We start from the raw sequence: 144,179 nt of genomic DNA on the forward strand, positions 1-144,179 counted from the left end.
CTCTCCACAGCACGGTCCCCAAGATCAAATCCTTCTGAATCCTAGAGAAAGATGAGAAGAGAACAAAGAGAAATGGATATAAAAAATCACACAGCAAGTAAAAACAGACAGCAGAAACACCAGGGAGGGGTGGGGAAAAGTCTTAAAAAAAAAAAAAGTACATCCAAATGAAGCTCTGATACCTACCATAAAATGGGTGAACACCAAAGACATGTTGAGTAAAACAAGCCAGACACTAGAGGACATACTGTACAGTCACTCCCAAAATAACTAGACTACACATTCACATGGAACAATGACAGGCTACCAGAGGCAGGAGTGGGGAATGGGTTGCTAATCCCTAGCACACAGCTGCTGGTTAGGGGGAGGGAAGTTTTGGCAATGGATGGTGGTGGCAGCAGCACACTGTGTAGTTACTACCTGCGAGTTATACACGTAGACGTGGTTCAGATGGGAAGTGTTATATGAAATGGCACAAAGTTTTAAAGTGTCCAGCTCCTCCCAGACACCACCTGATTACAGGTGCTGAGAAAGTGGCACAAGTCTGTGTCCTTAGGAGTTTTTCAAGTGTCAGTCAAGAAACAAGACTTCTTTCTTCTTTATGTTAGTTTCCACATGAATAACCTGTCAGAAATTCTTCCTGAAGGTCTCATACCCTTCCACCCACACACCCAAATCCAAACTCACCTTGAAATTCAATGAGAACCATTAACTATTTGGCCCCACAGTCTATCCCTGTGAGACCATGAAGATTCACAGCTCCTACAGCAGAAAGTGTGAGATGCCTGGCCTTCAACAAGGGACAGCAAAGCACAGGAGACTCAATGTCAGACCCCAAAACTCACATTTGGCTAGCCACCAAGGGCCAGGTCAGGATTTTAGTGTTACATTTGACTGATTTGCAAGATTTTAAACCTCCAAGTCTTTGTGACAAGTGCTTCTAGCCAGCAGTCACTTCTGGAGAGCAGGTGGAAGTATGGGAAACTCAAGCAGCATGAATGCTAGGTGGTTTCTAAGGTGGCTCAGTCGCCCCCACCTCCTGGCCTTCACATCCTTACAGAATCCCTCCGGAGATGCCAGCCGGACCTGTGACTTGCTTCTAACCCATAGAACATAGCAGAGGGAATGGAATGTCACTTCTGTGTAGGTTACATAAAATTCATCATCCTGTCACACTCTAGAGCCCGTTGGCTTGTATGCTTTGGTTAGTCCAGTGGTCATATTGGAAAGGCCGATGTGGCAAGGAACAGAGGGTGATTTCCAGCCATCAGACAGCTGGAATCAGAGGCCCTCAGCCAAAGAGTCCCAGAGGAATTGAGTTTCCCAGTAACAACTCCAGTCAAGCCTTTAGATAAGACCCCAGCTATGACTGACACCTTGAATTTTGCCTTGTTAAAGACCTCAGAACAGAGGATGTAGATAGACTGCTCAAATGGACTCCTAACCCACAGCAGTTGAGATAAAGCACATTGTTTTAAGTTGCTAAGATCGAGATTGGTTTCACAGTAGTAGCTAATCTTGCCTAGATCTGAGGGTGACAAGGCACTACTCTGGCTGGCCTTCCCCTAGGCAGGCCAGAAGTGCTGGAGGAAGCCACATGCCCTGGGATCTGGCCAAGTTCAATGATGGTCAGGCTTAGTATACACCTGGCTTCCTCATCCCTGAGTGCTGAGGGGACAATGCTGGGGCACGTTCCACAGTGCCTCCCAGAGTTGCCCACAGCAGTAGCCTGCTCAGGTATACATCTTTGACGGGCTTTTCCTCCCTCTGCCCTGTTGGAGCTTCACGTAATAACTACTACTTAAAGCTCTGTCTGAGAGTCTGCATTTGAGGGAACTCAATTGAAGGTTAAGAAGGATAGAAGTGTTAATGGGGGGTAGTATATGGGAACTCTTCAGCAGGATGTAAGCCTACAATTTCTCTAATAAGAGGCAAGACAGTGCTTTCAAACCAGTCAGGGGCTAATTCTAAGTCTAGATGTCCTAGAGACACCACCCTCCAGATAAATGAACATTCAACCAACTCTGTGGTGAGGCCTGTGGAAAGAACAGAAAGTCCAGAGCCTGGAGCCCCAGACTCAGTCCCAGTGACTTTATGGCATAAGGAGAAAGGGGTAACAGTGCCTGCCCTCCTCCTATCCTACTCCCCAGCATTGTCATGCCAATAAACTGGTACACCAAGTTCTTATGGTTTAATTACTAATTAAAGTGAGACATCTATAACTCCAGCAACTATAACTCCAGCCATATCGGAGAAAAACCAACAGGCTCAGGGACAGGGGAGCGGGAGTAAGGACCCCCAGATTCCAATTGTCACCCTCATGGAAGCTCTAAATGTCAAGGGCTATAGTTAGAACTGTATTCAGCCTTCATGATACAAAAGTCTCTCATGGCATTGGGAGTGGGATCTAGGCTAAGTCATTATTAGTTCCTCCTTCCCAGTCCTTTGGAAGCTACAGGAAGGTTTCAGAAAGGAGACTTTTCAAGTGATGACTTGCCCAGCAGGACTTACTATATACCAGAGTTGTTACTCTTGGAGTCAGTGTTGAGCCTTAGGGCTAATGCCTCTGAACAAAAGACCAGAGCATTTTGTTCCCAGGACTCTGGTTGTCTTAGTTCCCCAGTGCCCCTCAGGAGCCTAGAACCAGCAGACTGGTCTCATTCCACAGATCCTACTTAGGGTGTATGACGTCAGTAGGGGCCTCCTTGTCCTTGCCCTGAGACCCAGTGACACACAGTCCCATGATCAAAAGAACTCCCACTTTCAACACCTTGGGAAGTTTTGCAAGTCTTTATCCAACTTAGTCTTATACCATCAGGAACCCTTAGCCTTCCTCCTCCCTTCCTTTCTTCCGTGGACAGCACCATTTCTTCCCTAATGAAGAAAATTGGCCTCTCACCAATCCTTCTTCCATTCTTTTCTGTTTCTATTCACTGACCCCAATGAAGACAAAGTCCCCAAATCCAATAGATAGAAAACCAAAAATCCCGCTTTAGAGGTAAAGCTGGAGTGAATGTTAAATTTAAGGCAACTGTAGGTATTGCCACAGATGAGGCATTTGGAATTTTAAACAGGGGGTAGCTGTTATCAAAGGAATTGCCACTTTATATGTGACCTTGTGCAAGTCTTTCAGCCTTTCTGTTCCAGTTTCTTGATGTGTAAGACAGGGATAGTGGTACCTCCTTCATAGGATTGTTGTGAGAACAAATTAGCATGTACAAAGCATGGTGAACAAAACCCAGTGTACATTAAGTCCTGCATCTTTGTTAGTTATTGTAAAAAGTGAAGACTGTCTTCATGGTCAAGGCCCTTGGGTGTCTAACTTGCACAATTGTGCCATATAGCCCTGGCTGTGTATTTATTTAGAGAGCCCTAAATTCTCACTCCCATTTGTCAAAGTGTACAACTCCACACACTATAGCTTATGTTTTTATTCTTGTTAAAGGCTAGTTTCCCCAGGCAGGTAACAGTCCCTTATTCCTAAATGATGAAAATAGAGTAAGATATTAGGTGTAAGTCCTAGAGAAGATAGAGAACCCCAAAGAGTGGGAGGGGAGCGGGAGGACACTGCAAGTGCTATAGGCCCTGAAGCTTATTTCTTCAAGTTATAAAGTTAAGATAAAAATAGAGTTCAGTAAGTTTGTCACAGGCAAGGTCATTTAAAGGGTAGATGTTAAATGAGTTACCACGAAAAATTTCAGAATCTCCAAAACTTTCAAGACTGCACTTATTTTTCTCTAGAAAGTAGCTCTGGGCCTTTTCAATTTTCATACTTGTGGAAGGCTGAAACAGAAGAAAACCTATTGTAAACAGCTGAAGGATAACAGCAGACAGAAGAAATGTAACTAACCAAAATGTAGAACATTTAGTTTCACTGATAGATTCTTCAATTTAATCTTAAAATTTTGTACCCATTAAAGTCCCATCACTTTAATATATCCCGCTGCTGGCTAAGATGTGAGGAGGTCAGGAGCCTTTTGGTATTAGAAGGTAGTATCGTACATCAAGTCATAGGGCGTACCTACACCCCACGACTCAGGAGTTCCACTTCTCAGGATCTATCCTAAAACACAAAAGTACACACGGAGAAAGGGCTAAACATGTCAAGTTATTTGCCATGTTTGAGAATAAATCAAGCCAGTTTGAATGGCAGAGAACTGTCTATTTGGTGGACTTCTAAAATTTGTTAATGAGATTACATAAGTAGCCTCTGAACATGCCAATGATAAAGGAAAACAAGACACAATGTTATGTACCCTAAGAAAACTTAATTCTGTTGTATAGGGAAAAAAACCAACATTTAGTATATTTCCATCAGTGGTTCTACCAGGGTGGTAAGATCACTGAGTCTTCTCAATTTTCTGAAATTTCAACTTGAAAAGTGAATCCATGACTAAAAGGACAGTCACTCAAATCATAATCAGGCAGTTCAGATATTGAAACCATGAAGAAACTCACTGATAAAAGTCAAATGCTTTAACTCAAATTTTCTAGTCCACTAGTTTACACTGAGGGTAGTTTGGCAGAATAAAGTGGCTCAAGGGTGTAACATTATCACCACATCCTCTACCCAACACATCACTGACTCTCATTTCAGCCTCCATGTACAAATACTCATCTGGAGTGAGGAAAGACAGAGGATGCTTAAGAGGCAAAGAACCCCCACAAGGATTCAGACATTGACTTTAAATCCTGAACATGGTTCTTTATTTACTCAAAGATGATGGGCCTTAAAGGGGCAAGATAGAGGTTCCTATCATCTGAATTATGAGGGTTTATTAGGGAACTCATTGACAAGCTGAGGATGGTAAGAAAGTAAAGTCACATTTCTTCCCATCTAAGTCATGTTCATAACTGACAATCCTGCTTTGGGTGCATGAAAGTCCAGCAGGAACCAGAGACCAGAACCAGGCATTGTGGCCACAGCCAGGCCTTCGCACATCCAGAGGGAAAGTCCCACAAATGATCCTTCCCCAAACCCCTCATAACAAGTAGGGGTTTGGCCACCAAGCCTGATAGCGCCTCAGTCTCTTCCTGAGGTCCCGGTCCAGATCTCACAATGCTGGGGGACTCTGACACTTGGTTCCTCTTCCCCTAAGTCTCCCCAACAAAGCAGGTGCCCCAGGCCTGTCTTCCACACCTGATTTGCCTGAAGGACACATTCCAAAAGGGAAAAATCGAAGAATATTTGGCTCAAAGGATAGAGTGTCCACCTACCACATAGGCAGTGCAAGGTTCAAACGCCAGGCCTCCTGACCTTGTGGTGAACTGGCCCATGTGCAGTGCTGATGCCCACAAGGAGTGCACCCCATAAAGAGAGCTGCCCTATGCAAAGAAAGCACAGCCCGCCCAGGTGTGGCCCTGCACATATGGAGAGCTGACACAGCAAGATGACACAACAAAGAGACAGAGGTTCCTGATGCTGCAGACAAGAACACAAGTGGACACAGAAGAACACATAGCAAATGGATACAGAGAGCAGACAACAGGATAGGGGGAGAGAAATAAAATAAAATAAATAAACCTTTTATTTAAAAAAAAAGGAAAATCTTTCCAAAGAGAAAGGAAGTGATACAAAGAAGACCAGAAGAGTCCCTAAAATAACCTACTTTTTATAAACCCCTTCTCCTCCCATTAAAAGATCTGCCATTAACATGGTCCTTGGAGCCATTTTGTCCCTGATCTGTTCTGGACACCACAGCTATACCAAATGAGACATGCCTTTTATAAAGCCTCTCCTAGCGTCTCCTAGAAACATTTCTTCTAGAAGTCCACTAGGATGGATGAGGACTAACTTCAGTCAACTTAAGCACCAGGCCCAGGATGTCAGAAATAGAATTTTTGGCTCTTTTGAATTATGCTCAGCTCACTGACAAGCTTGGGCAGCACACACCAGTGAGAGTTCTTGTTCAACATGCTAAACTTCATACCATAAACCTACTTCCACGATTATTTCAATTCTACCCCATAGAAAAATGAGTTCCCACAAAGGGAATCTCCCTCTCATGTTCAAGAGATAGAAGCCTGTGTTCCCTCTGACATTTTCTTATCTCAGTCAGATTCAGACTTAAGAGTCTTCCTTGGGTGTCTGGTTTCATCGCTTGTTCAGTGGCCCCAGCCTGGAGATCCACCACTGGAAGGGGCATCACTCCAAGGTTACTTCCATCCCATCTACCTGCTCGGGATCCCTCACCTTTTCAAACTGCCAGACAACTTCCAGAGCACATACCACCCCAGCACCAGCCCTTAAACCACCCCCAAGGATTGAGAAACAGTCAAGTCTCAGAGCCCAGTGAACCACTGGAATAGCCTTCCCTCTGAGCCCTAACGTCCTTAGTCCAGGGCTACCAAGTTAGACATCTGAACAAGTCGAATGGGCTAGTGAGATACAATAAGGGGTGGGTGGGGACTCTGACAAGCCAGAGAACATCTCCTTCAAAGCAAAGTTCAGTTTGGAATACTCTTCTAGCCAAACTCCTCAGAATATGCCGTGTGAGCCTCCCATGGTCAGAGATTCTTACCTTTTCCTATTCCATGGACCCCTTTGCTAGTCAGGTGAAAACCAGAGACCACTTACTAAGTCCACACTATACTGTGTACTATTTAATAAATATATCACACCCACACTGACATATCCCCACAGGAATGTCTGAGTTTCAAGTAGTCAGGCCCCTTGTTAGGAAGCCCTGCCCTGAGGGAACGCTGGAGCAGATGAGCCCCTCCCCAAGCAGAAGCCTAGGGCAGCTTCAGGGGGAAATTTTCCTGTCACAAGTAGCTCCTACCTGGGGAAAAGGAGAGACAAGAAGGCTTCGGGGTGTTTCCAGGGTGCTAATAAGTTTATCCCAACTATCTAGGCCATCTCATTTCAGAGCTTAAAATGTTAAAGGAAGTTTCCCCAGTGATCAGTTTTATGCACCGATGATCACAACCTGAGGAGGGGGTTAGTGGGACTCCAGCACCCACAGAGCAGCCTTCTCTCAGCAGCTTTCCAAGGAAGCTCCTGTGACATGCCAACACTTGAATCTTTGACTATGCCATATCCAGGCCCCACACATAGTCTTCATCCATATGTGTCCCCCAGCTCTCATGGCATCTCACTCCAAAACTGATAGGTTTTATTTATTTATTTATTTTTTGAGATTTATTTCTCCCCACCCCCACACTGTTTGCATTTGCTGTGTGCTGTGCCTTTAGGAGGCACAGAGGAACTGGACCTGGGACCTCTGGTATGGGAAGGCAGTGCCTACTCACTTGAGCCACCTCCATTCCCTGCTTTGTCTCTCTTAATGTTTTTTCTTCTTGTGTATCTTGTTGCATCATCTCGTTGCATCAGCTTGCTGTGCCCGCCAGTCACATCATCTTGTTATCTTGCTCATTTTCTTTAGGAGGCAAAGGGAACCTCTGCTCCAAGATTTTGTTGTGTCTTTTGTTGTTTTTTCTTCTTATATCTCTTGTTGCATCATCTTGTTATGTCAGCTTGCCCCGCCTATCCATCACACCAATTCCTGATATTCCGCAGTGAACTACAGACCTCTCATGTGGTAGGCGGGAGCTCAGTCACCTGGGCCACATCCACTTCCCATGTGTCCCTTTTCCAGAGTCACAGCCTCAAAAATATCACAGACAATTCTGAACAAAAGATTCACACTCTTGAATGATGAGAAATACCCATGTCATAGCCGTGCACGACAAAGAAAAACAAAGTGAGGCAGCAAACACCTTTACCACCCAGCAATACCCAACCCCTACACAGTAAAAGCCTCCATCCTGAAACTCCACCAGTTCTACATGAGCCTCTCCTGGACTTTTTTTAATCCCCATCTCTACCAAAACCACATGCTGTGGCTACACACAGCTCTAGTCCCTCTGTCAGCAGACATCCTTGCCAATTCAATCGCCAAGTGAACCTCTTCTGGCCACACAAGTCAATCTCCATCCCTGCCATCAGTAAATTCTTATATACTTTAAGGACTTTGCATTCCAGGGATGTTGATTTTGTACTACCTGTTTTTACCCCCAGCCTCCCAAAATAAATGCCCATCCTTGCCAGCACCAGGATTCTACTTCCCAGGTCCTCTCCAAGGGCAGGAAGAGGAAACTACTCTGCAAACTGCCTCCCAAATCTTAGGCCCTTCTGCACACCAGCATTCAGTCCAATGTGTCATATCAGCTGGCACTGGGTCTCCAGTTAGGGTATCTGACCAGGATCCTGAAAACCTTACATAGCCATCCCCTTTGGATAAGCTGGACAGGACTCTAACCAGAGCCAGGAACCTTTAGTCATATAAAGGGCAGCCAGAGAATTGTGGGAAGATGGCAAAGCAGGAAGCTCCGGGAACTATTAGACAGTAACTGTCTCAATCAACTATTTCAAAACTCTGGAGTCCAGTAGAATACCATACAGCATCTAGGGAACAATGGGGAGAAAATTCTGTTACATGGAAATAAATGCCAGAGAATCACACTTACAGCACAGCTGTTACAACTACCCAACCCCCAATCTCATGGCAGGCAACAGCGGGGTCCAGCCCTTGGCATAATTTGTTGGTGCCAGAAGAGAACAAAAACTAGTTCCAAGATCCAGGGGATGGGAGGAAGAGAATGGACCAAATGCTCCTCTGGAGGGCGGGGACTTGGCCCAGTGTTTAGGGCGTCCATCTACCACATGGGAGGTCCGCGGTTCAAACCCAGGCCTCCTTGACCCGTGTGGAGCTGGCCCATGCACAGTGCTGATGCGCCTAAGGAGTGCCCTGCCACACCGAGTCTCCCCTGCATAGGGGAGCCTCATGTGCAAGGAGTGCGCCCTGTAAGGAGAGCCGCCCAGTGCGAAAGAAAGTGCAGCCTGCCCAGGAATGCTGCCACACACACGGAGAACACACAAGATGATGCAAGAAAAAGAAACACAGATTTCCTTGCTGCTGACAACAGAAGCAGACAAAGAAGATGCAGCAAACAGATAAGGAGAACAGACAACTGGGGTCGGGGAAGGGGAAGGGGAGAGAAATAAATAAATAAATCTTTAAAAACAAAAAAAGAAATGCTCCTTTGGATTAGCTACTTCAAACTGCTGGGCATCCAGCGCTGAGAGCTGCCAATGTTCTAACCCACATTGGACAGAAGCAGTAGAAGAGACTTAAAAGACAACATACTTCTTCAGAGCTGCGGGAGGACAGTGGAGGGGACGCATTTGGTAGGCAAATGCCAAGTCAAGAAAGCACAGCTTTGGGGAGCCATAGAAGCAGCTCTAGGCACCCAACCTGGCTGTCCCCTCAGGGCAGATTGGAGCCAGCCAGTGCTCCCTTTGAGGGGCCCTGGCCTTGCTCCAGCTGGGAAAGACCAAATTAGGAAATTCCTCTCTGGTGTTCCCCAACCTCTTCCCAGAATGTGCCCCCCAGGGAAAAGCAACTGGAGACTACAAAGGCAGTGAGAGAAACCATGGAGGCCAGTGGCCTAGGCAAAGGCTGCCAAGGCTGGCCTGCTTTACCCCCTGCAGGGGATCACCAGGGAGAGGGAGAAGGTCTGTGGCCTGAGAAGTAGAGGACAAGGGGCTTTCACACTCCATAAACAGGGAACCCCTAACACCACTAGCAAGCACAAGTCCAGCACAAGACACAGGCCAGAAGAGACAGGGAGGCCCCTGCACTTTGCATTCACCACGGGCTGACCTCCCTGATAAGAAGGCTCACCCCTGCAGAGAGTCCAGACAATGCATATCCAGTTTGCAAACTGCTGAAGGGGTTTCTGCTAAGGTTTATTTGGTTTTCTTAGCTCCTGACACACAAGAAAACCTGTAATATCACGAGCTGGATACAAACTCAAGAAACAGGTCAAGGAATAAGTCTGAGCTAACATTGATATATGATTATGTATAGTATGCTATGAGAAATCAAAGAAACTGGAAACAATGGTCCATTCAAAGTAAAGAGATACAAATCCAGAGGACAGTGAAGATGACGTGACTGTGGATGTACTAGACAGACTTAAAGTGATCTTCAAATTACTCAAGGAGATGAAGTTGGGGGGGGGAGGAATGAAACACTTTTGGGGATTAAAAAAAAAACGAATGTGGGAGTCTCAAAGAGCTAGAAGTTTTATAAAGGAACCAAACAGAACTGCTGAAGACCACAATAATGAATATGAAAAATTCCCAGGAGGCTTTCAATAGCACATCAGAGCTGGTTGAAGAATGAATCACTGAACCTAAACACAAGACAAATGAGTCAGGTGGAGAAGAATTCAAAAAAGCAAAAATAGTCCAAGAGACCTCTGGGATACCACCAGGCATACTAATATTTGCATTCTGGGGCTCCCAGAAGAAGAGGGGACAAGGAATGTTCAAAGCAACAACAATTTCCTAAACTCAGCATGAGATGTTAATATGAACATCCAAGAAGCCCAGAGAACACCAAACAGGATAAAGTTGAAGAAATACACCCTGTCACATCCTGATCAAACTGGGGAAAGCAAAGGACAAGGAGAATGTTCTGAAGCTGCCTGAGGAAAGCAATGTTTTTTGCAATGGAGTCCCAATTAGATTAAGTGCGCAGCTCACCAGAAATGGTGGAGGCAAGGAGGCAGTATGTTGAAATACTTTGCGTGCTGCAAAACGACAAATGCCAACCAAGAATTTTATATCCAGTGAGACTTCCTTTTAACAATGAGGGAGAAAATAAGACATTTCCAGATAAACAAAAGCTGAGGGAATTCACCCCCACTAGACCTGCCCTACCGGCAATGCTAAAGGGAGCTATTTAGAGTAAAAGGGAAGGACAGTAGACAGTGGTTCAAACACACAGAGAAACAGAGACTCCTGGTAGAGGTAACCATAGGGGCAGTTACTCCAGTACTGTCGTATTTTATGGTACGCAATTCTAATTCTTACCGCGGCAGCTAAAATGCAAATTAATAAGGACAGAGTGGGAATTAGATTTGATCCTGTAGTTAGGGCATCCGCCTACCACATGCGAGGACCACGGTTCAAACCCCGGGCCTACTTGACCCATGTGGAGCTACCTCATGAGCAGTGCTAACGTGCACAGGGAATGCTGTGCCACGCAGTGTTGTCACCCACATAGGGGAGCCTGACATGCAAGTCGTGTGCCCCATAAGAAGAGATGCCCATTAGGAAAGAAAATGCAGCCTGCCTCAGAATGGCGCTGCCCACATGGAGAGCTGATACAACAAGATGAGTCAACAAAAACACAGATTCCCATGCCACTGACAACAGAAGTGGACAAAGAAGATGATGCAGCAAATAGACACAGAGAACAGACAGCCAGGGTGGGGGGGTGAGGGGGAAGGGGACAGAAATAAATAAATAAATACATCGTTAAAAAGAAAAAAAAGGACAGAGATCTAGAAGATAGATACAGGAATGGTATATGTGGATGCTATTTAAGTAGGTACCAAATTAAATGATTGTTAGGGTTAAGATGTTAGTTTCAGCTCCACAGGTAATCACCAAGTAAACACATGAAAAATATCTTCAAAGAAATGTTTTTCAAAATGGCGTAGTACCAAAAGCCAAATATGAGAGTAGGAATTAAAAGAATTGAGGGTCAAATATATATAGAGAAAACTTGCAAACTCAAAATAGGAAAATGGCAAAAGAAAGTACTGCATTATCAGCAGTTACTTTAAATGTAATAGATTAAACTCCCCAGTCAAAAGGCAGAGATTGGCAAAAGTGGATAAAGTATTACCTAATTATATGCTGTCTACAAAAGACTCATCTTAAATTCAAAAGTCATAAGTAGGTTGAAAGTAAAGTGACAGAGGAAAAAAATATGCCATGCAAGTAGTAATATAAAAAAAGGGGGAGGAAGGGAAATGTATGTGGTTCAAGTGGTTGACCGCCTGCTTCCCACATGGGAGGCCCCAGGTTCAGTCCCCAGTACCTCTTAAAACAAACAACAACACAAGCAAAACAGAAAGTCAACTCAGGACAGCCAATGAAGCTCAGTGGTTGAACATCGGCTTCCCACATACAAGGTCCTAGGTTCAAGCTCTGATACCTAAAAAAAAAAACAACAACAACAAAAAAACAGAGCAGGTATAGCTATACTAATAACAAAAAGTAGACCTAAGTCAAAAGCAGCTACGAGGGACAAATATGGTCATTGATACTGGTAAAGGGATCAATGCAACTAGACAGTTATAAATATACACATACACTTAGCAGCAGAGTCCTAAAATATATTCAGCAAATATTGACAGATTTGAAGGGAGAAATAAACAAAATAAACAGTTCTACATTAGGAAATTTCAATATACCACTTTCAATAATGTCTAGAACATCTAGACGGAAGACCAATAAGGAAAGAGAAGAATTGAACTATACTCTCAACCAACTAGACCGAACACACATATACAGAACACTTCATCCAACATCAGAATATACATTCTTCTCAAATACAAATGGATTATTCTCCAGGGCAGGCCATATCTTAGGTCATAAAAGAAGTCTCATTCAAAAATATTGAAGTCATACAAGGTATATTCTCTAAACAAAATGGAATGAAACTAGAAATATCTGAGGGAGAAATGGAAAATTCACAAATGTGGAAATTAAACAACCAATGGGTTAAAGAAGAAGTCACAAGGCAAGTTAGGAAGTATTTTGATGTGAATGGAAGAGAACACACAACATACAAAAACTTAAGGGATGCAAAGGTAGGGCTGAGGGAAATCTTTAGCTCTAAATGCTTAAATATGAAGAAAGGTCTTAAAAAAGAGACCTTACCTCAAAACTCGAGATCTAGAATAACAACCAATCGCAAAACAAGAAGGAAGGAAATAGACATTAGAGTGGAGTATATGAGAATTAAATAGAAATCAACCAGAAGTTGGTTATCTGAAAAAAAAAACAACAACAACAAAACCATTTATCTATAAGGGGGAGGGTAAGGGGGCAGAAAGGGGTGGAAAGAGGGAAAGAGGGGAAGAAAATCTGAAATGAAAAAATACCACTAGCCCACAGAAATGAATAGGAAAACCTAGATGAAATGAACAAAGTCCTAGAAACACAAACTACCAACACTGACTCAGGAAGAAATAGATAGCAGTGAACCAATAACTAGTAAAGAAATCAGATCAGTAAGCATCTCACAAAGAAGAGCCTAGGAGGAGGTGGCTTCAGGGGAATTTTACCAGTGTTCCAGAACAATGAACAGCAATCCTGCTCAAACTCATCCCCACTCCCCCAAAAAACCTGAAGAGGAAGGAACACTCCCTAACACATTGGAAGCCAGTATCATCCTCATACCAAAGCCAGATAAAGATACTGTAAGAGAAAACTATAGACCAATATCCCTTATTATCCTCAAAAAACTAGCAAGCTGAATCCAACAGCATGTTAAAACAATCATACACAATGACCAAGTGGGATTCCTATCAGGGATACAAGGGTGGGTCAATGTAAGAAAATTAATTGAATATACCACATTAACAGAATGAAGGGGGAAAAGCTAAGTCATCATCTTAATTGATGCAGAAAAGGCATTTGGTATAATCCAGCACTCCTCCTTCATAAGCACACTCAAAATTAGGAACAGAAGGAAACTTCGACATGAAAGGAGGCATCTATGAAAAACACACAGCTAATATAATTAATGGTGAAAGACTGAAAGCTTTCTCCCCTCTAAGATCAGGAACAAGACAAGGATGTCCACTTTCCCCCCCCTGTTAATTCAACATTGTACTGGAAATTTTAGATCGAGCAATTAGGCCTTAGAAAGAAAAAGCCATCTAAGTTGAGAAGGAAACATTAACTTTCCTGATTTGTAGATTGCATTATCTATATAAAAAAAAAAAAATGGGGGAACAGGGGAGGGAAGAACCATAGAGCTACTGGAACTAATAAATGAATTCAGCAAAGTAGTAGGGTGCAAGATCAATATGCAAAAGGCAGTAATGAACAATCATTCAATAGCAGCCACAAAAATCAAATGTCTATGGGAAAGGAAAAAAACATCTAACCAAGGATGTAAAGGACTTCTACAGAAAACTATAAGACATTGCTAAAAAATCCAAGATGGCCAATGAAAGGGCATTCTGTGTTCATGCATTAGAAGACTAAATGTCATTAATATGTCAATTTTACACAAAGAAATTTACAGATTCAAGGCAACCCCAGGCAATTTCAACAGACTTCTTTGTAGATATGGAAAAGCCAATTGCCAAATTTATATACAAGGGTAAAGGCCCCTGAATAGCCAAAACATCTTGAAGAAGAACCACCAAGTTGGAGGACTCACAGTTCCCAATTTTAAAACTTATTACAAAGCTACACTCATCAAAGCAGCATGGTATTTACCAGAACAAAGACTATGGAATGTAACCCAGTTCAGAAATTAACCCTCACATCTATGATCAACTAATTTGACAAGGTTGCCAAGTCCTGTCAATGAGGAAAGAAGAGCCTCTTCAACAAATGATTCTGGGAAACCTGGATGTCCATGTGCAAGAGAATGAAAGTTCACCCCTATACCTCATATCATATACAAAAAAACTCAAAATGGACCACAGACCTAATATAAGAGCCAGAACTACAGAACCCCTAGAAGGAAACATAAGGAAGCATCTTCAGGACTTTGTGTTAGACGAAAGTTTGTTAGACTTTACACCCAAAGCACAAGTAATAAAAGATAAATGGGACTTCATCAAAATCAGTTTTTGTACAAAGGACTTTATCATAAAAGTAAAAATATAAACTAATCAAGTGGATAAAATATTTAGAATCCACATATTCAACAAGTATTTAATATCTAGAATATATAAAGAAATCCTACAAATCAGAAAAGACAGTTTTTAAAATTGGCAAATACTTGAATGGACATTTCTCCAAGAAAATATACAAGTGATCGAAAAGCACATGAGGGGCGGTGGAATTGGCCCAGTGCTTAGGACATCCGCCTACCACATGGGAGGTCTGCGGTTCAAACCCTGGGCCTCCTTGACCCGTGTGCAGCTGGCCCATGCACAGTGCTGATGCTCACAAGGAGTGCCTTGCCATGCAGAGGTGTCCCCCGAGTAGGGGAGACCCACGTGCAAGGAGCACACCCCATAAGGAGAGCCGCCCAGTGCGAAAGAAAGTGCAGCCTGCCCAGGAATGGTGCCGCACACACGGAGAGCTGACACAACAAGATGACACAACAAAAAGAAACAGATGTCCCCGTGTCGCTGACAACAACAAAAGCAGACAAAGAAGACACAGCAAACAGACACAGAGAACAGACACAGAGAACAGACAACCAGGGTAGGGGTGAGGAGAGGGAGAGAAATAAATAAATCTTAAAAAAAAACAAAGAAAAACTTAAAAAAAAAGCACATGATATTTAACATCAGCCATTAGGAAAATGCAAATCAAAAGCATAACGATACACCTTTTCATACCTATTAGAATAGCTACTATTAGAAAAAAGGAAAACTAAAAGTATTGATGAGTGGAAACAGGAACAAATTAATTCATTGCTGGTGGGAATGTAAAATGGTGCAGCCACTGTGGAAGGCACTGGCAGTTCCTCAAATTACAGAGCTACCATATGACCCAGCAAGCTCACTTCTAGTTCCATAACCAAAAGAAATGAAAGCAGGGACTCATACCTGTGTTCATAGTGGCATTATTTACACTTGCCCAAAGATAGAAGCAACCCATGTATCCATCCACAATTGAAGAAAAGAGTGGTATATAAACAATGGATTATTCAGTCATAAAAAGGAAATTCTGAATCATGCCACACACGGATGGCCCCTGAAGACATCATTTTGAGTGACTAAGCCAGACACAAAAGAATATTGTATGATCTCATGGATATGAAATAATTAGAATAAAACTCAGTCAATCTAGAATATCATTTACCAGGGGATTGGGTGGGGGTAGGTAATACTAGGAGTTAATGCTCAAGATGTACTCATTTTCTTGTTGGGATCATGAAAAGTTTTGGTAATGAATGGTGGTGACTGTAGTGATTAGAGAACAACGTTGTGGACCTAACTACCTACTTGAATGTAATTAAAAGGAAATTTAAAAATTAAAAAATAAAAATTTTTTAAAAGGAGACATTTTAGGTTGTATGCATGTTACTAGAATAAGAATTGTTTTATATCCAAGGAACACAGTGAACCCCAAGTTAAATCATGGACTACAGCAAGTAGAACAATTATGTAAGTGTGATTCATCTATTTTAAATGGATCACATCAATATGAAGTGTGAATAGCATGGTAAGTTTTCACAAAATTGTTGTAATGTTTTAGCATGGAAATAGCCATACTTCAAGTTATAGACGTTGACACCTAGATGACTTTAAGAAGGAACACTTTACCAGTCTCCTGATGGGGGAGATAACTCCAGGTGTAGACAGCATGCTCTGGTAACAAATGTATGCTGAGTCGCCACTGCCACCCTCTGCCCAGAGCCTGTCCTCGTTTTTCAAGCCCACCGTACAGCTGGCAGGCAGGGTGATACTTCTGGATGATTCTCTAACCACGGATATATGGGGTGCAGAAGTATTTTTGCTACAGTTCAGATCATCTGGGTCTTGTTTCTAGAAACCATATTTGGTATCAAACAGTATAATATGGCAGAGTTCGGCAATTTTTTTTTTATTGACTTTGTAATAATATTACATTAAAAAAAAGTATATATATATGAGGTCCCATTCAACCCCACCACCCCCATCCCACCTCTCGCCCCCGCCCCAGCAACACTCATTCCCATCATCATGGCATTTGGTAAGTACATCTTTGGGCACCTCTGCACCTCATGGTCAATGGTCCACATCATGGCCCATACTCTCCCCCATTCCATTTAGTGGGCCCTGTGAGGATTTACAATGTCCAGTGATTGCCCTGAAGCACCATCCAGGGCAGCTCCATGTCCCAAAGACGCCTCCACCTCTCATCTCTTCCTGCCTTTCCCCATACCCATCAGCCACCATGTCCACTTTTCCCAATCCAATGCCACCTTTTCTATGTGGACATTGAATTGGTTGTGTCCATTGCACCTCTATGTCAAGAGGAGGCTCAGATTCCACATGGATGCTGGATGCGATCCTCCCACATTCAGTTGTAATCACTCTAGGCTCCATGGTGTGGTGGTTGTCCTTCTTCAACTCCATCTTAGCTGAGTGTGGTGAGTCCAACGAATCAGATTGTAGGTGCTGGAGTCTGTTGAGGCTCAGGACCTGACTATCACATTGTCAGTCCAGAGATTCAAATCCCCTAAATATATCTTAAACCCCAACACTAACTGCACCTCCAGCACATTAGCATGAAAGTCTTATGAAGAGAGATCCCATCTGAGTCCAGATTCATCACACATAAACACCATTTCCAATGAGGGGCCATCTGACCTGGTAGTTAACCCCATCAGCCATGACCATAACTCCCATGGGTCTCTTTAGCCCTCAAAGGAACCAATACCTGGGGGTTGTATCTGCTTTATCTGTCTCTCGGACTCTGCTCAGTTGTGCATAAGGGCAATCCCTCTGACAGCCACCAGGCTCTTTTTTAGAGACTCATAGCCATATAAACTCATTTCTCCTTTCCATTTCCCCCTTACATTAGGTCAAACAGCATTTTAAAGTCATGTTATTTTATGTAGACAGGGATATTCTGCTGATCTGCATTGAACCTTCCGTATAAGGACATTTTCCAGTTGCATCATCAGTTGGTAGTTGATAGTGGTCCCTCGGTGCCAGGGAGGCTCATCCCCGGGTGTCATGTCCCACGCTGGGGGGAAGGCATTGCATTTACATGCTGAGTTTGGCTTTGAGACTGGCCACATTTGAGTAACATGAAGGCTGACAGGAGGAAATTCCCAGGCACAATGCTGCTCTAGGCCTTGTTCTTATTTTAGGCTTATCAGCTCACAAGCATAGTCATTAGCGTCAGGGGCTCACTGTTGAACCCTCACTCCATCCCGGTCCCCGCCGCTGCACCTGGGAGACTGTCGCTGCTCCCCTAGGGACCACAACAGAGCACCACTGGCCAGGAACCCAGTACCCCCCCTGCTGTGGTTTTTAATTGTTGCCACTATGAGTATATCCAAACATTACCATGCACCCTGGACATATGTTCTGTATAACTCCCTGTCAGCCATATATCACCTGTCAATGGTATCCCATACCAGTATCCCTCCATTGCCATTGTTGAACCACTCTGTGATCCAGAACTCCCTGAAATTTGAAGCCCAATATAATGTCAGGGTCCCTTACTAGGAAATGTCATATAGCGATGGGTTTAAAGGTTAGATAAAGAATACGTGTTGAGTTGGAAAAAATTCTACATCCTATCTTTTTCTTTTCTTTTTTTTTTTTTTCCCCCCTAATTATTGAGCTTCTCTTCACAGGAGTCCTAGACCACAGCAATGCATATATATAATATACAGCACTCCCATACATCCACCACAAAACCTTTTCCCTTCCACATTGATACTCTTACACCCTATTCACATCATATTTACTTAACGTGATGTACAGAGTCTGAGACAATAGCTTTCTAACAAGGTGACATCTGTGCTTACATTGTGGTGCATACTTTAAGATACACAGTTTTTTACATTCTTAGTTATCCTATGTTTTACATTATGGTTTACATTATCATTCTGTCATCTCCTATATGTTATGGTGTAATATTACATGTTTTATATCCATCCTTGTGTACTCTCACGAAACTCCTCTCTTACCCCCCATTTACCTTGGTTCCACACATTTAACGTCCATTTTCCCTTCCACCTTGGTGCCCACAGTGACAGCCAACCTCCGTTTCCCGAGGAGCCACTTCCAGAGATAGATGGAATAGTGTTCAGGGCCTAACTTGCTCAACTGCCCCAATGCCCTGGGAGCCACCCTTTCTCTTGAGGGATACAGTTCCCTCTATTTGATGGCATTAGTCCTCCCCAGGATGTGGGTCCACCCCCACTCTCACTACTTGGGTTTCTACCCCATGGTGTCACCCACTCTGGCAGAATGAGCATTTAGACATTCCCCAGGAGCCCGTCCTGCAACAGACCCTCCCCTCCGAGCATTCTAAACAGGTAACCCTCTTTATTATATTTTGATATGATTTTCTCAGCATTTTACTCTCCACCAACACCTGACCCTCTCCTGTGTTCATATGCTACCCCTCCCTCCCCCCACTTTTGGGCAATGTTACCCATCCACCCCTCCCCAGCCACCCTCAAACCCACAAAGCCCCAACCAAAGGCAACCCCTTGTCCCCCTTTTATCTCTTCTTTGTGTTCATACTTACCACCATCTCATCTTAAATTCCACCCCTGCAGACATCAGCTCACATCCTTCCTCCACCCTCCAATTTCCTGTAAGCCTATCGATCAGTCTCTTGCTGTCTAGGGCAGCTTGGTTATTTCATATCATTGAGGTCATGTAGTATTTGTCCTTTAATATCTGGGTTGCTTCACTCAACATAAGGTTCTCAAGATTCATCTATGTTATCACATGTGTTTGTAGTGTGTTTGTTCTTACAGCCGAGTAGTATTCCATTGTGTGTATATACCACATTTTATTGATCCACTCATCGGTTGATGGGCATTTGGGTTGATTCCAACTTTTGGCAATAGTGAACAATGCTGCTATGAACATAGGTGTACATATATTGGTTTGTGTCCTTGTTTTCAGTTCTGCTGGGTATATACCCAGCAGTGGTATTGCTGGGTCATATGGCAAATCTATGGCTAGTTTTTTGAGAAACCGCCATACTGTCCTCCAGAATGGTTGGATGCTTCTGCATTCCCACCAGCAGTGGATGAGTGTTCCCCTTTCTTCACATCCTCTCCAGCACTTGTATTCTTCTGTTTTTTTCATAGCTGCCAATCTTATGGGTGTAAGATGGTATCTCATTGTGGTTTTGATTTGCATTTCCCTGATAGCTAGAGATTTGGAACATTTTTTCATGTGCTTTTTTGCCATTTGTATTTCTTCTTTGGAGAAGTGTCTGTTTAAGTCTTTTTCCCATTTTTTAAATGGGTTGTTTATCTTTTTATTTTCAAGATATAGGAGTTCTTTATATATGCAAGTTATAAGTTTCTTATCAGATATATGGTTGCCAAATATTTTCTCCCACTGTGTGGGCTCCCTTTTTACTTTCTTGACAAACTCCTTTGAGGTGCAGAAGGCTTTAATTTTGAGGAAGTCCCATTTATCTATTAGTTCTTTTGCTGCTCGTGCTTTTGGTGAGATATTCATAAATCCATTTCCTATTACAAGGTCCTGTAGATGTTTCCCTACACTGCTTTCTAAGGTTTTTATGGTCTTGGCTCTTATATTTAGGTCTTTGATCCATCTTGAGTTGATCTTTGTATAAGGTGTGAGATGGTAATCCTCTTTCATTCTTCTACATATGGCTATCCAGTTCTCCAGACACCATTTGTTGAATAGGCCACTCTCTCCCAGTTGAGAGGGTTTGGTGGCTTTATCGAATATTATGTGGCTGTATATGTGAGGTTCTATATCAGAGCTTTCAATTCGATTCCATTGGTCTATGTGTCTCTCCTTATGCCAATACCATGCTGTTTTCACCACCATAGCTTTGTAGTATGTTTTGAAGTCAGATAGTGTGATTCCTCCAATTTCGTTTTTCTTTTTCAGTATGTCTTTGGCTATTCGGGGTCTCTTTCTTTTCCAAATATATTTCATAGTTTTTCTAGTTCCTTAAAGAAGGCTGTGTTGATTTTTATTGGGATTGCATTGAATGTGTAGATCAGTTTTGGTAGGATAGACATCTTAATAATGTTCAGTCTTCCTATCCATGAACAAGGAATAGTCTTCCATTTATTTAGGTCTTCTTTGATTTCCTTGAACAATCTTGTATAGTTCTCAGTGTATAAGTTCTTTACCTCTTTAGTTAAATTTATTCCTAAGTATTTGATTTTTTTATTTACTATTTTGAATGGTATTTGTTTCTTGATTTCCTCCTGATCTTGCTCATTATTGGTGTACAGAAATGCTACTGATTTTTGCGCATTGATCTTATAACCTGTGACTTTACTAAACTCATTTATGAGTTCTAGAATCTTTGTTGTAGATCTCTCAGGGTTTTCTATGTATAGGATCATGTCATCTGTAAATAATGGAATTTTTACTTCTTCCTTTCCAATTTGAATGCCTTTTATTTCTGGTTCTTGCCTCAGTGCTCGAGCAAGTACTTCCAAGACAATGTTAAATAGGAGTGGAGACAGTGGGCATCCTTGTCTTGTTCCTGAGTTTAGAGGGAAGGTGTCTAGGATTTCTCCATTGTAAACAATATTGGCTTTAGGTTTTTCATATATACTTTTTATCATGTTCAAAAAATTTCCTTGTATTCCAATCTTTTGGAGTGTTTTTATCAAGAAAGGGTGCTGTATTTTGTCAAATGCTTTTTCTGCATCAATAGATATAATCATGTGATTTTTTTCCTTCAATCTGTTTATATGGTGTATTACGTTGATTGATTTTCTTATGTTGAAACATCCTTGCATACCTGGGATAAATCCCACTTGGTCGTGGTGTATAATTCGTTTAATGTGTTGTTGAATACGATTAGCAAGTATTTTGTTAAGTATTTTTGCGTCTAGGTTCATTAGAGAAATTGGTCTGTAATTTTCTTTTCTTGTGATGTCTTTGTTTGGCTTTGGTACTAGGGTAATGTTGGCATCATAGAAGGAGTTGGGTAATGTTCTTTCTGTTTAGATTTTTTGGAATAGTTTCAGCAGGATTGGTGTCAGTTCTTTCCGGAATGTTTTTTAGAATTCACCTGTGAAGCCATCTGGCCCTGGGCTCTTCTTAGTTGGGAGATTTTTAATAATTGATTCTATCTCTCTGCTTGTGATTGGTTTGTTAAGATCATCAATTTTTTCTTTTGTCAATATGGGCTACTTATGTGTTTCTAGGAATTTGTCCATTTCCTCTAGATTGTCATTTTTGTTGGAATATAGTTTTTCAAAGTATCCTCTTATGATAGTCTTTATTTCTGTGGGGTCAGTGGTGATATTGCCTTTCTCATTTCTTATTTTGTGTATTTGCATCTTCTCTCTTTTTTTCTTTGTTAGTCTCGCTAAAGGTTTGTCAATTTTGTTGATCTTCTCAAAAAACCAGCTCTTGGTCTTGTTTATCTTTTCAAGTGCTTTGTTATTTTCTATTTCATTTAGTTCTGCTCTTATCTTTGTTATTTCCTTCCTTCTTCTTCCTGTTAGGTTACTTTGTTGTTGTTTTTCTAATTCCTTCAAATGTGCAGTTAGTTCTTCAATTTTTGCTCTTTCTTCTTTTTTGATATATGAATTTATGGCTATAAATTTTCCTCTCAGTACTGCTTTTGCTGCATCCCATAAATTTTGGTATGTTGTGTTATCATTATCATTTGATTCAAGGTAGTCATTGATTTCTTTTGAGATTTCCTCTTTGACCCACTGTTTTTCTAAGAGTGTGCTGTTTAATTTCCAAATCGTGGTGTGAAATCTGGGCTTCTGTCCCTTGCAAATTTCCAGCTTGACACCACTGTGGTCAGAGATATTGTTTTGTATGATTTCAATCTTTCTGAATTCATTCAGCCTTTCTTTGTGGCCTAGCATATGATCTATCTTGGAGAATGATCCATGTGCGCTTGAGAAAAATGTATATCCTGCTGTGTTTGGGTGTAGCGATCTATATATGTCTATTATATCCAGCTCCTCTAATATACTGTTCAGATGTTTTGTTTCTTTGGTGATTCTCTTTTGAGATGTTCTTTCCAGAGTCGATAGTGGTGTATTAAAATCCCCCACTATAATTGTAGATGTATCTATTGTTTCACTTAGCTTTTCCAGCATTTGCCTCACATATTTAGAGGCACCCTTGTTAGGGGCATAAATATTTATGATTGTTCGATCTTCTTGACAGATTTTCCCTTTCACTAAAATGTAGTATCCTTCTTTGTCTCTCACAATTGTTTCACATTTAAAGTCTATTTTGTCTGATATTAATATAGCTACTCCTGCCTTTTTTAGGTTATTGTTAGCTTGTATGATTGTTTTCCAGCCATTCACCTTCAATCTCCATGCGTCTCTGGGTCTAAGATGTGTCTCTTGTAGATAGCATACGGATGGGTCATATTTCCTTATCCAATGTCCTACTCTGAATCTTTTGATAGGTGAGTTTAATCCGTTGACATTCAGTGTTATTACTTTCAAGGAATTATTTGTGTTAGCCATATTTTGATTGGATTTGTGTTTGTCATATTTTGTTTGTATTTTTTTTGTCTTTTTTTTTGTTGTTGTTGTTCTTATACTCTCCTCCAACTCTGCCTTTCCTGTTTTTTCCTTTCTTCCTGCAGGACTCCCTTTAGCGTTTCTTGAAGGGAAGGTTTCTTGCTGGTATACTCTTTCAGTTTCTGTTTGTCTGCGAATATTTTGAACTCTCCATCATGCTTGAATGCTAGTTTAGCTGGATAGAGTATTCTTGGTTGGAATTTTTTTTCCTTTAGTACCTTGACTATATCATACCACTGCCTTCTTGCCTCCATGGTTTCAGATGAGAAATCAGCACTTAATCTAATTGAGCTTCCCTTGTATGTGATGGTTTTCTTTTCTCTTGCTGCTTTTAGGATTTTCTCTTTGTCTTGAGCATTGGATAATTCGACAAGTATATGTCTTGCGGTGGGCCTGTTGGGGTTTATGACTAGTGGAGTGCGCTGTGCTTCTTGGATATGCACATCTGTCTCTTTCAGTAGATTTGGGAAGTTTTCAGCCATTATTTCCTGCAACACTCCTTCTGACCCCTTTCCCTTCTCTTCACCTTCTGGAATGCCTATAATACATATGTTTGAGCATTTTGCATTGTCATTCAGGTCCCTAAGTCCTACCTGGATTTTTTCTATCTTCTTATTGACCCCTTCTACTATCTGTTTGATTTCTGATGTACTGTCTTCCACATCACTAATTCTCTGCTCTGTCTCTTCTAGTCTGCTGATATTTGCTGCAAGTGTATTTTTGATTTCTTGAACTGTGGTGTTCATTCCCATCATATCTGTTATGTTTTTGCGTATGTCTGCAATTTCCCCTCCAAGTGATGTCTTCATGTTGTTAACCTCTTTCATTACTTTGTCAAATTTGTCGGTGATAAATGTTCTGAGATCTTTCATTGCTTGTGCAAAGTTTTGCTCCCCTTCATGATTTTTGGTTTGTTGAATGGATTCAGCCATGTTTTCCTGATTACTGGTTTGGTTTGTAGATTTTTGTTGCTTTCTGGTCATCTCTTTATCTTGATGGATTTAATCAGTTCCTTAGCTTCTTTGTCTACTCTTGGAGGTTAATTAGCTGTTATTTTTGCATAGGTGTTATATCTTCTCTTTGTCACTTTTTTCTTCTTATTCTAATTTCTTGTTGTTGGTTAAGTTCACTTTAAAGGTAAGTATTAGTGTTGGGGAAAGGCAATTGTGTAAGCAAGGGAAAAGTGTAAAGTAGTATTGGTGATATATGTTAACAAAGCAAGAATATGAGTTCTGGGAGGATGGAGGTTAGATTCATGTAAATTGTGTAGAGTTATAGCAGTAGGTAGAGTACTTATTATGAGGTAGATGATTGAATATGGGAGGGATATGGTATGAGCTAAAAAGCTATTGTTTTCATGAGAGAGGGAAAGAACAAAGAAAGGTAATAGTTTCAAGAGTGGATAACAGACAGAAAACAAAACAAAGGTATTAGGAATTAAGACTTAGACCCTTCGTGGATCGAAGAAAGGGAGGTGGGAGGTGGAATATAGGAGAGACAGTAGATGGTGGCAGATATCAAGATGTAGGGGAAAGAGGATAGTGTAGGTAGCCTAAATCAGTTCACACAGAAATGAGGCAGTGGAGGATGAGAAAACCCAGTGAATGAGAGGTGTTTCCTGCCGCACCTATTGTATAACTGAGTTAAAATAAACTAAGTAGAATATGAGGGACAAGAGGGAGAGAGACAACAGAAAAAAAGAAAAAAGAAAAAAAGGGGGGGAAGGGACGAGAGGAAGAAAGGAAAAGAGGGTGGGCACAGGGTGGGGAACAGGTAGGGGAAAGAAAAAAAAAAAACAGATATACACGAACCAGAATTAAAACACCCACTACACAGCACCTACCACACACACACAAAAAAACCTTAAATAACTGAGTAAAAAAAGACTTTGGGGGATACGCTGTGAGAGAAGACTAGGGGATAATTCGGTGTTAGCAATCAGGGAATTGAAAAAAGTAAAGAATAAGTCAAAATGAAAATAAAAACAAAACAAAATGAAACAATAAAGAAAAAAACGCCAACATTGAAGGCTAGGGCATTTAAGGACCTCAGATGGACCTCAGTGCGTGATGGATTCAGGGATGGAAAGTCTGAGATACTGAGGACTCAAGAGGTGTGAGTCTCTGTGGTGTGGGTCACCAGAGTTTAGGGAATTCAGGCCTGGCAACCTCCAATCTGGTCAACAGGAAGCCTGGAAGCCCCACAGTGTAACACAGCCCTCAGGGATCCCCACAGCTGGGTGCCAGCCCTATGGGGGAAGTCAGATCCGCAAACTCTATATTATGACTGAACCCTGCAATTCACTTACTTATCTGGGCTCATTAGTATTGGTATATCTCACTTCAGCTTTTGGACAGCTCCCGTCCTGTGATTCCAAACCACTGCCACTAGAGGGCGCCTCTACACCGCAGCCACTTTACTAGTACAGATCCTAAGCCTGGCCTGTGACACCGAAAACAGATTCCAAAACCGGAATTCCCAAGCTTCGCAGAATATTCCCTAATCGGCTTCCAGACGTGTCCCCCTCCCTTACCGCAGCCTAAAACAATTTTCCATTTACGTCTCTTTATTGCCTACAGCCTATTTGGGTTGGAGATCGGCTGCCGGGCTTTTGGGGGCGGGGCTTCAGGCGAAAGCGCTATTGTTTGTGTTTGCAATCAAAAGTTTCTCCCGCTTCACAACAAAACACCGTCTATCTTCCCAAATCGATCCACAAAGGTGACCCGTCGCATCAACCCGCCAACAGCTCGCCCAGAACTCGCGAACTCCTTAGGACCTCAGACCCATCTAAAAGCTGAGCCGCCGGGCAGGACCGCGGTTCCCCTCACCCCCAATAGGGAGGAGCCTGTGCGCGGGTCTCACCTGCAGGCAATAGAACCCAAATTATATCTACTAGACCAATCCTCTCGGTTACCTTTCCACCCAATCGATGTCCAGGCACTTCTGCCCTGCAAAAATCCTGAAAAAGCCCCGCCTTGGAGAACCTGCAGCCGCGCCCAGCCGTCTCTTCCCGGGACAGACTGCTAAGGCAAGTTCACTCAGCGACCATCTTGCCTCCTCCTCTGAGTTTGGCATTTTAAATCAATATATTCCAGAGGTTTAACTGACCAAGTTTCATTTAAGCAGTAAGGGCAATATTGAAGGTATGGAGAGAAAAGTTTTACCCAGTCGACTAATTCTATTATTCTATAACCTTAAGATCTTCTGTACTGGGCAACTAAATATTACAGCATAGGAAAATCTTAACTGCTCTGCCTTTAAGCAGAAAAAAAAATCATTTTTGTTGCACAAAACACAAGGAAAACCTAAGGCAGCCACCTGCACAAGTCTAAACACTGTGACCACACCACAACCCAACCATTCGCTTTGGCCAATAGACAATCCATCCCCATCGCAGGATGTGTCCTCCCAGCACCACCTGACCAGTACTGGGGGACAAGCAGAAGGAAAGAACCAATTCAGCAACACATTGTACACCTGGCTGTTTCTGACCAAACTTGGCAAAATATTTCTCTTCTCTTTTCTCTCTCCTCATCTGTCTTTAAATACAAACCTATGACCTTCACTTGATCTGACGGCTTTTCTCTTGCTTCCATTCTTTTCATCCCTCTTCTATCAGACTTGCAGGTTGACTGGAACTTGAACTTTGTGACTTTTCTCTGCTTGGACACCAAATCTTTACCAATAATATTCCCTCAACCCTCTCTGTACAAGTTGACTTCCAGCCCACTCCTCTACTAACAAATGCTGAATCTGGTTGCTACCTCAGCACCCCTGTAGCTTCTCACAGCTTCCCATGGTGGCCAAAACTCTCTCCTCCTCGATCTTTTGACCCCACCTTGGCTCCCCTACCTTCTTTCTCATGGCTCCTCCTTCCTCTAGCCAACAGGTGTTCCCTGGGGCTCACTTCTAAGGTCTCTCTTCTTCCCTTTATTGATTCATTTTCACACCTTCTGTAGAACAAGCCCATAAAACCAGCCCAGCCTTCCAATGCCTTTTGGACACTTCTGAGCTATGCCACCCTGATAACGGCGGTGATACCTGGGGTTTCATTTTGCAAAACAGGCTCTCTACATGCCAAGGTTCAGTTAAGTACTTAGCATTTCTCACCCAGGTGCCCTGGACAGTGGCAAGAGCTAAGTGTATAGATGGTTAGGAATGTGACCAAAGCTCATGTAAACCTGGATTCAAATCTCAGCCTTGACATTTCTTAGCTCTGTGGTCTTAATTTTAGTTGCTCCTTCTATAAAACAGGGATTGGAACTAGCTGACAGGATTGTCAGACACGAACTGGAAGTATACATCAAGTACCAGGCACACAGAAAAGGCTCATTAGATGATAGCTAGTGACATTCTGAATTCTTAAGCCTTTACCTCAGCATCTTTGGCTCCTTCCAACACATCACTGAGAATTTGTATGTATTCAGTTGCCCCTTTAATGACATCAACTTTGCTAGGCTTCCTGCTTTGCGGAAGGAATGTCACAAGTGCCTTCAGTTTGGCAAAACCACAATTGAGGTTTTTATCTAGAAAACAAAAAGGTACATTGACACAGAGAAGCTAATTTGTACATATACCTCCCCAACCCATGGAAAGGGCTTGTGAAGCTCATGTCTACAGCCCTTTTATCTGGCTGGCGAATCTAAGCAGGCATATTCTGAAGAGCAGTAGTTCCACTGGCAGAGACTTTCAGGGCAAAAGGAGCAGCAAAACTCAGCACTGTGGCTGAGCCAGGGGGTACGTCTACATCATCCCTTGACCGTCCCACACCCACTGGAGAGGGCACCCAATGCACTGTAGTAGAGAAGCACTAGGAAGTCTTTGTTAAAAACTCCAAGTCAACTACACCAGGATGGAAAACCCCCTCCCCCATTCACTACCTTTATAAAGCCTGTAGGGTATTTAAATCACTCAGCCTCGGGTTGTTTAGCTGCAAAGTGGAGAACACCAACCTTTCAGCTTTTTGTGGTGAATAATGTACTGACAGGTAAAAATACCTCACCAAGCATCGCAGGCTTAGAAAGTCATCAGTAAATGGTACTGATGACTAAAATGGACACACACTTGTCTACTCAGGCACTGTGCCACAAACCCTTCAAACTTTTCTAGCTGAGCTAATGTTTTACTGGCCAAAGAATCTGTAGTTGACGACACTTGAAACGTAGCTTGAAGTGACTCTTTTTTTTTGTCAAAGAGGCCAGAGGCCCTGGGCTACCAGCACCTCATTTTAATGGAGTGTGACACCTCACCACCCTCTTTCCCAGCTCTAAAGTCCTGGAACTCTGATGACCTTGCCCCTGGAGGACACAGGCCCTAGAGCAACTGGCTCCCTGTGGACACCACCAAGGATTTACTTTGAGACCGAATTGTGGAGGAAAATGTGGAAGGGGGCATCCTTTGCGACCTGAGCACTGGACCAGCTCACACGATCGGGAAACTGAGGCTCAACGTACCAGTACTAATGAGCTCTTTAAAAGCACCTGTCGGTGGAGACATTTTTGCAGCTGTCAGGAGCCTCCTCTGTGCCCCTCCGGGACCCGGTTCCCGCCCAAGGCCAGGCGGTGGAGGCCACACGAGAGGCGCACAAAAAGCAGCCGGCTATGGTAGGGGCACCAAAGCCACCTTCTCTCCCCCGCCAACCAGGCGCACGAGGGGGACCTCAGGAGGTCTGAAGCCGCGGGGAGTGAGGCCGCCCGGGTAGGCTGAGAGGGCAGGGCCAGCCCGCCCGCGGGAAGGGGTCGGAGGCGGCGGAGCAGCGACGGCCCTGGACGCCCGCGCTCCTTGGCCTTGGCCCCGCGCCGCTGCTCCAGCGCCAACTGCAAGTCCTGGATCGCCGAGTAGTCGCCGAGGGCAGACGCCTGAGCCGGCAGGTGGCAGCCAGCTGGGCAGCGGCCCGAACTGCTCCCGCAGCACGTCCTGCAGCACCTCGGCCTCCGGGGCGTCCAGGAAGGCGGCGGCGCCGGGCTGGGCCCTGACGGCTCAGGCGCAGCGTCCATGGCTGAGCGCGAGGCCGGGCCCGCCCCCCACAGCCCCTGCCCTGCTGGGCAGAGGAGAGGCCGCACTCAGGGAAAATTGGGCCGCCAGGGTTAAAGGCAGGAGCCGCTTTTTAACTAGCTCCACCGGTGATTACCATGAGCCTTGACTAACAGCACTGATTCCCGAACTTGACTGCACCTGCCATCCCCCGGCGGGGGGCGGGGACCGGAGGGAAGCAAGTCCATAATAGACGATTCCAGCTCTATTCCTACATGTGTATTCAAAAAGACAGCTGTACATATGCATAAATTCACATACGTGTACACGTATTCATAGACACAAATTGAATGCAATGCAAGGTTTTAGAAATCCATTTTCACATAAATGTTGTAGAAAAAGGTGAAAGAATAATAACAAAGAGCTCCTGCCTCCACTTCTACTATTTAATCACATTTGCTCCATCACCCTTTCCTATGAATTGTCCCATTTTCATTATTCTTTTTCTGAACTATTTAAGCTGCAGAAATGATGTTCCAACAGGGAGGGAAGAAGGAAGAGGAAGAAGAAATTTTCATTGTGTCTGGGCTATGCTGATTCCAGAAATTCATGGGCCCATACTCATACGAATTGGAGAAGGGAAAGTGCTCTCTCACTATAGAATGCCACCAATTTGGCTACCATCAGGGAGTCAACAGTGGACACCAAGGAGTTGCTCCTCACGAAATAGTTCTCAATGACAAAAGAAAAACTAGTCAGTTTAGGGTGAAATCACCTGGCAGGCACCCCTTTGACCAGGTGATCAAGGTTAGCATCAGCAGTGGGGGCACAGGTAACATCATGCAACTCCTGATGAGATGCACGGAGAACAGCTCAGCACCGTTTCTATGGGATCCCTGCCAAGAAGGCCTGACCTAAGTCTCAACATGAGGAAACATTGGGCAGATTCAGCCTACGGAATGCTTGTGTGCTTACACATATACACCTAAATCTACATCTATGTGTGTGTGTATCTTATGCATGTGTTTATTTTTAAAGCCATGAGTGCACATTAATATTTCCAATTCCAACCCAACACCTCAGATTTCTCTCTAGTCTTTCCCCTTTCCTTATTTTTAATTTCCTTCTCCAAGAGTGAGAATCCTGACCCCCATTATCCTCAATATAGTGATTTATTTGCCCAGTTGCTGTGCATAGCCAATTTCCTAAGCACACCAGCCACTCACTTGGCTCCCTGCCATCTGCTTGGCCCCACCTCCTCCCCAGCTCCCAGCCATGCCCCTCTCTAAGGGAAGGGCAAAGGAAAAAGAAGAGGACACACCAAATTGTAAACCATGGTTCCTAAGCAGCGAGTCTGGGACTGAGATATGATCTGTTCATCACCTCTTTTACATTGCTCGCATTTTTCACAGTGAACATCGGCCACTTTTGTAAAAAAAAAAAAAAAAAAGGATTTTTTTTTTTTTAAGAAAAACAAGTTTGTTTGGCCTAGGTACATTTGATATTATCTTCTGGTATGCAGACAGAAGGCAGCCAGAACCATTTGTGTAGGAATGAAGCTTAGAATGGAGATAGTTCACCTAGCCATTTAGTTTTCCTTGAGAACAGCAAAAATATCATTATTCTATTTTATTGCCAAACCTTTGAGTAGGCAAGCTGGTGTACATCAGGAGTCCAGTTTGAGAACCCCAGACTTTACTCCTTATTTTCTTTTTTTAAGATTTATGTATTTATTTCTCCCCTCCCCCATTGTGTTTGCATTCACTATCTGCTTTCTGTGTCCATTGGGTCTGTGTTCTTCTGTGTCTGCTTGTCTTCTCTTTAGTTGGCACTGGGAACCAATCCTGGGACCATCCAGAATGGGAGAGGGTTGCTCAATCTCTTGTACCACCTCAGTTCCCTGTTCTGCTGCATCTTTTACTGTCTCTCCTCTGTGTCTCTTTTTCTTGCATCAGTTCTCCATGTGGGCCTGCTCTCCTACTTGGGCCAGCACTCTGCTCACGCCAGCTCACCTCACGAACCAGCTTGCCTTCAGCAAGAGACCCCAGGAATGGATCCCTGGACCTCCTATATGGTAGATGGGCACCCAGTCACATGAGCCACATCCTTCCCTTTATTCCTTCTTCCTCCTGAAGCAACCTCAGCTCTAACTGTCTGGACTCTTGTGTGTTAGCCATCTGTTCTGAAGGAAAGCAATCATAAACTCATGTGAGCTAACATGTTAAACATGAGAGTGACTGGTGTTGATACCTTGACACCACATAGCATTTAGTTGACACAAATATTCATCTGTGTAAATCTCATTGGTTCCTCATAACCCTGTGTTAAAGGCAGAAGAAGTATAGTTACTCCTAATGTATTCATTCATTCAAATATATTCATTGATGACTCCTATGAAAGACATTGTCTTAGGACCTGGGACAGAAAGGACTATTAACTTACTCCTGAAGAGTTTGACATCTGAGAGAGCCCACTCTCTGACTGATAATAACCCTCTGATATGATGCAAGCTTCTAGTGACATGAACAAGGAAAGAAGGGCCTGATATCCTTTCTGAATAAAAAAAGGCATCATTCAAAATCTGTGGTGGGTAAGAACTCAGACACAGGAGTCTGACACTAGCCATGTGACCTTGGGCAAGTCACATACTCTCACTGAGCCTCAACTTCCTCTTCTGAAAAATAAAACCTACTCCACAGGCATTTGTTGGACAATGAATGAGAAAGCAAATGCACATATGATGCTTGCAGTGAAACATGTGGAAACAAGAACCTGCTTGTTCAGGCAAAGTCTTTCACTTTTTTGCCACAACTATCCTGCCCACATAATACGTATTTGATGAGTGAATGAATGAATGAATGAATGATTAGGTAGATGAGTGAATTAGACATTCCTATGGAGTACTGGGGGATAAGTATCGTCTTCCAGGCTGATGATATCATTGGTTGAGGTACACAGCTCCTATGACAGTTGCACTCATCTCGCACTGATCTAATGGCCTAGCAAGGATTTTCTGCTTTCCAGACTGCCTGACGTATCTGATCACCTCTGCACCTCAGAATACATTGCTTTCACTGGGTTTGCTCCTGCCTCCAGCCCTTTCTTTTGGGTCCAAACTAATGCCATCCTCAAGTACTGCCATTTTGGTCCCTGAGTCCTAAATTCCTTGCTGTCCTTTTAAATGCCAGCTTGCTGGAGTCAGTCCTTGGGATAAGGATGGGAGCACACAGTGTACAGTGCCGCTGCAGAAAAGGAAGGCCTGCCTAGTTGCCTGATGGTGCAGATGCTGGGTCTCTGAGCAAAGGGGAGAGGGGTGGGAAGCTGAGGCCAAAATTTTGCCTGTTTCTGATTGGACAGAGTTGCTCTGTTTTAAAAAGCAGGGTGTCCACTTTTTCCACATCATGCTTCTCAGGCCTGCTCCTGGGGTATGGTAGGTAGGGGTACAACTTCTCCAGCAATGGAGTCACTCCTGTGTGAGTTTCCACTGCTGCTGCCAGCTTTGTCTTTTCCTCTGTCTTCCTAGCTACTTGAGAGGGAAATGAGAAGACCTCAAAACAGGTGCCATTTTAAACAGAGTGCCCCTAGTAGGCGCTTTCCATAATACATTTTTTTTTTTCATTTAAAGCTAAGAAAGGGAGAGTTAGACAGGCAGCGAGAAGTAACACCCTGCCTCTCCGGTGGTGAGATGTGGTGGCCATTGTCCATCCCTGGAATCCAGAGTCACGGAGGGGACAGCTGTGCAGGTTTCACACAGAGCAGGCAGGGCGGAGCAGGCATTCCACAGGACAAACTGACAACTTCCCTCCAGTCAGCTGAGTAGTCACTTTCCCCTCAGATAGCTCCAGTCAGGCTACAGAGAACTTAATTATGCCTTTCTGACATTCTTTTGGGGGATTTTCAGCATCCTTCAGAAGGAGAGAAGGGGCCAGTCCAGGCCTGAGAAGTGGCCCTGGGTTTTAGCAGTTTGGGGGTGGGGTTGGCATCCCCTCTCACTGGCCTGCCTCTGTCCACCACCTCTCCCTGTATCTTTGGAGAGCCCCAGGCTAAGGCGGGCTGGATTAATGATGCACAGCTGCCTGCTCCTCCAGACTGTCACCCCCCCAGATTTCCAGCTCCACAGGACTCCTTCCTGTGGCTCGGAGGAGGGACTTGAGCTGCTCACTACCTCGCCTCCTTATGAAACACGGGCTTCATTGGGGTGGGGCTTTTTATCTGTTTGCTTCGCTGATGAATCCCTGAAACCTAGAAGAGTGTTTGCTACATAGTAGGGGTACAATAAATATTCCTTGAATGAATGCATATTGCTTAAAAAGTAAAATTCCTGAGTGCAGATTTAGCTTAGTGGTTGAGGTCATGGTTCTCAGATACGAGGTCCTGGGTTCAATCCCTGGTACCTCCTAAAAAATATAATGAAATCTTTAGATTTAGTGGTTATCAATCTTCACATATTAAATAATAACACTGAAATATATACAGCAAAAGCTATTAGAAATAGAAGGAGAAAGTGGCAAAATGATCATCATATTAGAAGAGTTAAAAAAATCATCAGAGATTGGCAGGTTGAGTAGACAAAACATATGTTTTATTGTAGTCTCTTTGAATACTAAAAGTTACAATCCTAATCTAATAAATGTTTAGCCTATGGATCAATTTTAGAAAATGAACATGTACTAACCAATAAGAAAATCTCAGTAAATTCCAAAACGTAGGACATATTATTGAATACTGGCTTCTAATGACACAAAGCAAGAAAACCCTCAAACAAAGAAAAGAAATACAGGCCAAGAAATCAATAAACGCATCTCACTTACAGTTATAAATGACACAAAATAAGAAAACAATGAATAAACTATCAGGAAGTCAAATTCCAGCAACATACTAAGAAAATCATACACTATAACCAAATAGGTTGCTATTCAAGACATGCAAAGGTCATTCATCATGAGGAAATTTTTCATGTGATTCACTATGTTAACAGAGTAAAGGATAAAGATTATTATTATTATTTTGATAGACATTGAAAAACCATTCGGTAAAATTCAACATTCAATTGTAATTTTAAAAATACTTCTTTTTGATTTGGAACTGAAGGGAATTTCCTTTACTTTATAAAGAGTAATTATCCCAAATCAACAAGCAATAAGCAATAGTGCAAAACTAGAAATAGTCACATTAATGTAAGGAACAAGACAAGGATGTCTGCTATCACTGCTTCCAGGCAACATTGTTCTGGAAGCTTTACCAATACAACAACAACAAAAATGTAAGAGGAGTAAATTCCAGAAAAGAACAATCATGGTGTTAGACATTTGCCATGATTACCAGGTCATAAGGCTGTGGCTCCATTCCGACTGACTAAGCAAGCTGCCTACGTGTGGAAGACAGCGTCTCTCCCCCCAAGCATGAGCCATATCACTGTGAGAATGGAGCAGAGAAGGACCTTCATCCCTTCCAGGCCATCAAACTCTCCTGCATTCCAAGAAAACCCTACTGCCTAGCCCACCACCCCAAGCCATACACAAGAACTCACTCTTACAGCCCTTTATTGACCCAAGGCTGTACTCGGACCCTAACCCCCTTCCTCTGAACTAACATTTCCCTGCCTACTGATGTGCTGTATAAATTCACATCTGCACCTTCCACGAGGGGGCTGAGGTCTCTCTTCAGACCCCACCATGCTGGTGGGGGGACTGAAGTCTGTTCTTCAGACCCCCTCTGTTGGGAGAGCGTCTCAATAAATTCTTTGCTTATGCTCAGTCAGTCTCCGTGTCCCAGTGAACACCATTTTTCTCCAGCATATGGTGCCAAAAGCCCAGGACTGGGGTCCTGTTGAAACTGATTGACTGGTGAGGGGTCTCCCCTCCTCCAGGGCTGAATGCCCATCCAACAATGGACATCGGATCTCGGCTGGTTCAGTTACGGATTTCTCCACCAGATGATCCTGCTGTCTCTCTCTCTCCTTTCTTGTTGTCCAGGACAACCCACTGGGAAAACCTAGCGTGAGGTCAGGATCCCCATCATTCCCCAAGGGCCACGCCAGGCGGTATGCCTGCGTCCTTGTGGGAAGAAACCACTTGGCTCCAGGGATGTCTGGCTGCAAGAGCCGTTTCCCATTTCCTTGTAGATATTTGACTGATTCTTGGGGACACCTGTCTCTCTCAGAATCTTGCCCATTCTAGAGTTCCCTAGTCTCGCCCAGGCCACCTAAAATGGGGAATTCAAGTTCGCCTCCCCCCAAACCACACCTCTTGGCTGTTTCCTTCATAAACTTAAAATTCTGTACCTGAAAGGAGACATCAGACCTAAAAAACTCATTTTCTGTTCGACCTCTGTGTGGCCGCAACACTGATGTAGGCTCTGGGTGGGGGCTGTTCATATTTTCGTAGATCACCTGAGTGGTATGTTTTCTGAACGGTGCCTTTGGAACAGTAAGAACTGCAGCCCTGCCCTTGGTAACTATGACAACAACTCCAGTCCCAGAGAAACTGTTTAGCAATGCTAACTCTATAAACTTTAAATATTCAGGGGAAATGCAACCTAAATGTGCTAAAAGCTTGTCTAGAATGTAAAACATCCATGCTAAAAGCTTACCTAGGATGTGAAAGATATATGCTAATTCAAGCCTATTGAGCACTGAGACAAAGAACCATTGGCCCTTCCTCTGTATGAAAGGAACTCAAAAATCTTGTTCCTGTTGGGATTTTGGAATGAGAAGCTCAGAGCCTGGGTGGTTGTAAATAAGTCATTTTTCCTTCCCAAAAATTATTCCTGAGTCCTGATCTTTCTGTATGCAAATACTTGACCCTCTTGACTTCTACAGCAATACCAATTGGACAATAAAAATCAATGCATTTTAATTCCCAAGTTCTCCAAAACTTAAAGAACTTTATCCAGACCAGTGGCAGACATGCAAGATTCCTTACGCTCAGGCCTTCTCTCATCTTGTATCCTGTTCTTCTTTTACACCAAAAAACTCTTCAAAAGCTTTCTTCTTCCTCCTTTCTGCCCCCCAAATCCCCTCAAAACCTTGATTTTGATCCAGCTGATCAGACTCCCCTGCACTGCCTCCATGTATTCCTGGGACAGCACCCCACCTCCACCCTCCTCATTCTCTGACTTCCCTTCTTCCCCTGTTGTAGAAGTCAAGAGAGGTTCAATTATTTGGGTACAGAAAGGCCAGGACTCAGGAATGATTTTGAGAAGGAAAAATGGTTTATTGAAGGCCGGCCAGACTCAGGAAATTTCTGTTTCAAACCAGAGCCCTGAACAAGATTTTCAAGTTCCATTTATACAGTGTGGGAGTCAAATGGTGCTTTTATGAAAGAAAATGACCTTCTTTGTTAGTTAAGTGTTTGCCTGAGTACCAGGTAGGTTTGAATTAACATACCTCCCACATTTCAGGTGAGCTTAAATTAGCATCTCTCATACATTCCCTCTAGATGCAACTTTGAAAATGCATTTAGCCTTACATCCTTTCTGAACATTCACAGCCTATAGGGTCTATATCACTTAACTGGATTTCTAGAGACTAGGCACACTTGGATACAGAATTAGATAATTTTGAATTTATGCAGAGGCTATGTTATATTTCCCACTTGAGGCCAAATCCAAGTCCCCTTAAGCTTCGGCATCACCACCATCAGAGTCTCCCTGGACTGACTGGTTTGCATATAGAGTTTGCATTGGTAAATTACCTCCCCAACAGGAGTCGTTGCCATGGTTACCAAGGGCAAGGCTGCAGCTTCTCACTGTCCCACACCCACAAGTCAGGACACACACAGCTTACGTGATCTACGAAGAGATGAACAGCCTCCCACCCATAGCCCACATCAAGCAGGGAAAGCAAAACTGTGACCAGGAAGCCCTACAACCCCCTGTGTTTCTTCCTGGAGGGTCTTTCCGGATCAGGTCCTGTGAGAAGGGGTTTCCAAATGGGGCATGACAGTCTCGCTGAGCTGAGGCAAGGGCCAAGTGGGATGGAAGCTTCAGGAGACTGAGAGCAATGGAAGTTGGGGCCAGAGAATACAGAGGAAGAACTTTGCAGAGGCAGAGCTCCAGAAATCTGCATAGGGTTCCCTGTGCATGCACAGAATGGTAGACCTCAGACCCAGCAAAGAATATTCTAGAAATCCTCATTGTATTGTGGTAGCAAAGAGCAGTCGGGTGTAGGCGGTATCCATGGCCAGGACATGAGAATTCTGAGAAGGAAGATGATTTGTTTTGACTGGCCAGACTCGGTGGACTCTTGTCCTGATAAATACAGAGCCCTGAATAGAATTTTTAGGTCCCTTTTATTCAGAGGCTATGAGTGGGGAGTCAAACAGTGCTTGTATGCAACAGGACTCTTTCTTAGTTTAAGTGTCTTATCTGAGTATTAGATTATTTCCTCCAGGTGAGCTTGAGTTAAATATCCCCCAACTTCCAGGTGGGCTTGACACATTTGGCTGGCATCCTCCCTGAGTACCCAAAGCCTACAGAGTTTATACTTCTCAACTGGCTTTCTAGACACATTTGGGTATAAAATAAGTTTGAAGTTATGCACAGGCTATGTAGTATGTCTTGCCCAGCTGGCAGACAGCAGAGTCCCTAGAAGGGGGAATGGGGATCTCAGGAAGAGGCTGAAGCCAAATATAAATCTCTGATAGAGATGAGGCAAGTCCAAAGAATAGAAAAAAAAGGTTTTTGGAGTTGGCAAATTGCTAGTAAAATCCAGCCCCAGTCCCCTATGCACACAAAGGAAATCCAGGGAACCAGAGTGATGCCTAGGACTTCCTGGTATATTGGAACCCTTACAAAGTCCCTATTGAAAAACCTCTACTGTTTTTCAATGCACTAACTAGCTGCAAACCCTGAAATAAAAAAATAAAAGTGTGCTTATTGCAGGACAGACACACCCTGACGGCAGGTGAGTGTGGGGGCGGGGGGCTGTAAGAGAAAAACACCCAAAGGGCTTTCATTCATTCATCAAGTGTTGACTGAGGACCTGCTGTGTGACAGCCTGTGCTGGTTGTGGAGGTGGACACTGAGGAGCACACCAGGGCACACCATTGGTCCCCCTGCTTACATGGGGCCAACATCTTGAAGTGTGATCAGAGCCAATACCGAGGTTCTCAGCTTCTTCTTGAGAAAGAATTCAAGGACAAGCCACAAGTTAATCAGGCAAACAATTTATTGGGGTGAAGCAAGAGAAGGGAAGTGTACCTGCAGGGATGCACACAAGGGAGGAAATGCAAAGTTCTCCCCTGAGGTCCCCTGATATGTGGAGGTTCAGGACTCCAGGGGTGCCCTGATTGGCATACTTGAGACACAGCAGGGGAACTCTACTGGGAGATCCGATTCCCTTAGCAGGTTAGGGGCTGGGTTAGGGGAAGCTGGTGGGGGTGGTTGGCTTCTGGCTGCTGTCCACGAGCTCTGCAGGCTGTGCTGACCACCGGTGATCAGCCTCTGGTCACTGTCAATGAGGCGTGAGGTAACCTGAAAGTGGGTGGGGGTAGGGGTGCTGCCCCCTTGCTCTGTCCCTCTTTTCCGCCATGTAACGACGTTGCCTCCTGATCACAGAGCCGCTGGGTGTGTGCTGTGTGCTGTACGCTGCAGGGTGTGTGCTTGTTAGCTGCCCCTTCCTAATTTGCCCGTGTGCTCAGCACATTCATGCTAGCCAGCAGGCCAATGCCTCAGTTTCTCTTGCCAGGCTTGTTAGGTTTTTCTGCCCCTTCCTCCTTAGGTGCCTATCTATCCTGCCTCCAAAGTGTTAAACAACAGTTCAAGGCAGGACACCCAGGAGGCCAAGTGGAAGCCCCAGAGAGCAAGCAGAGGCCAGAGGCTCACAGGCAGCACGGAGGAGGCCCAGAGCTGGCCGCCGGGAGGGTCCCCTTGGCTCTGCTCTGCACTCAGGCCACATCGTGGCCCACGGATTTCTTGCAGACCCACTGGTAGGTGGCATCACAGTATATGTCATTGCACATCTGCTGAGTATGGACACAGTCCTCTGTGTGCCCATTCCCATTGTCCATTTGTCCAGCTGGTCCCTGCTCAAAAACCTGGAAACAGAGGGACGTTATTCAGCTAGACACAGGCAGTGGCCCTTGTCCCTGCTGGGGCACATGGAACTAAAGTGACACAGCTCCCCAGTCCCCTTGCAGCCCCAGAACAGGGACAGAGCTGCATTGCCCTGTGGACCTGGGTCGGCTGAGGACATCCTGAGTCACTGATGATCCAAGGATGGGGAGGGTGTCTGTGAAGCAGCAAGTTGGGGAAAGGAGAGGGTAGGGACCTTTCAGCTTCCACCCCAGAACTCGCACTCAGATCCCTTTCAGATAGGGCCCCTTGCAACAAGGCCTGAGCAGGTGTAAGAAGGGGAGTGGTCAAAGAAGAGAACAGGAGGACCCTCTGCAGCCCCAGGCCCTGTCCTGTCCTGATGTCCTCTGTGGAGGGGTCCAGGCGAGGCTCCATGCCTCTGTGACACACACACACTAACACTTACTGGGCAAGGACACACATGCAACTCCAGCCAGGCCTGGATGTGTGTGTCCAATGGATGGACTCACCTTTGGCTCGAGGCAGCATTGAAAGGTGTCCCATCCACCCAGCGCCAGGAGCCCACCTGCCGCTGTGAGTGAGGCCAATCCCATGGTGAGGGGCACTCGTGAACTTGGTCAGAAACACCTGTAGAGAGGAGGCAGTGGGTTGTCTGACTCTGGGTGTGAGGAGCAGCTTCTCCAAGACATATGGAGAGGAGTCCGGGCCATCCCCTCCCGGTCGCAGGCCCATGAAACCCACGATCCTGCAGAGCTGGACCCCTCCCTGTCCTTCCCTGGTGTGTCCAGCATCTAAGCAGCAGCCAGGGCCCCTCAGGGAGACCCAGCCCTGGATACGAGGTGTGCTGTCCTGGGACAACATGTGGCCAGAGTTTCTCAGGACACTTCACGTGCAGCACAGCCTTTTTCACACCCACAGAACAGTGTCAGGAGTGCCCTGTGGGCTGGGCGGTCACGTCAACTGAAATGACCAGAGCTAGTGAGGTCTTTTGTTAATAACCTTGACACATCCTGACACTGACCCCACCAGATGGCCACCCTGGGCCTCGATGGCCTTGGTGCTCCTCAAATCGAATGTGAGTGCTTGGCCTTCCCAGGAAGCCTGGGTCTCCTGCTCACGTGCCCTCCACGGCCATGGGATTGACTGACATTAAAATAGAGATTGATCTGCACCCTGTGGGCCAGGGGCATGGGGGGGGCACCGGTGCCAATTGGATGCTGCGCACCGGCCGGCTCTGCTCTCAGTGTAGAAATTCACAGGCAAGCCTGAACAGATAACAGCAGAAAACGGTGCTGGAACGCGGGACTCAGCAGTTTTGCACAGGAAGCTTTGGGACATGTTGTTTCCTCTAGTCTTCTCAAAGTTGGGACAAAACTGAACAAAGGAGATGAGCAGGGTGCTTCGGAAAGCCCAAAAGCTACTAGCAAACTCTATTGTTCTCTATCAGGAGAAGCAACAGAACTTTATGAAGCTGTTGCAGAAAATCCTTGACTTATCAACAAATCTTGTTACGCAGGTGGTTGATGATCAAGAAGACACTGAGCAAACCTTCAGAACTTGTTCAACAATGGAGTGAAGCAGCATTTGAGAAATATGTAAAATCTATTTAGGAATGAAAATAAACCAACCTGAAGCAACTTATATCCAGAATAGTTATTTTCAATTGTGGTAGATAGAGATTTAAAATGGCAACTTTTTGCAATATCAATGGAAAAGCTACATGTTGCAGCTGTACTATTGAAATATACTTCGAAATAATTACACATAAACATAAAACAGGTTATTTTTTTCACAGCACCCTGTGACTTAGGCTACAATCTAGTTGTTATATTCAGAATTCACAAAATGACTGGAAAATAAAAACTACTTCTAAAAATTATGTAATTCAAGGGTAACATTGTTATCATAAACCTTACATAACATTGTAACTATTGCTTATTATCCTACTAATAAAACATTCAACTTCTTCATTTAAAAAAGTCAAGATTGGGGAAGCGGCTGTGGCTCAATCATTTGAGCTTCCATCGACCATATGGGAGGCCCTGGGTTCGTGTCCTGGGGCCTCCTTGTGAAGGCTGGCTCTCCTGCACCTCACAGAGAGCTGCTGGCCTGCAAGCACTATGGAGAGCCGACTCAGCAAGGTGACACAGCAAAAAGGGAGACAAGTAGAAACAGAGAAAAGCACGCAGCAAATAGACACAGAGAGCAGACCACAAGCAAGCCTCAAGGGGGGCGTGGGATAATTTTTAAGTGAATGAATACAGAGACACAGAAGAATGCACAGCAAATGGACACAGCAGACGGCAAGCAAGCCTCAAGTAGGGGGGTATTAAAAAATTTTAAAAATCAAGACTGATGACTGGAGAGGAAGCCCAAAGGAATTGAGGGGCTGAGGGAAAAGCATGCTCCCTCACGCTCTCAGGGTGCCCACCCCACCACCCACCTCTGCCCTGCTGTGCTGCTGGCATCTGTCCACCTCTGGGAATCTCCCCACTCATTGAGGACAGTGGGGTTTGTTGTCCAGGTTTCCACCTCCAGTGCAAGATGCTCAGAGGAATTCAACATTTGTTCCCTGCTTGACAGGAGACATGAAGGTTATGGGCTGTGCCCTCCCCTAGAGGAGGAAGATCAAAGCACCAAAGTCCCTTGTCACATACCAACCCTGTCAGAACCACCCCAAGCCCCCAGCTCTGACCTGCTCTTCCTCGGAGGTCACCGATGCCAGGTGAGCTCCTTGGGACACACAGAACTGCTCAGCCTCCTCCAAGACTTCTTGACATCAGAAAAGTAATACAAGTTCCCCCTGAAGAACTTCCAGCCTTGCAGGAGCAGCCAGAGAAGCTGAGCTGCAGCAGAGGTGGGAGGAGAGGGAACTGGGGGATGATGGTGCATGTCCCAGAGCTGGCCTTCCTGAACCCGCCAGCAGCTGGCCACTGAGGCCCACGTCCTTGAGGCTCGGTTCCCCAAGGGCAAGTGCTGCTGAGACCATGCCCCTATCCCACTACCCAATTCCCCAGAGAGCTGCAGCTCAAGAATCCTGGCTCAGTACTCCTGGGACACTCGGCTCTGCTACCCAGAAAAACTCTCTGCTGAGACATTTTTTTTGTGACCATGTCACTTTTTTTCCCATCTCACTGCTGCCACTGTACAGTACTCTCCACCTCAATTCCCACCATCTGTCTAGGAAGTTGTCCATCCATCCAGAGTCTCCCTTACTTCCCTTGACTTGATCTCCATGCACTTTGGCTACCCACACCCATTACTATCCCAGGACTTCCTCATCACCTGCTCTGCCTGTCCTCACAGGTGTCACACACTAAGAGCTCATCCTGTCACCAGGAGCCCCAAGTCTCAGCTCTTTCCTCCCTCCTTGTCACCACACCCTGCTCTGTAACATCATCTCTACTGCAGCTATTTAAAATGGTGCCACAACACTCATTTCTTCATCCGTATGTTCAACATTCATACATTCATTGTTTGACATTCCTTAGCTTCTATGAGCTGGGGACTGCTATAAAAAGACCAATAAGACAAGATTCATGTCCTTGAGGAATTTACAGTCTTGTGAAATGAGACAGATGTAATAAGGTAATAAGGGGATGGAAGATGCACCAATTAAATGCCATGCATGGGTTAGACTAGAGGCATGAAAGTGGGTGTCGTCTATGTCACCTGGGCTGGGGGGGGGGCAGTTAGCAAGGGAATCTGGAATGAGATGTTCCTTGAGATGAGTCATAAAAAAAAAAAAACTGAAGGTGTAGGGAATGGGAAATTTATATTTAATTGGTAGAGAGTTTCCGTTTGGAGCCAAGGAAAGCTTCCAGCCAGAAACAATGACGATGGTTGCACAATGTTGGTGAATGTCTATACAGAAAGAGTAAAAATGGGAGATTTTATGTTATAGATATGTTACCACAATAAAAAAAATTTTAAGAAAATGAAGAGCTGTACAATACAAAGAGTGAACCCTACTCTAAACTATGGACTATAGTTAATCATATGATTATAATAATATTGGTTCATCGATTGTAACAAATGTACCCACTAAGGGAATACGTTAATCATGGGCAAAGCTCTGTACTTTCTGCAGGATTTTCCTGTAAACCTACAACTGCTCTAAAATTTAAAATTTTTAATCAGAAAATCACTTTTAAAAAGTAAAAAAAAAACTGAGGAAGATTTGTCAAGTGATCGGGTCCAAGAAAAGCCTTCCAGACAGGGGAAATGGCAGGTACAAATGCAGGCAGGCAGGAAACAGCAAGGCTCGAGCTGATCTCTGCAAAACCTGGGCTGTGGCCCCCATGCAAGGGGTGGGAGAGGAGCCTGGAGAGGCTTCCAGCACTACATCTTATGCCCATGACAAGGAATTTGGATTTTTCCCTGTGAGCAATGGGAGGCCCTGAAGGTTTTACCCAATGGCTCAGGTTTGCATTGTAAATATTTCAAAGTGATGTAATGTGAAGGCACAACAGGAAAAAAAGACCATCCCGTTTGGGCCAGAGACATCCATCAGAACCCAAATGCAAAGATCTCAGGAAGAGGCAGGCAGGGTGGACCAGGCGTTCTCAAAGTGCATTCCCTGGACAAGCAGCATCGCGCCTCCTGGGCATGTGGCAGAAATGCCCCTTCTCAGGCCCAGCGCAGACCTGCTTTTACTGAAATTGTTTCTGAACAGTCTGTATTTAAGAAGCCCACGTGTGATTCTTATGCTCTCTGAGGCCTCAGAACCAGTCATCCATACCCGACCCATGTTTTCAAACTTCCTGGTGCTCATGCTACATTGCAAACCAAAATCCATAAGATTTCTGTACATGAGTCCCAGGCATGTGCTTGGGTGACTCCAATGCACAGCCAGGATGGAGCACCTCTCAGTCCATACTAACGCAGGAGGGCAGCAGGGGGGCTCAAGGAGAGGCAGGAAGGAGGAAAGACTTCTAGGCACTGGTCTGCATGGCCAGTGATTCCTTAGACTCAACTGGAGACAGGGTAAAGAACAGGGGCTTGGCACTGCCTGCCAAGTCCCTCATTTGTCAGCCCCCATCTCTCCAGCAGCTTCTCCCAACCATCCCTTCTCTCCCCCCGTTCCCTACAGGCATCCTCCTCCTTAGCAAGTGACCTCCTATGCAATCCAGAAACAGATGTGGTTAATACCAGCTCTCACAGTTTCATGTTCCCACATCTGCACAGTAGGGTGGACACCAACTTCCACAGCTGCTCCCCTCCCAGCCTCAGAGATTCAAGTACCATCCCAACCTTCTTCAAGGCCAGTCATGCAAAATGCATTTGACTCTCCTCCCTCTCTCCTTCCCTATCTTCAACCTCCACCTCTTTGCTGTTCCCCTTCCTTAAACCTCAGGTGAAGCCTATCTGAATCTAGAAACTCACTCTCAAGTTCACCAAAATATTAGCAAGTGGTTCTGATGGAAAGCAGGCAAATTTTCATGGCAATACTGATGCTTGCTTTCTCATCTTGCAATTTTTTAATATTTGCCACACTGTCTTTAATTAACAGATAGATGTTGTAATGGAGGAATAGATGATTTGTTTTTCACTCCTCCCCCCTTCTTGTCGGAGTGACGGACCCAAAGGGTATCAGGAATGAAAGACAAAGAGATTGGGATCAGGGGTTCTGAGAGCATTGATTTCTCAAGGTCATCAGATAGTTTATTAATCTCGGGGGCTTCTTTATATACCCCAAGCAATTGTGAGAACCAGCAACTATTCTAACTAACTATTCCCATTACTTCATTCTAAATAACACAGTGCACAGTGGATAAGATAGTTACTAAAACTCATAATGTTCTATTATATTATTGAAACAAATATACTCATTAATCTTGTTGCCCAGGTTACTTGAGATATCAAGTCTGGGTTCTGCTGGAATGTTATGTTTCCCAGAGAGATTAGCCACCTGCATGTAACTCTCCAGGGACAGCATGACCTAGTGGTCAGAAAGTAACTTGCTTCCATGGAAACAACATGCCTTTGTTTCCCACATATCCCCCTTTTTGTTTTAGTCAGGGTGACTGTGCCTGTCTTAGGTTGCCCTCCTCTGAGAGTCTTACCCGTCACTGACTACCAGCCAAGCGCTCTGACCATGGGGAATTATATCAGGGTTTTAGCAAGTACCAAATTATTAGCTTGTCCCATCGCGTCGACATGGTGCCATCTTTGGCATATTTCTTGTCCCAGACAAGCAACCACAATAAGCAACAAGATTAATACACAAAGTCCTATTCCTAATGCTCATAAAAAATGCTGAGACTTCCACCAATCTACTGGATTAAACTTATTAATATGAGAAATTAAATCATTAAAGATATCCTTATCTTCAGCTACATAAATCTGATTATGAGACATTTCTAATATCTTTTTCTGTAATTCTTCTATTTCTAAGGACATATTACCTTTATGACCTATTAAATGATTTTTAATCTTTTCCTAATCAAATATAGAATTATTTAAGCAAGTGGAGTAATACAAAATTTACTTTCATTCTAATCACATTTCAATCCCCTTAAGTTTAAATTATACAATTGATCTCCAATATGCAAAACAGCTGATTCTAAATTATTAACTCTACTGTTTAATTCTCCATCAATATATTCTTGACTATGCCATAAGTCACTAGCATTCTTATGCCATTCATGCATGTATTGTTGAGTCTGCACCGTGTCATGCAAGGCCATGATAGCTATAGTGGCAGCTGCAATGACACCAATCATTCCTAAGATGCCAGCTATTATCAGTCCCACAAATTGCTTCGAGCGCTTCAGGATTTCTCGAGCCATATGGAACAGCAGTTGACTCTCAGGTGACGATTGCCAAATTTGGTTCAGTCGCACTGGGATCCACATTCCCCGCCACCTTTGAGTCATTGTAATGAAATCTCCATTCTGTAAAATGTTCTCAGACAAATAAGTATGCAAGGCCCTACTTTTATAAAATAGAGCATTCTTGGTTATAGTTAATTTTCCAACCACAAACACATAAGGATCTCTTACACATGCCTGAAGATGATGAATTTGATTTAAATGCAGATATTGACCATTCTTACTATTATTCCCAATCCATTCTATAGTAGGAGCTATTCCTAGAAAAACTTTCCACAGATGCTTCTGCTTGTGTATAGATATAATATTACACCATGGAGAAGGGATTAATTTCCCTTTCTGTTTCCAAACACTATTATTTTTAGTAAAAAATATTTTTTGTTGTCCTTTACTATTTAGACCATGCCAAATAAATATGTCATTATATTCAATGGAACTCCCCATAGAAGCACTTTCCCACACTATTCCATAGGAATCATTAAAAATGACAGATCCTCTTCCTATATGGCACTCTTCCCATCCTTCTTTATCCCTACTGTCTTTTAGTGGACAATCATAAGTAGGATTTTTGGTCATGAATAAATTGGAAGAGGGAAATAAAGTCACAATAAACTGAGTATTATTATTTTTGAAGATAGTTATGGCCCAATTTTTAACATATATACAGGAAGGATGGTTACCAATGCATAAGGGTCGATAATCAAATGGTAATACGAGATTATTGATTCTTTGTCCTTCTTCATAGAGTTTAATTGGCAATGAATCATCAATTGGTCCAGGGAATATATGGGTTTTATTCAGATATATATATGAAAGAATGGATCTTTCCAGGTTAACACTTTAAGTAATGGGGGGTTAGGTATATAAGCCCAATAAGTGTAATTACTGGCAGCTTCTTCATTACTTACGATCACCATCATCAGAAGTTGCAGGAGACCCCATCTCTTCATTCTGGGGTTTAATCCTCTTTATAGGTAGCCAAATTTGTTCTCCATTTTCTGAAATGATAAGAGCATAGCCTTGCCCCCTTACTTTAATCCTGCCTTTTTTCCATTCATTGCTTATATTGGTTGATCTTCATTTCCTGCGTCCACTGTAGATATCTGACATTTTCCAAAGTGACATTCCGCAGGTGTCAATGAATTATAAACATAAGAAAATTTAAAGTAAATAAAGCTTTTGCCAATTGATCTTTTGGTGTTATAATACCATCATCTCCCCCTTTTTGTTTTAAAAGCATAGTTTTTAGGGTATGATGGCTGTGTTCAACTATGGCTTGACCTTTAGGATTATAAGGAATGCTGGTAACATGTTCAATACCATATTTTAAACAGAAAGATTCAAAGGATTTACTAATGTAAGAAGATTTATTATCAGTTTTAATTTTCAGAGGGCATCCCATTACAGCAAAAGCAGACCAGAGGTGTGAGTGAACATGATGAAAACATTCCCCACTTTGAGCAGTAGCCCACATAAAATGAGAATAAGTGTCAATATAAACATGAACATACTGTAGTTTACCAAAGGATGGTATGTGAGTAACATCCATCTGCCATAATTGATTAGGAGTCAGGCCTCTGGGATTAGTTCCAGCCTGAAGAGGCACCACTGTTAGTGGTCCACAAGTAGGACAAGTGCGAATAATTTCTTGTGCCTGTAGTCTTGTTAACTTTTGATATTTATTTCGCAGGCCTTTAGCATTAATGTGAGTTAAAACATGGTAATCATAAGCACTTTGTAAACACCCTACTAATAAATCAGCTCAAGCATTATTTGCTGTCATAGGACCAGGCAAAGAGGTATGAAAGCGTATATGAGTAATGTAAATAGGATGCTGTCTTAACCTGATGAGATGTTGCAAGTCAGCAAAAAGTTGAGATAACTCATTAGTAGCAAAGATATGAGCTGTTTCAATATGCTTGACAGTAAGACATACATATTCAGAGTCAGAGACAATGTTCAAGGGCTCTCAAACATTTGTAAAACCTTAATGATGGCTGAAGGCTCTGTGCATTGAGCAGATGAATAAGGAGTTTGCCAAACCTGTCCTTTTTGAGAAATAATGTATGCTGCTTTTTTATTACTATTACTATCAGTAAATACTGTACAAGATGGTTGGGCTATGCACATAGCCCTGAAAAGAACTGCAAACGTTTACTGTTGGGTTTTTTACAGATAGAGGAATGCAGCTGGCTTGATTTGTCTAAGAAGACACTGAAGAAAGTCTTAGCAAGTTTTAAAACAAAGTGATAGCAATACAGTTGGACATTAATTTTATGCAACATATTAGCAGTGTTTGGGATTGCTGCATACTACAGTGTTGTTACTTTAATCTATGATAAGAGGTTGTTTCTGTGACACACACTCTTTTATAATAATTAAAACCATAATTAACCACATTGTAATTTTCTTTTTAATATTATGCTGAAATATTGATAACTTTACACACTTTTAAGCATTTATAGAAACCTTTTACTCATACAACTTTAATTAACAGAGGGTTAAAGGAAAGAAAAAACTTGTTAATTTTATAACACTTTAAAACACCTTTTATTCAACTTATAACATATTAAATGAACTTAATTATTACTTTAATTTTTCTTTCAAGGTAAAAGAACAAATCTCTTATAATTAGTTTGGAATAAAAGGCTACTTTTCAGGATTTGATTTTGAGAAAGCAATTTTGAACATTATGTTCCTTTAAAAGAGATAAAACTTTCCTTTCTTGGAACACCGAGGAAATTATGAGCACAAGAAGCTGTTTTGATAAAACAGACTTTCTTTTTATACTGATTATTGAGGATAAAAACTTTTACCAAAACAGATTGATTTGAGAGGCCTTGAGAGAGAACAAAATTTTTAACTTTGCGTTAGTATACTACTTGATATTAAAGCTTTTAAAATTTTATAGATAGACCCATCAAATCTTATTCAACTTTAACCATAAAAATTCCTTTTCCATGAAACTTCTGCACTTTCAGTATTCACTCAGATTATATTCCATATTTTACTCTTTCTTAATAACCAATCATTTTATCTTAGGACAAAATCATCTCCTGTTTCCTTAATAATAAAAACACATTCCATATAGCCTACATACAAAGTTATCAAGCACTCTTCTTATAATACCATTAACACTAAACAAGCTTGTTAAAATAATGAACTTTTCTTTACTTTAAATACTTAATAGCATGCAATATCAGAAACAGTTTCCTAAAAGCAAGTTGTCAAGGGAGGCTGACTGCAGCCAAGCTTTTCTGTTATAAAATTACCTTTTATTATTATTATTATTATTAATTCAGGTTTGTTTAATAATGACCTTTTGGAATTAGTCACTTAAACATTTTAATTTAAACAATGCTTCATAAGACTTTTTATAATTATTTATAACCATATAGACTATAATTATATTATTTGAAGACTAATTTTACTTTTACAGAACACATTTCTTTACTTAAAGTTACCACAATACTTTCTACAACTTTCCACATGCATTTAAGTTCCAAGAGTTTATGAAAATTAGGCATCCTACTTTAGGACAAAACACACTTTTTAGAAAAAACTTATTAAATGTCAGTCAGCATTTCCACAAACTTTTAATCTTTAATATTCATTTAAGTTTTACATCCTTCATCTTATCCTGTGAAGAAAAATAAGTTATTCATTTCAATCTAGGCAAGAACAACTTTTTATAAAAAGACATAGTAATTTTGTTAATCAAGACTTACAATTTTTATCATTGTAGAGATCTTATTAACATTTAAACTTATGTATTAATATAAGCACTTATTTAATTTTTGGCCATTTGAATAGAGCTCTTTTATAAATTTTTATTAATTTATATTACCATCCAGAGGTATCAAAATATACACTGACATTGAAAGAACAGACAAACACAGAACAATCACAACACAGTAACAGAAACATACAGTTTACAATTAACTCATAATTCTTACTTTCTTGGTATACCTGCTTTTAAGTTCTTATTAAGATTTCCTCTGGAATCCATGTTGCCTGTAACATGCAAGCTTGTGCTTGGAAACATTTTTATTAGTTATCAGCAATCAGTTAAGATAACTTGAGACAGACCATTAACACACAGTTTTGGATTATTACTCTGTAAGACTATACTGAGACTTGAAGTTCAGGAGTAAACTATTGATTTAAAACTGAAAATTCCTGACTCCAGCACCTACAATCTGATTTATTGGACTTACCACACTCAGCTAAGATGGAGTTGAAGAAGGACAATCACCACACCATGGAGCCTAGAGTGATTACAACTGAAAATGGGAGGATGGCAGCCAGCATCCATGTGGAATCTGAGCCTCCTCTTGACATAGAGGTGCAATGGACACAACCAATCCAATGTCCACATAGAAGAGGTGGCATTGGATTGGGAAAAGTGGACATGGTGGACGATGAGTATGGGGAAGGGCAGGAAGAGATGAGAGGTGGGGGCGTATTTGGGACGTGGAGCTGCCCTGGATGGCACCTCGGGGGTGATCACCGGACATCGTGGATCCTCACAGGGCCCACTGGATGGAATGGAGGAGAGTATGGGCCATGATGTGGACCATTGTCTATGAGGTGCAGAGGTGCCCAAAGATGTACTTACCAAATCCAATGGATGTGTCATGATGATGGGAATGAGTGTTGTTGGGGGGGGAGAGGGGAGGTGGGGGGGTGGGGTTGAATGGGACCTCACATATATATTTTTAATGTAATATTATTACAAAGTCAATATAAAAAAAAAACTGAAAATTCCTTTTTAAACCTTGATAAAATTTTTGTACTAATTTTAATATCATGGTTAAATAAGCCCAATTAGAATTAGCATGGAAATAAAACAGAACACCAATGTTGCCACGTTTTTCTCTTTTTCCAGTGGCTTAACTCTATTAACCCCCACTAGCCCACAGCTACATTGTCATGTAGACAGCAGGGGGGTTGCAGAGTTGCTGCCAGAACAATTTCCTTATCTTAGTTAACACTTTAACAGAGAGTTTTCTTACAAGCCTGATTTCACTAACAAGGACATTATTTAGTATCTTTGCCCATTTTGAATCTTTCAATAGTTTAAAAGTTTTTGGCTCAGGATGAAACTTGACACCCCCTTGCAAATTATTTGTATCTGGTGGTATCGCATGTAATGTTACGGGGAAAGCAGATAATAATTGTTTAACATAAGGCAAAGCATCAGCAACATCTGAAAACATTTCTAATTTAGGCTTAGTAACAGAAGGCAATTCAGTAGGTGCAGAGAGTTGTACTGGCTACACAGAAGATATTTCATTAAGACACTTCACTGAGCTTTTATTGATGAAAGGGTTAATATCAGGATGAGGGGAAAAAACATGATGGTTCCCCATTCACCTCAACTTCCTGTTTTTGTTCCAATTTACTTCCTTTCATTTTAAATTTACTTATGGGCTTAGAAAATATAGTAATTTCATCTTTCTCTCCTTCTTCTGACTGTAAAGGATCTAAGGCGGCAACAATTTGCTGGCACAAAGCCCACACAGATAAAGGAATGGATTCCCCTCTTTGATATACTCTTCCTAAAGCTTTCATTACACATTTCCACTGTTTCAAATTTAAAACATTACACCCCTGAGGCTGAAACCAGTAACAATGTTTCTGAACTAAGGCAAAAAGCTCAAGTAAATCAGCCTTTTTTACTGAAACTCTGACAGTATTTAAAAGAGATTTTAGTACCTGTGAATATTCTTCCATCCATTCTGGTTGATTACCCATACCCTGATGCTAGCGGAAAACAGGATTAATTAAAATTCTTACCACTGTGTGGTCAGACTCGAGTCACCTTTTGATGGATGCCTCAACCTTTCTGGAAGGTTTTCAGTTCCACGTTCCCTATACTGGTTTGGAAGAATCTCTGCTGCAGTCACTACTTCGGGCCCCACGGTGGGCACCAAATGTCGGAGTGATGGACCCGAAGGGTATCGGGAATGAAAGACAAAGAGAGATTGGGATCAGGGGTTCTGAGAGCATTGATTTCTCAAGCTCATCAGACAAATTTATTAATCTCAAGGGGCTTCTTTATATACCCCAAGCAATTGTGAGAACCAGCAACTATTCTAGCTAACTATTCCCATTACCTCATTCTAAATAACACAGTGCACAGTGGATAAGACAGTTACTAAAACTCATAGTGTTCTATTATATTATTGAAACAAATATACTCATTAATCTTGTTGTCCAGGTTACTTGAGATATCAAGTCTGGGTTCTGCTGGAATGTTATGTTTCCCAGAGAGATTAGTCACCTGCACATACATCTCCAGGGACAGCATGACCCAGTGGTCAGAAAGTAACTTGCTTCCATGGAAACAACATGCCTTTGTTTCCCACACCTTCTCACCTTCCCTCTCAGCTATGCTCCTTGACAGACTGATACACCTGATTGATTCACGCCCAACAACCATGATCTGCTTCCACCGAAATTTCATTCCAATGAGTTATTAATTGCCCAGCCTCAGTGGATGCTTCTCAGTTCTTATTTTACATGGCCTCTCTGGCATGTGCCAGAACTGACCACTCCCATCTTGAAATTCTCTCCTCTTTTGGCTTTCCCAAATGCGCATTTCCCAATTCCCCTGTCCTCAGTTGGTTCACACACACGTCTTTCCCTTCTTGCCTCCTGAAGGTTGATTCCTGTCCCCACCCTCAGCCCTCTTCTGTGTTTTGTCTCATGCAAACCCCCACTTCGACTGCTGCAACCAGAACCAACATACCTGGGGCTACCCAAGCCTATGTCTGCAGCCCTGGCCTCTCTCCTCAACTCCAGACAGCCTGCAGGTGACGTCCACTTGGATGTCCCCCAAAGCACCGCAGCCAGCATGTCCAAATCTTGCTGCTCCTCTTCCTCCTTTATTCCTCAGTTGGGGACCCCTCTGTTCAGCCACCCAAGTGAGAACCTCAGGGTTCTCCTTAAAACTCTTCAGTGGCTCCTCACTTTCTGGATGATGAAAGCCAAGCTCACTCAGAGGCCTTCTAATCTAGCCCGTGTCTCTCCAGCCCTGCCCACTTCTCTAGCCCAGTGTTTTTCAAATTGCAACCACCAACCCATTAGTGGGTCATAAATTTGGTTTTCCAATTTTGACAAGCTTTGCTCTTTTTTTAAAGAATAAATATAAAATGTCAGAGTGAATTCATGCAGGAAAGGTTTTGCTTTTTGAAACTTGCATTGATAGATTACATAGATGATTAGATAAATAGATTTCCTTCCCCCCTTCCACAAAAGGTTCCTTCTTCCCCTTCTTTTTGCCTCCCCCCCTCAGTTCCCAGTACTTCCTTCTAACTTAACACCTCCTTCACCAATCTATATGACTTTGCTTACAGGTCTGTCTCCATCTTGCATCTTGTAACCTTCTCAAGAGCAGGCATTATTTCTTATTCATTTTTAACCCCCTGACACATGGTAGATGTTCATGAAAGTGTCAGACACATGCTTGAATCCAGCCTACTAGCTTAAGTGCATTACGTATGTTGATTCATTTGATCCTCCCTGTGAAGCAAATCCTATTGCCCCCATTTTGCAAGTGATACTCTGAAAAGGGAAACAACTTGTTCAGGTTCACACAGTTTGTGATAGCTGGAAGTCACAAACATGTTGTCTGGCCCTACAAGTACACTTTGCCATTACCACATGCCTTCATCACAAAGATCTGGTTTGCAAATGGAGATATTTTGTGGAGCGATTATAAGCCACCTGAGAGCAGGGACATAGTTTCTCATGTCTTCTGTGCTACCACCTGGGTACAGAGGAGCCATGTTATTGGATTTGTCCTCTCTCCACCACCCTTGCTCTTTCCCGGAGGGGACACATGCTTGAGGCTAAATGGGCAGTAATATCCAAGCAACTCTGCCCTCCCCAGGGTGGACCCTCCCTACCACTTACTTTGGGTCCTTTGTAGCTGCTCCTGTGAAGCAAAGGCTGCACGGAGGGTCTCCAGGCTGCTCTGCTGCTCCTGGATTTTCATGCTTAGTGAGTTGGTATTACTCACATTAACTTGTAGCCTCTGGATCTCAACCTGTGCCTCCTACACTCTGTTTTCTCACATGTGGGTCTGGGAATTTACGGCAGCACCCTTCATTCCTTGTGTTAGGGTCTCTAACTCCCCTGGCATTTTCCAATACTGTTCTTATTCCTGGGAGCTCAGCTTTTGTCTGCTCCATCCTGCCCTTTACCATTTGGGTCTGGGCAATGGCAGTTTCCAAATATCTTTTTAACAACTGAATCACTTCACCAGCCCTGTCCAACCGACCTCTTAATAACTGGATCTCAAAAGTGCTGTTGTCTACACTGCCTTTTATAAAGGGCTGGGTCTGGGAATTGAAAGCACTTGCAATTCCCAGAGCTCCCCAGAGCCTCTGGATCTCAGCACTGGGCCCTTCCAAACTGCTGCTTAACACCTGGTGCTGGGTCCTTAAAACACTGACCCTCTCCAGATGGCCATTCAAAAGTTGGGTCTGAACACTGGCCTTCTGTAAACTCATATTTGACAAGTGTAAACCGAACTTTAACACCTGAATTTCAGCATTGGCATTTTCTAGGTCTCGGCTTCACATGTGGGGTGCAACCCTGGTGTTTTCTGAACTGCTTTGTAAGAAATCATGGGTCTGGGAATTCAACGTGTTTGCCTTTTCCAGAGCTCTCTTTAGGCCCTGGATCTCAGCATCAACCCCCTCCAAGGAATTCCTTAACATCTCGGTCTGGATATGGCAGGTGCCAGCATCTTCTAGAACTCCTTTGGCCATCCGGATGTCAGCACTGGTGTTTTCCATGTGGCTGCTGAGCGTCTGGATCTGAGAACAGACATTGTCCACCTTGAACTTCAGCATCTGCATCTCCACAGCCCAGGTGCTAAAATGCTCTTTAAACAGCTGCAGAGCTTCCTTATCTCAGCCACCATGCCAAAATGGTGGGAATCTTCAGGGGGGAAATGCAGAGGTCCAGCAAAGAGTTCCATTTCATGGGGAAGCATAGAGATCAACCAGCATGTTCTAAAGATTTCCATGGGGAGATGCCTACACCACGGCCCTGAGAGCACCCCCCGTGGCCTGTCGCCTCCCTGACCCTGGACCAAGCAAAAGCCAAAGATCTAATTAGCCATCACACATGAACTAACGGATCCAAAGGATTGAAAATTTTGCTTACTGTAAACTAGTTACCCCCACACACACCAGAAGTCACGCTGGTGAGACTTGGATTCTTTTGCCATTGTAACTGAACTTGAAAATAACTCATTATGTAACTTAGAGCTGTTGAAGTTTAATTCCACAGAAATTTCACCATTAGAAGATTCATAGAGAAAAAGAAGATGTGAATAAGGCCTCCATTTTTAGTCCTGAGCTATATTTGTACAACAACCATTGACCTTCTTGACCTATTATTGTTACTCCTGAAAACCATGTAGACCAGAAACAAATTTTCTGATTACAAATTCGGGGGGGGGGAACAATAGGAGCAAAATAGGTGCCCCTGGCAGAAGGTCCCTGTTCAATCCGCAGTGCTATGATGCAGGTGTGCCACACCTTCAGGTCACCTGGGGCCTCTGAGCTGAAATCGCCTCTGAAAGGGCTGGGCACCCCTACAGAAAACAGAAGGGACAAGAGTCCCTTCAGAGCAATTTGGGGATATGAGAGCCCTGAGTGAGAGATCTTGGCCACCAGGGCCGTTCAAGGAAACTGCAGCCCTTTCCTCTGCAGGTTCCTTCCCAGCAAGCCCACCGGCCACTGCCCCTGGTCTTGCCATCAGCCTTGGCTCTCCTCATGAGCAAGGACTCAATTTCACACATCCATGGTCACTGCCTGGTTCCTTCCTCCCCTCAGGACCCCTGCCCTATTCCTCAAGCCCTGGCTAGGGGAAGTGGGAGACCACCTGGCCTTTGCAGGTGTGAGAAGAACAGAAAGGAAGTCCAGGTTGATATTCAACAAAGAAGCAAAGGCAATTCCGTAGAGAAAGGATAATCCTTTCAACAGATGGCCCTGGAACAATTGAATAGTAATATCCAAACAAATGAAAATGAACTTCAGGGAAGCAGACTTGGCCCAATAGATAGGGTGTCCACCTGCCACATGGGAGTTCCATGGTTCAAACCCGGGGCCCCCTTAACCCACGTGGAGCTGGCACATGCACAGTGCTCATGTGCACGAGGAGTGCCGTGCCATGTAGGGGAGCCCCATGCACAAGAAGTGTGTCCTGTAAGGAGAGCCACTGAGCAAGAGAGAAAGTGCAGCCTGCCCCGGAGTAGCACTGCAACTCAGAGAGTTGACACAAGAAGATGACACAAGAAAAAGAAAGACAGATTCTCGGTACCGCTGATAAGGATAGAAGTGGTCACAGAAGAACATGCAGTGAATGGACAGAGAGAGCAGATAACTGGGGGGGAGGGAGGAGGAGGTAGGACTAAGTAAATAAAATAAATAAATCTTTTTTAAAAAAGTGAACTTCACTTCACACCTCACACCTTTACGCAAACACTAACTCCAAATGAATCATTGACCTAAACTTTAAAATTTCTGGAAGAAAATGGGAGAATATCTTCATGACTTTGGGCAAGGCAAGCAGACTGAGAGAAGGTATTTGCAAATCACACATTTGAAAAAGGACTTGTATCTAGAATACATGAAGAATTCTCAATATTCAACAAGATGACAAACCCATTTTTAACTAGACAGAGCAGATTTGAAATCAAAAACTGGAAACAACCCAAATCCCGTCAACAGCAGAGTGGGTAAGTCGTGGCGTAGCCATAAAATGGAACCCAGCTCAGCAATAAAATGGAATGAACTACTGTGCAAGCCACGGCAAGGGTGAAACTCAGGATAATTATGTTGAATGGAAGAAGCCAGAGGAGAAAAAAAAAGAGTATGTCCAGTCCATCCCTTATATGCCTATAAGGAGAAAATGCAAACTAATGCACGGAGACAGAAAATAGAGCCGCAGTTGCCTGGGGAGGATGGAAAATGGAGTAGAGGGATTACAAAGGGTTAAAAACTTTGGTGGGGGGGAGGGCAGGTGGTGAATGTGTTCAGCATCTTGACTGTGGTGATGGTTTCATGGGTGTACATGTATCAAAACAGGTTGTGCACTTTATGTGCACTTTGAGATGCACATTATACTTATAGCTACATTAAAAAGAAAAAGATTATGCCCTCCTCTAAAGAGGTCAGACCCACTGAGGGGCCTGGGGATGGCAGGGGAGAGGCTTGTCCTGGGTTCTGGGCCTCCCAACACCGGCTCCCTTCCGGCCCTCCCTCCACTGTGGCTACTCACTGTCTGGTTCCACAGGTGGTGGCCAGGTGTTGTCTCCCAGGTGGAACTGAAACTCCTGGAATAAGGAATCTGTCCGAGGTTGTAGAATTGAAAGACCCCACTCCTGGGTCAACACCACCTCTCACCTGGGGCCTGGGGACAGGGTGCACACAACCCCTAGCGTTGGATTCCAGAAGGGGGGAGTTGGCTCCAAGCCCCTCTCAGGGTCTTCCCTCATGAGCTTTGGTTCTGGAGAGGACCCTCCCCCCTTGGATGGTGGCCTCTGTCTGGACCCAGGAAGCATCTGGCCCAGACCTGGGGCTGGTGGTGGAGTGACCCTCTGGGTGCATTCGGGGTCCCCTAGAGGGCTTTGTGCAGGATGAGGAGGAAGAGCCATTGGGGTTCAGATGCGTGAGGGGCTCACCCACAAGGAGAGCCACGGGGGGGGGGAGAGCACGGCCACCACCGCCAACACCAGCGTGACCTCAACTCGCCTCCTCATCTTGGGGGCCACAGAAACCACTGCCGCGGGGCCCATCCCTGTGCGAGAAGCCAGTGTCCAGGACGAGCGTGTGCTCCGTGCTCCTGCCCCCTCAGTCTCCCTGTCTGTCCTGTGGGTGAGAACAACAGCCATGCTGATCACACAGGGATTCTGGAGAAGAAAAAGGAGCCCCTGAGATGAGAGGGGCACCTGGGACATTGTAGCATCACACAGCCAGGTAGTCCAGCTGGGAGCACAGCACCCAGAAATGGAGGAGGATGGCGGGGGCGGGGGGACCCACAGAAGAGGAGTTCTGCAAGCCTGTCGGAAGGAAGGCTGGAGCAAATGAACAAACAGGAGCAAAGCTGCTTCACGGGTCCTGCCCACAGCAAGCTCACACCCTGTGGGGCTGCCACCACCCCACACCCCGGCACGGGGTCCCTGGATCCTGAGAAAGAGCCTCTGCCTCAGAGTGTCAGTCCTAGAGCCTCCCTGCTGGAGGTCACAATGCCCCCTGGGTTGTGAGATGGGCCGGGCCTGCAGCTCTAGCTTCAGAATAAAACGCGTTCAGGGAAACCTGCTAAGGGTGGAGAGTGAGCGAGTCCCAGGACCCTGAGGTGAGCAGCTGTGATTTAAAACCAGGCCCATCAAGTTTACGTTCACCCCCTTCCTCTTACCAGGGTGTCATCCCCAAGGGAAAGGCTCTGGGGACTGGGATGTGTGCTCCAGGGTCCTCGGCCTGACCCTGTTTATTCTTCAGGCCAGAAGAGCAAGAAGCTGAGCTCTGGCCTGCCAGTGAGGGGCTCAGAGAAATGGCAGAAGGCTGGGGACTCCCCAAACCATGGAACGGGCTTGTGAAGCTCATGTCTACAGCCCTTTTATCTGGCTGGCGAATCTAAGCAGGCATATTCTGAAGAGCAGTAGTTCCTTCCACTGGCAGAGACTTTCAGGGCAAAAGGAGCAGCAAATCTCAGCTCTGTGGGTGAGCCAGCGGGTACGTCTACATCGTCCCTTGACCGTCCCCCACCCACTGGAGAGGGCACCCACTGCACTGTGGTAGAGAAGCACTAGGAAGTCTTTGTTAAAAACTCGAAGTCAACTACACCCAGATGGAAAACCCCCTCCCCATTAACTACCTTATAAAGCCTGTAGGGTATTTAAATCACTCAGCCTCAGGTTGTTTGTGGGATACAAAGGCATGTTGTTTCCATGGAAGAAGTTACTTCTTTGACCACTGAGTCAAGCTGTCCCTTATGATTATCGGTGCGGAGCACAATCTTGGCTGGGCCAGCACACCTGCAGGCAGAACAATACCTAGAACAGAACCACCTGGGTAACAGGATTTGAGTATAGTTACTGATTTTCATAATAATAGTTCCAGTAAAGTTTGTTGGGTTTTCATCAATCACTAGTTAATATAGTATGAGGTAAGGGTAATAGGTAACTTGATTGTGTGCTGAATGTCACGTATGTTAGGGGTATATATACTAGCCCCTTGACTCAATAAAGTTGTCTGATGAGCTTGAGAGATCAATGCTCTCAGATCCCCTGAACTCAATCTTTCTTTGTCTTTCATTCCCGATACCTCGGGTCACTGAACAAGACTCTGACAGTTGTTTATCTGCAAAGTGGAGGACACCAACCCTGTAGTTTTTTGTGGTGAACAACGTAATGGACACGTAGAAATACCTCACCAAGCGTGGCACACTTAGAAAGTAATCAATAAATGGCACTGATGACTAAAATGGACATACATTTGTCTACTCAAGCACTGTGCCACCAACCCTTCAAACTTTTCCAGCTGAGCTAATGTTATAGTGGCCAAAGAATCTGTAGTTGATGATACTTGAAACTAGAGTGAGGTGAATCATTTTTTTGTCAGACAGGCCAGAGGCCCTGGGCTACCAGCACCTCATTTCTCTGGAGTGTGACACCTCGCCCCACTCTTTCCCAGCTCTAAAGGCCTGGAACTCTGATGACCTTGCCCCTGGAGGATACAGGCCCTAGAAGAACTGGCTCCCCCTGGGAACCATGCAGCCAAGATCCTTATTTATACTGATCCCCTTCCACCCCAGAGTGGTAAAGTGCGCAGTGGGCATAGTCAACTAACAGAACACAAGGACCGTACAAGGATATACGAAAATATTTAATTTTAATCAAAGTACTACAATCTAAAATAGAAACTAGATGCCATTTTGTGTCTACCAAGCTGGCAACATTTTTAAAATCATACCCAACATTGGGGAGAGAATGAAAAGGGAACAGTCTTCTTCCTATAAGAGGGTATATCAATTGTTATGTCTTTCTAGAAAGCAATTGGCAACTTGTATCCAAAAAAAAAAAATCAGATGAGTGTACATGTTCCATGTCCCAGTAATTTTTCACTTCTAGCATTTTATTCTAAGGCAGCAATCTAACATGTACACGTGGATGTTCCAGTAAAGAGCTGCAGGTGACACATATGCCCAACAAGGTACTGGATAAGTTACAGTCCATCTATACGACAGACTATGCAATCAAAAGCTGTTCTTTGAAGGAAAACCTTAAGAATGAAGAAATGCTCTCAATAATCTTATGTGAAAAAAAGTGAAAGATGTATGGGATATTACACTTTTACACACAACTAGAGGGAAAAAAAGACTAGAAGGATACACAGAAATGTTTGGGTAGCTCCATCTGGGTTATGTGTCTCAAGTCCCTCTTCAGTCATGTCCATATTTTCCAGGTGATTTAATTTTGTTATAAAGAATAAATGTCACTAATTTAAAAGCCATGGCTAAAACCAGGGCAGGTTTCTGAAGAAAATTTCTTCAGAGTGATAAGGCCCACTTAAAACAAAATATTAGATCTGAATCTCCTTTTAGAGGTACCAGGTCAGATAACAGGATTCTTTTCATCAAGGGTCTAGTGCCTGGTCAAAGCAGGCGGCCCCAGCCTTGCAATTTTCTCCACTTCCCCTCAAGTCTGCTCCTGTTTCCACAAGCCTTTCTCCTCACACCTTTTCCCAAAGGCAAGCTCCTGGTTCGCTCCCAGGCCACGTTTCTAACGGGCCTGGGGTCTTCAGGAACAGCTCCCAGCAGAACTTCTTCAAGCCCGGCCCCAAAGCCACGCACCCCTCCCTGGGCCACGGGATGCGCCCCTGCAGCACCAAACCCAAAGACTGCAGAGGTGGGAATGAGACCAGATTTGACCTGCCTGCAAGTGTCAAACCCAGTTGGTGCTCCAGGGCAAGACACGACATTAAAAGCTACCAGTAGAGGGGACTTCCGGCAAGATGGTGGCTGAGTGAGCTTGCCTTGCCGTCTCTCCTGGGAAGAGGCAGCTGGGCACCGCTGGAGGTTCTCCGGGACCAGGCTTTTTCAGGATTTTTTCAGGGCAGGAAGGGTCTGGACATCGATTTGGTGGGAAGGTAACGGAAAGGACTGGTCTATAAGATATAATTTGGGACTTTTCAGGAGGGGGAGGCAAGATGGCGGCTGAGTGAACTTCCCGGTTACTAGCTACTTGGGGGAATCGGCTGGGAGGCGTCGGAGACTCTTTGGGACCGGCTGTTTCAGGATTTTTCCTGTTCCGGAGGTGTCTGGACATCGATTTGGAGGGAAGGTAACAGAGAGGATCCATCTGTGAAATATACACGGAGATCCCAGCTACGTGTGGAGGACTCCCTCCTTGGGTAGGCGGAGCCGAGGCAGCTAGCACCGCGGCGGGTGGCGGGCGGGAGAGCCGAGCGGCGCTGTGCCGCGGCGGGTGGCGGGCGAAGGAGACAAGCCCAGCCGAGCCTAGCCGTGCTGCGGCGGGCGGTGGGCAGGGAAGCCGAGTCCGGTCGAGCCCGGCTGAGCCGCAGCGGGCGGGGGGGCCGAGCCCAGCCATGCTGCGCCGGGTGGCGGGCGGGAAAGCCGAGCTCAGCCGAGCCCAGCCGAGCCGCGGCGGGAGGCGGGCGGGGGACCGGAGCCCAGCTGAGCCCAGCTGAGCCCAGCCGAGCCTGGCGGCGGGGTTTCTGTTCTTTGTTTTTGTTTTTGTTTTTGTTTTTTTTTTTTAATTTTATTTTTATTTTTTATTTTTTGTTGTTGTTGTTGTTCTTGTTGTTCTTTTTTTTTTTTTTTCAATCCTCTCTTTCTTGTCCCCAATATTCTTCTTATACTATTTTACCTTAACAATACAATAGGTCCTACAGGAAATACCTCACATTTGCTGGGTTTCCTCACCCTCCACTGCCTCATTCCTCTGTGAATAGATTTAGCCTATCTACACTATCCCCTTTCCCCTACAACTTGATATCCTCCACCATCTGCTATCTCTCCTATATTCCATCTCCCTTTCTTTGATCCACAAAGTGTCTAACTCTTAATTTCTAATACCTTTGTTTAGTTTTCCATCTGGTATTCGTCCCTGAAACTATTACCTTTCTTTTCTCTTTCCCTCTCTCACGAAAACAATAGCCTCTTAGTACGTACCACATTCCTCCCATATTCAGTCATCTACCTCATTATAGGTACTTTTCTACTACTATAACTCTACACAATTTACATGATCTAACCTCCATCCTCCCAGAACTCATATTGTTGCTTTGTAAACATATATCACCAATACTACTTCACACTTCTTCCTTCCTTACACAATTGACTTTCCCCAGCACTAATCCTTTCCTTTAAAGTGAGCTTAACTAGCAATAAGAAATTGGAATAAGAAGAACAAAGTGACAAAGAGAAGATATAACACTTACGCAAAAACAACAGCTAATTAATCTCCAAGACTAGACAAAGAAGCTAAGGAACTGATTAAATCCATCAAGAAAAAATGTTGACAAGACAGCAACAAAAATCTACAAACCAAACCAGTAATCAGGAAAACATGTCTGAATCCAATCAACAAACTGAAAATCAGGAAGGGGGGCAGGACTTCGCACAAGCAATGAAAGATCTCAGAACATTTATCACCGACAAATTTGATGAAGTAATGAAAGAGGTTAACAGCGTGAAGACAACACTTGGAGGGGAAATTGCAGACATGCGCAAAAAAATAACAGATATGATGGAAATGAACACCACAATTCAAGAAATCAAAAATACACTTGCAGCAAATATCAGCAGACTAGAAGAGGCAGAGCAGAGAATTAGTGATGTGGAAGACAGTGCATTGGAAATCAAACAGATAGTAGAAGTGGTCAATAAAAAGGTAGAAAAAATCCAGATAGGACTTAGGGACCTGAATGATAACGCAAAACGCTCAAACATACGTATTATAGGCATTCCAGAAGGAGAAGAGAAGGGAAAGGGGTCAGAAGGAGTGTTGCAGGAAATAATGAATGAAAACTTCCCAAATCTACTGAAAGAGACAGATGTACATATCCAAGAAGCACAGCACACTCCACTGGTCATAAACCCCAACAGGCCCACCCCAAGACATATACTTGTCAAATTATCCAATACTCAAGAAAAAGAAAAAATTCTAAAAGCAGCAAGAGAAAAGAAAACCATCACATACAAGGGAAACTCCATAAGATTAAGTGCTGATTTCTCATCTGAAACGATGGAGGCTAGAAGGCAGTGGTATGATATAGTCAAGATACTAAAGGAAAAAAATCTCCAACCAAGAAAACTCTATCCAGCTAAACTAGCATTCAAAAATGATGGAGAGTTCAAAATATTCACAGATAAACAGAAACTGAAAGAGTATATCAACAAGAAACCTCCTCTTCAAGAAATTCTTAAGGGAATTCTGCAGGAAGAAAGGAAAAAACAGGACAGTCAGAGATGGAGGAGAGTGTAAAAGCAACAAGAAAGACAAAAATAGAAGGGGAAAATAAAATAATACAAACAAAATATAACAAACACAAATCCAACCAAAATATGGCTACCATAAATAACTCTCTAAACGTAATAACACTGAATGTCAACGGATTAAACTCACCTATCAAAAGATTCAGACTGGGACACTGGATAAGGAAATACGACCCATCTATATGTTGCCTACAAGAGACACATCTTAGACACAGAGACTCATGGAGGTTGAAAGTGAATGGCTGGAAAACAATCATACAAGCAAACAACAACCAAAAAAAGGCAGGAGTAGCTATATTAATATCAGACAAAATAGACTTTAAATGCGAAACAATTGTGAGAGACAAAGAAGGATACTATATTTTAGTGAAAGGGACAATTTGTCAAGAAGATCGAACAATCATAAATATTTATGCTCCTAACAAGGGCGCCTCTAAATATGTGAGGCAAACGCTGGAAAAACTAAGTGAAAGAATAGATGCATCTACAATTATAGTGGGGGATTTTAATACACCACTATCAACTCTGGACAGAACATCTCAAAAAAGAATCACTAAAGAAACAAAACATTTGAACAGTATATTAGAAGAGCTGGATCTAATAGACATATATAGATCATTACACCCAAACACAGCAGGATATACATTTTTCTCAAGCGCCCATGGAACATTCTCCAAGATTGACCATATGCTAGGCCACAAAGAAAGGCTTAATGAATTCAGAAAGATCGAAATCATACAAAACAATATCTCTGACCACAGTGGAGTCAAGCTGGAAATCTGCAAGGGACAGAGACCCAGACTTCACACGACAATTTGGAAATTAAACAGCACACTCTTAGAAAAACAGTGGGTCAAAGAGGAAATCTCAAAAGAAATCAATGACTACCTTGAAATAAATGATAATGATAATACAACATACCAAAATTTATGGGATGCAGCAAAAGCGGTACTGAGAGGGAAATTTATAGCCATAAATTCATATATCAAAAAAGAAGAAAGAGCAGAAATTGAAGAATTAACTGCACATTTGAAGGAATTAGAAAAACAACAACAAAGTAACCCAACAGGAAGAAGAAGGAAGGAAATAACAAAGATAAGAGCAGAACTAAATGAAATAGAAAATAAGAAAGCACTTGAAAAAATAAACAAGACCAAGAGCTGGTTTTTTGAGAAGATCAACAAAATTGACAAACCTTTAACGAGACTAACAAAGAAAAAAAGAGAAAAGATGCAAATACACAAAATAAGAAATGAGAAAGGTGATATCACCACTGACCCCACAGAAATAAAGACTATCATAAGAGGATACTTTGAAAACCTATATTCCAACAAAAATGACAATTTAGAGGAAATGGACAAATTCCTAGAAATACATAAGCAGCCCATACTGACGAAAGAAGAAATTGATGATCTTAACAAACCAATCACAAGCAAAGAGATAGAATCAGTCATTAAAAATCTCCCAACTAAGAAGAGCCCAGGGCCAGACGGCTTCACAGGTGAATTCTACAAAACATTCCGGAAAGAACTAACACCAATCCTGTTGAAACTATTCCAAAAAATCGAAACAGAAGGAACACTGCCTAATTCCTTCTATGATGCCAACATTACCCTAGTACCAAAGCCAAACAAAGACACCACAAGAAAGGAAAATTACAGACCAATTTCTCTAATGAACCTAGACGCAAAAATACTTAACAAAATACTTGCTAATCGTATTCAACAACACATTAAACGAATTATACACCATGACCAAGTGGGATTTATCCCAGGTATGCAAGGATGGTTCAACATAAGAAAATCAATCAATGTAATACACCATATAAACAGATTGAGAGAAAAAAACCACATGATTATATCTATAGATGCAGAAAAGGCATTTGACAAAATACAGCACCCCTTCCTGATAAAAACACTCCAAAAGATCGGAATACAAGGAAACTTTTTGAACATGCTAAAGAGTATATATGAAAAACCTAAAGCCAACATTGTTTACAATGGCGAAGTCCTGAAATCCTTCCCTCTAAAATCAGGAACAAGACAAGGATGCCCATTGTCTCCGCTCCTATTTAACATTGTCTTGGAAGTACTGGCTCGAGCACTGAGACAAGAACCAGATATAAAAGGCATTCAAATTGGAAGGGAAGAAGTCAAAATTTCATTATTTGCAGATGACATGATCCTATATATAGAAAACCCTGAGAGATCTTCAACAAAACTCCTAGAACTCATAAATGAGTTTAGCAAAGTCGCAGGTTATAAGATCAATGCGCAAAAATCAGTAGCATTTCTATACACCAATAATGAGCAAGATCAGGAGGAAATCAAGAAACAAATACCATTCACAATAGTAAATAAAAAAATCAAATACTTAGGAATAAATTTAACTAAAGAGGTAAAAAACTTATACATCGAGAACTATACAAGATTGTTCAAGGAAATCAAAGAAGACCTAAATAAATGGAAGAATATTCCCTGTTCATGGATAGGAAGACTGAACATTATTAAGATGTCTATCCTACCAAAACTGATCTACACATTCAATGCAATCCCAATAAAAATCAACACAGCCTTCTTTAAGGAACTAGAAAAACTAACTATGAAATTTATTTGGAATAAAAAGAGGCCCCGAATAACCAAAGACATATTGAAAAAGAAAAACGAAATAGGAGGAATCACACTTCCTGACTTCAAAACATACTACAAAGCTACAGTAGTGAAAACAGCATGGTACTGGCATAAGGAGAGACACACAGACCAATGGAATCGAATTGAAAGTTCAGATATAGAACCTCATGTATATAGCCATATAATATTCGATAAAGCCACCAAACCCTCTCAACTGGGAGAGAATGGCCTATTCAACAAATGGTGCCTGGAGAACTGGATAGCCATATGTAGAAAAATGAAAGAGGATTACTATCTCACACCTTATACAAAGATCAACTCTAGATGGATCAAAGACCTAAATATAAGAGCCAAGACCATAAAGACCTTAGAAAGCAGTGTAGGGAAACATCTACAGGACCTTGTAATAGGAAATGGCTTCATGAATATCACACCAAAAGCACGAGCAGCAAAAGAACAAATAGATAAATGGGACTACCTCAAAATTAAAGCCTTCTGCACCTCAAAGGAGTTTGTCAAGAAAGTAAAAAGGGAACCCACACAATGGGAGAAAATATTTGGCAACCATATATCTGATAAGAGACTTATAACTTGCATATATAAAGAAATCATATATCTCGAAAACAAAAAGATAAACAACCCATTTAAAAAATGGGAAAAAGACTTAAACAGACACTTCTCCAAAGAAGAAATACAAATGGCTAAAAAGCACATGAAAAAATGCTCCAAATCCTTAGCTATCAGGGAAATGCAAATCAAAACTACAATGAGATACCATCTTACTCCCATAAGATTGGCAGCCATGAAAAAAACAGTAGAATACAAATGCTGGAGAGGATGTGAAGAAAGGGGAACACTCATCCATTGCTGGTGGGAATGCAGAAGGATCCAACCACTCTGGAGGACAGTTTGGCAGTTTCTCAAAAAATTATCCATAGATTTGCCATATGACCCAGCAATACCACTGCTGGGTATATACCCATCAGATCTGAAAACAAGGACACAAACCGATATATGTACACCAATGTTCATAGCAGCATTGTTCACCATCGCCAAAAGTTGGAATCAATCCAAAAGTCCATCAATAGATGAGTGGATCAATAAAATGTGGTATATACACACAATGGAATACTACTCAGCTGTAAGAACCAATACACTACAATCGCATGTGATAACATGGATGAACCTTGAGAATCTTATGTTAAGTGAAGCAACCCAGGCATTGAAGGACAAATACTATATGACCTCAATGATATGAAGTAAGTTAACTGCCTCAGAGAGCTAGAGTCTGGAAAAGTGGCTTACTGGAAATCGGGGGGTGGAGGAAGGATGTGAGTTAATGTCTGTAGGGGTGGAATCTGTGATGAGCTGGGGGTAAGTATGAGCACAAAGAAGGGACAAAATGGGGGCAAGGGGTTACCTTCGGGTGGGGTTTTCTGGGTTTGAGGGGGGCTGGGGATGGGAAGAGGGGTAATATGGTCCAAAAATAGGTGGGAGGGAGGGGCAACATACAAACATGGGAGAGTGCCAGAAGTTCGTTGAGAACTAAATGTTGAGTAAAACGTATCAAAGTATAAATAGGAGGGTCACCTGGTTAGGACGCTCAGGGGGTATGGTCTGATGCGGGACGGACTCCGGAGGGAATAGCTGAAGGCTCATTTTGCCAAGGTGGGTTCTACCATTGGGTGAGGTGGACCCATATCCTGGGGAAGACTAATGCCGTCGAATAGAGAGAACTGTATCTCTCGTGAGAAAGGACGGCTCCCAGGGCATTAGATTGGCAGGCGTTGTGGGCCCTAAGGGGAGGGGAAAATGGACGTGCAATGGATAGAACAAAGGTAAATAAGGGGGCAAAAGAGGAGTTATGTGAGAGTACACGAGGATGAATATAAAACAGCTAATATTACACCAAAAACATATAGGGGACGACAGACTAATAATGAAAACCATAAGACAAAACATAGGATAACTAAAAAATTTAGAAAACTGTACAGCCTAAAGTATGGACCACATAGTAAGCACAAATGTTACCTTGTTTGAAAACTATAGTTTCGGAATCTGTACATCAGTTTCAGGAAATATGATATGAATAAGTTAAAAGATTATTGCTGTGGAAGGGAAAAGGTTTTATGATGGATCTGGGGAAATACTGTATATTGTATATATGAATTTTGGTGATCTAAGACTCTTCTGAAGCTGACATTATGTTGGGATTCACTTTACGGGAAGTTTTGGATCACAGAGTGGTTCAACAATGGCAGCGGAGGAATACTGATATGGGATGTTATTGACAGGATATATATGGTTGACAGGGAGTTATACAGGGCATATGCCCAGGGTATATGGTAATGTCTATATACACTCATAGTGGAAACAATTAAAAACAACAGCTGGGGGGGTACTGGGCTCCTGGCCGGGGGGTCACTGTTGTGGGCCCTGGGAGAGCAGCGGCAATCCTCCAGGTGCAACGGCAAGAACCAGGAAGGAAGGAGGGCCCAACAGTGGGCTCTTGATACTAATGGCTACACTTTTGAGCCTATGCACCTGCAATAAGAACAAGGCCTAGAGTAGCATTGTGCCTGGGGGTTTCCTCCTGACAGCCTTCATGTTACTCAAATGTGGCCACTCTCACAGCCAAACTCAGCGTGTAGATGTGATGCATTCCCCCCAGCGTGGGACACGACACCCGGGGATGAGCCTCCCTGGCACCGAGGGATCACTACCACATACCAGCTGAAGAAGCAACTAGAAAATGACCTTGAATTAAAGATTCAATGCGGAACAGCAGAATATACCTGTCTACATATAATAACATGACTTCGGGAAGCGGTTTGACCTAATGTAAGGGGGAAATGGAAAGGAGAAATGAGATTATAAGGCTGTGAGTCTCTAAAAAAGAGTCTGGAGGTTGTCAGAAGGAATACCCCTTTGTACAACTGAACAGAGTCTAAGAGACAGATAAGGTAGATACAACCCCAGGTATTGGTTCTTTTGAGGGATAAAGAGACCCACGGGTTCTATGGTCATGGCAGAAGGGGTTCACTGCCATGACAGATGGCCCTTCTTTGGAGCTGGTGTTTCTGCGTGATGGAAATGGACTCAGAGGGGATCTCTTTTCACAAGACTTGCATGCTACTTTATTGGAATTGTAGTTGGTGCTGAGTTTAAGATATATGTAGGGGATTTGAATCTCTGGACTGATAATATGACACCCAGGCCCAGAGCCTCAACAGACTTCAGCTCCTACACTTTGACTTAATGGACTTACTCCACTCAGCTAACATGGAGTTGAAGAAGGTCAACCACCACAACATGGAGCCTAGAGTGTCTACAACTAGAAGCGGGAAGAGTGCATCCATGAACCCATGTGGAATCTAAGCCCTCACTTGACATAGGTGTGCAATGGACATAACCAATCCAATGTCCACAGAGGAAATGTGAAATGGGTGTGGGAACGGTAGCCATGGGGGCTGCTGGGTGTGGGGAACGGGAGGAAGAGATGAGATGTGGAGGCGTTTTCGGGACGTGGAGTTGTCCTGGATAGTGCTTCACGGACAATTACGGGACACTGTAGATCCCCCCAGGGCCCACTGGATGGAACGTGAGAGAGTCTGGGCTAGGATGTGGACCATTGACTATGGGGTGCAGTGATGCTCAGAGATGAACTTACCAGGTGCAATGGATGTATCACCATGATGGGAGAGAGTGTTGCTGTGGGGGGAGTGGGGGGCGGGGGCGGTGGGGTTGAATGGGACCTCATATATATATATTTTTTTAATGTAATTAAAAAATAATAATAATAATAAAAAAAAAAAGCTACCAGTAGATGCCGCTCAACAGCAGCCCATGGAGCACTGCGTTCGTCAATGACCGCGAGCACCCACAGGTGGTGGAGGGGAGCCTGGTGCACGCAGGGGCGTGCGCTCCTTACTCAAAAGAACCGCCCGCGGCTCTCCTCCCACTGAGATTTGCTTTGAGACCAAGATGCGGAGAAAGGTGGAAGGGGGCGTCCTTTGCCACCTGAGCACTGGGCCAGCACACACGGCCCGGAAACTGAGGCTCCGCGCACCTGCACTAATCTCTTTAAAAGCACCTTTCGGCGGGAGATAATTTTGCAGCTGTCGCGAGCCTCAGCTGTCCTCATCCCGGAACCGGTTCCTGAGCAAGCCCAGGTGGTGAGGAGGCCACCCGCGTGGCGCGCAAAACCAGCCCGGCGACGGTAGGGGCTCCAAAGCCACCGTCACACCCCGCCAACCAGGCGCACGAGGGGGACCTCAGGAGGTCTGAAGCCGCGGGGAGCGCGGCCGCCCGGGTAGGCTGAGAGGGCAGGGCCAGCCCGCCCGCGGGAAGGGGTCGGAGGCGGCGGAGCAGCGACGGCCCTGGACGCCCGCGCTCCTTGGCCTTGGCCCCCCGCGCCGCTGCTCCAGCTCCAACTGCACGTCCTGGGTCGCCGAGTAGTCGCCGAGGGCAGACGCCTGAGCCGGCAGATGGCAGCCAGCTGGGCAGCGGCCCGAACTGACTGCTCCCGCAGCACGTCCTGCAGCACCTCGGCCTCCGGGGCGTCCAGGAAGGCGGCGGCGCCGGGCTGGGCCCGGACGGCTCAGGCGCAGCGTCCTTGGCTGAGCGCGAGGCCGGGCCCGCCCCCCACAGCCCCTGCCCTGCTGGGCAGAGGAGAGGCCGCGCTCAGGGAAAATTGGGCAGCTTGGGTTAAGGGCAGAAATCCGTGATTTTGTTTTTGTTTTTTAAGATATTTATTTATTTATTTATTTATTTATTTATTTATTTATTTATTTATTTATTTATTTATTTATTTATTTCCCCCCACCCCCTGCAGCTTGTTCCATTCTTTTCCTGTCTCCACTCTGTGGCCATTCACTGCGCCTCTTTTGTTTTTTCTGTATCTGCTTGTCTCCCTCTGCTGCTCCTCTTGCTGCCCCAGCTCTCTGCCGCCCCCAGGCAGGCAGCTCTCCGGCGCACAGGCCAGCTCACCCTCACACGGAGGCCCTGATGGACATGAACCCGAGGCCTCCCATATGGTAGGCAGGAGCCCAACTAGTTGAGCCACAGCCGCTTCCCAGCTTTGCCTCTTTCTATGTCTTCCTAGCTGCTTGAGAGGGAAATGAGAAGACCTTGAGGCAGGTATCATTTTAAACAGAGTTCCCCTAGTAGGGACTTTAAATGATACTTTTTTTTTTCATTTAAAGCTAAGAAAGGGAGAATTAAGCAGGCAGCAAGAATTAACACCCTGAGAAGCAGATTTGATTCAACTGATAGAGCATCCGCCTCCCATATGGGAGGTCCAGGGTTCAAACCCAGGGCCTCTGACCCATGTGGTCAGCTGGCTCACATGCAGTGCTGATGTGTGCAAGGAGTGCCGTACCACACAGGGATGTCCCCCGCGTAGGGGAGTCCCACGCAAAGGAGTGCACCTCTCAAGGAGAGCTGACCCACGCGAAAATAGTGCAGCCTACCCAGGAGTGGCACCATACACACAGAGAGCTGATGCAACAAGATGATGCAACAAAAAGAGACACAGTTTCCCAGTGCCAGAGGATAATGCAAGCACACGCAGAAAAACACACAGCCAGTGGACAAAGAGAGCAGACAATGAGGGTGTGGCTAAGTCACTGTGGTTGAGGGAAATAAACCCCCCTTTGGCTAAGTCACTGTGGTTGGGTTTCTGCTTCAGGTAGCTGGATGCAATCTTTAACCAACATAGAGTGTTAGACAAAAATTACCCTGTTCAATATGTTTGGCAATTAATGGGGTAAAAACAAATCTTCATTAGAGGACCTCTGCAAGCCTTTTTATCTGAGATGCTCAGTTACAGTCCAAGAGAAGGGTACAGTGTTGCCCAATTTCTTTTGACTATGGAAGCTTTTATTTCACATTACCTTTCTTGGGACCAGTGTCCTACCAAATATATTTTGGGGAACAGTGTTTGGAGTGCTTTGTCCAGCTCTCTCTCCTGGGCCCAGTGAAACAACATGTCTTTGTAGGACATAAACATAAGTTCTTACTAAGAGTTTTAATGTAAAACTTGATCGCAGACTCTTAAAATCATTTTAACTTTTTCCATCCCAGGGATGAGAACTTGGGTCAGCACCAAGGTCTGGTTGCCCAGAGAACCTGTCTCTTCCCCACCCATCTCCTCTGCCATATCTTATTCTTTCTTTCTCTTTACCTTGAAAGCAAATAACATCTTGAATTCTGACATTTAACAAGGGAGAAGTTGACATTAAAAAGAAAAGCCCTGAAGAGGCACTTTTCAGAAACCCTGCATTTGGCATTAGTTACCTGCCTGGCCTGGGGTCAGAGCCCTGGGCCTTGGTGCACAGAGAGTTCTAACTGAGAGGACTGATTCTTTAGATAGTGCCGTGTTAGAAATTACTAAGACAAAAATGAATGTAACTCTCTCTTACCCTTAAGAGAAACTTACATATAGAATCAGGTAAATTATTCACATTATAAAAGATGTCTTTAAGAACAAATTTACTAAAGATTTCCTTTGAAGTAAATAGCATCAAGCATTTCCTTAACCTGCTCTTCTCCAACCTAAACCCAAGTGTCTTTAAACTTTCTTCATACGAACTAGTTTCTACCTGCTTGACCATTTAGGATGCTTATTCCCAAACCCCTGGCATTTCTCATCACCTTTACAAGCATGATGACTTACAAAGATCACAATAGTCTCAGAATGGCTGAACACAAAAGAAAATCATGATAGAAGAGGAAAACAATATTGGAGCTTGAATGTCATTTCTCAGTATATCCCACAAGTTACAGAATATGCAGTGATGTAATGAGAAATAAAAGAATCACTGCTTTTTGCAAGTAGACAGTGTCTTAAGAGGGTGCATTACAATACTGTAATTAGACATAAATATTTTTAATGTCTTAAATGCATATAGACCTTGTCAAAAAATGGTTTGAGGAAGCCACAGTGAGTATAAATTCTAACAGGCACACACTTTGGATATTTGCCTATGGGTATTTTCAATGTAATTTGCATTTAGCAAGGACACAGATGACTTAAAATATGATACTGGTTCCCTAATCTCAAAGTATATCAATAACACTAGTGACTATTTTATTTTTAACAACGGAGAAAAAGAAACCAAAAGAATGAATTGGGGTTAAGTCATAAACCATAGATAGGTGTTATCTAGTTATAAGTTAAAATTTATTCTTTATAGAACCCACAAATATTTATTGCCTGTGTGTCCATGTTTCTCACACAAAAGAGATTAATAATAGCATCTAGTTCATGGGGTTTTTATTATTAGACTTTAAATGTATATAAATTTTAAAAATCTATCATTAGCAAACAGGTGAACATACAGGAAGTAATCAATGTCTGCTACTGCTGTGATTATGGAGCAAGTGGAAACACCAGGGGTATGTTTGGGTCATGAGACAACAAAACTTACTGATGGATTGAATGGTAGAGTGAAGGAAAGAGAGAAACCAAGGACAACACCAAGATTTTGGCTTAAGTGACTGGGATGCTGAGGTAAGGAAAATGCAGAAGACGGAGCTGTGAAGAAAGAAGCCAGGAGCTCTAACTGGGCCTTGCTCATCTGGTTCTGAGATGCCGACAAGACATCCATGTGAATATGTAAAGGAGACAGTTGGATATAAAAGTCTGCAGCCTCACAAACTCAAAGGAGGATCTAAGGATCAGCAGCAGCAACTGGGAGCTTCTTAGAAATGCAGAATTTCAAGCCCTGTCCCAAACCAGCAAATTCTCCATTCCCCCCACATTAAAATTCCCTATTAAAACTTGACAGCCCATGGACTAGAGTTCTTGGGAGATAGATCGTGGACTATTAGCATACAAAGGGAGTCTAATGCCAGATTAAATGAGCTCTCCCAGACAGAGGCTGGAGTGAAAGTAAGTGACCCTGGGCAGAGTCATTGGCCTTCCCACACCTACAGGTCTAGAGAAAGAGAAGGGAACCACAAAGATGATCAACAGCCAGTGAGGCCAAGGGAAAACCAGCAGAATGAGGTACCCCAGAAGGCAAGAGACCTGAATGTTTCAAGAAGTGGTCAATTATGTTAAATGCTGCTGATGGCGTAAGGAAAAAACAGAAAAGAGGTCATAAGACATGGCAATGTAGGGGTCATCAATGACCTTAACAAGAGCAGGGGATAGAAGCCCAAAAGCAGACAGCAGGAAGAGAAATTCAGACAGTGAACAAGGGCAACTCTTTCAAGGAGTTGTGTTGGGAAGATAGAGAAATGCGACCGTAGCTGGAATTATTTAGGTAAGCAATATTAGAATATGGCTGAATGCCAATGGGAAAATTATAAGAGAGAGAGGGATGGGATGAGGGAGGACAAGAGAGAATGGAACTGATGCAGGAAGGAGCAGGACCAAGTCCTAGAGTAGTGTTTGAGAAGGTGACAAGGAAGGGGCCAAGAGCCCAGGAGGAACAATGGCCTCTGATAGAAGGCAGGCCACCTGAGCCAAAGCTAGAGGTGGGAAAGCAGGTACAGATGCAGGGAGGCTGGTAGATTTAGCAGTAAGAAGATAAGGGAGCACCTGGCTCATTGCTGTAATATTTCTTAATCATGTCAAAGGCAAGAACATCAGCAGGGAGAGAGGAAATGGGAAGGGAAAGAGATTTGGAGAAGAGGGATTAGTCCTTTAGGAGTGTGAAAGTGAACAACCTCAGAAAAGCCAGGTAGTGTGGGGTATTCAGATTCTGGGTCATGGATATTATTTTTCAATCCATCTTATCCTCTATCATGTTTCATTCCTCAGGAAGTGTTCTGTTCCAAGGCATACATCCACAAATCACTAGAAAATACAGCATCTTCCCATCAATCCTCATTAATCCTATAATTATTTTATTACATTAAAGGTCACCGTGAGAACAGAGCTGGACAAGGGAGTCATCTTGGAGCCACAGCAAGATGATGATGAGAAAGGATAGATGCCTTCTGTCATCGCCATGAGATTTATGGCTGAGGCTGGAAGGATACACAAATTAGTGACATGAGAACAGATGCCTGAAGAAAGGGAGTTTTTCTCCTCTTCTTACAGTTCACAAGAACTGCTAGGAGGTCCTTCATGAGACTGATACTTCAGAAACAATACCAGATACTGTTAATTGCTTTTAATAGAGTTTTGAATGATCCCAAACTCAATAATGCCTCCTTGGGTACCTTCATTTCTGCTTGGAAACCAATCTCATTGAACAATCATGTAATGCTGTGCAGCACCCTCTAATCCAGCTATGTAAAGCCCATTTACATGATCCAAAATTCAAGCCTCTCAAGCCAGGCTCACCACGGCACCTTTTCCCTACAAGCACTGTCCTGTGGCAGCTGGCTCAACTCCCACATTCCACATGCCCTAGGACCGGGACAAGGGTACATAACCTCCTTGGGCCTTACAGCCACCTCCATCCTCTTCTCCTTCAAAAACCCCCATCATCTTGGAAGCACCCATCCTCAAACTTGAACTCCCATCACCCCTCCTTCTTCCACAGCAGCCTCAGCCACGCCTCCCCGTGGTCATATTTCCTAGATCTCGCCATCACCAAGAAGATCACCACTTCCAAAGTCTGGATTTTGACATCCTACTTTCCCTGACCAACCCCTTCCAGCCCATGTACTCTGGCTGCTCCACTCCAGCAATTCTCCCATGCCTGAGAGACTTCCTACTCTTTCCCTTCTCTCCCTACAACCTCTACTCTTTGCATCCCTCCTCATCTAACTTAAATCAAGCAGTCCTTGTAAAACACCTCTAATTCCTCTACTCCTCTCTCCCTCCACTCTTCCCACCACACAGAGTCCTCAGCTTGCTTAAATCCAACATCAACTTGCTCCCCGTCTGCATCTGAGCAGTTGGCACTTGCATACAAATGTGCTGACTGACTCACTTCAAAATTACCTTTATCCATTTCAGAGGATTTAGCATTGCCAGACAATCTGCCCTTCCCTGGTATAGACGCTTCAGGGGGACCATTTTCCACCTTCTCACCTCCTCCTCAAATCTCATCACCCTCCTTATCCCCACTCAGCCCATGATGTCATCTCAAATCACATCATGAAAATGGCTGCAGTTGGCCACACTACCTAATCCTCTGACCCAATCCCACCAACCCACCTGAGTCAACTCAATGCTACCTCCCCAGAGAGGCCTTCCCTGCCCACCCTGCTAAAGCACCCTCCTGTAATCACTCCTTCATGTTACCTGAATATTTCTTTTTAACAGGGGTCAGTGATTAGCATGTTGCTTTGTTTGCACAAGTAGCATCTGCCTCCCTACTCCTGGCATCCAACACTGCCCCCCTCCCCCCCACCACTGGGAATAGTAACTGCACATAGGGGGTGTTTAGGAAGCTGTCTCCTTAAACCATACACAAGTGCCCGCTATACGTGATACTTTACTCATTGTTGCTAGTATATCTCAATTTTTAAAAGTTTTCATGGATATGTTTTATGGGATCTTTCTTTACCCTTCCCAGGAGAATTAACTGTAGGGCTTCTATCTGGGCCAAGTTTATTTTTGTTTAAGAAACATTTAAAATAAAACTTTGTTTTTGACATTTTGCTTTTCAGCACATTAATAGGTGTTACCCTGCATGTACAGTAGCAAGGCAATCTCGTCCATTCCTTCCTCAGTGTCTACATCCTTTTTTTCTAAATTTGATTTCTAATAAGTTTTAGATCACAGTAAAGTCACATATACAATATAGGAACGCCCGTATACCAAACATCAAACCTTTTTCCCACTTCCCCAGCAATGATTTTATGATATTTTTCATTTTTAAATACCCCAACTTATTTTTTACTTTGTTTTTCTAAATTATTATGTATTCTATTTCTAAATTAAACCTGTCAATACTATTTCATTTTCCTGGTAATTGAATCTGGAAATATTAGGCTTCATTTTTAGGAAGTTTTTGATTACAGAGGGGTTCAACTGTGCCACAGGAGGAGCGCTGAAGTGGGTTGTCATTGATGGGGGATGCATGGGTGGGAGGGAGTTCTTCAGGACATGTATATAGGGTTTAGATATGTTCAGATGTTCACTGGGTCTTCTCATAGTGGATAGAGTTACACATGACAACAAGGGACTGCTGAGTTTCCATCCTGGGGAGCTCTGTTGTATTCCCCTGTGGAAGAGCAACAATTCCCCAAGTGCAAGGACAAAGACAATGAAGAAGAATGGTCCAGTGATGGGCCCTTGATACTGATAACTATGCATATGAGTCTGTGTGCTTGAAATTTCAACTAGGCCTAGAGCTGCAGGGTGCCTAAGAGTTACCTCCTGAGAGCCTCCATGTTGCTCAGATGTGGCCACTCTCTAAGCCAAACTCAGTATGTAAAGGCATGACCCTCCCCCAAGTTGGGACAGGACTCCTGGGGATGAGCCTCCCTGGCACCAAGGGATTACTACCATCACCAGCTGGTGATCCAACTAGAGAAAGACCTTGACTAAAAGGGGGAAATTGTAAAGAGAAATGAGTTTATATGGCTAAGAGACTTCAAAATTAGTCAGGAGGTCATCAGAGGGGTCACGCTTATGCACATCTGAGCAGGATCCCAGAGACAGTCAATGAAGATACAACCCCAGGTAGTGGTGCTCCTGAGAGCTATGAAACACACAGGTTCTATGTCATAACAAATGACTCTATAGAGTTCACTGCCTTGCCAGTGGGTCCTACTCTGCAATTTGTGCTCCTGATTGTGATGGAGTTCGACTCAGATGTGTCCTCTCTACACACGCCTCATTTGTCACTTTTACTGAACCTGTGACTGGTGCTGGGGTTTATGTATATGCAGGAGACTTGAATCTCTGAACTGTCCATGTGCCAGCTGGGCCCTGAGCCTCAGCAGAGTTGCAACAGCTACTCTCCAGTTCATTGGATGCACCTAGGTCAGCTGATGGGGAGGTGAGAATGGTCAACCACAACACCAGGAAACTGAGAGTGTCTACAACTGCAAGGAGGAGAATCACATCCATCAGCCATGTGGGATCTAAGTCTCCTCTTGATTTGGAGGTGGAATGGACATCACCATCCCAGGGTCCACAAGATGGAAGAATCAGATTAGAGTGGACTTGCAGGTATTCTACTATAGAACTGTAGTGACGCTAGCAATGGAAGAAATTGTATCATTGATGTGGAGACGGTGGCCACGGGAGTTGCTGAGGGCAGGGAGAGGCAGGAAGAAGTGTGATATGGGGCATTTTTGGGACTTGAAGTTGTTCTGAATGATATTGCAGGGAAAGATGCAGGACACTGTTTATCCTGCCATGACCCACTGGATGAACTGGGGGAGAGTGTGAACTACAATGTAAACTATGGTCCATGAGCTGTGGCAGCGCTCCAGGGTGTGTTCACCAAATGCAATGAATGTGCCTCACTGATGAAGGGGGATGTTGACGTGGGGGGAGCAGGAGTGGGGGGTGGGGAGTGGGATATATGGGAACCTCATGCTTTTTAATGTAACATTTTGTGTGATCTATTTCTCCATTTAAAAAAAGACAATAAAAATATTTTTTAAAAATATATAAATAAAACCATCCCTCAAAAGAAAAAAAATTTACAGTGGGAGCAGATGTGGCTCAGGCCCTTGAGCCCCTGCCTCTCACATGGGAGGTCCTGGGGCTCCCAGTGCCTCCGGTAAGATACAAAAACAAACAACAAGCATCACAAATGAAAAAAAAACAACTCGGGGGAGACAATGTGGCTCAGTGGATGACCACCAGCTTCCCACATGTGAGGTCTGAGGTCCAATCCCTGGCCCAAAATTTACAGAAAAAAAAAAAAAAAAACAGCACAAAATTTACTGAACTAAAGGTATAAAGTTCACAAATCAGAATAAGCAAAAAAAAAAAGGAATCAATATTATAGCTCATTTCCCTTCCTTCCTCCATCTCTCCCTCTTCCCTCTCTCCCTGAGGAAATAGCCCCCTCATTATTCAAACTACAGAATCCTCCAGAGAAGAACCCCAGAAGCAGCCTGAGCAGGACTCAGATCCCGCAGCTCCCGCCTTCATCCCCTGAACATCGCCTTTCCTTTGGCCTCTCTCCTCCACGCCCCCATGATGGCCTCCAGGGCTGCACCTGTTCCTATTCTCAGACTAAGGAAACAAACATCCTTCCCCTGTCTGCTGCCACTTAAAACACTAACAGACAACTAAAGAAGAGATATTGTGGAATGAAGCCCATGAAAAGATGCTCAGCATCATTTGGCATAGGGAAATGCAAATTAAAAATGACATACTGCTCCACACCAATGTGATTTAATTTTTAAAAGACAATAACAACTAGAATTCTCATACATTGCTGATGGTGACACAAAATGGTACATTCTGGAAAGAGTTTGGCAGTGCCTTGTGAAGTTACACATACACAAAAGACACCACACTGCAATCCCATTCCTAGGTATTTATCCAAGGGAACTGGAATCTCACACACAAGTCTTTATGCCAATTTATACTGCGGCTCTATTGATAATTGTCAACCACTGGAAACAACTCCAAATGTCCTTCAGTGATGAGTGGTTAAATAAACTGTAGTGTATCCATATGTAATCCAACATATGGATCCATTGTATATATGTAGTATATCCAATAGTTATTTTAGAACATCCATAGTAATCTGGATGAATCTCAAGCATTGTCCTCAGTGAAAGCAGACAGACACAAAAGCAAACACTGTATGATTCCATTATATGCCTTTCTGGAGAAGAGGAAACTATAGGGACTGGTGGTTGCCAGGGGCTGGGGGTGGAGGGAGAGGATCCACAACAGAGGGGCACAGGGGAACTGTTCTATGTCTTAACACTGGTGGAGGTCATATGACTGTGTTTGTCAAAATCAATAAGACTGTACATCTAAAAAAAAGTGGATTGTGCTGTATATATATCTCAATAAGCTTGCCTTACATAAGTAAGCAAATAGAAAAGCAGTTTGGATTTTTTTGCCCCAGGAACGAACAAAACGATAACATGCTTTTTCTGGGCTTACATCCACCTGTGCATAAATCTCTATGTGACGCAGAAGTGGCTCACGCAATTGGGCTCCCATCTACCATATAGGAGGTCCAGGGTTTGATACCCAGGGCCTCCTAGTGAAGGCAAGCTGGCCCTTGTGGTGAGCTGGCCCATGTGGAGAGCTGGCCTGTGCAGGAGTGCCAGCCAAGGTGGAAAGCTGACGCAGCAACATGACGCAACAAAGAGAGACACAGAGGAAAGACACTAAGAGACTTAGTAGACCAGGGAGCTGAGGTGGTGCAAGAGAATAATCGCCTCTCTCCCACTCCAGAAGGCTCCATGATCGGTTCCTGGAGCCACCTAATGAGAATACAAACAGACACAGAAGAACCACAGTGAATGGACCCAGAGAGCAGACAATGGAGGGAGCGGGGAGAAAGAAATAAATCTTTCAAATAAACAAAATATGAACCCAATTTGCAACACTAAAGAAAAAGCTCTTTTGCATAAACTGGAGCTAAAGATCTGGTTCATAACATTGTCAAGTTAATTACTACTTCCTGCATGTCGAACTTGCAGGATCCATAGATTTTTGTCCCATTATAAACTGACTAAATAGATTTGTCCTTCAGCAATATTCTCTAGGTATTTTCATTTTGTGTTTTAAGTTAATTTTTAACATCATGGTTCAGGATGAAAGTCTCCCGTTTCAATAAGACACAGACAATGCAAAACTGACTTTTTTGAGCTCCATGGATTTTCTTTAATTATGGAAAATTTTTAATTATGGAAACTTTTGAACCTATGAAAAATTAGAGAGAATACTATAATGAATCCCCAAGTACCAATCATCCAGTTTCAGATTGGTTGGAGTGTGCCAGTTTAGATGATAATTCATCTCTAATTCATCACTCCCCCAAAAAATATTTTTTTGAAACAAATCCTAGACATTTCATTTTCATCTATAAATACTTTTTAAAAGGATTTTAATTCTTTGACATCCTTCATCTTGATGTCTTCAATTCAGAACCAAGTATAAGTTCAAGCTTCAAAACAACAGTTTGACAGTCTATAACTTAAACAGAGTTTTAAATATATATATAAATATATCAGGATCCCAAAGTCCATCTCTGGTCTTAGTGATCATTGCTAAAGTTGAAAAATTTGGCAACTTAGATGGAAACAGAGACAACCGAAGTTTCTCATGCATAGAAACTCCAGACTTACTTTCTGAACACACATCCCTTCTAGTCCAGGTGAAAACAGGCAGCTTCCGCTCCCCATCATTTGTGAGTTCACTGAGACAATTCCTTAGTCTCCTGGTCTAAATCAAGTGTTGGCAACCCTGACCAATATCTTCCATAGCACTCGGGCAACAGCTACCTTCCAGGCTCCCAGGAAAAGTTCTCAGTTTCTCATTGCTCATTTTTACCCTATTCTCTCTTAGAGGACTAGCCAAACTTATTTTTACTTTGCCCCCTTCTACTTTGCTGGAGTCTCTGAAGAGAAATAATTGAACTTCTTAAGAGTTTTATGTAATCAAATGTCATTAACCTTTGAGTGGAAGGTTGAAGAAGGTATGTCAAGTGTCTAGACTATTCCAGATCAGAGAACGTGCTGGAGCTGACTTGACAGGTACTGCTGTGATTGGAAGACATTCATAACATAGAAAAGTCAACTTCTGCTAGGTCTTGAATTTAAATCATGGCCATGCCAAAGGTCTGTTTTATTGCTACGCATGGCTCGATTAAAAATTAATGCCCCAGGCTTCCAATTCAAGATGGCAGGCCTATTCCACCAATCCCTTACGTCTTCTGACCCTAGACCCCACAAAACTGGTCATAAGGAAATAGAAATATATAATCCTGCAATAACAATGAAGAATTGGATCATCACTAACGGAGATGTTTCTGGAGGGTGAAAAGCAGATGGTAGGCTGGTGACCAATGTTTGAGCAGCGTCAGTCTAGATTTCAGACAAAGGATACTGAGCCAAGGAGGCAGTTGATCTGTCTGGCAGAGCCCTGAAGATGTCTGGAACTTCAGGTCTCCTAGGAAACAGACCAGTCCCCCGTCACAACCCCTCCCACTCCAGGGGCCTACAGTTAGGCACTGGCTGAGTGGTCTTCTCTAGAGAAGCAGCACACACTGCAGGGGGAGAACCAGAGCAGCTCGGTTGACGATGGTGCCCCAGCCTACAGCCCTTCTAGTCAGTCACTCAGGGCACCCGTGTCTAAAACCCATTTGAACTTCACCCCGTAAAGCTTCCCACTTAGTGACTGAAGGAATGAGAGACTGGAGTCCCCGAGAAGGATATGAAATCCTAGCAAGCACGTTATTTATCAGGCAGTGAACAGTATCAACCCAGTCAGATAATGAACTGTTTTCAGCTTTTAGAATCACCCACAGACAAAGCACAGAAACTCAGCCGTGCTTATGAAACAGAGTGAACACCTTCTCAACTCTGATGATGGAAAAGAAATAAATGTACAGCTAGCAGGAAGGAGCAAACAGGCAAGGAGATGGATCAAAGTTAAACTCAGAAACTGCAGTATTTGCATATTATTTTGAGATATGGAGGTAACTATAGCAGAATGAAAAACATAGCAAAAATAGGATGCCTGTAAATAAGGGATTGGGGGAAACGGACTTGGCCCAGTGGTTAGGGCATCCGTCTACCATATGGGAGGTCCATGGTTCAAACCCCGGGGCCTCCTTGACCCGTGTGGGCTGGCCATGCGCAGTGCTGATGTGCGCAAGGAGTGCCGCCCCACACAGGGGTGTCCCCCGCGTGGGGGAGCCCCACGTGCAAGGAGTGCGCCCTGTAAGGAGAGCTGCCCATTGAGAAAGAAAGTGCAGCCTGCCCAGGAATGGCACCGCCCACACTTCCCGTACCGCTGACGACAACAGAAGTGGACAAAGAAACAAGTTGCAGCAAAAAGACACAGAAAACAGACAAGTGGGAGAGGGGAGGGGAATTAAATAAATAAAAATAAATCTTAAAAAAATATATAAGTGATTGGGGTGGGGCAGGGGTTGTTGTCATTAGAATTGTTCAGTCCTATTGATGAACTGTGCACATGCATCAACTTAAAAATAAAAATTGGGGGACAGGAGAAGAAAATGCCATCTTTTAAGCAATAAGAGAAAGGAAAACTCACAGTACAGTAGGGACAGCATGAAACAGGTTAAGCTGGACACTGCATAACTGTGGTAACAGATGGAGCTAATTTAGGACACAAATGAGGGTGTTGGAAGGATCTAAGAGAAAGGTGGTGGTAAGCGGGAAGGAAAATAAATTCCAAATAAAGGAATACTGGGACAATCAGTACAGATGCTCTGCCATCTAACACAAGGAAAGGAAGAAAGAACTGAACCCGCCTTCACTTTTCCTGTGTCTTTTCACCATGGATTTTGAAGAGTAAAAGTCAAGAGATTCTTATGTGAGCTCCTTGCCGTGTAGAGAAAGCAAACATGACAGAACTCATACTCGATAAAGTAACATGGGCAGAAAACCGTGCCTGCTGTTCAATGAAGTTCTATCTTCATAAAGTCGCCATGCATTTCAAAGTTTAATGGGCTATGGTGTGGACCATTGACCATGAGGTGCAGCGGTGCTCAGAGATGTACTCACCAAGTGCAATGAATGTCTCATGATGATGGAGGAGGTTGTTGTTATGGGGGAAGGAGTGGGGTGAGGGCAGTGGGGGTATATGGGGACCTCATATTTTTTTAATGTAGTATTAAAAAAATAAAGACAAAAAAATACCCATTAAATAAATTAATGTTTTTTAAAATGTTTAATAAGCTCACTTGTTCAAGAAAAATACTTCGGTGACAAATGTAATTCTATTGACTTTTCCTTAAGATGATTCGCATTTGAGCACAAGCATTTAACTACCCCTTCCAAAATTCCACAGAAAATTGCCAAAGGAATATAGAGGTAGGAATAAACTTGCCTCACTTCTTGTTATCAGGAGGGCAGCATCCACGTGAGAGAAACTGTGAGAATTGACAACTGCAACATCGGATTTTCCCACCTAGGAAAGTATTCTATTTCTTGAGTAAATATTGGCACTTTATATTTTCAGTGAACACTGGCCATTTTGTCAAGCTTTTCACACATGCTAGGATACGATAATGCATGGTGTTACAGTTTCAGGTCTCTGCTCCCCTTCACTCTGCATGACATTTCCAATATTGATTTTTTCTTTTTTGTCTTAAACACGTTTGCCAAAAGTTTCTCTATTTTATTGGTTTTCCAAAAGAAGCAATTTGGAGGACAAAAAGTGGGGAGAAAGCACGTGAGACAGCGGAAGGAACCCAAGGTAGGCGGGAGGCTGGCTGCACATGGTCGGGAAGGACAATGAGCCTCAGTCTGTGCCCAGGACAGAGCGTGAAGGAAGAGGTAACGCAGGAGAGGTGGGTGAGGAGCTGAAATTTTATCCGTAGGGGAGTGGAGGGACAGATTAGATTTTTTTTCAGGAAGACCACTCTGGAGGGAGGGAGGTCAGGCTAGAAGCAGGGAGGAGACCTGGTCTGCTCTGGAGCTGCTCTCTACCAGCCATCCCTGCCTCAAGCTTGTCTAAAACTGGCCACTGTCCTGCACAACCTCTTTCCCTCAGCTGTGCTGTTGCATCAGCCACAGTCAGACCAGGTGAGCTGAGGGAACCAGCAAAGGGCTCCGAATACTTATGATGAATTTGATAAAAGTAGTCATCATGGAGCAGTTAAAGTCATAACCCTGAGCAAGACAAACTACAATTCCAATTTCATGAAGTTTCAAAGAAACAAGTCTGATCTACAGAGCACAAAAGTATAAAAGCAAGGAAATGATGACCATAAAAGGCAGGCAGGTGGAGGCTTGAAAACAGGAACTCAGTTACATGCGCGCCCATGTTCACAGCGGCATTATTCACCACAGCCAACAGGGGGAGCCAGTGTCCAAAGATGAACAGAGACCCGAGCTCCAGCCCTACAAGCTATTATTCAGCCATAAGAAGTAGTGGAGCTGCCACATGCCACAACGTGAATGAACCTTGAAATCATTACGCTCACTGAAATAGGCCAGGCACAAAAGGACAGATATTGCATGATTCCATTTAAATGAAATATCTGGAATAAGCGAATGCATAGAGACAAAGTTAATTAAAGGTTACCAGGAGCTAAGGGGAAGGGACAATGGGAATTACTACTTAATGGGTAAAGAATTTGTTTGGGCTGATGAAAAGGTTTTGGAAATGTTGGTAGATATGGGGGTATGATACTGTAAATATAATTAATGCCACTGAATTATACACCTAAAAATGTATGATGTACTTAATGCAGTAAAAATGGCCTTAAAATGGCAAAATTTATATTACATGTTACCACAAAAAAAGACAAAAATGTAGTCTAGTGTTTCACCTTGTAATACTCTGAGCTATACATGTTTTGTGCATTTTTCTATGTATATTATGCTATACATTTTTAAATTTTTAAAAGAAAATAGGCATTAGAAGGGAAAAATCTTTTGTGGACTTTTGTATACTGATTTTACAGATATTGCCAACAAACTTCTTTTCTGTAATACAAAATGCCAGAAGAGGAAAAAAAAAATTGCAGATGCAAAGGTTTAGATGAAGAATTATATGTCTCAAGATAATGGTATTACTGTGTGAGAATAATATAAAGTTTTTACACATGCAAGAACTAAGAAAATGTCCGGCTTCTCCTGAAAAAAAAATGCAATTAATCAAGGAATTAGTAAAAAAAATAATAATAAGATTAGGCATCGGATATGGATTGAATGCTGTAGCCCATATAAAACTCAGTCTAAATAGTAGCTGATAATATGGTTATGAAACATAAATATATCAAAAATAATTCTGGAAAGCAAAAGCATGTACTGCTTAAAAAAAAACAAATACAAAAAACCTGGGTCTAGGAGTCGAGAAGGGGAAGTGGATTTGGCCCAATGGATAGGGCATCCAACTACCACACAGGAGGTCCAAGGTTCAAACCCAGGCCTCCTGACCCGTGTGGTGAGCTGGCGCACATGCAGTGCTGATGCCCACAGGAGTGCCGTGCCACACAGGGATGCCCTTCGCGTAGGGGACCCCCATGCGCAAGGAGTGCACCCCGTAAGGAGAGCCGCCCAGTGCAAAACAAAGCACAGCCTGCCCAAGAATGGCGCTGCACACATGGAGAGCTGACACAGCAGGATGACACAACAAAAAGGAACACAAACTCGCAGTGGCGATGGTAACGATAGAAGTGGTCACAGAAGAACACACAGGGAATGGACACAGAAAGCAGACAACTCGGGGGAGGTGGGGGGAAGGGGAGAGAAAGAAATAAAAAATAAAATCTTTACAAAAAAAAAAAAAGAATAGTTGAGGTTTGCTAGTTCCAGTACTACAGTAATTCTTACAGCAAATTTTTCTTAAAAGATATATTTATTTCCCCCTCCCCCCATTGTGTGTTCTCTGTGTCTATTTGCTGCGTCTTCTTTGTTCGCTTCTGTGTTTCTTTTTGTTGTGTCAGCTCTCCATGTGTGGGGCGCCATTCCTGGGCAGGCTGAACTTTCTTCCGTGCTGGGTGGCTCTCCTTCCGGGGTGCACTCCTTGCACGTGGGGCTCTCCTACGTGGGGGACACCCCTGCGTGGCAGGGCACTCTTTGCCTGCTTCAGCACGGCGCATGGGCCAGCTCCACACGGGTCAAGGAGGCCCTGGGGTTTGAACAGCGGACCTCCCATATGGTAGATGGACGCCCTAACCACTGGGCCAAGTCCGCCACCCTCTTACAGCAAATTTGCTCCAAGCCTAGAAACTACATGTGGTATGTCATTTCAGTCATTTGTGTGTATTGTGTATGTGACAAGCCCTTTCTGAGAGAGCTAGGCAACCTAGTATCTAAGAACCAACGTAGATTTATGGATTTTGGACCAGAGATGTAGACATCCTAATAGACACTTTGCTTTTACTTGTGCCCTATTTAGAGGGGGAATGGAGACTGGGGGCAGTGAGGAGGGCTGGGCAAGATCCTGGTCAGGCATTGAGAAGAGTCTGCTCACATTACAAAAACGAAGTTAAGGCATCATAAAGTAAAACTATTAATGAATAACTTACACCCCTTTAAAAAATCTCTAGTATTCATTATTTATATGCTAGTGGGAAGAGATACTTCCAAGTCTGCATTCCACAATTAGTTTCTTTATCTATATCACTTCAAATGTCGCCCAAATACTTTCCCTTAAAACAATTTCAAAATCCCATCATGAGAACACCTCACGCTGCACAAGTTAAACATTTCATATCCTCCAACCTGAGAAGAGCTGAGTGCACCCCCAGTGCATTTGCTTCTGTCGGGAGGCCAGACCAGCCCTCCTTAGGGGTTAGTCAGAAGACACAGAATGTCCAGTTATGAAACTGAAATTTGGTTTCTCTTATTTATTAGACTCATTTGAGTCAGTTAAATCTTAGACGACAAACTGCAAGAAGAGGGAGGAGTGGGTGTAAAGAAACAGATGGGTAATAGTCATGTCGTAGATAAATGAGAGTTTTTGGAAGAATTGGATAGGGTGTGGGCTGGAGCTTTTTTCATTTTTAGGGGATGGAGATTAGGGGCGAGAAGAAAAAAGGCAAGAGAGTAGGCCAGACCAGAGTGCCTGCTCAGCACCCTAAAGCTGCCTACCCTTCCCATCCCCCTCCTACCCACACCCCCAACACCAGGTACTCTGCCTTCTGGATATCAAAACCAGCAGACGTGGACCTGGACTCCCCGCTGCCTCCCTGGATGGAGGAGGGCAGGGAGGCAGGGAAATCGAGGAAAGGAGATGGGAGCTGAGATGAACAGACTGTCAAGACCTCCTCACAGACCGTGGGGTTTTTTGCTTCCCTCCAAAGTGGTTGAGTTGCACAAAAATTCAAACCCACCCGGGCCAGGTCACCTGCCAGCTCCCTTTAACAAAATGCTGGCGGCTGCAGACCTCACACCTGCTCACCAACAGCTGCAACCACGCTGCGGACGCCCACCCCGCCCCAAGGGAGCGCGCCCAGGGCGGCGGCCAAGCGGGAAGGCAGGGAACCCAGAGGAAAGCCCCACCAGGCAGACGTCGTTCTCCTGGCAAACCGGCCCACAGCCCCCCATGCGGAGACCAGCGCCTGGCAGCCCCGATTTCCGAAAAAGCCTCCAATGTTACACCAACAGAAATCGGTAGGTGTGAAATACATACCCTGCCACTAGGAAGGGCTGCAGCGCAGATGCCAACAAAATCAGACAAGGCACTCCTCTGTCTGGACCCCGCAGCTCTGGGAAGGGGAGGGATGCCGGAACGCTCGGGAATTCCATGAAAATTAACAAAACCAAGGCAAGCCTAAGGGTCTTACCTCCTGCGTGGCATCGCATCCATCTCTGGTCTTCCCTGTAGGATTCTCCTCTAAGTCAGCTGAATAAATCCACCCAGCTAACCTGCAGGACAATATTTCCTACCCCTCCTGCAGTCCCGCGCTGGTCAGAGCGGCTGAAAGGGTTTCTCTACCCACATCTGCCTGAAATCCCCCAGCCATGCGCTGCTTCTTCGGGTCAGTGGGGATCACAGACAACAGAGGCTGCTGCTCCTTGAAAAAGTTTTCCTGCCAGCGCCTCCCTTACAGCGCTGCCATCAGAACTAAATCCATCTCCCACCCCGGGCTGCGAGGAAACGCGCTCCTCCCCGTGCGCGCTGACTACAGCCCGCGCCCCGGCGCCCGCACAGCCCCCTCTAGCGGGCCGCCGCGGGCAGCTTCCCTGCTCTCACGCCCACCTTCACCCACTAGGGAGCCCTCACAGCAGCTGAGAGCTAATAGCAGTAACTTACCAGCGGGAAATCTGAATCCTCCCTGGGGTGAAAAATGAAGCCTCACTTAGAAAGTTTTTGTCCAGGAAGTAGGTACATCGTGCCCTGAGAAGTAACGCTGTTAGTGATTTTAACAGGAACTGTTGGACCGTTTAAGTTCAAAGCCAAGATTACCCCTAAACTAATTCTGATTCCATTTCCAACTAGGACAAAAATCTTTGTCTTGCTGAGCCCGCTGGGGTTATGGGACTTGTCCAGCTCCCTAAATTCTAGTTACTAACTCGCCTCACCTCTTCATCCTCGCTGACCTCCCACTCCTCAGGAAAAGGTGTGAGTGAGGAGGAAACTGAATGCGGAGCCAGGACGCCTGGTTGCAGTCTGAGTCCTGCCATTAATTCACTGTGTGACCTTGATAAAGCCAGGACCTCTCTGGATCTCATCTTCACCCGGAAAATGACAGTGTACCTAAAAAGGCAGCTTCGGGGTCTAATACTTGCTGGCAGTGTTTCTCAAGAGTGCCCTCGAGGAGCGGGACATCAGTGGGTACCTTGGATGTTAGACCCCCAGGCTATCTACCAGCTCCTCATATTCCCCTCAGTCAGCATTTCTCTAAGTGGCTGGAAGGCTGTGTCTGCAGGGCAAGCCCCCGTCACGGCCCCTAGATCGTCGCCCCCCAAGGACCTGAACCACCACAGCCCTCAGACCCCACCATGGGGCCTGCCCGAGCTCAGTCTCTGGAGGTGAGACCAGGAACTGAAGTTTGGAAACAAGCAGCCCACGTGACCCCTTTGCACACTGACCAAGAGAACCCACCACAAGGGCCCCAGAACCACCAGCAGGCGGTCCCTGGCCAGTGCCAGGGGAAAGCTCCTTCCTGCTCTAACGTCCTCACGTCCACTCCTGCACCTTCTCCCCCCACCCAGGGCTTCCCACTCATTCCCATTCCTTCTCCAGAAGCACCAAGTCCACTAGCCCTTGCCCATTCTGCTGTCAAAACCTGCTAGAAGAGTCAGGACAAACTCGGCTTCCCTCTGCGAGGAGCCCATCTGTGCAAAGCTACGAGGTGACGTGTCTGAGACACTTTGGGGGGCTGTGGCACTGTTAGTGCCAGTGAGCAACAGCAGGGGGAAGGCAGGGCCCTGGCATCACTGGTAAGTGAAAAGCAAAAAAAATAAATGAGCCCCTAAATGAGGAGTTTTCATTTAGTCCAGAAATACCAGGTCTGAGACTGCATGGCCACACATTTTCAGATGCCCTCCCTGGTGCATGCAGGTCTCAAGTCACAAGCCGCTGGTGGCTCCTGGTCTTATTCTGAGGCTTTCCTTGCATTTCTACTCATTTAACCCACACAACAGCTCTGAGGAGGGTACTATTATTCCCATTTTTCAGGTGAAGAATCTGTGGACAGAGGTTTGGTAACTCGCCCAAGGTCATACTAGTGGGTGGCCCAGCCAGGATTCCACTCAGGGGCCCTGGTTCCAGAGCATTCCATGGCATGGCCTCCCAGAGACAAGAGCAAAGCTGCTCTAGGTTATCCCAATGCTACATGCTATTGTGTTTCAGATTTAAGGTTGCTACCCTACGATTTTATTAAATGTGATTTTTTTTTAAAAGCAACTAATATAACACACTGGCCACACTGTACTTTTCTGAAAAGGAAAATAAGAAAAAAAAAAGGGGGTGGGTGGGGGAGGGAGTGACTGTCCTCTAACAGAACCGGTCTTAAAAAAAGTGCATCCGGTGAGGCCAATGTGGCTCTGCGGTCACCCCTCGGGCTGAAGTGTGGTTTGCTGGCCTGGCGGGGGAGCAGCCGCGGCAGCCCAAGCCGCTGCCCTCATAATAGGGTGGCTGGTCGGACTCACCGCCACCCCTGAAGGGAGCTCGGCATGGGCGCAGAGTGCCCTCAGGTCTCCCCTTCTCGGCAGCCATGCTTCCGCGGCCGCCCCTCCTCCCGGATGGCGCCACACGATGCCTGTAGGGCGGCACCCTTCTTCTTCTTTCTCCCTGCGCAGGCGCAGGGCAGAAAATTCCAGTCTGCCCTTTTCCCCTCCCCCGACAGCAGCAACAGCCAGGCGTGGGCGGAAAATTCCAGTCTGCCGTTTTCCCCTCCCCCGACAGCAGCAACAGCCAGGCGTGGGCGGAAAAATCCAGTCTGCCCTTTTCCCTTCCCCCGACAACAGCAACAGCCAGGCGTGGGCGGGAAACTCCAGTCTGCCCTCCACCCCAGCAACAGCAGCCACCAATCCCTAAACCCTGCCCCTTCCCCCAGCAACAGCGACAGCCAATCCCTAACCACCACCCCTCCCCCGTCCAGTACCGCCCACTGACCTTTCGCCGGCAACCAATCAGAACAGGGCGTGGCTTCGACCAATCATCCTTCCCCAGCCCCTATAAAACTGTTTTCTCTCCCTCAGTAAAGTGGACTTGCGTGTTTACCTTGTCTCCGCGGTAGTTCTTCTGCTGTGCGCCCTCCAGTCCTGAGAGCCCCCGACAAGGGCCTGGCCTCCCTTGTCCCCAGTTCGTCGCCGGCTTCGCCGGGTGACCCCTTCGTCGCCGGCTTCGCCGGGCGACCCTGTCAGCCGAACCGCGCAACCCCTTGTGAGACCGATCTCTCCTCTGCTGCCGGACCGACCCCTCGTCCCAAGTGGGACCGACCCCTCATCCCAAGCGGGACCGACCCCTCGTCCAGAGCTGGACCGACCCCTCGTCCGCAGCCAGACCCCACCTCTACCGACCTAGCAAGCCGCCGCAGCTGGCGCCCAATGTGGGGCAAGGCAACCCCACTACAGCCTCACTCCATAACCTGGCGGCCCCCCCCTCCACTCTTCTCACCGTGGGACTTCTCTCATGCAACATTGCTGCTACCTGAGCCTTGGCTACCTCATATGATCCATGGCGGTCTGGGAGAATCGCTGGATGGCTTTCTCCTTCCATGTCGGGGGCTTATACTGACCCGCTACGATTAAGAGGAGCCTTGGATTTCTCGGGAGAACGCGCTTGCACATCTGAAGTAACCCTACCACAGCCCTACGCCCTCCTCTCTCCTCACCCCTATCTTTTTGCTCTGCATTGCTGCTCCTGAACCTTGGCAACCTCATACGATCCACGGCGGTCTGGGAGAATTGCTGGAAGGCTTTCTCCTTCCATGTCGGGGGCTTATACCGACCCGCTATGATTAAGAGGCACCAATAAAACTCTCAGGAGCGCGTGCCTGAGCACCTCCTCTCCTGCCTTCACCTCTGCCTCCTCCCCTCCGCACTTGCTCCCCTTTGCCTTGCTCCACTGCTCGTCGTCCCACCCTCCCCTCGTTGGGGCCTTCTCTTGGCCCGCGACCACCGTCGGAGCCCCACCGGCTCCGACCCCTCATCTCACCGCGCACCTCGGCTCCCATCGCCGTGCTCTCAAGGTAAGGGCCCCTTTTCTTATCGGCTCCAAAAGGCCATTAGCAATGGGTAACATCCTATCTGCTAAGCATGCCCCACAAGTTCGGGCCCTCGCCGGTCTCCTAGACACTCACCGGTGTAAGATCTCTTTGAAACAGCCCCAAGTCTTCTGTAACTGCGGCCCCCCATGCCGCCATCACTCTCAAGCAGCTCCAGCCCCGCTAAACGGCCCACAACCCGCTTTCCCCGGCCCGCGGCCTGCTTTCTAGCATCTAATAACGTTTCTGCTTTTGCCTCCCCATACTTCTGCGGAGCTTCCTCCTGTCTCGACCTCACTCCTCTTCTCAGCCATCCAAAGCATCCTTTCTCATCCCGCCCCCCTCCTTTTTTGTTTGAACCCCCAATGCGTTGCAGATTGGGCCGCCCCATGTCAGCCCGTCCCGTTAACATAGGCCTCTCTCGCGCCCGTGGAGACTTTGGCCTTCTTGCTGTCCTCGCCTACGTCTCCACCACTCCCGACGCTGCCGCCACCACCGCCGCTGGTGCCCTGGCGTGACTTGTCCTCACAGCTGCGATCCTCCAGACCATCACACAGTCTGCCTCTGCTGCTCTTTGCCGCCAAGAAGAGATCAACTACCTGTAACGCGCTGTCACCCTGGACTTTTAACAGCAGATAGACCTTATAGCCGCCGAGATCAACAAGAATTGGACATTGGCCACCCTTGCTTGCAACGGCAAGATATCGCCCCCTAAATTGTACATTTATATCCCCGTCATACTCACCTCCCTCTTCAGCCCTGCTTCCCTCATTGCTTACTGCCTCTTGGGCCTCGGCTACTTGTTGCTACTGCCATCCTGGCCCTTATTTGAAAAGAAGGGGGAAATGCGGTCACCCCTCGCGCTGAAGTGTGGTTTGCTGGCCTGGTGGGGGAGCAGCTGCGGCAGGCCAAGCTGCTGCCCCCATAATAGGGTGGCTGGTCGGACTCACCGCCACCCCTGAAGGGAGCTCGGCATGGGCGCAGAGTGCCCTCAGGTCTCCCCTTCTCGGCAGCCATGCTTCCGTGGCCACCCCTCCTCCCGGATGGCACCACACGATGATGCCTGTGGGGCGGCACCCTTCTTCTTCTTTCTCCCTGCGCAAGCGCAGGGCGGAAAATTCCAGTCTGCCCTTTTCCCCTCCCCCGACAGCAGCAACAGCCAGGCGTGGGCGGAAAAATCCAGTCTGTCCTTTTCCCTCCCCCTGACAGCAGCAACAGCTAGGCGTGGGCGGGAAACTCAAGTCTGCCCTCCACCCCAGCAACAGCAGCCACCAATCACTAAACCCTGCCCCTTCCCCCAGCAACAGCGACAGCCAATCCCTAACCACCACCCCTCCCCCGTCCAGTACCGCCCACTGACCTTTCGCCGGCAACCAATCAGAACAGGGCGTGGCTTCGACCAATCAGCCTTCCCCAGCCCCTATAAAACTGTTGCCTCTCCCTCAATAAAGTAGACTTGCGTGTTTACCTTGTCTCCGCGGTAGTTCTTCTGCCGTGCGCCCTCCAGTCCTGAGAGCCCCCGACAAGGGCCTGGCCTCCCTTGTCCCCAGTTTGTCGTCTGCTTCTCCGGGCGACCCCTTCGTCGCCGGCTTCGCCGGGCGACCCCGTCAGCCGAACCGCGCAACCCCTTGTGAGACCGATCCCTCGTCTGTTGCCGGACCGACCCCTCGTCCCAGGTGGGACCCGACCCCTCGTCTCAAGTGGGACCGACCCCTCGTCCAGAGCTGGACTGACCCCTCATCCACAGCCAGACCCCACCTCTTCCGACCGAGCAAGCCGCCGCATGACTCAAGTGATAAGACCCCTGCCTGCCATACGGGAGGACCCAGGTTTACACCCTGGGACCTCCTGGTGAAAAGAGAAAGCGTGCCTGCGGTCAGCTGAGTGCCTGCCCTACTGCATCACGCAGCATGATGACACAACTAGAGAAAGACAAAAGGGAGTGTCAAAGTAAAGCGCAGCAGAGACCAGGTACTGAGGTGGCACAATTGACAGGGAACCTCTCTCCACAGCACAGGTCCCCAGGATCGAATCCTTCTGAATCCTAGAGAAAGATGAGAAGAGAACAAAGAGAAATAGATGCAGAAAATCACACAGCGAGTGGAAACAGACAGCAGAAACACCAGGAAGGGGTGGAGAAAAGTCTTAAAAAAAAAAGTGCATCCAAATGAAGCTCTGATACATACCATAAAATGTGTGAACACCAAAGACATGTTGAGTAAAACAAGCCAGACACTAGAGGACATACTGTACAGTCACTCCCGAAATAACTAGACTACACATTCACATGGAACAATGACAGGCTACCAGAGGCGGGAGTGGGGAATGGGTTGCTAATCCCTAGCACACAGCTGCTGGTTAGGGGGAGGGAAGTTTTGGCAATGGATGGTGGTGGCAGCAGCACACTGTGTAGTTACTACCTGCGAGTTATATACGCAGAAGTGGTACAGATGGGAAGTGTTATATGAAATGGCACAAAGTTCTAAAGTGTCCAGCTCCTCCCAGACACCACCTGATTACAGGTGCTGAGAAAGTGGCACAAGTCCGTGTCCTTAGGAGTTTTTCAAGTGTCAGACAAGAAACGAGACTTCTTTCTTCTTTATGTTAGTTTCCACATGAATAACCTGTCAGAAATTCTTCCTGAATATCTCATACTCTTCCACTCACCCACCCAAATCCAAACTCACCTTGAAATTCAACGAGAACCATTAACTATTTGGCCCCACAGTCTATCCCTGTGAGACCATGAAGATTCACAGCTCCTACAGCAGAAAGCGTGAGATGCCTGGCCTTCAACGAGGGACAGCAAAGCACAGGAGACTCAATGTCAGACCCCAAAACTCACATTTGGCTAGCCACCAAGGGCCAGGTCAGGATTTTAGTGTTACATTTGACTGATTTGCAAGATTTTAAACCACCAAGTCTTTTTGACAAGTGTTTCTAGCCATCAGTCACTTGTGTAGAAACTCCAACAGCATGAATGGTAGGTGGTTTCTAAGGTGCTCAGTCGCCCCCACCTCCTGGCTTCACATCCTTACAGAATCACTCCCGAGATGCCAGCAGGACCTGTGACTTGCTTCTAACCCATAGAACATAGCAGAGGGAATGGGATGTTAATTCTGTGTAGGTTACATAAAATTCATCATCCTGTCACACTCTAGAGCCTCATTGGTTTGCATGCTTTGGTTAGGCCAGTGGTCATATTGGAAAGGCCGATGTGGCAAGGAGCAGAGGGTGATTTCCAGCCAACAGACAGCTGGAAAGAGAGGCCCTCAGCCAAAGAGTCCTAGAGGAAGTGAGTTTTCTTAGTAACAACTCCAGTCAAGCCATTAGATGAGACCCCAGCTATGACTGACACCTTGACTTTTGCCTTGTGACAGACCTCAGAACAGAGGATGTAGCTAGACTGCTCAAATGGACTCCTAACTTACAGAAACTGAGATAAAACACATTGTTTTAAGTTGCTAAGATCGTGATTGGTTTCATAGTAGTAGCTAATCTTGCCTAGATCTGAGGGTGACAAGGCCCTACTCTGGCTGGCCTTCCCCCAGGGCAGGCCAGAAGTGCTGGAGGAAGCCACATGCCCTGGGATCTGGCCAAGTTCAATGATGGTCAGGCTTAGTATACACCTGGCTTCCTCATCCCTGAGTGCTGAGGGGACAATGCTGGGGCACGTTCCACAGTGCCTCCCAGAGTTGCCCACAGCAGTAGCCTGCTCAGGTATACATCTTTGACGGGCTTTTCCTCCATATGCCCTGGTGGTGCTTCACGTAATAACTACTGCTTAAAGCTCTGTCTCAGAATCTGCATTTGAGGGAACTCAATTGAAGGTTAAGAAGGACAGAAGTGTTAATGGGGGGTAGTATATGGGAACTCTTCAGCAGGATGTAAGCCTACAACTTCTCTAATAAGAGGCAAGACAGTGCTTTCAAACCAGACAGTGGCTAATTCTAAGTCTAGATGTCCTAGAGACGCCACCCTCCAGATAAATGAACATTCAACCAACTCTGTGGTGAGGCCTGTGGAAAGAACAGAAAGTCCAGAGCTTGAAGCTCCAGACTCAGTCCCAGAGACTTTATGGCATAAGGAAAAAGGGGTAACAGTGCATGCCCTCCTCCTATCCTGCTCCCCAGCATTCTCATGCAAATAAAGTGGTACACCAAGTTCTTATGGTCCAATTACTGATTAAAGTAAGGCAATGAGCAACTATAACTCCAGCCATATCGGAGAAAAACCAAGAGGCTCAGGGACAGAGGAGCGGGAGAGAGGACCCCCAGATTACAATTGTCACCCTCATGGAAGCTCTAAATGTCAAGGGCTACAGCTAGAACTGTATTCAGCCTTCATGATACAAAAGTCTCTCATGGCATGGGAGTGGGATCCAGGCTAAGTCATTATTAGTTCCTCCCTCCCAGTCCAGTGGAAGGTACAGGAAGATTTCAGAACCTTTTCCAGTGATGACTTGCCTGGCAGGACTTACTATATTCCAGAGTTGTTACTCTTGGAGTCAGTGTTGAGCCTTAGGGCTAATGCCTCCGAACAAAAGGCCAGAGCATTTTGTTCCCAGGACTCTGGTTCTCTTAGTTCCCCAGTGCCCCTCAGTAGCCTAGAACCAGCAGACTGTTCTCATTCCACAGATCCCGCTTAGGGCGTATGACGTCAGTAGGGGCCTCTTTGTCCTTGCCCTGAGACTCAGTGACACACAGTCCCATGGTCAAAAGAACTCCCACTTCCAACACATTGAGAAGTTTTGCAAGTCTTCATCCAACTTAGTCTTATACCATCAGGAACCCCTAGCCTTCCTTCTGCCTTCCTTTCTTCCGTGGGCAGCACCATTTCTTCTCTAATGAAGAAAGTTGGCTCTCCCCAATCCTTCTTCCATTCTTTTCTGTTTCTATTCACTGACCCCAATGAAGACAAAGGTCCCAAATCCAATAGATAGAAAACCAAAAATCCCGCATTACAGGTAAGGCTGGAGGGATGTTAAATTTAAGGCAACTGTAGGTATTGCCACAGATGATGCATTTGGAATTTTAAATGGGGTAGCTATTATCAAAGGAATTGCCACTTTATATGTGGCCTTGTGCAAGTCTTTCAGCATTTCTGTTCCAGTTTCTTCATGTGTAAGACAGGGATAGTGGTACCTACTTCATAGGATTGTAGTGAGAACAAATTAGCATGTACAAAGCATGGTGAACAAAACCGAGTGGACATTAAGTCCTGCATCGTTGTTAGTTATTGTATAAAGTGAAGACTGTCTTCATGGTCAAGGCCCTTGGGTGTCTAACTTGCACAATTGTGCCACATAGCCCTGCTGCGTATTTATTTAGAGAGCCCTAAATTCTCACTCCCATTGGTCAAAGTGTACAACTCCACACACTATAGCTTATGTTTTTATTCTTGTTAAAGGCTAGTTTCCCCAGACAGGTAACAGTCCCTTATTCCTAAATGATGAAAATAGAGTAAGATATTAGGTGTAAGTCCTAGAGAAGATAGAGAGCCCCAAAGAGTGGGAGGGGAGCTGGGGGACACTGCAAGGGCTATAGGCCCTGAAGCTTATTTCTCCAAGTTAGAAAGTTAAGATAAAAATAGAGTTCAGTAAGTTTGTGACCGGCAAGGTCATTTAAAGGGTAGTTGTTAAATGAGTTATCACGAAACATTTCAGAGTCTCCAAAACTTTCAAGACTGCACTTATTTTTCTCTAGACAGTAGCTCTGCGCCTTTTTACTTTCATACTTGGGGAAGGCTGAAACAGAAGAAAACCTATTGTAAATGGCTAAAGGATAAAAGCAGACAGAAGAAATGTAACTAAACAAAATGTAGAACATTTAGCTTCACTAATAGATGCTTCCATTTAAAGATACCATTCTGTACCCATTAAAGTCCCATCACTTTAATATATCCCACTGCTGGCTAGGATGTGAGGAGGTCAGGAGCGTTTTGGTATTAGAAGGTGGTATCGTACATCAAGTCATAGGGAATACCTACACCCACGACTCAGGAGCTCCACTTCTCAGGATCTGTCCTGAAAAACAAAGTACACATGGGGAAAGGGCTAACCATGTCAAGTTATTTGCCATGTTTGAGAAGAAAACAAGACAATTTAAATAGCAGTGAACTGTCTATTTGGTGGACTACTAAAATTTGTTAGCGAGATTACATAAGTAGCTTCTGGACATGCCAATGGTAAAAGAAAACAGGACACAATGTTATGTACCCTAAGAAAATTTAAATCTGTTCTATAGGGGAAAAACCAACATTTAGAGTATTTCCGTCATTGGTTCTACCAGGGTGGTAAGATCACTGAGTCTTCTCAATTTTCTGAAATTTCAACTTGAAAACTGAATCCACAATTAAAAAGATAGTCACTCAAATCATAATCAGGCAGTTCAGGTATTGAAACCATGAAGAAACTCACTGATTACAGTCAAAAGCTAATTGACTTTATTTACTCAAAGATGATGGGCCTTAAAGGGGCAAGATAGAGGTTCCTATCATCTGAATTATGAGGGTTTATTAGGGAACTCATTGACAAGCTGAGGATGCTACAGAAAGTAAAGTTACATTTCTTCCCATCTAAGTCATGTTCATAACTGACAATCCTGCTTTGGGTGCATGAAAGTCCAGCAGGTACCAGAGACCAGAACCAGGCATTGTGGCCACAGCCAGGCCTTCACACATCCAGAGGGAAATTCACACAAATGATACTTCCCCAAACCCCTCATAACAAGTAGAGGTTTGGCCACCAAGCCTGATAGAGCCTTAGTCTCTTCCTGAGGTCCCGGTCCAGATCTCACAATGCTGGGGGACTCTGCCACTTTGTTCCTCTCCCCCCAAGTCTCCCCAACAAAGCAGGTGCCCCAGGCCTGTCTTCCACACCTGATTTGCCTGAAGGACACATTCCAAAAGGGAAGAGTGGGAAGAATATTTGGCTCGAAGGATAGAGTGTCCACCTACCACATAGGCAGTCCAAGGTTCAAACCCAGGGCCTCCTGACCTTGTGGTGAGCTGCCCCATGTGCAGTGCTGATGCCCACAAGGAGTGTGCCCCATAAAGAGAGCTTCCCTATGCAAAGAAAGCACAGCTTGCCCAGGTGTGGTGCTGCACACATGGAGATCTGACGCAGCAAGATGACACAACAAAGAAGGACAGAGGTTCCCGGTGCCGCTGACAAGAACACAAGTGGACACAGAAGAACACATAGTGAATGGATACAGAGAGCAGACAACAGGGTAGGGGGAGAGAAATAAAATAAAATAAATAAACCTTTTATTAAATAAAAAAAGGGAAAAATCTTTCCAAAGAGAAAGGAAGTGATACAAAGAGGACCAAAAGAGTCCCTAAAAGAATCTACTTTTTATAAACCCCTTCTCCTCCCATTAAAAGATCTGCCATTAACATGGTCCTTGGAGCCCTTTTGTCCCTGATCTGTTCTGGACACCACAGCTATACCAAATGAGACATGCCTTTTATAAAGCCTCTCCTAGCGTCTCCTAGAAACATTTCCTCTAGAAGTCCACTAGGACGGATGAGGACTAACTTCAGTCAACTTAACCACCAGGCCCAGGACGTCAGAAATAGAATTTTTGGCTCTATCAAATTGTGCTCAGCTCACTGACAAGCTTGGGCAGCAAACACCAGTGAGAGTTCTTGTCCAGATGTTGTGCCAGAATTCATACCATAAAGAGATTCCACAATTATTTCAATTTTTCCCCATAGAAAAATGAGTTCCAACAAAGGGAATCTCCCTCTTAGGTTCAAGAGATAGAAGCCTCTGACATTTTCTTATCTCAGTCAGATTCAGCCTTAAGAGTCTCCCTTGGGTGTCTGGTTTCATCACTTGCTCAGTGGCCCCAGCCTGGAGAATCCACCACTGGAAGGGGCATCACTCCAAGGTTACTTCCATTCCATTTACCTGCTCTGGATCCCTCACCTTTTCAAACTGCCAGACAACTTCCAGAGCACATACCACCCCAGCACCTGCCCTTAAACCACCCCCAAGGATTGAGAAACAGTCAAGTCTCAGAGCCCAGTGAACCACTGGAATAGCCTTCCCTCTGAGCCCTAACGTCCTTAGTCCAGGGCTACCAAGTTAGACATCTGAACAAGTAGAATGGGCTAGTGAGATACAATAAGGGGTGGGTGGGGACTCTGACAAGCCAGAGAACATCTCCATCCAAACAAAGTTCAGTTTGGAATACTCTTCTAGCCAAACTCCTCAGAATATGCCCTGTGAGCCTCCCATGATCAGAGATTCTTAACTTTTCCTGTTCCATGGACCCCTTTGCCAGTCAGGTGAAAACCACAGACCCCAAACGAAGTCCACACTATTCTGTATACTATTTAATAAATATATCACACCCACACTATCATATCCCCACACGAATGTCTGAGTTTCAAGTTCTTGGGCCCCTTGTGTTTTTGTTTTTTTTTAATTGATTTTGTAAAAATTATTACTTTAAAAATATGAGGTCCCATTCAACCCTACCACCCCCACCCCATCACTCCCCCCGCAGCAACCTTCACTCCCATCATTATGACTCATCCATTGCACCTGGCAAGTACATCTCTGGGCATCTCTGCACCCCATGGTCAATGGTCTACATCATGGCCCATACTCTCCCACATTCCATCCAGTGGGTCGTAGGAGGATTTACAATGTCTGGTGATTGCCCCTGAAGCACCATCCAGGGCAACTCTAAGTCCCAAAGGTGCCTCTACCTCTCATCTCTTCCTGCCATTCCACATACCCATCAGCCACCATGTCCGCTTTTCCCACTCCAATGCCACCTTTTCTCTGTGGACCTTGGATTGGTTGTGTTCATTGCACCTCTATGTCAAGAGGAGGCTCAGATTCCACATGGATACTGGATGCAATCCTCTTGCTTTCAGTTGTAGGCCCTCTAGACTCCATGGTGTGGTGGTTGTCCTTCTTCAACTCCATCTTAGCTGAGTGTGGTGAGTCCAATAAATCAGATTGTAGGAGCTGAAGTCTGTTGTGGCTCAGGGCCTTCGGGCCCCATGTTAAGAAGCCCTGCCTTGAGGGAATGCTGGAGCAGATGAGCCGCTCCCCAAGCAAAAGCCTAGGGCAGCTTCAGTGGGGAAATTCTCCTGTCACAAGTAGCTCCTACCTGGGGAAAATGAGAGACAAGGAGGCTTTGGGGTGTTTCCAGGGTGCTAATAAGTTTATCCCAACTATCTAGGCCATCTCATTTCAGAGCTTAAACTGTTCAAGGAAGTTTCCCCAGTGATCAGTTTTATGCATCGATGATCACAACCTGAGGAGGGGGTTAGTGGGACTCCAGCACCCCCAGAGCAACCTTCTCTCAGCAGCTTTCCAAGGAAGCTCCTGTGACATGCCAACACTTGAATCTTTGACTCTGCCATATCCAGGCCCCACACATGGTCTTCATCCATATGTGCCCCCCAGCTCTCATGGCATCTCACTCCAAAACTGAATGGCTTTATTTATTTATTTTTTTTAAGATTTATTTCTCCCCACCCCCACACTGCTTGCACTTGCTGTGTGCTGTGTCTTTAGGAGGCACACAGGAACTGGACCTGGGACCTCCGGTATGGGAAGGCAGCGCCTACTCGCTTGAGCCACCTCCGTTCCCTGCTTTGTCTGTCTTAATGCTTTTTCTTCTTGTGTATCTTGTTGCATCATCTCATTGCATCAGCTTGCTGTGCCTGCCAGTCACGTCATCTTGTTATCTTGCTCATTTTCTTTAGGAGGCCCTGGGAACCTCTGCTCTAAGATTTTGTTTTGTCTCTTAGTATGTTTTTTTCTTCTTGTATCTCTTTTTTGCATCATCTTGTTGTGTCAGCCTGCCCCGCCTATCCATCACACCAATTCCTGGTCTTCTACAGTGAACTACAGACCTCCCATGTGGTAGGTGGGAGCTCAGTCGCTTGGGCCACATCCACGTCCCAAGTGGCCCTTTTCCATAAACACAGCCTCAACAACATCACAGACAATTCTGAACAAAATTCACACTCTTGAATGACAAGAAATACCCATGTCATAGCCATGGGTGACAAAGAATAAATAAAGTGAGTCAACAAACACCTTTAACACACAGGAATACCCAACCCCTACATGGCAAAAGCCTCCATCCTGAAACTCCACCAGTTCTACATGAGCCTCTCCTGGACTTTTTTAATCCCCGTCTCTAGCAAAACCACATGCTGTGGCTACACACAGGTCTAGTCCCTCTGTCAGCATACATCCTTGCTAATTCAGTCCCCAAGTGAACCTGCTCTGGCCACACAAGTCAATCTCCATCCCTGCCATCAGCAAATTCTTATATACTTTAAGGACTTTGCCTTCCAGGAACATTGATTTTGTACTACCTGTTTTTACCCCCAGCCTCCCACAATAAATGCCCATCCTTGCCAGCACCAGGATTCTACTTCCCAGATAATCTACTCTGCAAACTGTCTCCCAAATCTTAGGCCCTTCTGCACACCAGCATTCAGTCCAATGTGTCATATCAGCTGGCACCGGGTCTCCAGTTAGGGTAACTGACCAGGATTGTGAAAACCTTACATAGTCACCCACTTTGGATAAGCTGGACAGAACTCTCACTACAGCCAGGAACCTGTAGTCAAATAAAGGCCAGCCAGAGAAATGTGTGAAGACGGCAAAGCAGGAAGCTCCGGAAACTATTAGACAGTAACTGTCTGAATCAACTATTTCACAACTCTGGAGTCCAGTAGAATACCGTACAGCATTCAGGGAACAATGGGGAGAAAATTCTGGTACATGGCAATAAATGCCAGTGAATCACACATGCCGCATAGCTGTTACAACCACCCAACCCCCAATCTCGTGGCAGGCAGCAGTGGGGTCCAGCCCTTGGCATAATTTGCTGATGCTAGAAGGGGACAAAAGCTAGTTCCAAGATCCAGGGGGTGGGAAGAAGAGAATGGTCTGATTGCTCCTTTGGATAAGCTACTTCAATCCGCTAGGCACCTAGTGCTGAGAGCTGCCAATTGTTCTAACCCACGCTGGACAGAAGCAGTAGAAGAGACTTAAAAGATGACATACTTCTTCAGAGCTGCAGGAGGACAATGGATGGGATGCATTTGGTAGGCAAATGCCAAGTCAAGAAAGCACAGCTTTGGGGAGCCATAGAAGCAGCTCTAGGCACCCAGCCTGGCAGCCGTCTCAGGGCAGTTTGGAGTAAGCCAGTGCTCCCTTTGTGGGGCCCATGCCTTGCTCCAACTGGGAAAGACCAACTTAGGAAATTCCTCTCTGGTGTACCCCCTGCCTCTTCCCAGAATCTGCCCCCCAGGGAAAAGCAACTGGAGACTACAAAGGCAGTGAGAGAAACAATGGAGGCCAGTGGCTGGGGCAAAGGCTGCCAAGGCTGGCCTGCTTTACCCCCTGCAGGGGAACACCAGGGAGAGGGAGAATGTCTGTGGCCTGAGAAGTAGAGGACAGGGAGCTTTCAAACTCCATAAACAGGGAACTCCTAACACCACTAGCAAGCACAAGCCCAGCACAAGACACAGGCCAGAAGAGACAGGGAGGCCCCTGCACTTTGCATTCACCACAGGCTGATCTCCCTGATAAGAAGGCTCACCCCTGCAGAGAGTCCAGACAATGCATATCCAGTTTGCAAACTGCTGAAAGGGTTTCTGCTAAGGTTTATTTGGTTTTCTTAGCTCCTGACACACAAGAAAACCTGTTCTATCATGAGCTGGATACAAACTCAAGAAACAGGTCAAGGAATAAGTGTGCGCTAACAGTGATATATGATTATGTATAGTACGCTATGAGAAATCAAAGAAACTGGAAACAATGGTCCATTCAAAGAAAAGAGATACAAATCCAGAGGACAGTGAAGATGACCTGACTGTGGATGTACTAGACAGACTTGAAGTGATCTTCAAATTGCTCAAGGAGATGAAGTTGGGGGGCAGGGGGAGGAATAAAAGGCTTTTGGGGATTTAAAAAAAAAAATGAATGTGGGAATCTCAAAGAGCCAGACGTTTTCAAAAGGAACCAAACAGAACTGCTGAAGACCACAATAATGAATATGAAAGATTCCCAGGAGGCTTTCAACAGCAGATCAGACCTGGCTGAAGAATGAATCACTGAACCTAAACACAAGACAAGAGAGTCAGGTGGAGAAGAATGCAAAAAAGCAAAAATAGTCCAAGAGACCTTTGGGATACCATCAGGCATACCAATATTTGCATTCTGGGGGTCCCAGAAGAAGAGGGGACAAGGAATGTTCAAGGAAACAACAACTTCCTAGACTCAGCAAGAGACGTTACTATGAACATCCAACAAGCTCAGAGAACACCAAGCAGGATAAAGTTGAAGAAATACACCCTGTCACATGCTGATCAAACTGGGGAAAGCAAAGGACAAGGAAAATATTCTGAAGCTGCCTGAGGAAAGCAATGTTATGTGCAATGGAGTCCCAATTAGATTAAGTGCACAGCTCACAAGAAACTGTGGAGGCAAGGAGGCAGTATGTTGAAATACTTAGCTTGCAGCAAGATGACAAATGCCAACCAAGAATTTTAAATCCAGTGTGACTTCCTTTCAAAAATGAGGGAGAAAATAAGACATTTCCAGATAAACAAAAGCTGAGGGATTTCACCCCCACTAGACCTGCCCTACAGGCGATGCTAAAGGGAGCTATTTAGAGTAAAAGGGAAGGACAGTATTCAGTGGTTCAAACACATAGAGAAACAGAGACTCCTGGTAGAGGTAACCATAGGGGTAGTTACTCCAGTGCTGTCGTGTTTTATGGTATGCAACCCTAACTCTTACCGCAGCAGCTAAAATGCAAATTAATAAAGACAAAGTGAGAAACAGATTTGGCACAGTAGTTAGGGCACCCGCCTACCACATGCGAGGACCACGGTTCAAACCCCGGGCCTACTTGACCCATGTGGAGCTAGCCCATGAGCAGTGCTAATGCACGCAGGGAGTGCTCTGCCACGCAGGGGTGTCCCCTGCATAGGGGAGCCGGAGGTGCAAGGCATGCGCCCAATAAGAAGAGATGCCCATTAGGACAGAAAATGCAGCCTGCCTCAGAATGGCAAAACCCACACGGAGAGCTGATACAACAAGATGAGTCAACAAAAACACAGATTCCTGTGCCACTGACAACAGAAGGGGACAAAGAAGATGACGCTGCAAATAGACACAGAGAACAGACAGCTAGGTTGGGGGGGTGAGGGGGAAGGGGACAGAAATAAATAAATAAATACATTTTTAAAGAAAAAAAAGGACAGAGATCTAGAAGATAGATACAGAAACGGTATATGTGGATGATATTGAAGTAGGTACCAAATTAAATGACTGTTAGGGTTAAGATGTTAAATTTCAGCTCCACAGGTAATCACCAAGTAAACACATAAAAATATCTTCAAAGAAATGTTTTTCAAAATGGCGTAGTACCAAAAGCCAAATATGAGAGTAGGCATTAAAAGAATTGAGGGTCAAATATATATATATACACATATAACTTGCAAATTCAAAATAGGAAAATGGCAAAAGAAAGTACTGCATTATCAGCAGTTACTTTAAATGTAAGTAGATTAAACTCCCCAGTCAAAAGGCAGAGATTGGCAGAAGTGGATAAAGTATTACCTAATTATATGCTGTCTACAAAAGACTCACCTTAAATTCAAAAGGCATAAGTAGGTTGAAAGTAAAGTGACAGAGGAAAAAAATATGCCATGCAAGCAATAATATAAAAAAGGGGGGAGGGAGGGAAATGTACGTGGTTCAAGTGGTTGACCACTTGCTTCTCACATGGGAGGCCCCAGGTTCAATACCCACTACCTCTTAAAACAAAAACACAATCAAAACTTAAAGTCGGGAAACGGACTTGGCCCAGTGGTTAGGGCGTCCGTCTACCACATGGGAGGTCCGCGGTTCAAACCGTGGGCCTCCTTGACCCGTGTGGAGCTGGCCCATGCGCAGTGCTGATGCGCGCAAGGAGTGCCGCGCCACGCAGGGGTGTCCCCACGTAGGGGAGCCCCATGCGCAAGGAGTGCACCCCGAAAGAAGAGCCGCCCAGCGTGGAAGAAAGTACAGCCTGCCCAGGAATGGTGTCACACACATGGAGAGCTGACACAACAAGATGACTCAACAAAAAGAAACACAGATTCCTGTGCTGCTGACAACAACAGAGGTGGACAAAGAAGAACACACAGGCGATAGACACAGAGAACAGACAATGGCGGGGAGGGGGCAAGGGGAGAGAAATAAATAAAAAATAAATCTTAAAAAAAAAAAACTTAAGGGATGCAAAGTCAGGGCTGAGGGAAATGTGTAGCTCTAAATGCTTAAATATGAAGAAAGATCTTAAATCAGAGACCTTACCTCAAAACTCGAGATCTAGAAAAACAACTAATCTCAAAACAAGCAGAAGGAAGGAAATAGACATTAGAGTGGAGTAAATGAGAATTAAATAGAAATCATCCAGAAGTTGGTTCTCTGAAAAAAAAAAAAACAAAAAAAAATCATTTATCTAGAAGGGGGAGGGTAAGGGGGCAGAAAGGGGTGGAAAGAGGGAGAGAGAGGAAGAAAATCTGAAATGAAAAAAGAATACCACTAGCCCATGGGAATGAATAGGAAAACCTAGATGAAATGAGCAAAGTCCTAGAAACACAAACTACCTACACTGACTCAAGAAGAAATAGATAGCAGTGAACCAATAACTAGTAAAGAAATCAGATCAGTAAGCATCTCCCAAAGAAGAGCCTAGGAGTGCGACGCTTGCTCGGTCGGTAGAGGTGGGGTCTGGCTGCGGACGAGGGGTCAGTCCAGCTTGGGACGAGGGGTCGGTCCCGCTTGGGACGAGGGGTCGGTCCCGCTTGGGACGAGGGGTCGGTCCCACTTGGGACGAGGGGTCGGTCCGGCAGCAGACGAGGGGTCGGTCTCACAGGGGTTGCGCGGTTCAGCTGACGGGGTCGCCCGGCGAAGCCGGCGACGAGGGGGTCGCCCGGAGAAGCAGGTGACGAACTGGGGACAAGGGAGGCCAGGCCCTTGTCGGGGGCTCTCAGGACTGGAGGGCGCACGGCAGAAGAACTACTGCGGAGACAAGGTAAACACGCAAGTCCACTTTATTGAGGGAGAGGCAACAGTTTTATAGGGGCTGGGGAAGGCTGATTGGTTGAAGCCACGCCCTGTTCTGATTGGTTGCCGGAGAAAGGTCAGTGGGCGGTACTGGATGGGGGAGGGGTGGTGGTTAGGGATTGGCTGTTGCTGTTGCTGGGGGAAGGGGCAGGGTTTAGGGATTGGTGGCTGCTGTTGCTGGGGTAGAGGGCAGACTTGAGTTTCCCGCCCACGCCTGGCTGTTGCTGCTGTTGGGGGGAGGGAAAAGGGCAGACTGGATTTTTCCGCCCTGCGCCTGTGCAGGGAGAAAGAAGGCATCGTGTGGCGCTATCTGGGAGGAGGGGCGGCCGCGGAAGCATGGCTGCCGAGAAGGGGAGACCCGAGGGCACTCTGCGCCCATGCCGAGCTTCCTTCAGGGGTGGCGGTGGGCCCGACCAACCACCCTATTATGGGGGCAGTGGTTTGGAATAGGCCTACCGCGGCCGCCGCCCCTCGCCATGCCAGCAAACCACACTTCAGCCCGAGGGGTGACCGCATAGGAGCAGGTGGCTTCAGGGGAATTTTACCAGTGTTCCAGAACAATGAACACCAATCCTGCTCAAACTCTTCCCCACCCCACCCCCAAAAAAATACTGAAGAGGAAGGAACACTCCCTAACACATAGGAAGCCAGTATCATCCTCATACCAAAGCCATATAAAGATACTGCAAGAGAAAACTATAGACCAATATCCCTTATTAATACTGATGCAGAAATCCTCAAAATACTAGCAAGCTGAATCCAACAGCATGTTAAAACAATCATACACAATGACCAAGTGGGATTCCTATCAGGGATACAAGGGTGGGTCAATGTAAGAAAATTAATTGAATATACCACATTAACAGAATGAAGGGGGAAAAGCTAAGTCATCATCTTAATTGATGCAGAAAAGGCATTTGGTATAATCCAGCACTCCTCCTTCATAAGCACACTCAAAATTAAGAACAGAAGGAAACTTCGACATGAAAGGAGGCATCTATGAAAAACACACAGCTAATATAATTAATGGTGAAAGACTGAAAGCTTTCTCCCCTCTAAGATCAGGAACAAGACAAGGATGTCCACTTTCCCCCCTGTTAATTCAACATTGTACTGGAAATTTTAGCTAGCGCAATTAGGCCTTAGAAAGAAAAGCCATCTAAGTTGAGAAGGAAAAATTAACTTTCCTGATTTGTAGATTGCTTTATCTTATATAAAAAGAAAAAATGGAGGGAACACGGGAGGGAAGAACCATAGAGCTACTGGAACTAATAATAAATGAATTCATCAAAGTAGTAGGGTGCAAGATCAATATGCAAAAGGCAGTAGTGATTATATACACTAGTAATGAACAATCATTCAATAGCAGCCACAAGAATCAAATATCTATGGGAAAGGGAAAAAAACATCTAACCAAGGATGTAAAGGACGTCTACAGAAAACTATAAGACATTGCTAAAAAATCCAAGATGGCCAATGGAAGGGCATTCTGTGTTCATGCATTTGAAGACTAAATGTCATTAATATGTCAATTTTACACAAAGAAATTTACAGATTCAAGGCAACCCCAGGCAATTTCAACAGACTTCTTTGTAGACATGGAAAAGCCAATCGCCAAATTTATATACAAGGGCAAAGTCCCCTGAATAGACAAAACCATCTTGAAGAACCACCAAGTTGGAGGACTCACAGTTCCCAATTTTAAAACTTATTACAAAGCTACAGTCATCAAAGCAGCATGGTACTTACAAGAACAAACACTGTGGAATCTAATCCAGTTCAGAAATTAACCCTCACATCTATGATCAACAAATTTGACAAGGTTGTCAGTCCTGTCAATGAGGAAAGAAGTACCTCTTCAACAAACGATTCTGGGAAACCAGGATGTCCATGTGTAAGAGAATGAAAGTTCACCCCGATACCTCATAGCATATATAAAAAAAACTCAAAATGGACCATAGACCTAATATAAGAGCCAGAACTATAGAACCCCTAGAAGGAAACATAAGGAAGCACCTTCAGGACTTTGTGTTAGACGAAGGTTTCTTAGACTTTACACCCAAAGCACAAGTGAAAAAAAGATAAATGGCATTTCATCAAAATTAGTTTTTGTACAAAGGACTTTATCATGAAAGTAAAAATATAAACTAATCAAGGGGATAAAATATTTAGAAGCCACATATTCAACAAGTATTTAATATCTAGAATATATAAAGAAATCCTACAACTCAAAAAAGACAGTTTTTAAAATTGGCAAAATACTTGAATAGACATTTCTACAAGAAAATATACAAGTGATCAAAAAGCACATGAGGGGTGGCGGAATTGGCCCAGTGGTTCGCAGTTCAAACCCTGGGCCTCCCTGACCCGTGTGCAGCTGGCCCATGCACAGTGCTGACACGCACAAGGAGTGCCCTGCCACTCAGGGGTGTCCCCTGCGAAGGGGAGACCCACGTGCAAGGACTGCGTCCTGTAAGGAGAGCCTCCCAGTGCGAAAGAAAGCACAGCCTGCCCAGGAATGGTGCCACACACACGGAGAGCTGACACAACAAGATGACACAACAAAAAGAAACACAGATTCCTGTGCCGCTGACAACAACAGAAGCGGACAATGAAGACACAGCAAACAGACACAGAGAACAGACAACCGGGGTCGGGGGTGGGGGGGAAGGGAAGAGAAAGAAATAAATCTTAAAAAAAAAAGAAAAAAAAACCTAAAAATAAAAAGCACATGATATTTAACATCAGCCATTAGGAAAATGCAAATCAAAAGCATAATGATATACCATTTCATATGCATTAGAATAGCTACTATTAGAAAAAAGGAAATCTATACGATATTTATTGAGTGGAAATAGAAACAAATTAATTCATTGCTGGTGGGAATGTAAAACAGTGCAGCCACTATGGAAGGCAACTGGCAGTCCCTCAAATTACAGAGCTACCATATGACCCAGCAATCTCACTTCTAGTTACATAACCAAAAGAAATGAAAGCAGGGACTCAGATATTTTCATACCCGTGTTCATAGTGGCCTTATTTACACTTGCCCAAAGATGGAGGCAACCCATGTATCCATCCACAAATGAAAAAAAGTGTGGTATATAAACAATGGATTATTCATCCATAAAAAGGAAATTGTGATATGCGACGGCTTGCTCGGTCGGTAGAGGTGGGGTCTGGCTGCGGACGAGGGGTCGGTCCCACTTGGGACGAGGGGTCGGTCCAGCAGCAGACGAGGGATCGGTCTTACAAGGGGTTGCGCGGTTCGGCTGACGGGGTCGCCCAGCGAAGCCAGCGAAGAAGGGGTCCACCAGAGAAGCAGGCGACGAAGGGGTCGCCCGGAGAAGCAGGTGACGAACTGGGGACAAGGGAGGCCAGGCCCTTGTCGGGGGCTCTCAGGACTGGAGGGCGCACGGCAGAAGAACTACCGCGGAGACAAGGTAAACATGCAAGTCCACTTTATTGAGGGAGAGGCAACAGTTTTATAGGGGCTGGGGAAGGCTGATTGGTCAAAGCCACGCCCTGTTCTGATTGGTTGCCGGCGAAAGGTCAGTGGGCGGTACTGGACGGGGGAGGGGTGGTGGTTAGGGATTGGCTGTCGCTGTTGCTGGGGGAAGGGGCAGGGTTTAGGGATTGGTGGCTGCTGTTGCTGGGGTGGAGGGCAGACTGGAGTTTCCCGCCCACGCCTGGCTGTTGCTGCTGTCGTGGGGAGGGAAAAGGGCAGACCGGACTTTTCCGCCCTGCGCCTGCCCAGGGAGAAGGAAGAAGAAGGGTGCCGCCCCACAAGGCATCGGGTGGCACCATCTGGGAGGAGGGGCGGCCGCGGAAGCATGGCTGCCGAGAAGGGGAGACCCGAGGGCACTCTGCGCCCATGCCGAGCTTCCTTCAGGGGTGGCGGTGGGCCCGACCAACCACCCTATTATGGGGGCAGCGGAATTAGGCCTACCGCGGCCGCTCCCCTGCCAGGCCAGCAAACCACACTTCAGCCCAAGGGGTGACCGCAGTGATACATGCCACAACACAGATGGCCTCTGAAGACATCATTTTGAGTGAATAAGCCAGACACAAAAGAATATGTATGATCTCATGGATATGAAATAATTAGAATAAAACTCAGTCAATCTAGACTATCGTTTACCAGGGGATGGGGTGGGGGTAGGTAATACTAGGAGTTATTGCTCAAGATGTACTCATTTTCTCCTTGGGATCACGAAAAGTTTTGGTAATGGATGGTGGTGATTGTAGTGATTAGAGCACAACATTGTGGACATAACTACATACTTGAATGTAATTAATAGGAAACTTAAAAATTAAAGAATAAAAATTTTTTAAAAGAAGACATTTTAGGTTGTATGCATGTTACTAGAATAAGAATTTTTTAAAATCCAAGGAACACAGTGAACCCCAAGTTAAATCATGGACTAGAGCAAGTAGAACAATTATTTAAGTATGGTTTCATCTATTTTAAATGGATCACACGAGTACGAGGTGTGAATAGCATGGTAAGTTTTCACAAAATTGTTGTAATGTTTTAGCATGGAAATAGCCACACTTCAAATTCAAGTTATAGACATTGACACCTAGATGACTTTAAGAAGGAAGACTTTACCAGTCTCCTGATAGGGGAGATAACTCCAGCTGTAGACAGCATGCTCTGGTGACAAGTGTATGCTGAGTCACCACTGCCACCCTCTGCCCAGAGCCCCTGTACAGCTGGCAGGCAGGGTGATGCTTCTGGATGATTCTCTAATCATGGATTTATGGGGTGCAGAACTATTTTTGCTATAGTTCAGATCATCTGGGTCTTGTTTCTAGAAACTATATTTGGTATCAAACAGTATAATATGGCAGAGTTTGGCTATTTAAATCAATATATTCCAGAGGTTTAACTGACCAAGTTTCATTTAAGCAGTAAGGGCAATGTTGAAGGTATGGAGAAAAAAGTATTACCCAGTCAACTAATTTTGTTATTCTATGACCTTAAGATCTGTACTGGGCAACTAAATATTACGGCATAGGAAAGTCTTAACTGCTCTGCCTTTAAGCAGAAAAAAAATCATTTCTGTTGCACAAAACACAAGGAAAACCTAAGGCAGCCACCTGCACAAGTCTAAACACTGTGACCACACCACAACCCAACCATTCGCTTTGGCCAATAGACAATCCATCCCCATTGCAGGATGTGTCCTCCCAGCACCACCTGACCAGTACTGGGGGACAAGCAGAAGGAAAGAACCAATTCAGCAATACATTGTACACCTGGCTGTTTCTGCCCTAACTTGACAAAATATTTCTCTTCTCTTTTCTCCCTCTCCTCATCTGTCTTTAAATACAAACATATGACCTTCACTTGATCTAATGGCTTTTCTCTTGCTTCCATTCTTTTGATCCCTCTTCTAACAGACTTGCAGGTTGACTGGAACTTGAACTCTGCCACTGCTCTCTGTTTGATTCCAAATCTTTACCAATTATATTCCCTCAACCCTCTCCCTACCGGTTGACTCCCAGCCCACTCCTCTACTAACAAATGCTGAATCTGGTCGCTTCCTCAGCACCCCTGTAGCTTCTCACAGCTTCCCATGGTGGCCAAAACTCTCTCCCCCTTGATCTTTTGACCCCACCTTGGCTCCTCTACCTTCTTTCTGATGGCTCCTCCTTCCTCTAGCCAACAGGTGTTCCCTGGGGCTCACTTCTAAGGTCTCTCTTCTTCCTTTTATTGATCCATTTTCACACCTTCTGTGGAATAAGCCCATAAAACGAGACCCAGCCTTCCAATGCCTTATTGGACACTTCTGAGGATGCCACCCTGATAACGGCGGTGATACCCGGGGTTTCATTTTGCAAAGCAGGCTCTCTACATGCCAAGATTCAGTTAAATATTTAGCAGTTAGGATCCAGGTGCCCTGGACAGTGACAAGAACTAAGTATATAGATGGTTAGGAATGTGACCAAGGCTCATGTAAACCTGGATTCAAATCACAGCCTTGATATTTCTTAGCTCTGTGGGCTTAATTTTAGTTGCTCCTTCTATAAAACAGGGATTGGAACTAGCCAACAGAATTGTCAGACACCAACTGGAAGTATACATCAAGTACCAGGCACACAGAAAAGGCTCATTAGATGATAGCTAGTGACATTTTGAATTCTTAAGGCTTTACCTCAGCATCTTTGGCTCCTTCCAACACATCACTGAGAATTTGGATGTATTCAGTTGCCCCTTTAAGGACATCAACTTTGCTAGGCTTCCTGCTTTGCGGAAGGAATGGCACAAGTGCCTTCAGTTTGGCAAAACCACGATTGAGATTTTTATCTAGAAAACAAAAAGGTACAGTGACACAGAGAAGCTAATTTGTACATATACCTCCCCAACCCATGGAAAGGGCTTGTGAAGCTCATGTCTACAGCCCTTTTATCTGGCTGGGGAATCTAAGCAGGCATATTCTGAAGAGCAGTAGTTCCACTGGCAGAGACTTTCAGGGCAAAAGGAGCAGCAAAACTCAGCACTGTGGCTGAGCCAGGGGGTACATCTACAAGTCCCTTGACCGTCCCCCACCCACTGGAGAGGGTACCCACTGCACTGTAGTAGAGAAGCACTAGGAAGTCTTTGTTAAAAACTCCAAGTCAACTATACCCAGACAGAAAACCCCCTCCCCCACTCACTACCTTATAAAGCCTGTAGGGTATTTAATCACTCAGCCTCAGGTTGTTTATCTGAAAAGTGGAGAATACCAACCCTGTAGCTTTTTGTGGTGTACAATGTAATGGACACGTAAAAACACCTCACCAAGCATCACACACTTAAAAGTCATCAGTAAATGGTATGATGACTAAAATGGACACACACTTGTCTACTCAGGCACTGTGCCACCAACCCTTCCAATATTCTAGCTCAGCTAATGTTATAGAGGCCAAAGAATCTGTAGTTGATGACACTTGAAATGGAGCGTGAGGTGCCTCATTTTTTTGTCAGACAGGCCGGAGGCCCTGGGCTACCAGCACCTCATTTCTCTGGAGTGTGACACCTCGTCCCCCTCTGTCCAGCTCTAAAGTTCTGGAACTCTGATGACCTTGCCCCTGGAGGGCACAGCCCTAGAGGAACTGGCTCCCCCTGGACACCAGCCAGGATTTGCTTTGAGACGGAAATGTGGAGGAAAAGGTGGAAGGGGGCGTCCTTTAGGACCTGAGCACTGGACCTGCCCAGACAGTCGGAAAATGAGGCTCAAAGTACGTGCACTAATCAGCTCTTTAAAAGCACCTGTCGGTGGAGACATTTTTGCAGTTGTCGCGAGCCTCCGCTGTCCCCCTCCGGGACCCGGTTCCCGCCCAAGGCCAGGCGGTGAGGAGGCCACCCGCGCGGTGGGCAAAAAGCAGCCGGCTATGGTAGGGGCACCAAAGCCACCGTCACTCCCCCGCCAACCAGGCGCACGAGGGGGACCTCAGGAGGTCCAAAGCCGAGGGGAGCGAGGCCGCCCGGGGAGGCTGAGAGGGCAGGGCCAGCCCGCCCGCGGGAAGGGGTCGGAGGCGGCGGAGCAGCGACGGCCCTGGACGCCCGCGCTCCTTGGCCTTGGCCCCGCGCCGCTGCTCCAGCGCCAACTGCACGTCCTGGGTCGCCGAGTAGTCGCCGAGGGCAGACGCCTGAGCCGGCAGGTGGCAGCCAGCTGGGCAACGGCCCGAACTGCTCCCGCAGCACGTCCTGCAGCACCTCGGCCTCCGGGGCGTCCAGGAAGGCGGCGGCGCCGGGCTGGGCCCTGACGGCTCAGGCGCAGCGTCCATGGCTGAGCGCGAGGCCGGGCCCGCCCGCCCCCCGCAGCCCCTGCCCTGCTGGGCAGAGGAGAGGCCGCGCTCAGGGAGAATTGGGCCGCCAGGGTTAAAGGCAGGGATCGGCTTTTAACTAGCTCCACAGGTGATTACCAGGAGCCTTGACGAACAGCACTGGTTCCTGAAATTGACTGCACCTGCCATCCCCCGGCGGGGGGCGGGGGCGGGAGGGAAGCACGTCCATAGTAGACGATTCCAGCTCTATTCCTACATGTGTATTCAAAAAGACAGCTGTACATATGCATAAATTCACATACGTGTGCACGTAAGCATAGACACAAATTAACTGCAATGCAAGTTTTTAGAAATCCATTTTCACATAAATGTTGTAGAAAAGGTGAAAGAATAATAATAAAGAGCTCTTGCCTCCACTTCTCTCTACTATTTAATCACATTTGCTCCATCACCCTTTTCTATGAATAGTCCCATTTTCATTATTCTTTTTCTGGACTATTTAAGTTGCAGAAATGATGTTCCAACAGGGAGGGAGGAAGGAAGAGGAAGAAGAATTCTCACTGTGTCTGGGCTATGCTGATTCCAGAAATACATGGGCCCATGCTGATACGAATTGGAGAAGGGAAAGTGCTCTCTCACAATAGATGCCACCAATTTGGCCACCATCAGGGAGTCAACCATGGACACCAAGGAGTTGCTCCTCATGAAATAGTTCTCAATGACAAAAGAAAAACTAGTCAGTTTAGGGTGAAACCACCTGGCAGGCGCCCCTTTTACCAGGTGATCAAGGTTAGCATCAGCAGTGGGGGCACAGGTAACATCATGCAACTCCTGATGAGATGCATGGAGAAAAGCCCAGCTCCGTGTCTATGGGATCCCTGCCAAGAAGGCCTGACTAAGTCTCAACATGAGGAAACATTGGGCAGATTCAGCCTACGGAATGCTTGTGTGCTTACACGTATACACCTATATCTACATCTATGTGTGTGCACATCTTATGCATGTGTTTATTTTTAAAACCATGACTGCACATTAATATTTCCAGTTCCAACTCAACACCTCAGATTTCTCTCTAGCTTCCCCCTTTCCTTATTTTTAATTTCCTTCTCCAACAGTGAGAATCCTGACCCCCATTATCCTCAATATATTGATTTATTTGCCCTGTGCAGAGCCAATTTTCTAAGCACACCAGCCACTCCCTTGGCTCCCTCCTCCCCAGCTCCCAGTCGTGCCCCTCTCTAAGGGAAGGGCAAAGGAAAAGGAAGAGGACACACCAAATTGTAAACCATGGTTCCTGAGCAGTGAGTCTGGGAGTGAGGTATGATCTGTGGGTCACATCTTTTACATTGTTTGCATTTTTCACAGTAAACATCAGCCACTTTTGTAAAAAAAAAAAAAGAAAGGTTTTTTTTTTTTTAAGAAAAACAAGTTTGTTTGGCCTAGGTACATTTGATGTTATCTTCTGGTAGGCAGCAAGAACCATTTATGTAGGAATGAAGCTTAGAATCGAGATAGTTCACCTATTCACTTAGTTTTCCTTGAGAACAGCAAAAATATCATTATTCTATTTTATTGCCAAACCCTTGAGTGGGCAAGCTGGTGTACATCAGGAGTCCAGTGTGAGAACCCCAGACTTTACTCCTTCTTCTTTTCTTTTTGTAAGATTTATGTATTTATTTCTCCCCTCCCCCATTGTGTTTGCATTCACTATCTGTTTTCATGTCCATTGAGTGTGTGTTCTTCTGCGTCTGCTTGTCTTCTCTTTAGGCAGCACCTGGAACCAATCCTGGGACCGTCCAGAATGGGAGAGGGTTGCTCAATCTCTTGTACCACCTCAGCTCCCTGTTCTGCTGCATCTTTTACTGTCTCTCCTCTGTGTCTCTTTTTCTGGCATCAGCTCTCCATGTGGGCCTGCTCTCCTACTTGGGCCGGCATTCCGCTCACGCCAGCTCGCCACACGAATGAGCTTGCCTTCAGCAAGAGACCCCAGGAATGGATCCCTGGACCTCCTATATGGTAGGCGGGAGCCCAGTCACATGAGCCACATTCTTCCCTTTATTCCTTCTCCCCCCTGCACCAACCTCAGCTCTAACTTTTGGCCTCTTGTGTGTTAGCCATTCTGTTCTGAAGGAAAGCAATCATAAACTCATGTGAGCTAACATGTTAAACCTGAGAGTGACTGGTGTTGATACCCCGACACCACACAGCATTTAGTTGACACAAATATTCATCTGTGTAAATCTCATTGGTTCTTCAAAACCCTGTGTTAAAGGCAGAAGAAGTATAGTTACTCCTAATATATTCATTCACTCAAACTGATGGCTCATATGACAGACATTGTGTTAGCACCTGGGACAGAAAGGACTCTTAACTTACTCGTGAAGAGTTTGAGATCTGAGAGAGCCCACTCTCTAACTGATAATAACCCTCTGATAGATGCAAGCTTCTAGTGACATGAACAAAGAAAGAAGGGCCTGATATCCTTTCTGAATAACAAAAGGCATCATTCAAAATCTGTGGTGGATAAGAAATCAGACACAGGAGTCTGACACTAGCCATGTGACCTTGGGCAAGTCACATACTCTCACTGAACCTCAACTTGGTCTCTTCTAAAAAATAAAACCTACTCCACAGGCATTTGTGGGACAATGAATGAGAAAGCAAATGCACATATGATGCTTGCAGTGAAACATGTGGAAAGAAGAACCTGCTTTTTCAGGTAAAATCTTTCACTTTTTTGCCACAACTACCCTGTCCCCATAATAGGTATTTGTTGAGTGAATGAATGAATGAATGAATGATTAGGTAGATGAGTGAATTAGACATACCTATGGAATACTGGGGGATAAATATCGTCTTCCAGGCTGATGATATCATTGGTTGAGGTACACAGCTCCTACGCCAGTTGCACTCATCTCGCACTGATCTAATGGCCTAGCAAGGATTTTCTCCTTTCCAGACTGCCTGATGTATCTGAGCACCTCTGCACCTCAGAATACATTGCTTTCACTGGGTTTGCTCCTGCCTCCAGCCCTTTCTTTTGGGTCCAAACTAATGCCATCCTCAAGTACTGCCATTTTGGTCCCTGAGACCTAAATTCCTTGCTGTCCTTTTAAATGCCAGCTTGCTAGAGTCAGTCCTTGGGATAAGGATGGGAACACATAGTGTACAGCCACTGCAGAGAAGGAACGGCTGCCTAGTTGCCTGATGGTACAGGTGCCGGGTCTCTGAGCAAAGGGAAGAGGGGTGGGAAGCTGAGGCCAAAATTTTGCCTGTTTCTGATCGGACAGAGTTGCTCTGTTTTAAAAAGCAGGGTGTCCACTTTTTCCAAATCATGCTTCTCAGGCCTGCTCCTGGGGTATGGTAGGTAGGGGTAGAACTTCTCGAGCAATGGAGTCTCTCCTGTCTGAGTTTCCACTGTGGCTGTCAACTTTGTCTTTTCCTCTGTCTTCCTAGCTACTTGAGAGGGAAATGAGAAGACCTCAAAACAGGTGCCATTTTAAACAGAGTGCCCCTAGTAGGCCCTTTTCATGATACTTTTTTTTTTTTTTCATTTAAAGCTAAGAAAGGGAGAGTTAGGCAGGCAGCAAGAAGTAACCCCTGCCTCTCCGGGGGTGAGATGCGCTGGGACTCGGCACATGGTAAGCAATAAAAAATGTTGTTGTCGTGGCCAGTATTTCCCTTCCCAGATGGGCCTGTGGACATCTAGAGGAAGGTCAGGGCTGCTCTCCTTACTCAGGAACAAATAACCAGCATTTCTCATGCCTCCCCAGGCACTACCCTGGAAGGAGGACTCGTGCTCTGGGTAGAGGTTTCCATCAGGTGAGAGAAGCAGAAGCTTTGAACAATTGGGGAACTGAACACCTGGATTTGGAGAAATTGGATTTTGGTGATTTGGTTTTGTATTTCTGTTTCTCTTCAGCTTTCAATAACTGTGGCCTATAATCAGTCAGAGTGGACATCATGCCAAATCCGTCAAGACTGAGTAATGGAGAATGGGTGTGGCTCAACCAATTGGGCTCCCATCTACCATATAGGAGGTCCTGGTTTCAATGCCCAGGACCTCCTGGTGAAGGAAAACTGGCCCTGTGGAGTGCGGCCCACATGGGAATGTGACCCCATGAGGGACTGCGGCCCCATGCAGGACTGCAAGCTAACATGGAGAGCTGATGCAGCAAGATGATGCAACAAGAGACAGAGAGGAGAGAAAATAACATGAAGCAGAATAGTGAGATGAGGTGGCACAAGAGAGTAATCGCCTCTCTCCCACTCCGGAAGGTCCCAAGGCCACCTAATGGGAATACAGCAGACACAGAAAACACACAGCAAATGGACACACAGAGTAGACAACTGGGGGGGAGGGGACAGGTGGGGGCTGAGGGGAGAAATAAAAGTCTTTTTCAAAAAATCAATTTAAAAAAATGACTGAGTAATGACAAAAAAAGGGGTAAAGGGGGAAATGTTGATTAAACCAGATGTACTGTTATTGCAGCTATCGTGTGTAAACTGAATAATTTGTCACAGTTACATAAAAATAAATTTTTAGAAATTATAGGCTATTTTATTTGTACATAAGGGACAATGGACTCTATCCCGAATCCCAGGAATGGGGTGGCCATGTTGAGCAGAGGGAGATTATCCCAGGGTTTTGTTTTCTTTCAGGCAGAGCCTCCTTAACAGGCCCCACCTTCTTCCCACCTGGAGCCCCTACCCCAGGTGTCCCCACCTCCCCAGCACTTGGAGAAGGGGTTGAGATGACCATGCGGTGATTGGGGGCCATTTCTAAACCTGGAGCTGTCCCCCTAGAGGGCCTCCTGCCATGCAACAGCAAAGGCTTCAGCCACTCATCCCAGCTGAGGGTCGATGCAGGATCAGAACCTAGTCTGGCTATTCCAAGCAGATTCCAAGAGCTTTCCAAAGGCTTTCAGTGCTCACTCATGGAGAGGGTGGAGGCGCTGGCTCCTGCAAGACCCGGCTCTCTGATCCCCAGAACACCAGCCAACTGACCTGCCCTGGAGCACCTGTCTGTGAGGCTGTCACTGGAGCTCTGAGCTCGAGGACATACCACCAACACTGGGCTCCGGGTTCAGGAAGCTTCTGCCACTGCAGCTGCCACCTGACACCCACAAAGCTGGTGAGTGGATACGGGGCACTTCACATCTCCACCACCATGCTGGTCCACAGAAAATAGACAAAAAGGCAGGCAGATGAGTCCTGCCTGGATTCCACCACCTCCTCAGTCTCACACAACTGCTTCTACTTAAATCATCTTGACTGGTGTCCAGAATCCAAAGGATTCTGGGAAATGAAGCTGGGCCTTCCTGCCTCTGCAGTGGAGAAAGACACCCTGGAGGGGGCTAAGGAGCCCGAGCCACATCCTCCTCCTCTTGGAGACTCTTGGGTGGTTAGGTAGCTTTCTGCATCCTGGCAGGGCTCAAGGCCTACTGGCTGCTGCAGCAATAGGAAGGTCTTGACCTGAGGGTCTCTGTGGGGACTGAGCTTTCCTTGATTTCCTGGGATGATGGCCTATGGGAGCACCTGCAAGTCTGCTGTTCTTCTCTGGTCTTTGCTAAGAGGCACGTTTGACCTCAGGTTGACTCTGCTGGTGCCACCAAGATAATAACCCTGGCTCATCCCATGGGGGCGGGGTGGGAGGGGCCCAGAGGGAGGTGAAATATGGAGCCTGGCAAGCAGGACAGCCTGCAGGGCTGGGTGGACCAGGAATGTGTGGCTGGGGGAAGTGGTCTTGGGGGGAGGCCCCTTATACCTCCTGGGAAAAGAACCACAGGGAGGCACAGACCTGAGTTCTAGACCTAGATCAGTATTCTGGACAATGTGTTTTTTTTTTTTTAATTTATAAAAATATTGTTGCCCCATCATTTTTTGGTATGTCACTTTGCTGAACAGGTGCCTGTGCCTCTCTGCAGAGGTCTAGGAAGCCTTTCTTTTTTTAACCAGGAAGTCCTGGGATCAAAGCCCAGTCCTCCCCATGGTAAACGGGAGCTCTACTGCTTGAGCCACACTGCTCCCCTCGATCCTTTCTTTACATCACTCTTTGCCTTCTCTTACTAGGTCTGCTTTGTGGAAACTCTTTCAAGCCTTCCCTGATAAGAGGAGAGAAACAGACCTGTGTCTGAGCCAAACCTGATCAGTGGGAGGGGGTGGCAGAACCCTGAGGGGATTGGTCCTCCCAGCTGGGCCACAGGGCAAAGGATGGAGGAAAGACCCAGGAGGTGGATCCGCTGAGGCATCCGCAGGAGAGAGGGCAATTCCGCTTCCCATCTGTAAAATGGGGTTCTAATAGAACTTTCCTCAGAGAGCCATAGCAGAGTCAATTAAGCCTTGGAATGAAAACAGCTAACACTTAATAAGGAGATGCATGTGCCAGGCTCTGTTACAAACTCATCATATATATTAACTTTCTTAATCTTTGCAACAGCCCCATGAGGGAGGAACTATGATTATCCCCATTTCCCAGAAGAGAAAACTGAGGTAAGCAGGTCGAATAACTGGCTTTCCCAGCCAGTAAGAGACAAAGCTGGGATTGGGCACAAACAGACCAACCACGGAGCCTGGGTCCATGACCGTCCACCTTCCCTGCTCACAGAATTCCCACCATATTGTAAGTGACGGCACAATGGTAATGATGGCTAATCAGCCACACAGAAAGTCCAGAAACTCTATTATTGTACTGAGAAATCCTAGAGGACATCAGAGCTGGTTAAGGGGACACTGAGGTGCAGGGCTCAGTTCCAATAGCCCCCATAGAAGAAATAGAGCCACCTTGAAAAGGGCCTGGCATCCCAGCCCCGGAACCTACACTCTTGGGACTGGGAAATGCTTGTCAGATCTAAAAAGGGCAAGATTGCAACAAAAACAGGGCTATGAGGGCAGATTTGAGTTAGTGGGATACAGGTTGCTTTGGGGAAGATGGGGGGACTGAGAGACAGAACCTTGCTGTGGACACGCTGCTGCTTGGGGCCTTGTCCTGCAGAAGGAGGCTGGCATGGCCTCATGTGAGACCCAGCTGGCAGGACCCTCCTCTGTCCTAAATCACATGGGCCCTCATGCCTCAAGAGTATCCCAGGCCTTCTCAGGCTTCTGTGATTCTCACTGGGGACTGGGACTTGCCATGGAGTAGGTTCTCTGGGGTTGCTTGGCTTTGAACTGCAGCAAGAATTGCTGGCAGTAGAGACAGAGCCACTTGGCTGTTGTAAGTGAGAGCAATACAAAGACCTACAAAAAGGATAGGTGTGCCACTTTTCCTTGGCTGCCTGGAATTCACTCAGGTCCAGGGGTGGGTATAAGTGTTGTAAGAATTTTAGAGCACTGGAGAGCTGGGGCATTAGTTGGTAGAAGATACTCAAAGTGGCTGACGATAAGCATGTGCAGATTTTCCTCTAAGATAATGATTTTCCTCATCCTCAAAATGCTGTTATATATTTCTCTAGAGTGTGTTTACTTTCTTTCCTTACATAGTGCTTCCCAGGCCTAGAAAACCAGGCCCAAGAGGCCATTTCTTGCCAGCTATAAAGTCTATGCCTTCCTTCCCCCACGTGAGTGTCGGGCTCTCCCCTAAATCACAATGTGTAGGACCCCAACCTGCAGGCTGGGTCATCACTCCCAGAAAGACTGAAAAACATAGGTCTGGGAGAAAAGGCTGTGGACACGAGGGTGTCCATCCAGCAGTCCATAGACATGAATGGTGACAGCTGTGCAGGCTTCCCACAGAGGAGGCAGGGCAGAGCAGGCATTCCACAGCACAAACTGATGACTTCCCTCCAGGTCAGCTGAGCAGTCACTGTCTCCTCAGAAGGCTCCAGTCAGGCTACAGAGAACTTAATTATGCCTTTCTGACATTCTTTTGGGGAATTTTCAGCGTTCTTCAGAAGGAAGGAAGGGGCCAGTCCAGGCCTGAGAAGTGGCCCTGGGTGTTAGCAGGTTGGGGGTGGGGCTGGTGTCCCCTCACACTGGCCTGCCTCTTTCCGGCCACCTCTCCTGGTGTCTTTGGAGAGCCCCAGGCTAAGGGGGGTGGATTAATGATGCACAGCTGCCAGCTCCTCCAGACTGTCACACCCCCAGATTTCCAGCTCCACAGGACTCCTTCCTGCGGCTCTGAGGAGGGACTTGAGCTGCTCACTACCTCGCCTCCTTATGAAACACGGGCTTCATTGGGGTGGGGCTTTTTATCTGTTTGGTTCACTGATGAATCCCTGAAACCTAGAAGAGTGTTTGCTACATAGTAGGGGTACAATAAATATTCCTTTGATGAATGCATATTGCTTAAAAAGTAGAATTCCTGAGTGCAGATGTAGCTCAGTGGTTGAGCCTATGCTTCCCAGGTATGACGACCTGGGTTCAATCCCTGGTACCTCCTAACAAAAATGAAGAAGTCTTTAGATTTAGTGGTTATAAATCTGTACATATTAAATAGTAACACTGAAATATATACAGCAAAAGCTATTAGAAATAGAAGGAAAAAGTGGCAAAATGATCATCATACTAGGAGAGTTAAAAAAAAATCAGAGAAATCGACAGGTTGAGTAGACAAAATGTAAGTTTTATTGTAGACTATTTGAAAAATAAAAATTACAATCATAATCTAATAAATATTTAGCCTATGTAGGAATTTTAGAAAATGAACATGCACTAACCACAAAGAAAATGTCAGTAAATTCCAAAAATGTAGCACATGTTATTGAATACTGGCTTCTAATGACGCAAAGCAAGAAAACCCTAAAACAGAGAAAAGAAATACGGGCCAAGAAATCAATAAACACATCTCACAGGTATAAATGAAAAAAAAGAAAAAGAAAACAATGAATAAACTATTAGGAAGTCAAATCCAGCAACATGCTAAGAAAATAATATACCATAAACAAATAGGTTGCTATTCAAGAAATGAAAAGATAATTCATCATGAGGAAATTTTTAATGTGATTCCCTATGTTAACAGAGTAAAGGATAAAGATTGTTATTATTATTTTGATAGACATTGAAAAACCATTTGGTAAAATTCAACATTCAATTGTAATTTTAAAAATACCTCTTGTTGACTTGGAACTGAAGGGAATTTCCTTCACTTTATAAAGGGTAATTATCCCAAATCAACAAGCAATAAGCAATAGTGCAAAACTAGAAATAGTCACATTAATGTAAGGAACAAGGCAAGGATGTCTGCTATCACTGCTTCCAGGCAACATTGTTCTGGAAGCTTTACCAATACAACAACAACAACAAAGTAAAAGGTGTACATTCCAGAAAAGAACAATCATGGTGTTAGACATTTGCCATGATTACCAGGTCATCAGGCTGTGGCTCCATTCCGACTGACTGAGCAAGCTGCTTACATGTGGAAGACAGTGTCCCCCCCAAGAATGAGCCATATCACTGTGAGAATGGAGCAGAAAAGGACCTTCCTCCCTTCCAGGCCACCAAACTCTCCTACATTCCAAGAAAACCCTACTTCCTAGCCCACCACGCCAAGCCATACACAAGAACTCACTCTTACAGCCCTTTATTGACCCAAGACTGTACTCGGACCCTAACCCCCTCCCCCTGAACCAACATTTCCCTGCCTACTGATGTTCTGTATAAATTCACATCTGCACCTTCCACGAGGGGGCTGAGGTCTCTCTTCAGACCCCACCATGCTGGTGGGGGGACTGAAGTCTGTTCTTCAGACCCCCTCTGTTGGAAGAGCATCTCAATAAATTCTTTGCTTATGCTAGGTCAGTCTCCGTTGCGACGGCTTGCTCGGTCGGTAGAGGTGGGGTCTGGCTGCGGACGAGGGGTCGGTCCCGCTTGGGACGAGGGGTCAGTCCCACTTGGGACGAGGGGTCGGTCAGGCAGCAGATGAGGGATCGGTCTCACAAGGGGTTGCGCGGTTCGGCTGACGGGGTCGCCCAACGAAGCCGGCGACGAAGGGGTCGCCCGGAGAGGCAGGTGATGAACTGGGGACAAGGGAGGCCAGGCCCTTGTCGGGGGCTCTCAGGACTGGAGGGCGCATGGCAGAAGAACTACTGTGGAGACAAGGTAAACCCGCAAGTCCACTTTATTGAGGGAGAGGCAACAGTTTTATAGGGGCTGGGGAAGGCTGATTTATCAAAGCCACGCCCTGTTCTGATTGGTTGCTGGCGAAAGGTCAGTGGGTGGTAGTGGACGGGGGAGGGGTGGTGGTTAGGGATTGGCTGTCGCTGTTGCTGGGGGAAGGGGCAGGGTTTAGGGATTGGTGGCTGCTGTGGCTGGGGTAGAGGGCAGACTGGACTTTTCTGCCCACGCCTGGCTGTTGCTGCTGTCAGGGGGAGGGAAAAGGGCAGACTGGATTTTTCCACCCACGCCTGGCTGTTGCTGCTGTCGGGGGAGGGGAAAAGGGCAGACTGGAATTTTCCACCCTGCGCCTGCCCAGGGAGAAAGAAGAAGAAGGGTGCCACCCCACAAGGCATCGTGTGGTGCCATCCGGGAGGAGGGGCGGCCGCGGAAGCATGGTTGTCGAGAAGGGGAGACCCGAGGGCACTCTGCGCCCATGCCAAGCTTCCTTCAGGGGTGGCGGTGAGTCCGACCAGCCACCCTATTATGGGGGCAGCAGCTTGGCCTACCACGGCCGCTCCCCTCGCCAGGCCAGCAAACCACACTTCAGCCCGAGGGGTGACCGCACTCCGTGTCCCAGTGAACACCATTTTTCTCCAGCATATGGTGCCGAAAGCCCGGGACTGGGGTCCTGTTGAAACTGATTGACTGGTGAGCAGTCTCCCCTCCTCCACGGCTGAATGCCCAACCAACACTGGACACTGAATCTCGGCTGGGTGAGTTATGGATTTCTCCACCGGAGGATCCTGCTGTCTCTCTCTTTCTCCTTTCTGGTTGTCCAGGACAACCCACTGGGAAAACCTAGCACGAGGTCAGGATCCTCACCATTCCCCAAGGGCCACGCCAGGCGGTATGCCTGCATCCTTGTGGGAAGAAACCCCTTGGCTCCAGGGATGTCTGGCTGCAAGATCCCTTTCCCATTTCCTTGTAGATATCTGACTGATTCTCAGGGATGCCTGTCTCTCTCAGAATCTCCCCCATTCTAGAGATCCCTAGTCTCACCCAGGCCACCTAAAATGGGGAATTCAAATTCGATCCGCACCCCCCCCAACCACACCTCTGGGCTGTCTCTTTCATAAACTTAAAATTCTGTACCTGAAAGGAGACATCAGACCTAAGAAACTCATTTTCTATTCGACCTCTGTGTGGCCGCAATACTGATGTAGGCTCTGGGTGGGGGCTGTTCATATTTTCGTAGATCACCTGAGCGGTATGTTTTCTGAGCGGTGCCTTTGGAAAAGTAAGAACTGCAGCCCTGCCCTTGATAACTATGACAACAACTCCAGTCCCAGAGAAACTGTTTAGCAATGCTAACTCTATAAACTTTAAATATTCAGGGGAAATGCAAACTAAATGTGCTAAAAGCTTATCTAGAATGTATAACATCCATGCTAAAAGCTTATGTAGGATGTGAAATATATATGCTAATTTAAGGCTATTGAGCACTGAGACAAAGAACCATTGGCCCTTCCTCTGTATGAAAGGAACTCAAAAATCTTGTTCCAACTCAGATTTTGGAATGAGAAGCTCTGAGCCTGGGTGGTTGTATATAAGTCATTTTTCCTTCCCAAAAATTATTCCTGAGTCCTGATCTTTCTATACGCAAATACTTGATCTGCTTGACTTCTACAGCAATACCAATTGGACAATAAAAATTAATGCATTTTAATTCCCAAGTTCTCCCACACTTAAAGAACTTTATCCAGACCAGTGGCAGACATGCAAGATTCCTTATGCTCAGGCCTTCTCTCATCTTTGTATCCTGTTCTTCTTTTACACCAAAAAAGTCTTCTAAAGCTTTCTTCTTCCTCCTTTCTGCCCCCCAAATCCCCCAAAAACCTTGACTTTGATCCAGCTGATCAGACCCTCCTACACTTCCTCCATGTATTCCTGGGACATCACCCCCACCACCACCCTCCTCATTCTCTGACTTCCCTTCTTCCCCTGTTGTAGGAGTAAAGAGAGGTTCAATTATTTGGGTATAGAAAGGCCAGGACTCAGGAATGATTTTGAGAAGGAAAAATGGTTTATTGAAGGCTGGCCAGACTCAGGAAATTTCTGTTTCAAACCAGAGCCCTGAACAAGATTTTCAAGTTCCATTTATACAGGGTGGGAGTCAAATGGTGCTTTTATGAAAGAAAACGACCGTCTTTGTTAGTTAAGTGTTTGCCTGAGTACCAGGTAGTTTTGAATTATCATATCTCCCACATTTCAGGTGAGCTTGAATTAGCATCTCTCCTACATTCCCTCTGGATGCAACTTTGAAAACACATTTAGCCTTACATCCTTTCTGAACATTCACAGCCTATAGGGTTGATATCACTTAACTGGATTTCTAGAGACTAGGCACACTTGGATACAGAATTAGATAATTTTGAATTTATGCAGAGGCTATGTTATATTTCCCACTTGAGGCCAAATCCAAGTCCCCTTAAGCTTTGGCATCACCACCATCAGAGTCTCCCTGGACTGACTGGTATGCATATAGAGTTTGCATTGGTAAATTACCTCCCGGACTGGATTTGTTGCCATGGTTACCAAGGGCAAGGCTGCAGCTTCTCACTGTCCCACACCCACAAGTCAGGACACACAGCTTAGGTGATCTATGAAGAGATGAACAGCCTCCCACCCACAGCCCACATCAAGCAGGGAAAGCAAAACTGACCAGGAAGCCGTACAATGCCCTGTGTTTCTTCCTGGAGGCTCTTTCCGGATGAGGTCCTGTGAGAAGGGGGTTTCCAAATGGGGCATGACAGTCTCGCTCAGCAGAGGCAAGGGCCAAGTGGGATGGGAGCTTCAGGAGACTGAGAGCAGTGGAAGTTGGGGCCAGAGGATACAGAGGAGGAAGTTTGCAGAGGCAGAGCTCCAGAAATCTGCATAGGGTTCCCTGTGCATGCACAGAATGTTCTAGAAATCCTCACTGTATTGTGGTAGCAGAGAGAAGTCGGGTGTAGGCAGTATCGAAGGCCAGGACGTGATAATTCAGAGAAGGAAGATGATTTTTTTCGATTGGCCAGACTCGGCGGACTCTTGTCCTGATAAAAACGGAGCCCTGAATAGAATTTTTGGGTCCCTTCTATGAAGACTCTAAGAGTGGGGAGTCAAATGGTGCTTCTATGCAACAGGACTCTTTCTTAGTTTCTTTAAGTGTTTCTTAGTTTTCTTTAAGTGTTTTACCTGAGTATTAGATTATTTCCTCCAGGTCAGCTTGAGTTAACTAATATCCCCCACATTCCAGGTGGGCTTGACACATTTGGCTGGCATCCGCCCTGAGTATCCAAAGCCTACGGAGTTTACACTTCTCAACTGGCTTTCTAGACACATTTGGGTATAAAATAAGTATGAATTTATGCACAGACTTTGTAGTATGTCTTGCCCAGCTGGCAGACAGCAGAGTCCCTAGAAGGGGGAATGGGGATCATGGGAAGAGGCTGAAGCCAAATATAAATCTCTGATAGAGATGAGGCAAGTCCAAAGAACAGAAAAAAAAGGTTTTTGGAGTTGGCAAAATAGCTAGTTAAATCCAGCCCCAGCCCCCTTTGCACACAAAGGAAATCCAGGGAACCAGAGCGATGCCTAGGACTTCCTGGGGATTTGGAACTCCTACAAAGTCCCTATTGAAAAACCTCTACTGTTTTTCAATGCACTAACTAGCTGCAAATCCCTGAAATAAAAAATAAAAGTGTGCTTATTGCAGGACAGACGCACCCTGAGGACAGGTGAGTGGGGGAAGGGGTGAGCTAGAAGAGAGAAACATGCAAAGGTCTTTCATTCACTCATCAAGTGTTTACTGAGGGCCTGCTGTGTGACAGTCTGTGCTGGTTGTGGAGGTGGACACTGAGGAGCACACCAGGGCACACCATTCGTCCCCCTGCTTACGTGGGGCCAACGTCTTGAAGTGTGATCAGAGCCAGTACTGGGGTTCTCAGCTTCTTCTTGAGAAAGAATTCAGCCACAAAGTAATCAGGCAAGCAAACAGTTTATTGGGGTGAAGGAAGTGAAGGAAAGTACACCTGCAGGGATGCAGCAAGGGGGGAAATGCAAAGTTCTGCCCTGGGGTTCCCTGATATATGAGGGCTCAGGACTGCAGGTGTGCCCTGATTGGCATACTTGAGACACAGCAGGGGAACTCTACTGGGTGTTCCGATTCCCTTAGCGGGTTAGGGGCTGAGTTAGGTGGTGCTGGTGGGGGGTGATTGGCTTCTGGCTGCTGTCCACGAGCTCTGCAGGCTGTGCTGACCGCCGGTGATCGGCCTCTGGTCACTGTCCATGAGGCGTGAGGTAACCTGAAAGTGGGTGGGGTGGGGTGCTGCCCCTCTGGCCCTGTCCCTCTTTCCGCCATGTAATGAGGTTGCCTCCTGATCACAGAGCCGCTGGGTGTGCGCTGTGTGCTGTAAGCTGCTGCAGAGTGTGTGCTTGTCAGCTGCCCCTTCCTAATTTGCCCGTGTGCTCAGCATATTCATGCTAGCCAGCAGGCCAATGCCTCAGTTTCTCTTGCCAGGCTTATTAGGTTTTTCTACCCTTCCTCCTTAGGTCCCTATTCTATCCTGCCTCCAAAGGGTTAAACAACAGTTCAAGGCAGGACACCCAGGAGGCCAAGTGGAAGCCCCAGAGAGCAAGCAGAGGCCAAAGGCTCGCAGGCAGCATGGAGGAGGCCCAGAGCTGGCCGCCGGGAGGGACCCCTCGGCTCTGCTCTGCCCTCAGGCCACATCATGGCCCACGGATTTCTTGCAGACCCACTGTAGGTGGCATCACAGTATATGTCATTGCACATCTGCTGAGTATGGATACAGTCCTCTGTGTGCCCATTCCCATTGTCCAGTTATCCAGCTGGTCCCTGCTCAAAAACCTGGAAACAGAAGGATGTTATTCAGCTAGACACAGGCAGTGGCCCTTGTCCCTGCTGGGGCACATGGAGCTAAAGTGACATAGCTCCCCAATCCGCTTGCAGCCCCAGAAAAGGGACAGAACTGTGATGCCCTGTGGGCCTGGGTCTGCTGAGGACATCCTGAGTCACTGATGATCCAAGGATGGGGAGGGTGTCTGTGAAGCGGCAAGTTGGGGAAAGAAGAGGGTAGGGACTTTTCACCTTCCACCCCAGAACTCGCACTCAGATCCCTTTCAGATAGGGCCCCTTGCAACAAGGCCTGAGCAGGTGTAGGAAGGGGGGGCGTTAAAGGAGAGAACAGGAGGACCCTCTGCAGCCCCAGGCCCTGTCCTATCCTGATGTCCTCTGGAGGGGCCCAGGCAAGGCTCCGTGCCTCTGTGACACACACAGCACTAACACTTACTGGGCAAGGACAGACATGCAACTCCAGCCAGGCCTGAGGTGTGTGTCCAGCAGATGGACTCACCTTATGTTCCAGGCAGCATTGAAAGGCGTCCCGTCCACCCAGCACCAGGAGCCCTCCTGCCCCTGTCAGTGAGGCCAATCCCATGGTGAGGGGCACTCGTGAACTTGGTCAGAAACATCTGTAGAGAGGAGGCAGTTGGTTGTCTGACTCTAGGTGTGAGGAGAAGCTTCTCCAAGACGTATGGAGAGGATCCAGGCCATCCCCAGCTAGTCGCAGGGTCATGAGGCCCATGTCCCTGCAGAGCTGGACCCCTCGCTGCTCCTTCCCTGGTGTGTCCAGGGTCTAAGCAGCAGCCAGGGCCCCTTGGGGAGGCCCAGCTTCCCATCACGTGACTGTCCCTACCTAGTCCCAGCCCTGGATACGAGGTGTGCTGTCCTGGGACAACAGCTGGCCAGAGCTTCAGGATGCTTCAAAAAGCAGCATGGCATTTTTCACACCCACAGAACAGTCACAGGAGAGCCCTGTGGGCTGGGCGGTCATGTCAACTGAAATGACGAGAGCTAGTGAGGTCTTTTGTTAATAACCTTGACACGTCCTGAGGCCAACCCCCACCAGATGGCCACCCTGGGCCTCGACGGCCTTGGTGCTCCTCAAATCGAATGTGAGTGCTTGGCCTTCCCAGGAAGCCTGGGTCTCCTGCTCACGTGCCCTCCACAGCCATGGGATTGATGGACAATAAAATTGAGATTGATCTGCACCCTGTGGACCAGGGACATGTGGGGGAGGGGGGGCTCCGGTGCCACTCGGATGCTGTGCAGCGGCCCCCTCTGCTCTCAGTGCAGAAATTCCCAGGCAAGCATGAGCAGATAACAGCAGAAAACAGTGCTGGAACACGGGACTCAGCAGTTTTGCACAGGAAGCTCTGGGACACGTTGTTTTCTCTAGTCTTCTCAAAGTTGGGACAAAAGTGAACAAACGACATGAGCTGGGTGCTTCAGAAAGTGCAAAAGCTACTAGCAAACTCTATTCTCCTCTATTAGGAGAATCAACAGAACTTTATGAAGTTGTTGCAGAAAATCCAGGAATTGTCAACAAATCTTGGTACCCAGGTGGTTGTTGATCAAGAAGACACTGAGTAAACCTTCAGAACTTGTTCAACGATGGACTGAAGCAGAATTTGAGAAATATGTAAAATCTATTTAGGAATGAAAAGAAACTAATCTGAAGCAACTTAATCCAGAATAGTTATTTTCAATTGTGGTAGATAGAGATTTAAAATGGCAACTTTTTGCAATATCAATGGAAAAGCTACATGTTGCAGCTATACTATTGAAATAAACTTTGAAATAATTGCACATAAACATAATACAGTATTTTTTTCACAGCGCCCTGTGACTTAGGCTACAATATAGTTATTATAGTCAGAATTCACAAAATGACCTGAAAATAAAAACTACTTCTAAAAATTATGTAATTCAAGGGTAACATTGTTATCATAAGCCTTATATGATATTGTAACTATTGCTTATTATCCTACTAATAAAACATTCAACTTTTTCATTTAAAAAAGTCAAGATTGTGGAAGTTGCCGTGGCTCAATCAGTTGAGCTTCCATCTACCATATGGGAGGCCCTGGGTTCGTGTCCTGGGGCCTGTTTGTGAAGGCAGCCTCACCCGTACCTCACAGAGAGCTGCTGGCCTGCAAGCCCACGGAGAGCCGACTCAGCAAGGTGACACAGCAAAATGGAGGCAAGTAGAAACACAGAAAAGCACGCAGCAAATAGACAAGAGAGCAGACCATAAGCAAGCCTCAAGGGGGGTGGGCAGGATAAACTTTAAAATAAATGAATACAGAGACCCAGAAGTACACACAGCAAATGGACACAGAGAGCAGACGGCAAAGAAGCCTCAAGGGGGCAGTGGGATAAATTTTAAAATGAATGATTACAGAGACACAGAAGAATGCACAGCAAATGGACACAGAGAGCATATGGCAAGCAAGCCTCAAGGGGGGAGGGGGGATAAAAAAAATCAAGCCTGATGACTGGAGAGGAAGCCCAAAGGGACCTGAGGGGCTGAGGGAAAAGCATGCTCCCTCATGCTCTCAGGGTGCCCACCCTACCACCGACCTCTGCCTTGCCCTGCTACTGACATCTGTCGACCTCAGGGAATCTCCCTCAGTCACTGAGGACAGTGGGGTTTGTTGTCCAGGTTTCCACCTCCAGTGCAAGATGCTCAGAGGAATTCAGTATTGTTCCCTGCCTGACAGGAGACATGAAGGTTATGGGCTGTGCCCTCCCCTAGAAGAAGAAGGTCAAAGCATCAAAGGCCCTTGTCACTCACCAACCCTGTCAGAACCACCCCAGGCCCCCAGCTCTGACCTGCTCTTCCTCAGAGGTCACCGATGCCAGGTGAGCTCCTTGGGACACACAGAACTGCTCAGCCTCCTCCAAGACTTCTTGACATCCAAAAAGTAATGCAAGCTCCCCCTGAAGAACTTCCAGCCTTGCAGGAGCAACCAGAGATGCTGAGCTGCAGCAGAGGTGGGAGGAAAGGGAACCAGGGGCTGATGGCGGATGTCCCAGAGCTGGCCTTCCTGAACCCGCCAGCGGCTGGCCACTGAGGCCCACGTCCTTGAGGCTCGGTTCCCCAAGGGCAAGTGGTGCTGAGACCACGCCTCCGTCCAACTACCCAATTCCCCAGGGAGCTGCAGCTCAAGACGCCTAGCTCAGTACTCCTGGGACACTCAGCTCTGCTACCAAGAAAAACTCTCTGCTGAGACATGTGTTTTGTGATCATGTCACTTTATTTCCCATCTCACTGCTGCCACCGTACAGTCCTCTCCATCTCAATTCCCACCATCAGTCTAGGAATTTGTTCATCCATCCAGGGACTCCTTTACTTCCTTGACTTGATCTCCATCCACTCTGGCTGCCCACACCCAGGACTATCCCAGGACTTCCTCATCACCTGCTCTACCTGCCCTCACAGGTGTCACACACTAAGAGCTCATCCTGTCACCAGGAGCCCCAAGTCTCAGCTCTTTCCTCCATCCCTCTCACCACATCCTGCTCTTTAGTATCATCTCTACCGCAGGTATTGAAATGGAGCCACAACACTCATTTCTTCATTCATATCTTCAACATTCATACATTCATTGTTCTACATTCCTTAGCTTCTATGAGCCGGGGACTGTTATAAAAAGACCAATAAGACAAGATTCATGCCCTTGAGGAATTTACAGTCTTGTGAAGTGAGAAAGATGTAAGAAGGAGATGGAAAATGTACTAATTAAACACCACGTGCAGGTTAGAATAGAGGCAGGAAAGAGGGTGTCGTCTCTGTCACCTGGGCTGGGGGGGTTGCTTAGGAAGGGAATCCAGGATGAGATGTTCCTTGAGATGAGTCATAAAAAAAAAAAAAAAAACTGAAGGGGTGGGGAATGGGGAATTAATACTTAATTGGTAGAGAGTTTCCATTTGGGGCCAAGGAAAGCTTCCAAGCAGAAAAGATGACGATGGTAGCACAATATTGGTGAATGTATATACAGAAAGTGATAAAATGGGAGATTTTATGTTATATACATGTTACCACAATAAAAAATTTTAAGAAAACAAAGAACTGTACAATACAAAGAGTGAACCCTACTCTAAACTATGGACTATAGTTAATCATATGATTATAATAATATTGGTTCATCGATTGTAACAAATGTACCCACTAAGGGAGAACGTTAATCATGGGCAAAGCTCTGAACTTTCTGCAGGATTTTCCTGTAAACCTACAACTACTCTAAAATTTAAAATTTTTAATCAGAAAATCACTTTTTAAAAAAAAAAAAAAAAACTGAGGAAGATTTTCCAGGTGATCAGGTCCAAGAAAAGCCTTCCAGACAGGGGAAGTGGCAGGTACAAAGGCAGGCAGGCATGAAACCACATGGCTGGAGCTGACATGTGCAAACCTGGGCTATGGCCCCCATGCAAGGGGTGGGAGAGGAGCCTGGAGAGGCTTCCAGCACTACATCTTATGCACATAACAAGGAATTTGGATTTTTCCCTGTGAGCAATGGGAGGCCCTGAAGGGTTTTACCCAATGGCTCAGGTTTGCACTGTAAATATTTCAAAGTGGTATAATGTGAAGACACAACAGGAAAAAAAGACCATCCCATCCTGGCGAGAAACATCCATCAGAACCCAAATGCAAAGATCTCAGGAAGAGACAGACAGCGTGGACCAGGCATTCTCAAAGTGTGTTCCCTGGACGAGCAGCATCGCGCCTCCTGGGAACGTGGCAGAAATGCCCCTTCTCAGGCCCAGCGCAGAACTGCTTTTTCTGAAATTGTTTCTGAATCGTCTGTTTTTAACAAGGCCGCATGTGATTCTTATGCTCTCTGAGGCCTCAGAACCAGCCATCCAAACCCAACCCAATTAGGGCCCACCAGCAGCCTCTTTTATAAACAGTGTCACTGGAGCAGCCACACCCATTCATTTACATGTTCTCTTTGGATGCTTCAGCAGTGCAAGAGGACAGCACTGAGGAGCCATTACAGAGACAGTGGCCCACATGTCTCAATTTTACTATTTGGCCCTTTAAGGAAAAGTTAAAGTAATGATACTGCACCCTGACTGCCCATGTTTTAAAACTTCGTGGTGCTCAGGCTAAATCCCAGACCAAAATCCATAAGATTTCTGTACATGAGTCCCAGGCATGTGCTTGGGCGACTCCAATGCACAGCCAGGAAGGAGCACCTCTCAGTCCATACTAAAGCAGGAGGGCAGCAGTGGGGCTCGAGGAGAGGCAGGAAGGAGGAAAGACTTCCAGGCACTGGTCCGCATGGCCAGTGATTCCTTAGACTCAACTGGAAACAGGGGAAAGAGCAGGGGCTCGGCACTGCCTGCCAAGTCCTCATTTGTCAGCCCCCATCTCTCTAGCAGCTTCTCCCAACCATCCCTTCTCTCCCCCAGCTCCCTACAGGCATCCTCCTCCTTAGCAAGTGACCTCCTATGCCACCCCAAAAGAGATGTGGTTAACACTAGCTCTCGCAGTCTTGTGTTCCACAGCTGCACATGGACACCAACTTCCACACCTGCTCCCCTCCCAGCCTCAGAGATTCAAGTACCATCCCAAACTCCTTCAAGGCCAGTCATGCAACATGCATTTGACTCTCCTCCCTTTCTTCAGCCTCCACCTCTTTCCTGTTCCCCTTCCTTGAACTCAGGTGAAGCCTATCTGAATCTAGAAACTCACTCTCAAGTTCACCAAAATATTAGCAAGTGGTTCTGATGGAAAGCAGGCAAATTTTCATGGCAATACTGATGCTTGTTTTCTCATCTTGCAATTTTTTAATATTTGCCACACTGTCTATAATTAACAGATAGATGTTGTAATGGAGGAAGAGATGATTTGAATTTTACTCCTCCCCCCTTCTCACCTTCCCTCTCAGCTATGTTCCTTGACAGACTTATACACCTGATCGATTCACGCCCAACAACCATGATCTGCTTCCACCGAAATTTCATTCCAATGACTTATTAATTGCCTAGCCTCGCTGGATGCTTTTCGGTTCTTATTTTACATGGCCTCTCTGTCATGTGCCAGAACTGACCACTCCCATCTTGAAATTCTCTCCTCTTTTGGCTTTCCCACATGCACATCTCCCAAATCCCCTGTCCTCAGTTGGTTCACACACACGTCTTTCCCTTCTTGACCCCTGAACCTTGATTCCTGACCCCACCCTAAGCCCTCTTCTGTGTTTTGTCTCATGCAAACCGCCTCTCCGACTGCTGCAACCAGAACCAACATACCCGGGCACCCAAGCCTATGCCTGCAGGCCTGTCCTCTCTCCTCAACTCCAGACAGCCTGCAGGCGATGTCCACTTGGATGTCCCCCAAAGCACCGCAGCCAGCATGTCCAAACCTTGCTGCTCCTCTTCCTCCTTTATTCCTCAGTTGGGGACCCCTCTGTTCAGTCACCCAAGTCAGAACCTCAGGGTTCTCCTTAAAACCCTTCAGTGGCTCCTCATTTTCTGGAGGATGAAAGCCAAGCTTACTCAGAGGCCTTCCAATCTAGCCCGTGTCTCTCCAGCCCTGGCCACCCCTGTAGCCCAGGGTTTTTCAAATTGCAATCACCAACTCATTAATGGGTCATAAATTTGGTTTATCAGTTTTGACAAGCTTTGCTCTTTTATTAAAGAATAGAATATAAAATGTCAGAGTGAGTTCATGCAGGAAAGGTTTTGCTTTTTGAAACTTGCATAGATAGATTACATAGATGATTAGATAGAAAGATAATAGATTTCTTTCCGCCCTTCCACAAAAGGTCCCTTCTCCCCTTCTTTTTGCCTCCCCCCGTCTCAGTTCCCAGTACTTGCTTCTAACTTAACAGCTCTTCCACCAATCTATATGACTTTGCTTACAGGTCTGTCTCCATCTTGCATCTTGTAACCTTCTCAAGAGCAGGCATCATGTCTTATTCATCTTTAACCCCCTGACACATGGTAGATGTTCATGAAAGTTTTGTCAGACACATGCGCGAATGCTGGCTACAAGGTTAAGTGCGTTACGTATGTTGATTCATTTGATCCTCCCTGTGAAGCAAATCCTATTGCCCCCGTTGTGCAGGTGAAGCTCAGCAAAGGTAAGGAACTTGTTCAGGTTCACACCGTTTGTGATAGCTGGAGGTCACAAACAGGTTGTCTGGCCCTACAAGTACACTCTGCCATTACCACACACCTTCATCACAAAGATCTGGTTTGCAAAAGGTGAAATTTTGTGGAGAGATTATAAGCCACCTGAGAGCAGGGACATAGTTTCTCATGTCTTCTGCGCTACTGCCTGGGCACAGAGGAGCCGCGGCGTTTATTGGATTTGTCCTCTCTCCACCACCCTTGCTCTTTCCCAGAAGAGACACATCCTTGAGGCTAAATGGGCAGAAACATCCCAGCAACTCCGCCCTCTGCATGGTGGACTCTCCCTACCACTTACTTTGGGTCCTTTGTAGCTGCTCCTGTGAAGCACAGGCTGCGCGGAGGGTCTCCAGGCTATTCACCTGCTCCTGGATTTTCACGTTTAGTGAGTTGGTATTACTCACATTAACTTGTAGCCTCTGGATCTCAGCCTGTGCCTCCTGCAGTCTCTTTTCTCACATGTGGGTCTGGGAATTTAAGGCAGCACCCTTCATTCCTTGTGTTAGGGTCTCTAACTCCCCTGGCATTTTCCAATACTGCTCTTATTCCTGGGAGATCAACTTTTGTCTGCTCCATCCTGCCCTTTGTCATTTGGGTCTGGGCAAAGGCAGTTTCCAAATCTTTTTTAACAACTGAATCACTTCACCAGCCCCGTCCAACCGACCTCTTAATAACTGGATCTCAAAAGTGCTGTTTTCTACACTGCCTTTTATAAAGTTCTGGGTCTGGGAATTGAAAGCACTTGCATTTCCCAGACCTCCCCAGGGCCTCTAGATCTCAGCATTAGGCCCTTCCATACTGCTGCTTAAAACCTGGTGCTGGGTCCTTAAAACACTGACCTTGTGCAGGTTGTCTTTCAAAAGGTGGGTCTGAACACTGGCATTCTGTAAACTCATATTTGCAAAGTGTAAACCTGCCTTTAACACCTGAATTTCAGCGTTGGCATTTTCTAGGCCTCGGCTTCACATGTGGGGTACAACCCTGGTGTTTTCTGAACTGCTTTGTAAGAAATCTTGGGTCTGGGAATTCAATGGGTTTGCATTCTCCAGAGCTCTCTTTAGGCTCTGTATCTCAGCATCAGACCCCTCCAAGGAATTTCTTAACATCTGGGTCTGGATATGACAGGTGCCAGCATCCTCTAGAACATCTTTGACCATCCGGATGTCAGCACTGGTGTTTTCCATGTGGCTGCTAAGCATCTGGATCTGAGAACAGACATTGTCCACCTCGTACTTCGGCATCTGCATCGCCACAGCCCAGGTGCTAGAATGCTCTTTAAACAGCTGGAGAGCTTCTTTATCTCAGCCACTGGGCCAAAATGTTGGGAATCTTCAGGGGAGGAAATGCAAAGAGGCCCATTTCATGGGGAAGCATAGAGATCAATCAGCGTGTTCTAAAGATTTCCATGGGGAGATGCCTACACCACGGCCCTGAGAGCACCCCCCGTGGCCTGTCGTCTCCCTGACCCTGGACCAAGCAATAGCCAAAGACCTAATTAGCTATCACACATGAACTAATGGATCCAAAGCATTGAAATTGTTGCTTACTGTAAACTAGTTACCCCCACACACACCAAAAGTCATGCTGGTGAGACTTGGATGCTTTTGCTGTTGTAACTGAACTTGAAAATAACTCATTATATAACTTAGAGCTGTTGAAGTTTAATTCCACAGAAATTTCACCATTAGAAGAGTCATAGAGAAAAAGAAGATGTGAATAAGGCCCATGTTTAGTCCTGAGCTATATTTGTACAACAACCATTGAGCCTCTTGACCTATCATTGTTACTCCTGAAAACCATTAGACCACAAACAAATTTTCTGATTACAAATTCAGGGGGGGAAACACAATAGGAACAAAATAGGTGCTCCTGGCTGAAGGCCCCTGTTCAATCCGCAGTGCTATGATGCAGATGTGCCACACCTTCAGGTCACACAGGGCCTCTGAGCTGAAATTGCCTCTGAAAGGGCTGGGCACCCCTACAGAAAACAGAGGACAAGAGTCCCTTCAGAGCAATTTGGGGATATGAGAGTCCTGAGTGAGAGATCTTGGCCACCAGGGCCATTCAAGGAAACTGCAGCCCTTTCCTCTGCAGAGTTTTCCCAGCAAGCCAACCTGCCACTGCCCCAGTCTTGCCATCACCCTTGGCTCTCCTCATGAGCAAGGACTCAATTTCACACATCCATGGTCACCGCCTGGTTCCATCCTCCCCCAGGACCCTTGCCCTATTCCTCAAGCCCTGGCTAGGGGAAGTGGGAGACCACCTGGCCTTTGCAGGTGTGAGAAGAACAGAAAGGAAGTCCAGGTTGATCTTCAACAAAGAAGCAAAGGCAATTCAGTGGAGAAAGCATAATCCTTTCAACAGATAGCCCTGGAACAATTGAATAGTAATAGCCAACAAATAAAAATGAGCTTCAGGGAAGTGCCCTTGGCCCAACAGATAGGGTGACCACCTACCACACAGGAGGTCCATGGTTCAAACCCTGGGCCCCCTTGGCCCATGTGGAGCTGGCACATGCGCAGTGCTCATGCGCGCAAGGAGTGCTGTGCCATGCAGAGGAGCACCAAGCTCAAGGAGTGTGCCCTGTAAGGAGAGCAAACCAGCATGAAAGAAAGTGCAGGCTGCCCTGGAGTGGCACTGCAACAAGGAGAACTGACACAAGAAGATGACACAAGAAAAAGAAACACAGATTCTCGGTACCGCTGATAAGGATAGAAGTGGTCTCAGAAGAACATGCAGTGAATGGAAACAGAGAACAGACAACGGGGGGGGGGGGAGGAAGGAATAAATAAATAAAATAAATAAATCTTTTTTTAAAAAAGTGAACTTTACACCTCACGCCTTTACACAAACAATAACTCAAAATGAATCATTGACCTAAACTTTAAAATTTCTGGAAGAAAATGGGAGAATATCTTCATGACCTTGGGTAAGGCAAGCAGACTGAGAGAAGATATTTGCAAAGCACACATATGATATAGGACTTGTATCTAGAATACATAAAGAATTCTCAGTATTCAACAAGATGACAAACCCATTTTTTAACTAGACAGAGCAGATTTGAAATAAAAAACTGGAAACAACCCAAATCCCGTCAACAGCTAAGTGGGTAAGTCGTGGCGTAGCCATAAAATGGAACACTGCTCAGCAATAAAAAGAAATGAACTACTGTGCACGCCACGGCATGGGTGAAACTCAGGATAATTATGCTGAGTGGAAAAAGCCAGAGGAGAAAAAAAAGAGTATGTCCAGTCGATCCCTTCTATGTCTATAAGGAGAAAATGCAAACTAATCCACAGAGACAGAAAGTAGAGCCGCAGTTGGCTGGGGAGAATGGAAAATGGAGTAGAGGTATTACAAAGGGTTACAAACTTTGGCGGGGGTAGGGCAGGTGGTGAATGTGTTCAGCGTCTTGACTGTGGTGATGGTTTCATGGGTGTACACATATCAAAACAGGTTGTGCACTTTATGTGCACTTTGTGATGCTCATTACACTCAATATACCTACATTGAGAAAAAATGGATTATGCCCTCCTCTAAAGAGGCCAGACCCACTGAGGGGCCTGGGGATGGCAGGGGAGAGGCTTGTCCTGGGTTCTGGGCCTCCCGACACTGGCTCCCTTCCGGTCCTCCCTCCCTCCACTGTGGCTACTCACTGTCTGGTTCCACAGGTGGTGGCCAGGTGGTGTCTCCCAGGTGGAACTGAAACTCCTGGAATAAGGAATCTGCCCGAGGTTGTTGAACTGAAAGACCCCACTCCTGGGTCAACACCACCTCTCACCTGGGGCCTGGGGACAGGGTGCACACACCCTAGCAGTCTGTAGAATTGAAAGACCCCACTCCTGGGTCAACACCACGTCTCACCTGGGGCCTGGGGACAGGTGCACACACCCCCTAGCGGTTGGATTCCAGAAGGGGGGAGTTGGCTGCAAGCCCCTCTCAGGGTCTTCCCTCATGAGCTTTGATTCTGGAGAGGAGCCTCCCCCCTTGGATGGTGGCCTCTGTGTGGTCCCAGGAAGCATCTGGCCCAGACCTGGGGCTGAAGGTGGAGTGACACTCTGGGTGCATTCGGGGTCCCTAGAGGGCTTTGTGCAGGACGAGAAGGAAGAGCCATTGGGGTCCCAGGAAGCATCTGGCCCAGACCTGGGGCTGGAGGTGGAGGGACCCTCTGGGGGCATTCGGGGTCCCTAGAGGGCTTTGTGAAGGACGAGGAGGAAGAGCCATTGGGGTTCGGATGCGCGAGGGGCTCGCCCACAACAAGGAGAGCCACGAGGGGGAGAGCACGGCCACCACCGCCAACACCAGCGTGGCCTCTACTCACCTCCTCATCTTGGGGCCACAGAAACCACTGCCGCGGGGCCCGTCCCTGCGGGAGAAGCCAGTGTCCAGGACGAGCGTGTGCTGCGAGCTCCTGCCCCCTCAGTCTCTCTGTCTGTCCTGTGGGTGAGAACAACGGCCGTGCTTATCACACAGGGATTCTGGAGAAGAAGGAGGAGCACCTGAGACGAGAGGGGCACCTGGGGCATTGTGGCATCACACAGCCAGGTAGTCCAGCTGGGACCACAGCACCCAGAAATGGAGGAGGATGGCGGGGGCGAGGGGAACCCACAGAAGAGAAGTTCTGCAAGCATGTCGGAAGGAAGGATGAAGCAAACGAACAAACAGGAACAAAGTCGCTTCACGGGTCCTGCCCAAAGCAAGCTCACACCCTGTGGGGCTGCCACCAACCCCACACACCAGAATATGGTCCCTGGATCCTGAGAAAGAGCCTTTGCCTCAGAGTGTCAGTCCTAGAGCCTCCCTGCTGGAGGTCACAATTCCCCCTGGGTTGTGAGATGGGCCGGGCCTGCAGCTCTAGCTTCAGAATGAAGTGCATTCAGGGGAACCTGCTAAGGGTGGAGAGTGAGTGAGTCCCAGGACCCTGAGGTGTGCAGCTGCATGGTAATGTTTGGATATACTCATAGTGGCAACAATTAAAAACCACAGCAGAGGGGGTACTGGGTTCCTGGCCAGTGGTGCTCTGTCGTGGTCCCTAGGGGAGCAGCGACAGTCTCCCAGGTGCAGCGGCAGGGACAGGGAGGGAGTGAGGGTTCAACAGTGAGCCCCTGACGCTAATGACTATGCTTGTGAGCTGATAAGCCTAAAATAAGAACAAGGCCTAGAGCAACATTGCGCCTGGGAATTTCCTCCTGTCAGCCTTCATGTTACTCAAATGTGGCCAGTCTCAAAGCCAAACTCAGCATGTAAATGCAATGCCTTCCCCCCAGCGTGGGACATGACACCTGGGGATGAGCCTCCCTGGCACCGAGGGACCACTATCAACTACCAACTGATGATGCAACTGGAAAATGACCTTATACGGAAGGTTCAATGCGGATCAGCAGAATATCCCTGTCTACATAAAATTACATGATTTTAAAATGCTGTTTGACCTAATGTAAGGGGGAAATGGAAAGGAGAAATGAGTTTATATGGCTACGAGTCTCTAAAAAAGAGTCTGGAGGCTGGCAGAAGGATTGCCCTTATGCACAACTGAGCAGAGTCAGAGAGACAGATAAAGCAGATACAACCCCCAGATATTGGTTCCTTTGAGGGCTAAAGAGACCCATGGGAGTTATGCTCATGGCTGATGGGGTTAATTACCAGGTCAGATGGCCCCTCTTTGGAAATGGTGTTTATGTGTGATGAATCTGGACTCAGATGGAATCTCTCTTCATAAGACTTTCATGCTAATGTGCTGGAGGTGCAGTTAATGTTGGGGTTTAAGATATATTTAAGGGATTTGAATCTCTGGACTGACAATGTGATAGTCAGGTCCTGAGCCTCAACAGACTCCAGCACCTACAATCTGATTTATTGGACTTACCACACTCAGCTAAGATGGAGTTGAAGAAGGACAACCACCACACCATGAAGCATAGAGTGATTACAACTGAAAGTGGGAGGATGGCATCCAGCATCCATGTGGAATCTGAGCCTCCTCTTGACGTAGAGGTGCAATGGACACAACCAATCCAATGTCCACATAGAAGAGGTGGCATTGGATTGGGAAAAGTGGACATGGTGGCTGATGGGTATGGGGAAAGGCAGGAAGAGATGAGAGATGGAGGTGTCTTTGGGACATGGAGCTGCCCTGGATGGTGCTTCAGGGGCAATCACCGGACATTGTAAATCCTCACAGGGCCCACTGGATGGAATGGGGGAGAGTATGTGCCATGATGTGGACCATTGACCATGAGGTGCAGAGGTGCCCAAAGATGTACTTACCAAATCCAATGGATGTGTCATGATGATGGGAACGAGTGTTGCTGCGGGGGGGAGAGGTGGGGTGGGGGGGTGGGGTTGAATGGGACCTCATATATATATTCTTAATGTAATATTATTACAAAGTCAATAAAAAAATAAAAATAAAAATAAAAATGCATAGAATGATACAACACAGAGTTGAATCTAATAAAAAAATATTGATTTTGAAAATAAATAAATAAATCAATAAATCCAGGTCCATCAAGTTTACAGTTCACACCCTTCCTCTAACCAGGGAGTCATCCCCAAGGGAATGGGTCTGGGGATTGGGTGTGTGCTCCAGGGTCCTCGGCCTCACCCTGTTTATTCTTCAGGCCAGAAGAGCAACAAGCCAAGCTCTGGCCTGCCAGGGAGGGGCTCAGAGAAATGGCAGCAGGCTGGGGACACCCCAAACCATGGAACGGGCTTTGAAGCTCATTTCTACAGCCCTTTGATCTGGCTGGCGAATCTAAGCAGGCATATTCTGAAG

At 45.6% G+C, this 144,179-nt stretch overlaps 1 long non-coding RNA gene and 3 pseudogenes across 1 annotated transcript; 1 reads left to right on the forward strand and 3 right to left on the reverse strand.

The window, feature by feature from the left end:
• Positions 1–6,746: 6,746 nt before the first annotated feature.
• LOC131273745 (factor in the germline alpha-like) lies at positions 6,747–39,841 on the reverse strand (annotated as a pseudogene).
• LOC131273990 (C-type lectin domain family 4 member F pseudogene) lies at positions 38,365–57,863 on the reverse strand (annotated as a pseudogene).
• Positions 57,864–70,138: 12,275 nt separating this feature from the next.
• LOC111762257 (uncharacterized) lies at positions 70,139–75,411 on the forward strand. Its single transcript, XR_002795417.3, has 2 exons — positions 70,139–70,471; positions 75,123–75,411. It is a non-coding gene; the product is annotated as an uncharacterized lncRNA (long non-coding RNA).
• A 26,122-nt stretch (positions 75,412–101,533) lies between these two features.
• Positions 101,534–138,651, reverse strand: LOC131273746 (factor in the germline alpha-like; annotated as a pseudogene).
• Positions 138,652–144,179: the final 5,528 nt, after the last annotated feature.

This window comes from Dasypus novemcinctus, chromosome 17 (assembly GCF_030445035.2).
Source record: "Dasypus novemcinctus isolate mDasNov1 chromosome 17, mDasNov1.1.hap2, whole genome shotgun sequence".
NCBI classification, from domain to species: domain Eukaryota; kingdom Metazoa; phylum Chordata; class Mammalia; order Cingulata; family Dasypodidae; genus Dasypus; species Dasypus novemcinctus.